This window comes from Oncorhynchus nerka, linkage group LG2 (assembly GCF_034236695.1).
Source record: "Oncorhynchus nerka isolate Pitt River linkage group LG2, Oner_Uvic_2.0, whole genome shotgun sequence".
NCBI classification, from domain to species: domain Eukaryota; kingdom Metazoa; phylum Chordata; class Actinopteri; order Salmoniformes; family Salmonidae; genus Oncorhynchus; species Oncorhynchus nerka.
In genome coordinates, this window is record NC_088397.1 from 81,987,960 (window position 1) to 82,109,855 (window position 121,896).

General features: G+C 43.2%; 4 protein-coding genes and 1 non-coding gene across 11 annotated transcripts; 2 read left to right on the forward strand and 3 right to left on the reverse strand.

Annotated features, from left to right (window-relative positions):
* The first annotated feature begins 57,982 nt into the window (after window positions 1-57,982).
* LOC115146416 (U7 small nuclear RNA) lies at window positions 57,983-58,037 on the forward strand. The gene has a single exon (XR_003866146.1). It is a non-coding gene; the product is annotated as a U7 small nuclear RNA (small nuclear RNA).
* A 741-nt stretch (window positions 58,038-58,778) lies between these two features.
* Window positions 58,779-71,396, reverse strand: LOC115143422 (transmembrane protein adipocyte-associated 1 homolog). Of its 4 annotated transcripts, none has more exons than XM_029683854.1 (11): window positions 71,301-71,396; window positions 70,511-70,676; window positions 69,481-69,613; window positions 69,016-69,102; window positions 65,943-66,015; window positions 65,087-65,166; window positions 64,812-64,922; window positions 64,427-64,487; window positions 63,104-63,206; window positions 61,130-61,210; window positions 58,779-60,786 (listed from the first exon to the last, which is right to left on the reverse strand). In XM_029683854.1, exons 2-11 carry the CDS (start codon window positions 70,660-70,662, stop codon window positions 60,525-60,527), a joined length of 1,143 nt encoding a protein of 380 aa, XP_029539714.1. In that variant the 5' UTR covers window positions 70,663-70,676; window positions 71,301-71,396; the 3' UTR covers window positions 58,779-60,524. The 4 variants fall into 4 exon arrangements, with proteins under 4 accessions (XP_029539714.1, XP_029539706.1, XP_029539722.1 ...); XM_029683846.2 differs by having other exon boundaries at window positions 71,162-71,358; XM_029683862.2 differs by lacking the exon at window positions 71,301-71,396 and adding an exon at window positions 70,789-70,902.
* A 5,313-nt stretch (window positions 71,397-76,709) lies between these two features.
* Window positions 76,710-83,737, reverse strand: LOC115143440 (E3 ubiquitin/ISG15 ligase TRIM25-like). Of its 4 annotated transcripts, none has more exons than XM_029683901.2 (2): window positions 83,588-83,737; window positions 76,710-79,371 (listed from the first exon to the last, which is right to left on the reverse strand). In XM_029683901.2, exons 1-2 carry the CDS (start codon window positions 83,601-83,603, stop codon window positions 77,840-77,842), a joined length of 1,548 nt encoding a protein of 515 aa, XP_029539761.2. In that variant the 5' UTR covers window positions 83,604-83,737; the 3' UTR covers window positions 76,710-77,839. The 4 variants fall into 4 exon arrangements, 3 of the variants coding, with proteins under 3 accessions (XP_029539761.2, XP_029539752.2, XP_029539744.2); XM_029683892.2 differs by lacking the exon at window positions 83,588-83,737 and adding an exon at window positions 83,178-83,446; XM_029683884.2 differs by lacking the exon at window positions 83,588-83,737 and adding an exon at window positions 82,830-83,114.
* A 1,412-nt stretch (window positions 83,738-85,149) lies between these two features.
* LOC115143456 (phosphatidate phosphatase LPIN2-like) lies at window positions 85,150-109,191 on the reverse strand. The gene is made up of 19 exons (XM_029683912.2): window positions 109,087-109,191; window positions 104,934-105,134; window positions 104,731-104,826; window positions 102,747-103,006; window positions 100,349-100,456; window positions 99,536-99,644; window positions 97,234-98,242; window positions 96,965-97,061; window positions 95,045-95,232; window positions 94,671-94,764; window positions 94,277-94,346; window positions 93,975-94,073; window positions 93,310-93,404; window positions 93,050-93,188; window positions 89,902-90,050; window positions 89,668-89,754; window positions 89,089-89,356; window positions 88,104-88,207; window positions 85,150-87,836 (listed from the first exon to the last, which is right to left on the reverse strand). The coding sequence occupies exons 2-19, from the start codon at window positions 105,123-105,125 to the stop codon at window positions 87,689-87,691; spliced, it is 3,312 nt and encodes a 1,103-aa protein (XP_029539772.1). The 5' UTR covers window positions 105,126-105,134; window positions 109,087-109,191; the 3' UTR covers window positions 85,150-87,688.
* Window positions 109,192-115,652: 6,461 nt separating this feature from the next.
* Window positions 115,653-120,789, forward strand: LOC115143463 (myosin regulatory light polypeptide 9-like). The gene is made up of 4 exons (XM_029683925.2): window positions 115,653-115,742; window positions 118,701-118,902; window positions 119,287-119,448; window positions 119,722-120,789. Exons 2-4 carry the CDS (start codon window positions 118,719-118,721, stop codon window positions 119,895-119,897), a joined length of 522 nt encoding a protein of 173 aa, XP_029539785.1. The 5' UTR covers window positions 115,653-115,742; window positions 118,701-118,718; the 3' UTR covers window positions 119,898-120,789.
* Window positions 120,790-121,896: the final 1,107 nt, after the last annotated feature.

The window sequence follows — 121,896 nt, forward strand, 5'->3', positions numbered from 1 at the left end:
GGCTGAGACATACTGTATGGTGTTGTGTGGAACTTATAAAGGAAAATGTGATTTAAAAGCCTAAAGAAATCACAGAGGAGACGAACAAGCTGAATGAGTTACGTGAGAATAAGTCCACACCTACCTAGAAACAAAGAGAAAATATTTCTGTTTTTTCAGATTCACTCTCGTTTCAAGAGATATAATTCATAGGGCTGATGGGGAGAGAGGGTAGTGGAGCAGCCTGAATTGGCAGAATCTAGATACTGCCAGCATGGTGGTAATCACTGTCAGAATCTAGATACTGCCAGCATGGTGGTAATCACTGTCAGAATCTAGATACTGCCAGCATGGTGGTAATCACTGTCAGAATCTAGATACTGCCAGCATGGTGGTAATCACTGTCAGAATCTAGATACTGCCAGCATGGTGGTAATCACTGTCAGAATCTAGATACTGCCAGCATGGTGGTAATCACTGTCAGAATCTAGATACTGCCAGCATGGTGGTAATCACTGTCAGAATCTAGATACTGCCAGCATGGTGGTAATCACTGGCAGAATCTAGATACTGCCAGCATGGTGGTAATCACTGTCAGAATCTAGATACTGCCAGCATGGTGGTAATCACTGGCAGAATCAAGATACTGTCAGCATGGTGGTAATCACTGTCAGAATCTAGATACTGCCAGCATGGTGGTAATCACTGTCAGAATCTAGATACTGCCAGCATGGTGGTAATCACTGGCAGAATCTAGATACTGCCAGCATGGTGGTAATCACTCTCAGAATCTAGATACTGCCAGCATGGTGGTAATCACTGGCAGAATCTAGATACTGCCAGCATGGTGGTAATCACTGGCAGAATCTAGATACTGCCAGCATGGTGGTAATCACTGGCAGAATCTAGATACTGCCAGCATGGTGGTAATCACTGGCAGAATCTAGATACTGCCAGCATGGTGGTAATCACTGGCAGAATAAAAGTGACCTGGTCTTCCCACAGTGGTCTTTTAAAAGCACCGCCCAAATGAAAAACTTTTCCTTCTATTCCCCATCGCTTTTCTAAATAAGGATTACAGCAATTGTTCACTTCAGATTGGGAAATCAAAGGCTACTTCTTATCTACTATGTTTAAGACCATTGGTAGCCAATTTATCTCCAAGGGAACCTAGAGAGTCCTTATTTTTGTTGAAATGTGCGGCAATATTTCATATACCTGAGGTGAAATAAGAATGATATACGCATATGTTGCTATGGTACTATATAATGAATAGCAGGAATTAACTCACTTATCATTCTCTAGACGTCACCAGTATTTCTCTATGTCTGCACGCACTATTCATTTGTTGAACCCATTCTTTTTGAGGTGTGACTAACTAACAGTAATGATAAACCGGCTAAACAGTAAAAGTATTGGATGGTTAGCTAATGGATGGTTAGCTGACACGCATTTCAACAGTTCTCAAGTTTTAGTTCTACTGTATGTGGTCCTCTTAGAAGTAGTGACAATAGGTTAAGAAACACTTAAATATCCTAGGCTACTTACTTGATATGGGCCTGGGCTGTGTTGGCTGCCTCGTTGTACTGCTCATCATCTGCTGGTAGTAGTCAAAATGCAAAAAGACAGAGATAAAGGACCAGTTATACCAATTAGCTGGAAACATCTTGTAAATCTAAGTATCATGTTTGGATTATACAACAGTTTTTTTGCTTAATTTCAAGCTCTGATGCCAGCCTTTTATTTATTTATTTTTATTTCACCTTTATTTAACCAGGTAGGCTAGTTGAGAACAAGTTCTCATTTACAACTGCGACCTGGCCAAGATAAAGCATAGCAGTGTGAACAGACAACACAGAGTTACACATGGAGTAAACAATAAACAAGTCAATAATACAGTAAAAAAAGGAAAAAAGACAGTCTATATACATTGTGTGCAAAAGGCATGAGGAGGTAGGCGAATAATTACAATTTAGCAGATTAACACTGGAGTGATAAATGAGGGGGGGGAGCTGTTGGCCGAGGTTGGAGTAGCCAGGAGGAAGGCATGGCAAGCCGGTGAGAAATGCTTGTTCAAGTCTTTGATTATCATGGATTTATCGGTGGTGACTGTGTTACCTAGCCTCAGTGCAGTGGGCAGCTGGGAGGAGGTGCTCTGGTTCTCCATGGACTTTACAGTGTCCCAGAACTTTTTGAAGTTAGAGCTACAGGATGCAAATTTCTGCTTGAAAAAGCTGGCCTTTGCTTTCCTGACTGACTGCGTGTATTGGTTTCTGACTTCCCTGAACAGTTGCATATCGCGGGGACTATTCGATGCTATTGCAGTCTGCCACAAGATGTTTTTGTGCTGGTCGAGGGCAGTCAGGTTTGGAGTGAACCAAGGGCTGTATCTGTTCTTAGTTCTGCATTTTTTGAACGGAGCATGCTTATCTAAGATGGTGAGGAAGTTACTTTTAAAGAATGACCAGGCATCCTCAACTGACGGGATGAGGTCAATATCCTCAAAATACACATGGAGTAAACAATAAACAAGTCAATAACATAGTAGAATTGTTTTTTATTATTACAAAAAAAGAGTGTATATACATTGTGTGAAAAAGGCATGAAGAGGTTACCATCGTGACCAGTGAACTGAGATAAGGCGGAGCTTTACCTAGCATGGACTTGTAGATGACCTGGAGCTAGTGGGTCTGGCGACGAATATGTAGCGAGGGCCACCCGACTAGAGCATACAGGTCGCAGTGGTGGTTGGTATAAGGTGCTTTAGTAACAAAGCGGATGGCACTGTGATAAACTGCATCCAGTTTGCTGATTAGAGTATTGGAAGCCATTTTGTAGATGACATCGCCGAAGTCGAGGATCGGTAGGATAGTCAGTTTTACTAGGGTAAGTTTGGCGGCGTGAGTGAAAGAGGCTTTGTTGCGAAATAAAAAGCCGATTCTAGATTTGATTTTGGATTGGAGATGTTTGATATGAGTCTGGAAGGAGAGTTTACAGTCTAGCCAGACACCTAGGTACTTATAGATGTCCACATATTCTAGGTTGGAACCATCCAGGGTGGTGATGCTAGTCGGGCGTGCGGGTGCAGGCAGCGAACGGTTGAAAAGCATGTATTTGGTTTTACTAGTGTTTAAGAGCAGTTGGAGGCCACGGAAAGAGTGTTGTATGGCATTGAAGCTCGTTTGGAGGATAGATAGCACAGTGTCCAAGGATGGGACAGAAGTATACAGAATGGTGTCGTCTGCATAGAGGTGGATCAGGGAATCGCCCGCAGCAAGAGCAACATCATTGATAGATACAGAGACAAGAGTCGGCCTGAGAATTGAAACCTGTGGCACCACCATAGAGACTGCCAGAGGACCTGACAACATGCCCTCCGATTTGACACACTGAACTCTGTCTGCAAAGTAGTTGGAGAACCAGGCAAGGCAGTCATTAGAAAAACCGAGGCTACTGAGTCTGCCGATAAGAATATGATGATTGACAGAGTCGAAAGCCTTGGCCAGGTCGATGAAGACGGCTGCACAGTACTGTCTTTTATCGATGCCATGAGTGATGGTACAGAACGGCATAGGCAAGATGCAATAGATGGTATCGAGTACAGTATATACATATGAGATGAGAAATGTGGGGTATTTAAACATATTAAGTGGCATTGTTTATAGTGGCTAGTGATACATTTTTTACATAAATTTTTCCATTATTAAAATGCTTGGAGTTGAGTCAGCATGTTGGCAGCAGCCACTCAATGTTAGTGGTGGCTGTTTAACAGTCTGATGGCCTTGAGATAGAAGCTGTTTTTCAGTCTCTCAGTCCCTGCCTTGATGCACCTGTACTGACCTCACCTTCTGGATGATAGCGGGGTGAACAGGCAGTGGCTTGGGTGGTTGTTGTCCTTGATGATCTCCAAACTTGATGATTGAGTTGGAGGCGTGCATGGCTACGCAGTCGTGGGTGAACAGTGAGTACAGGAGAGGGCTCATAACGCACCCTTGTGGGGCCCCAGTGTTGAGGATCAGCAGGGTGTTGTTACCTATCCTCACCACCTGGGGGTGGCCCGTCAGGAAGTCCAGTACCCAGTTGCACAGGGCGGGGCGAGACCCAAGGTGGGTACTATGTACTTTGGAGGTATTCCTCTTGTCCAGATGGGTTAGGGCAGTGCGGTTGCGAATGCGTCGTCTGTGGACCCATTGGGGCGCTAAGCAAATTGGAGTGGGTCTAGGGTGTCAGGTAGGGTGAAAGTGATATGGTCCTTGACTAGTCTCTCAAAGCACTTCATGATGACGGAAGTGAGTGCTACGGGGCGGTAGTCATTTAGCTCAGTTACCTTAGCTTTCTTTGGAACAAGAACAATGGTGGCCATCTTGAAGCATGTGGGAACAGCAGACTGGGATAAGGATGATTGAATATGACCGTAAACACACCAGCCAGCTGGTCTGCGCATGCTCTGAGGACATGGCTGGGGATGCCGTCTGGGCCTGCAGCCTTGCGAGGGTTAACACGTTTAAATGTTTTACTCATTTGTGTGTCGGAGGACGCATGACTTTCAACCTTCGTCTCTCCCGAGCCCGTACAGGAGTTGTAGCGATGAGACAAGAAAGTAGCTACTAAAAACAATTGGATACCATGAAATTGGGGAGAAAAAGGGGTAAATTCCCCCCCCCAAAATTTTTTTTTTTAATAATAATAATGTTTTACTCACGTCGGCTGCAGTGAAGGAGAGTCCGCAGGTTTTGGTAGCGGGCCATGTCAGTGGCACTGTATTGTCCTCAAAGCGAGCAAAGAAGTTGTTTAGTCTGTCTGGGAGCAAGACATCCTGGTCCGAGACGGGGCTGGTTTTCTTTTAGTAATCCGTGATTGACTGTAGACCCTGCCACGTACCTCTTGTGTCTGAGCCGTTGAATTACTTTTTCTCTATACTGACGCTTAGCTTGTTTGATTGCCTTGAGGGAATAGCTACACTGTTTGTATTCTGTCATGTTTCCGGTCACCTTGCCCTGATTAAAAGAAGTGGTTCGCGCTTTCAGTTTCAAGCGAATGCTACCATCAATCCACGGTTTCTGGTTGAGGAATGTATTAATAGTTGCTGTGGGTACGACATCGCCGATGCACTTGCTAATAAACTCGCTAACCGAATCAGCGTATTTGTCAATGTTGTTGTTTGATGCAATGCGGAACCAATCCCAATCCACGTGATCGAAGCAATCTTGAAGCATGGAATCAGATTGGTCGGACCAGCGTTGAACAGACCTGAGCGAGGGAGCTTTCTGTTTTTGTCTCTGTCTATAGGCAAGGAGCAACAAAATGGAGTCGTGGTCAGCTTTTCCAAAAGGAGGGCGGGGGAGGGCCTTATATGCGTCGCGGAAGTTAGAATAACAATGACCCGGGGTTTTACCAGTCCTGGTTGCACAATCGATATGCTGATAGAATGTAGGGAGTCTTGTTTTCAGATTAGCCTTGTTAAAATCCCCAGCTACAATGAATGCAGCCTCAGGATATGTGGTTTCCAGTTTACATAGAGTGAAATAAAGTTTGTTCAGGGCCATCGATGTGTCTGCTCTGGAGGGAATATATGCGGCTGTGATTATAATCGAAGCAAATTCTCTTGGTAGATAATGCGGTCGACATTTGATTGTGAGGAATTCTAAGTCAGGTGAACAGAAGGACTTGAGTTCCTGTATGTTGTTATGATCACACCACGTCTCGTTAATCATAAGGCACCTCTTCTTACCAGGAAGATGCTTGTTTCTGTCGGCGCGATGCGTGAAGAAACCAGCTGGCTGTACCGACTACGATAGCGTGTCTCGAGTGAGCCATGTTTCCGTGAAGCAAAGAACGTTACAGTCTCTTATGTCTCTCTGGAATGCTACCCTTGCTCGGATTTCATCAACCTTGTTGTCAAGAGACTGGACATTGGTGAGTAGTATGCTTGGGAGCGGTGCGCGATGTGCCCGTCTCCGGAGCCTGACCAGAAGACCGCTTCATCTGCCCCTTTTACGGCATCGTTGTTTTGGTTCGCCGGCTGGGATCCGATCCATTGTTCTGGGTGGTGGGCAAAACAGAGGGTCCGCTTCGGGAAAGTCGTATTCCTGGTCGTAATGATGTTGAGTTGACGTTGCTCTTATATCCAATAGTTCCTCCCGACTGTATGTAATAACCTAAGATTACCTGGTGTACCAATGTAAGAAATAACACGTTAAAAAAAATACTGCATAGTTTCCTAGGAACTCGAAGCGAGGCGGCCATCTCTGTCGGCGCCGGAAGTATTCAACACCCTGAGTCAATATGTGTTAGAATCACCTTTATCAGTGATTACAGCTGTAAGTATTTCTGGGTAAGTCTTTAAGGGCTTTGCTAACCTGGATTGTACAATGTTTGCCATTATTCTTTTTTAAATTCTTCATGCATTGTCAAGTTGGTCATTGATCATTTTCAAGTCTTGCCATATATTTTGAAGCCAATTTAAGTCAAAACTGTAACTAGGCCACTCAAGAACATTCAATGTCATCTTGGTAAGAAACTCCAGTGTACATTTGGCCTAATGTTTTACATGCTGACCAAACGGGACACGCGCGTGTGTCCGCGTGCACACGTTGATTTTGTTCTCCCACACCAGAAGCAATCAGGACAGGCAGGTTGAAATATCAAAACAAACTCTGAACCAGTTACATTAATTTGGGGACAGGTCAAAAAGAATTAAACATCTATGGTAATTTAGCTAACTAGCTTGCTGTTGCTAGTTCATTTGTCTTGGTATATAAACATGGGGTTGTTATTTTACCTGAAATGCACAAGGTCCTCAACTCCGACAATTAAACAATCCACAGATAAAACGGTAAACCAAATTTGTTTCTCATCATCTCTTCTCCTTCCTTAAGGCTTCTTTTTCTTCTTTGGACTTTATATAACGGTTAGCAACCAACTTTACAGTATTACTACAACCTACCGGAGTGTGGACCTACGTTCATCCAGGTGGGTATATGCTCCTAAAAACCAATGAGGAGATGGGAGGTGCCGGACTTGCAGCGCGTTGAGCGTCACAAATAGAACCAATTTCTATTTTAGTACCTGGCCACGCAGACGCTCGCTGATGCCCGCGAGCAGTGTGGGTGCAATGATTGAATAACATGGATGTGTAAATGTATTTTACAACACTCGCGCACGCGACCTGTCCGGTCTGGTCAGCATGTTAGGTTTCTCTTCTGTTGAAAGGTGGATTTGTCTTCCAATGTCAGCAGGCTGAACCAGGTTTTCCTGTAGGACTATACCTGTGCTAAGCTATATTCCTTTTCTATCCTATAAAACTCCCTAGCATAAAGCAAACCACCACCATGCTTGAAAATATGAATAGCGGTACTCAGTGATGTGTTGTGTTTGCCCCAAACTATCAAGGCACAAGGCGAGACCTAAATGCAGACAGGAGGCAGATGGTTGGAGTCTTACAATGTTTATTGTAAGAGTCCAGGAGGTACAGAGTGGCAGACAGGCTCGTGGTCAAGACAGGCAGGTACAAAGTCCAGAAACAGGCAAGGGTCAAAACCAGGAGGACTTGAAAAAGGAGAATGCAAAAAGCAGGAGAATGGGGAAAACACTGCTTGACTGAGAAACATACAAGACAAACTGGCACAGAGATACAGGAAACACAGGGATAAATACACTGGCACAGAGAGACAGGAAACACAGCGATAAATACACTGGGGAAAACAAGCGACACCTGGAGGGGGTGGAGACAATAACGAGGACAGGTGAAACTGATCAGGGTGTGACACAAACATAATGCTTTGTATTCAGGACAAACAGTTAATTTCTTTGCTACATTTTTTTCAGTAATACTTTAGTGCCTTTTTGCTTACAGGATTAATGTTTCGTAATATTTTTTATTCTGTACAAGCATCCTTCTTTTCACTCTGTCAACTAGGTTAGTATTGTGGAGTAACTACAGTGTTGTTGATCCATCATTAGACTTTTTCCTATCACAATCATTCAACTCTGGAACTGGTTTAAAATCACCATTGGCCTCATGGTGAAATCCCTGAGCGGTTTCCTTACTCAACTGAGTTAGGATGTATTGATACGCCATCCAAAGTGTAATGATTAACTTCACCATGGTAAAAGGAATATTCAATGTATGTTTTTATTATGTTTACCCATCTACCAATAGGTGCCTTTCTTTGAGGCATTGGAAAACCTCCCTGGACTCTGCTGTTGAATCTGTGCTTGAAATTCACTGCTCGACTGAGGGACCTTACATATAATTGTATGTGTGGGGTACAGAGATTGGGTAGTCATTCAAAATTCATGTTTAACACCATTATTGCACACAGAATCCATGCAACTTATGTGACTTGTTAAGCACATTTTTACACCTGAAGTTATTTAGGCTTGTCATAACAAATACTTATTTACTCAAGACATTTCATCTTTTCATTATTTATTAATGTGTTAATGTTTCTAAAAACATAAATCCACTTTTACATTATGGGATATTGTGTGTAGATTAGTGAAACAAAATCTCCTCCTAGGCTACTACCTTGCATGTTAAAATAACCCAACAAAATGTGAAAAAAGTAAAGTGTCATAACTTTCTGAAGGCACTGTAAATGACATTGACGGTACAATAAAATGAATAGGTGCACTATTCAAACCACTTTTTTTCTCTCTCTCTCTCTCTCTCTCTCTCTCTCACTCACTCTCTCTCTCACCATTGAAAACCAATACCATGATCCCAACTCCGTATGCTTATTCATTAATAATCGATGACATCCTCAAAGGATGGTGAGAAAGGGAAGAGGATAATTGAAACATCCTCTACAATCCCATCCACCTATTCCCATAGTCATTTTCATATTATTCCACACACTCTAATAATGGATTGGATTCATATGGCACCTTTCTAGGAGCTCAATGGAGTTTTATGGGGGGAAACTCATATCTCCTACCAATGGAAGGGTTACTCTTATTCCTGTTTCTTATATTCAGGATATCGTGTTATCTATAAAGTAGTCCCTCCTAACATCAGTCACTAAGATCAAATAATGTCTCTCTTTATATATACAGTGTCACACCCTGATCTGGTTCACTTGTCCTTGTGATTGTCTCCACCCCCTCCAGGTGTCACTTATTATCCCCGGTGTATATATCCCTGTGTTTCTTGTCTCTCTGTGCCAATTCATCTTGTTTGCCAATTCAACCAGTGATGTTCCTTGCTCCTATTATTCCCAGTCTCGGTTTGTTTCTAGTCCTCCTGGTTTCGACCCTTGCCTGTCCTGACTCCGAATCCACCTGCCTGACCACTCTACTTGTTCTGACTACCAGCCTGCCTATCCCCTTGTACTGTTTGGACTCTGACCTGGTTTAAGAACTGTCGCCTGTCCCCGACCTGCCTTTGCCTACTCCCTTTGTTATAATAAATATCGGAGCTCTACCATCTGCCTCCTGTGTCTGCATTTGGGTCTCGCCTTGTGTCCTTATATACAGTGCTTTGGGAAAGTATCTAGACCCCTTGACTTTTTCCACATTTTGTTACTTTACAGCCTTATTCTAAAATTGATTGTTTTTTCCCCCTCATCATTCTACACACAATACCCTATAATGACAAAGAAAAAACAAGTTTTGAGAATGTTTTGCTCATTTACATAAGAATTCAGACCCTTTCCTCAGTACTTTGTTGAAGCACCTTTGGCAGTGATTACAGCAGCCATTCTTCTCTGCAGATCCTCTCAAGCTCTGTCAGGTTGGATGGGGAGTGTTGCTGCACAGCTATTTTCAGATCTCTCCAGAGATGTTCGATTGGATTCAAGTACGGACTCAAGAACTCAAGAACATTCAGACACTTGTTCCGAAGCTACTAATGCTTTGTCTTGGCTGTGTGCTTAGGATCGTTGTCCTGTTGGAATGAGAACTTTCACCCCAGTCTGCCGACCTGAGGACTCTGGAGCAGGTTTTCATCAAGTGTCTCTCTGTTCTTTGCTCCGTTCATCTTTTCCTTGATCCTGACTAGTCTCCCAGTCCCTGCCCCCGAAAAACATGGTGCTGCCACCACCATGCTTCACCGTAGGGACTGTGCCAGGTTTCCTCCAGACGTGACACTTGGCATTCAGGTCAAAGAGTACAAGCTTGGTTTCATAAGAGTCTTTAGGTGCCTTATGGCAAACTCCAAGCGGGCTGTCATGTGCCTTTTACTGAGGAGTGGCTTTCGTCTGGCCACTCTACCATAAAGGCCTGATTGGTGGAGTGCTGCAGAGATGGCTGTCCTTCCGGAAGTCTCTACCATCTCCACAGAGGAAATCTAGTGCTCTGTCAGAGTGACTGTCAGGTTCTTGGTCACCTCTCTGAACAAGGCCCTTCTCCCCTGATTGCTCAGTTTGGTCCGGCGGCCAGCTCAAGAAAGAGTCTTGGTGGTTCCAAACTTTTTCCATTAGAATGATGGAGGCCACTGTGTTCTTGGGGACCTTCAATGCTACAGACATTTTTGGTTCCCTTTCCCAGATCTGTGCCTCAACACAATCCTGTCTCAGAGCTCTACGGACAATTCCTTCCACCTCATGGCTTGGATTTTGCTCTGACATGCACTGTCAACTGTGGGACTTTATATAAACAGGTGTGTGCCTTTCTAAATCGTGTCCTATCAGTTGAATTTACCACAGGTGGACTCCAATCACGTTGTAGAAACATCTCAAGGATGTAGAAACATCACAATGTTTTCCCTTTGTCATTGTGGGGTATTGTGTGTAGATTGCTGAGGATTTAAAAAAATCTAATTTAGAATAAGGCTGTAACGTAACAAAATGTGGAAAAAGTCCAAGGGTCTGAATACACCACTCTCTCCCCATCTCGCATTTCTTCACTTATGGCAGGATTTGAATCTAAAGATCTTGAAGAAGGGATTATTTTTAAATGACACAGGCCAGAGTACATTTCCATAAATTAAGACAGTCCAAGGACAACGTTAGGTAGTTCTGAGCTGAAATGGAGCGCCCACGTGTCCAGCGTGCGTTCATCCCTAAATCCTGAGTCTATAATCCAGTTGACCTTGGTGATTCTACAAGTGAAAATACCAGGTCTCCCAGGGTGGAAGAAGGACTCCATGGCAGCGTTCCAAATGGCACCCTATCCCCAATGTAGTGCACTACATTTGACCAGGGCCCATAAGGTTAGTGTGTAAATCAGTGCATTTTAAAGGGGGCCATTTGTTAAGCAACCCAAGTATGACTGCCAGTGTTAGCCTCGATACAGACACCAGCGCTAGCAACTGAGCTAGCTAGTGCCTAAAGATCAACAGGAATACTCATTGGAGGACGTAAAGGGAGAGTAGCCAGGGCTGGGAACTTAACTTCACTAGGGTAGGGGGCAGAATTCTGATTTTTGGATGAAAAGCGTGCCCAAATGAAACTGCCTGCTACTCAGGCCCAGAAGATAGGATATGCATATAATTAGTAGATTTGGATAGAAAACACTAAAGTTTCTAAAACTGTTAAAATAATAGAACAGATATGGCAGGTGAAAACCCAAGGAAAATCCAACCAGGAAGTACTATTATTTTGAAAGGCTGTTTTTCCATTGAAAGCCTATCCACCATACAAAGACTTAGGACCCAGTTCACGAGCACTGTGGCTTCCTCTACACGTGGCCAGTCTTTAGGCATTGTTTCAGGCTTTTACTCTGAAAAATGAGGGAGATACAGCACTTTCAATCAGTGGCCAGTGGAAATTTCCATTCATCAGCCATTTCGCCTGATTGGGAACGCGGCTTTCTTGTTTCTCCTTTCCTATTGACGAAGCTTTTGTCTTGGTGAAATATGATTTATTATTTATGACTAAATTAACCGGAGGATTGATTTTAAACATCGTTTGGCATGTTTCTACTAACTTTTATTGTACTTTTTAAATAACTTTTCATCTGGACTTAGTGCCTTAAGCAATCGGATTACTGGAAAAAATGTGCAAACAAAAAGGGAGGTATTTGGTCATAAAGAGGGACATTAGTGAACAAAACGAACATGTATTGTCTAACATGGAGACCTGGGAGTGCCAACAGATGAAGATCATCAAAGGTAAGTGATTAATTTAAATGCTATTTCTGACATTTGTGACACTCTCCTTGGCTGGAAAATGGCTGTATGAGTTTCTGTGGCTAGGTGCTGACCTAACATAATTGCATGGTGTGCTTTCGCAGTAAAGCCTCTTTAAAATGGTGGATAAATACTTGTTTGTTTGAGGAATTTTAATTCTGGAATTTCTGTTGTTTTGAATATGGCACCCTGCAATTTCACTGGCTGTTGTCGAGGTGGGACGCAATATGAAAGGAGACAAACGGGGCAGTTGCTTAAAGGTTCAATACAGCCATTCTTTATCACAATATTAAATTATTTTTTGGAAGCAATTAAGTACCTTACTAGGATTGTTTTCAACTTTAACAGTCAAAATAGCTTCTTAGCAAAGAGCAATTTCTCATGAAATAATTTTGCTAAGACTGTCTGGAAGTGGTCTGATTTGGGAGGGGGATACTGCAAAATAGCTGCTTTTGGCAGAGAGGTTTGGAACTCTTTCTTATTGGTCTATTACTGTCACCAGCAGAACAAAACTCCATCCAACCAAAACGGAAATTTCAGGCGGTCTTTTCAAACTGCGCTTACACTACAATGGCATTATCATCATTTTCACAATTTCACAGTATTTACAAAATAGCCTCCAACACTCTACTCAACAAATTGGATGCAGTCTATCACAGTGCCATCCGTTTTGTCACCAAAGCCCCACATACTACCCACCACTGCGACCTGTTGCTCTCGTTGGCTGGCCCTCGCTTCATACTCGTTGCCAAACCCACTGGCTCCAGGTCATCTACAAGTCTCTGCTAGGTAAAGCTCCGCCTTATCTCAGCTCACTGGTCACCATAGCAGCACCCACCGGTAGCACGCACTCCAGCAGGTATATATCACTGGTCACCCCCAAAGCAAATTCTTAATTTGGCCGCCTTTCCTTTCAGTTCTCTGCTGCCAATGACTGGAACGAACTGCAAAAATGACTGAAGCTGGAGACACATTATCTCCCTCACTAGCTTTAAGCACCAGCTGTCAGAGCAGCTCACAAATCACTGCACCTGTACATAGCCTATCTGTAAATAGCCCATTCAACTACCCCATCCTGTATTTATTTATTTATCTTGCTCCTTTGCAGCCCAGTATCTCTATTTGCACATTCATCTTCTGCACATCTACCATTCTAGTGTTTAATTGCTATATTGTAATTACTTTGCCACCATGGCCTATTTATTGCCTTACCTCCCTTATTTGCACACACTGTATATAGACTTTTTCTACTGTATTATTGACTGTATGTTTGTTAGTTCCATGTGTAACTCTGTGTTGTTGTATGTATAAAACTGCTTTGCTTTATCTTGGCCAGGTTGCAGTTGTAAATGAGAACTTGTTTTCAACTAGCCTACCTGGTTAATAAATAAAGGTGAAATAAAAAAATAAAAAAAGTGTATAAAGCCAAGTTATCATTACTTTATTACTTCTCCATTGTTTCTCTATGTTCTTTCTCTCTGCATTGTTGGGAAGGGCCCATAAGTAAGCATTTAGTGTTAGTCTACACCTGTTTACCAAGCATGTGACAAAAAGGTTATTTATTTATTTGGTGGCCACAATAAGAGCCACTGCTGATAGTCCTCTCCCAAAGCAAAGAGATGACCGCTGAGGGGTGGAATGACAAAGAGTAGCTAGGGCAACAGTGGGTGAATACTGCAGCGTGCAGTGTGTGTGCACGCATGTGTGTGTGTACCATGAATGTATGTACCCTTAGACCTGCATTTCATCCTTCATCTTAATTCAAGTGTTGACAAGGACATAAAGAAGTGTGTGTGTGTGTGTGTGTGTGTGTGTGTGTGTGTGTGTGTGTGTGTGTGTGTGTGTGTGTGTGTGTGTGTGTGTGTGTGTGTGTGTGTGTGTGTGTGTGTGTGTGTGAATTGGGATATTCTACTCTCTCGTGTTTGGTGTTACTTTAATGGATTTTATTAAGATTTTAAGTAATAATAATTAATTAATTATTAAATAACTTATAAGGAACACAAAGACAATGTAATTATAGATAAAAATGTTTTTTCCCCTTTTTTTACAAGCAAATGCAAAGCTAATGCAAAAACAAGCTAATGCAACAGCATGCAATGAACGTTTAATTGAGTTGATGCTCATCAGACCCTCTTGTCTTTCTGATTGATTTCCTCAGACTCAGAACTTCCTGGTCAAAGGACTGATTCCTGTGTCCTCTTCCGGGTATTCTAACATAGCAGGCGTAAAAGAGATGCCTGAAACTAGATCCACTACATACTGGTCTTGACGAGAAGAATAAAATTGTCTGGAGGTTCTCTTCTGTACTGTTCAACCAATCCAGTAAATGTGGAGGAGGAGTTAATATTGAGTGTCACCTTGTTAACGTCCAAAAGCGGAAGTTGCGATTTATAATTAAATTTGAATAGAGTTTTATTTGTTTCAATTTGAACACTTCCCTCCACTCCTATACTATGTTTTCTTCTTCTCACACACTACATATACATAACACACACACATGCACACACACGCGCATACTGGCGCACGTGCACGCACACACACACACACACACACATGCATACTGACGCACATGCACGCACACACACACACACACGCACACACAAACACGTATACTGACGCGCACAGACGTATGCAAGCACACACACATGCATACTGATGCACGCACGCACACACAGACACACACTTGCACGCACACACACACACACACTTGCACGCACACACACACACACACACACACACACACACACAGCTGCTTCTGTCTATTATCTATGTTGTCTAGGCACTTTACCCCTACCTATATGTACATAGCTACCTCAATTACCTCGTACCCCTGCACATTGACTCAGTAATGGTACTACCTGTATATAGCCATGTTATTTTCTACTTCCTGTATATAGCAATGTTATTTTCTTCTCTCTTTCTACTCCCTCTAAGATATCTAGCTGCCCCTTGTAGACATGTTGTCCTTTCCTTCTCTAAGATATCTAGCTGCTCCTTGTAGACATGTTGTCCTTTCCTTCTCTAAGATATCTAGCTGCTCCTTGTAGAAGTGTTGTCCTTGCCTTCTCTAAGATATCTAGCTGCTCCTTGTAGAAGTGTTGTCCTTGCCTTCTCTAAGATATCTAGCTGCTCCTTGTAGAAGTGTTGTCCGTGCCTTCTCTAAGATATCTAGCTGCTCCTTGTAGTGTTGTCCTTGCCTTCTCTAAGATATCTAGCTGCTCCTTGTAGAAGTGTTGTCCGTGCCTTCTCTAAGAAATCTAGCTGTTCCTTGTAGTGTTGTCCTTGCCTTCTCTAAGATATCTAGCTAATCCTTGTAGAAGTGTTGTCCTTGCCTTCTCCAAGATATCTAGCTGTTCCTTGTAGTGTTGTCCTTAACAGCTCTAAGATATCAAATCAAATTGTATTTGTCACATGCCCCGAATACAACAGCTGTAGACCTTACAGTGAAATGCTTACTTACAAGTCCTTAACCAACAATGCAGTTTCAATAAAATACCTAAAAATATATTAATTATAGAGCAGCAGTAAATAACAGTAGCGGGGCTATACAGGGGGTACTGGTACAGAGTCAATGTGGAGGCTATATACAGGGGGTACTAGTACAGAGTCAATGTGGAGGCTATATACAGGGGGTACTAGTACAGAGTCAATGTCAATGTGCGGGGGCACCAGTGTCGAGGTAATTGAGGTAATATGTACATGTAAGTAGAGTTATTAAAGTGACTATTGTGGAAAACCTCTTCAAGGTTAGGAGCGTTTGTCACAAACTAAGTGGTAAACTGTCACCAAATCACCCAAGAATGAGAGTTCTTTCGAACAGGACAGTACCTGTGTGTTTGTTTCTCCGTCCTGGTCCACCCAGGCCGTAGGCAAGGTCAAGGATAGCAGGGTTCGGTACACGAATCGGGTTCTCGGTAGGTCCAGGTCCAAACGCCAACAGGTAAGTCCAAAACAATCCAGCTCATACACGGTAAATCCACGGTAAATCTAGTCTCTTTCTCTATTGTTCATAGCTCCTTCCAGCACTCTCTCTTCCTCTCCCTGGTTTTTCCTGACCCTTTATCTGTGGGTCGGCTCCACCTTCTGAGGGTTCCCCTTGCTTCTGGGACTTGTAGTTTTGGCAGTCGGCCATTTTGTGATCTGTAGTTCTGACAGGGGTGGCCATTTTAGTGATCGGGCAGAGCCCGTTTATTAGTTCTGCTCTCACATATCTGCCACTTATCACTCAACCCCCTTCTTTGCCACATATATCTCCCCCTAGATCCGACCCCCTAGGTCGGGCTACCGCAGCAAAATATGCATACATGCGGGATAACCCATCCACGTTTCCCATTTCCTTCCCTGCTCTGTGTTTCAAGTCAAAATGAAGTGGTTGGAGACTAAAAAACCACCGCATCACCGGAGCATTCTTCTCTTTAGCCCTATGCATCCAGGTGAGTGGGGCATGGTCACTGATGAGGGTGAAGTGGCGCCCCAGCAGGTAGTACTTCAGGCTTTCTAGAGCCCACTTTACTGCCAGCGCCTCTTTCTCAACGACTGAGTAGTTGGTTTCCCGTGGTTCCAGCTTCCTGCTTAAAAACACGATGGGGTGTTCCACCCCTTCTACCTCTTGGGATAGCACTGCTCCCAAGCCGACCTCTGAGGCATCCGTCTGAACCACAAACTCTTTCTCAAAGTCTGGTACCACCAGCACTGGGTTACAGCAGAGAGCCTCCTGTAATGTCCTAAATGCTTTGGTGGCCCTTTCATCCCATTTGACCATGTTTGGCCCTCTGGCTCTAGTCATGTCGGTAAGTGGGGCGGCCACTGTGGCATAACTTGGGATGAACTTCCGGTAGTAACCGGTCAGCCCTAGGAAGGCTCGGACCTGCTTCTTATTTACTGGTTTCAGCCATTCTCTAATTGCCTTCACCTTCTTATGTTGGGGTTTGATTAACCCTCTTCCCACAGTGTATCCCAGATACTCTGTTTCCTCTAACCCCACATAACACTTGGCAGGGTTTGCCGTGAGCCCTGCCTTTCTAAGGGCATCTAACACTGCCTGTACCCGGAGTAAGTGGGATTCCCAATCTGGGCTGTAGATCCCCACGTCATCTAAATAAGCTGCGGCATATGCTTTGTGCGGTTTTAGGACTTTGTCCATGAGCCGTTGAAAGGTGGCTGGGGCCCCGTGTAAGCCAAATGGCATGACGGTGTATTGAAACAAACCGTCAGGTGTTGCAAAGGCTGTCTTTTCTTTGGCCCTGGGGGTCAGAGGAATTTGCGATATCATGAGCCGTAACCTCAGTTCGGCCAGGTACCTCTGAAAACACATCTCTGTTTTTCTGGATCAGGGTCTTTACTTCCTGTACTTGCGCTGGGGACAGAGTGGGTGAAATATTTACTTCGGCTGTCTCCTGAATGTGTGTGGGGTATGTGACCATTAGTGTTTCTCTCTCCATGCTTTTAACAGGTTTATGTGATACATCTGTTCCTGGGGCCGTCGACCTGGCTGTCGGATCCGATAATTGACTTCTCCTATTCTCTCCAGTACTTCATATGGTCCTTTCCGTGTGGCTAGTAGTTTACACTCTACCGTGGGGATCAGCACTAACACCTTATCTCCCGGTTGAAATTCCCTCAGGGTAGCCTGCCGATTAATAAGTGTGCCACTGGTGTTCTTGTGTTTGTCTCATGTGCTCTCTGACGATGGGCATGACTGTGGCTATCCTGTCTTGCATTGCCGTGACATGCTCTATGACACTAGTATACGGGGTGGATTGGTGCTCCCAGGTTTCCCGGGCGAGGTCTAAGATTCCCTGGGGATGCCTCCCATATACCAGCTCAAAGGGAGAAAACCCCAGCGAGGCTTGAGGAACCTCTCTAATGGCAAACATCAGATACAGCAACATGCAATCCCAGTTTTTCCCATCCTTTTCGATTACCTTCCTGAGTATTGACTTCAGGGTTCGGTTGAATCTCTCAACCAGCCCGTCCGTCTGAGGATGGTAAACCGATGTCCTCAACTGTTTCACCTGCCATAGTTTACAAAGGTCCGCCATAAGGCGGGACATAAAGGGAGTCCCCTGGTCGGTAAGGATCTCCTTTGGAACCCCTACCCTGGTGAACAAGAGCACTAATTCCTTTGCGATATTTTTGGAAGTCATCGTCTGAAGGGGAATGGCTTCTGGGTAGCGAGTGGCATAATCTAGAAGGACCAGAATGTATTGGTGCCCTCTGGCGGATTTGGGTAGTGGGCCCACTAAATCCATCACTATCCTCTCAAATGGCGTTTCGATAATGGGGAGTGGCACTAACGGGCTTCTAAAAGCTGGTCGGGGAGCTGTTAACTGGCACTCCGGGCACTCTCCACAATGCCGAGCCACTTCAGCTTGAATTCCTGGCCAGTAAAACCTCCTTACAATCCGGTCTCGGGTTTTATCGATACCAAGGTGTCCACCCAGAATGTGCCCATGAGCTAGATCCAGTACTGTCCTCCGGTACCGAGTGGGAACCAACAACTGTTCCACCACATCAACCCCTATTTTCGAGACTCTGTACACCAAACCCTTTTTCATGATGAAGTGGGGAAAACTATTATGCATCATCCCACCATTTATGGGAGTACCATCTACGACCTGCACATCTGCTCTGGCTTGCTGCAGGGTTGGATCCTGGTTTTGGGCCGTCACAAAATTAGTCAAGGACTCTGCCAGGTCTGCTGGTTCTAGATCGTAGCCCCACTAGTACCGGGCTGTTTGTTATCAGCGAGGTTTGCCACTTCATCCTCCTCCTCCCCTACTAGCACCTGTGATGTTGTCCCCTGGGAGACCTCTTTTCTTGGCTTTGGTTGAAGGCCCCATGCTTCTTCCTGCTTGGTCAGGGTTGTTGGCTTCTCAAATATGCCATTCTTGTGGCCTAACTTCGCAAAGTTAGGAAAGTCTCTACCCAATATTACATCATATGGCATCTTTGGGACCACGCCGACCTCATAATCCAGCAGACCGTCCTCTGTTTGTATGCTCACTAAGGCAGTGGGGTACAAACGGGTATCCCCATGAATGCATGTAACACTGATATTCTGTCTTGTATCCAGTTTATGAGTCGGCACTAGGCCTGCAACGACCAGGGTTAGCATACTGCCGGAATCCAGCAGTGCTTCAACCTCTTTCCCTTCAACCTTCACCCTGCACATATGTTTGTTTCTTGATCTTTCAAGTACAGTGGTTACAACATGACATGCATACCGTATATCATCTTCATTTTCACCAAGGTTACATTGCATTGGCTCTTCTTTAATAGGGCAGTAGGCTGCAATATGTCCTGGGGGGGAGACCCCCTCGACACCCAGTCCCGGTTTCCGTTTTTTCCCTTAGTGTCTCGGCCTGATTCTGATTCTTTCCTCATGGCCCCACGCTGCTCTCTTCCCCCTCTATATGTTGGGACAGCCTTACCCTGTCCGCTGGTTCGCCCATGCCTGGGGAACGGGAATCTTTCCTCCTGTGCCTGCTCAGCTGTTCTTGCCGTACAATACCGTTCAACCAGGCCCACGAGATGGTCGGCGGAAAGTACCTCGTTCTGGCCAACCCATCGTCTCACTTCTTGGGGTAGACCTCGCTGAAACTGGTTGAGTACGATGGTCTCGACAATCTCGGCGGATGACCGGGTCTCTGGTCGCAACCATTTCCGTGCCAGGTGAATCAAGTCAAACATCTGTGTTCGTGGGGTTTGTCCCGGTCGGTAAGACCACTGGTGGAAGCGGTGTGCCCTCACGGTATCGGTCACTCCCAGTCTAGTCAGGATCTCTCCCTTTAGTTTATCGTAATCCTGTGCATCTTTCAACTCCAGGTCGAAATACGCTTTTTGAGCGCCCCCTGCCAGGTATGGTGCCAGAAGCCCTGCCCATTCGTCTTTCGGCCACTTCTCCCTCTCTGCCGTCCTTTCGAAGGTGGTAAGATATGCTTCCACATCATCCTGCGCTGTAATTTTTTGAAGAAAATGATTGGGCCTCCTCTGGGTATTTGCAGCTGGTAATTGAGCCCCAATTTGGTCCGCTAGCCCCTTTAGGCCTTCTCTTAACTCCTGGGTGTTTCTCTCTTGCTCTTCTGTGAGCAGCTGGTTGGTGCGGTGCTGGATCTGTAACGTGTCCTGATACATTCGCATTGCATCCTGATGAACTATTTGTTGAGCTCTAGTTGCCTCTTGTTGGGCGGCCGCCGCTTGTAACAGGGCCTGTATGGCTCCCTCCATACTCATTTTCCTGAAAAACTGTCCTAACCAAACAAAGCCAAAACAAAAAAAAACCTGACTCCCCTTTGGAGTGCTAACTGAACATTTATTTATTTTTTCCTTCTACCTAACCAGTGGTATGTTAGTCCATGCCCGCATTCTCCACCACGTGTGGCAAACCTCTTCAAGGTTAGGAGCGTTTGTCACAAACTAAGTGGTAAACTGTCACCAAATCACCCAAGAATGAGAGTTCTTTCGAACAGGACAGTACCTGTGTGTTTGTTTCTCCGTCCTGGTCCACCCAGGCCGTAGGCGAGGTCAAGGATAGCAGGGTTCGGTACACGAATCGGGTTCTCGGTAGGTCCAGGTCCAAACGCCAACAGGTAAGTCCAAAACAATCCAGCTCATACACGGTAAATCCAGCCAATCTCTATAGTCTCTTTCTCTATTGTTCATAGCTCCTTCCAGCACTCTCTTCCTCTCCCTGGTTTTTCTTGACCTTTTATCTGTGGGTCGGCTCTACCTTCTGAGGGTTCCCCTTGCTTCTGGGACTTGTAGTTTTGGCGGTCGGCCATTTTGTGATCTGTAGTTCTGACAGGGGTGGCCATTTTAGTGATCGGGCAGAGCCCGTTTATTAGTTCTGCTCTCACATATCTGCCACTTATCACTCGACCCCCTTCTTTGCCACACTATGCATAGACAATAACAGAGAGTAGTAGCAGCGTTGCGGGGGGGGGGGGGCAGTGCGAATATTCTGGGTAGCCATTTGATTAGCTGTTCAGGAGTCTTATGGCTTGTGGGTAGAAGCTATTTAGGAGCTTCTTGGACCCAGACTTGGCGCTCCGGTACCAATTAACGTGCGGTAGCAGAGAGAACAGTCTATGACTAGGGTGGCTGGAGTCTGACAATTTTTAGGGCCTTCCTCTGACACCACCTGGTCTAGAGGTTCCTGGATGGCAGGAAGCTTGGCCCCAGTGATGTACTGGGCCATACGCACTACCCTCTGTAGTGCCTTGCGGTCGGAGGCCGAGTAGTTGCCATACCAGGCAATGATGCAATTCGTCAGGATGCTCTCGATGGTGCAGCTGTAAAACCTTTTGAAGATCTGAGGACCCATGCCAAATCTTTTCAGTCTCCTGAGGGGGAATAGGTTTTGTCGTGCCCTCTTCATGACTGTCTTGGTGTGCTTGAACCATGTTACTGGCGCTTGGTGATGTTATATACAGTGGGGAGAACAAGTATTTGATACACTGCCGATTTTGCAGGTTTTCCTACTTAGAAAGCATGTAGAGGTCTGTCATTTTTATCATAGGTACACTTCAACTGTGAGAGACGGCATCTAAAACAAAAATCCAGAAAATCACATTGTATGATTTTTAAGTAATTAATTTGCATGATGATCTAGTTTCGTTGGTGGAGTTTAAAACACTTGATCGATGTATATATCATAGAAGAGTGTAATTGTCTTCAGGACAGCTGTTTTTAAGTCAAGACTTTCGTGTTTTTAACGTAATATGTAATAATTGTTGTACTGTATGTGTGTTAATAGTTTTGTTTAATGTTGTGTTAGTGTAAGTTGTTTGTTTGAAACATTGATCCCCCTGCTGCTATTGAACCAGGTCTCTCTTGGAAAAGAGATGTTATCTCAATGAGAAAAACCTTTATAAATAAAGCTAAAATAAAAAGAAATGTTAGTTTGTTGGTGATGTGGAAGCCAAGGAACTTGGAGCTCTCAACCTGCTCCACTGCTACTATTCTAATTCTATGGTAGACTGAGGCACCTACATTGAAGGGCAAGTGACACAATGCGAGGGACAGACAGAAGAACATACTAGTTCAACTGTCTACGAAGGTGAGAGGCAATGTGTGACCATGCTTGTGTGTTTGTGTGTGTAATTACGCACAGACACACACACGGATACGGATACACACACACACTTACATCCAAAGTAATCAAACCTACTACCTAACAAACTCTTATGCTAACTGATACTGCACGCACACACACGAGCGCACACAAACACAACCCCCCACACACACACACCTTTTTTTCACTACTTCTCCAGCTGCTGACTGTTGTAAGCGAGGATAGCGGTGGGTGGTGGTGGCCAGCAGATGATGTGCAATTTTCTAGCTGAATACCTCCCAAAGTGTTGTTGGTGACGGGAAGGCAGCTAGTGGGGTGGAGGGGAGGAAGAGGCATCTTCAGAACCTTGTTTTAATGCACAATGAAAACATGACATTAGAATGGAGATAGAGAGTAAAGTAAGATTAAAAGCGAGCAGAGAGAAGAGAAAGTATGAGTTGAGAGAGAGAGGGTAGAGAGGAGGGTGAGAGACAGTGGAGATAGAGAGAGAGATGCTAGAGAGACTAGAAAAGCAGAACACACCAGGTTAGTATAGTAATTCATAGAGTTATGGGCTGCTAGCCAACCACGCTGGGAGCTGCGCTCGGTTAGCTAACGCTCGCCTGCCATGAAACCAAACAGGGTTAACAATGAGCGCGGTGCCATAGCTCATGATTAAGGAGACAGTACAGAGATGAGAGGAGGATACAGGGAGGAGAGGAGAGGGGGGAGGACATTGTGTAATCTCACAAAGACAATTTATCACCAGACAAAGCCCACATGAATCACATGACTTTGTCTTGATGTACAGAACGAGTGCTGATCAAGAAAAAAAAAAACACTATCATGAACTGAGATTGTGGAGGAGAGGAGGTTAGCACAATAGAGGAACTAGTGGCGAGTGGAGGGTTAGAAGTTTTGTATTTGCGATTAAGCACAGGAAGAGGTTTTAGGCTACACTGTAATGGAAAAATATAATTTATACAGTAATTTGGGGTATTATCAACAGCAAAATACTGTGAAAGGTTTTACTGCAGTGTATTGTTAAGTATGGTGCATTGTGGGAAAATGTGGTGGGTTGGGAAATAATTTCTGTATTTCAAATTATATTGTAATTCCATCCCACAGAATACAGTAATACTGTATTTTTTGAGCGCCACACACAGTTTGATCTCTAGTGGGCACATTATTGTATTGTTGGTTATGTTGTTGTTTGTCTCATTAACATATTTTGAGGCGTGCATTGTAAGAGGCTATGTGTTGCACCATTTAGTGAGAGTGCTCTACCAATTTAACTGGTATGTGATAGTAGTGACACATCAATTAAAAAATATATTGGAAAGATTGGAAAGAATCTTGCATTTTGCCATGTCCTTTTGGTCTGTTTTGCCCTGTAGTCACTGCCAGTTTGGAAGCCTTTGTTAAGGCCTCTGAAAGTGATATAAAATACCAAATATTCATTAATTGTCACGTTCTTTCAAAATCGAACCCAGAAGCAGACCAGGACAAGGAGAGTAGGAAGAAGGTGAGTATTTATTTACAAGTGAATGTGAATGGGTAGATATATCCAGGTGGCGTAGCGGGCAGCGGTGGTGAGTTGATGGGAGTAAATAGGTGGATCCAATGGGGTAGCGGAATCCTCCGACGACCAGGCGGGAATGGGGTAAATGTTCCGGGTGAGTAACTGAAGACAGAACAAACGGAGGTAAGTTTAAGGCAAGCAATACGTAAAAAAACAACAAAACAAATTCTATCCAACTTGAGGCTGATACTATGGCACAACATACTGTTCATGGCTAACGATCCGGCAGGGAATGGATGTTAGGTCCGGGCTTATGAAGAGGAGAGATGATGATCAGGACCAGGTGTGCAGATAGCTGATGGGATACAGGTGCGGGTAATCAGAACTCCCAACTGGCTACATTGCCCGGCAACCAGACAGGGTGCGTTCCAGGACGCTGTAAAAAACACTCCAGGACAGAACACAGGCAAAAAACAGACTCAGGAAACGGGATTCGTGACATTAATATGCTGTCATTTTTATACCTAGCAGCCAACCTGCTCAAACCAATCCCATGTAATTACAGTAAAATACTGTGAAATACAAACCTGAATCCCCTCAATAAATGTATCCATCCATCCATTAATTCAGTCATTCATTAATTCATTATGGTTAAAGTAGCATTTACTTTTTCACAGTATAATACAGTAATTCTACAATATTGTACTGTGTGTCATTACACAGTACTTGCTTTGATACTGTATTTAGATTACAGTAGGTGTACTGCAATATGAAATACAGTAACTTACCACTAGCTGCCTTCTAAGTTACTGTCAAATTCACGGAAACCTCTTTACAATGTAGGCAATACAGTGGTCTGCTTTGTTTCACTAGGCTATCTGCTGGGGTACAACTACCACCCATACTTGCTTTGGAACATCCAGCTAGGGATATTTTTCAATGTAACATTATGTCTAAACCTTGATGGACTGAAATATGGTATTTTAAAATGTGGTATTTTTGTGCTGGGCTGGAACAAAAGCCTGCATGTCTCTCCAGGAACAATGTTGGAGATCCCTGCTCTATGTTCATTCATATCCACTGATTATGCTATATATTAGACTCACTATGACATATTATAATGCATTTCTGACCACATTACAATGTCAACCGTGGTAAAGACAACCGAGGTGAAGACAACCGAGGTGAAGACAACCGAGGTTAAGACTAAGACTACTTAGACTGTCTTGCTCCACCACAGTGTCGCATAACATTTTCTTCCAGCCCAAACCCAGCAGCTGCACCATCCAATTACTAAACTAAACCACCAAGCTCTTCATTAATCGAGTCAGGTCAGTACAGTGCCAGACTGGAACAGAAAAGTACAGTCCTGGGGGTCCTATAGAGCAACCAATTGGAAAACACTGAACAGTACTCCACCACTGGACCCAGGGTCATAGAAATACATGGAGTACAATAGGAGTGTGGGCTAATAAAATATGTCCACGGGCCATAAAATGTCCCATTGTGGTAAATGAGGAGAGCTTGCAGAGGCGGGCGGTGTGAAACGGTTACAGCCCATCTGTTTCTGTTTCAACCTCCCCTCTCTTCAGAACCCTCGCAGAGGGTGCATCCCAAATGGCACCCTACTCAAAAGTAGTGCACTATGAGTGTTGTTTGTTGGAATGTAGTGGCGCCATTCACATAGGAGGTGTTACGCTCTGCAAGACCTCCCTGGCAGGCGCGTAACTTATGACAGGAGGGTTATGACCCCACAAATATTAGAGACAGGTCAATTCCACCAATAATATACCTACGATTAATTTGATTGTTTGGGAATTACTTTTCCACCGCAAAGCGCCAGGCAGCTACTGGCTTTCAGTTGCTTTACACAACACAGTGCTACTCAACTTCTCATGTTATGGCTGGATCTCCTATCGCCAACTATGCTTCTGGTTTGGCCCGGTCCTCAGAGGCTGTGGTTTGTGAAGAAAAAGTTAAGCAAGGCTTGTGAGGAGAACGGAGAAAGGCACAATATCTCCTATTTTTCTCTATCTCTCCTATCGCTTCGTAACAAGCCATCAAATCTGTGAGCTAATTTGTAACACATACAATTGTGTAAATGTAATGGTAAATGCATAAGTACGAATAAGAATTTTCTAGAAAATTATAGTTTTTCAAACGGAGAAAGTTTCTATTGTGAACTGAGGAGATGCGCATCTCGCTTGTGAGGGCTATTTCTCAAAACAAGTGATAATTGATAACGGTTATATTGGGCTCAATTTTGAGAGTTAAAAGATAACTCTTGTAGTATTATAAACCTTCTTAACATAGAATTAGAGAAGGGCTGTTTCTCTGAACCTCAGGCTGTAGGCTCAAGCAACATTGTTCCTCTACCCAGTAAGAGGTTTGCCTGTCTCCCAGACCAACCAGCAGCAGCAACCTTCCTTATTTCACACATTTGAAGGCCAAAATTGTGTGTGCGGGGGGGACGGGACTTGCACTAATCATGTTTATGCAACCTAATAATCACCCTTAGAATACTTTAAACATTTCAATTTGAGAAGATCTACAATAGCAATGGGCCCCCCATAAGTCTTCAAAAATCTACATTATAAATGGGCCCACCATAGTCTTCAAAAATCTACATTAGAAATGGGCCCACCATAGTCCTCAACAATCTACATTATAAATGGGCCCACCATAGTCTTCAAAAATCTACATTAGAAATGGGCCCACCGTAGTCCTCAACAATCTACAATAGTAAATGGGCCCACCATAGTCCTCAACAATGAACAATAGAAATGGGCCCACCGTAGTCCTCAACAATCTACAATAGTAAATGGGCCCACCATAGTACTCAACAATCTATATTAGAAATGGGCCCACCCTAGTCCTCAACAATGAACAATAGAAATGGGCCCACCGTAGTCCTCAACAATGAACAATAGAAATGGGCCCACCGTAGTCCTCAACAATCTACAATAGTAAATGGCCCACCATAGTCCTCAACAATCTACAATAGTAATGGGTCCACCATAGTCCTCAACAATCTACAATATAAATGGGCCCACCATAACCCTCAACAATCTACAATAGTAATGGGTCCATCATAGTCCTCAACAATCTACAATATAAATGGGCCCACCATAGTCCTCAACAATCTACAATAGTAATGGGTCCATCATAGTCCTCAACAATCTACAATAGAAATTGGCCCACCATAACCCTCAATAATCTACAATAGTAATGGACCCACCAAAGTCCTCAACAATCTACAATAGTAATGGGTCCTCCATAGTCCTCAACAATCTACAATATAAATGGGCCCACCATAACCCTCAACAATCTACAATAGTAATGGACCCACCAAAGTCCTCAACAATCTACAATAGAATTGGGCCCACCATAGTCCTCAATGATCTACAATATAAATGGGCCCACCATAGTCCTCAACAATGTACAATAGAAATGGGCCCACCATAGTCTTCAACAATTTTTTCTGGAGCCCAACCAATTCTTATTTACAATGACGGCCTACCCCGGACGACGCTGGGCCAATTGTGCGTCGCCCAATCACGGCCAGATGTGATGCAGCCTGGATTTCAACCAGGTACTACAGTGACGCCTCTTGCACTGAGATACAGTGTCATAGACCACTGCGCCAATCGGGAGCCCAACTGTTAGAGTTAGACCAACACAGTTTTAGGTAATACAGAATCTATTGGTATTTCAATTGTGGTTTAATATATTGACCAATTGATTAGTTTTGGATGCTAAGGATTAGTTTTGGATGTACACAAAAGCGTGCGCACACACACACTAATTTAAGGGTCTGGATTTACACTCCATTGAGCTCTATAAAATGGTCCGTAAATTTTCAGATGTATGTTTCTGGCCATTGGTTTCCTTCGCTCTGGGTTCACCTAGGGACAAGCAGTCAGCCCAAACCTTACATTCTTACAACCTTACCGAAACAAGTTCAACCATTTCTTTTCAACATACGCTCCAACACATTTTGAGTTACATACACAAATGAGAGTGTGTGTGTGTGTCTGAGTCTGTGTGTGTACTGTCTGGGCACATCATAGCAACAAAGCCTCATCCTTGTGCCCATCAGATAAACATGGGGTCTTTCCATTGGGCTAGAGTGGCTGCTGCACCCCTGGAAGATAACACAATCCCACCCCCTGCCAAAGCAAGAGAGTTTCCACCGTAACCCAACCGTGGAATGAACCATTGCCAACCTGGTGCATCTGGTGACCCGAGGTGCACTACCATAGCGAACAGATATCCTAGTTAGCACGTCGCAGGCAAGATATGGAATATCCCAAATGTAACAGCAAGTGTGTGTGTGTGTGTGTGTGTGTGTGTGTGTGTGTGTGTGTGTGTGTGTGTGTGTGTGTGTGTGTGTGTGTGTGTGTGTGTGTGTGTGTTACCAAGAGGACGAGACCTTTTGGTCTCACACACCGACTCGCATGGAGAGAAGTGTATCAATTATGCAAATTATACATTTGAATCAAATCTGTGGGTGTTTGGGGAGGAAAGATTTTGGCGTCACTTTGTTTGTTGGTGTCAGAACTGGAGAGAGAGACCGGGAGAGAAAGCTCGAGGAGAGAGAGACAGGAGAGATAAACAGGGAGCGAGAGAGACACAGGGAGAGAGACACAAATGGTGTTGATGGTATCCTCAATGAAATGATAAAAATATACAGACAACAAATTGCAATTGGCTATACTTAAACTCTAACATCATCTTCCCCAATATTTGGAACCAAAGTCTGATCAACCCCAATCCACAAAAGTGGAGACAAACTTGAACCCAATAACTACCGTGAGATATGCGTCTGTGGTTAAAATGGGCAAAAAACACACACATTCCCTTCCACAAGGCCGTGGGGTGAGACAGGGATGCAGCATAAGCCCCACCCTCTTCAACACATATATCAACGAATTGGCAAGGGCACTAGAACAGTCTGCAGCACCCTACAAGAATCTGTAGGCAAATGTCTACTGTTTTCTGATGATCTGGTGCTTCTGTCACCACCCAAGGAGGGTCTACAGCAGCACCAAATCTTCTGCACAGATTCTGCCAGACCTGGACCCTGACAGTACATTTCAGTTACAACAAAATAATGGTGTTCCAAAAAAGGTCCAGTTGCCAGGACCACAAATACAAATTCCATCTAGACACCGTTGCCCTGGAGCACACAAAAAACTATACATACCTTGGCCTAAACATCAGCGCCACAGGTAACTTCCACAAAGCTGTGAACGATCTGAGAGACAAGGCAAGAAAAGCCTTCTATGCCATCAAAAGGAACATACAATTCGACATACCAATTAGGATCTGGTTAAAAATACTTGAATCAGTTATAGAACCCATTGCCCTTTATGGTTGTGTGGTCTGCTCACCAACCAAAAATTCACAAAATGGGAAAAACACCATATTGAGACTCTGCATGCAGAACTCTGCAAAAATATCCTCTGTGTACAACGTGAAACACCAAGTAATGCATGCAGAGCAGAATTAGGCTGAAAATCCAGAAAAGAGTTGTTGAATTCTACAACCACCAAAAAGGAAGCGATTCCCAAAACATAACAAACATAACAAAGCCATCACCTACAGTCCCCTAAGCAAGCTGGTCCTGGGGATCTGTTCACAAACACAAACAGACCCCACAGAGGCCCAGGATAGCAACACAATTAGACCCAACCAAATCATGAGAAAACAAAAAGATAATTACTTGACTGCAACATGGCGCCAGAGAAGAAGCCTGATGTTTTACGTGTCCCAAACCGATTGTGTTTTTTTGTTTGTTTCTAACTTATTTTAAAACGTATTAAAACCAGATTCCTTTCCCTATGGCTTCCACATTGTGTGAACAGTCTTTAGACATAGTTTCAGCCTTTTACTCTGAAAATGAGCAAGAATGATCACATCGCATCAGTGGATGGCTGGGTGCCAGCAGAGGTTTGCATGCTCCAACAGCTTGGATCAGACATTTTCTCTCTCTCTCCCATTGAAAAAGCATCTGCCTCTAACCCTAGGAAGCTCTTTGCCACCTTCTCCTCCCTCCTGAATCCCCCTCCCCCTCCCCCCTCCTCCCTCTCTGCAGATGACTTCGTCAACCATTTTGAAAAGAAGGTCGACGACATCCGATCCTCGTTTGCTAAGTCAAACGACACCGCTGGTTCTGCTCACACTGCCCTACCCTGTGCTCTGACCTCTTTCTCCCCTCTCTCTCCAGATGAAATCTCGCGTCTTGTGACGGCCGGCCGCCCAACAACCTGCCCGCTTGACCCTATCCCCTCCTCTCTTCTCCAGACCATTTCCGGAGACCTTCTCCCTTACCTCACCTCGCTCATCAACTCATCCCTGACCGCTGGCTACGTCCCTTCCGTCTTCAAGAGAGCGAGAGTTGCACCCCTTCTGAAAAAACCTACACTCGATCCCTCCGATGTCAACAACTACAGACCAGTATCCCTTCTTTCTTTTCTCTCCAAAACCCTTGAACGTGCCGTCGTTGGCCAGCTCTCCCGCTATCTCTCTCAGAATGACCTTCTTGATCCAAATCAGTCAGGTTTCAAGACTGCTCTTCTCTGTATCACGGAGGCGCTCCGCACTGCTAAAGCTAACTCTCTCTCCTCTGCTCTCATCCTTCTAGACCTATCGGCTGCCTTCGATACTGTGAACCATCAGATCCTCCTCTCCACCCTCTCCGAGTTGGGCATCTCCGGCGCGGCCCACGCTTGGATTGCGTCCTACCTGACAGGTCGCTCCTACCAGGTGGCGTGGCGAGAATCCGTCTCCTCACCACGTGCTCTCACCACTGGTGTTCCCCAGGGCTCTGTTCTAGGCCCTCTCCTATTCTCGCTATACACCAAGTCACTTGGCTCTGTCATAACCTCACATGGTCTCTCCTATCATTGCTATGCAGACGACACACAATTAATCTTCTCCTTTCCCCCTTCTGATGACCAGGTGGCGAATCGCATCTCTGCATGTCTGGCAGACATATCAGTGTGGATGACGGATCACCAACTCAAGCTGAACCTCGGCAAGACGGAGCTGCTCTTCCTCCCGGGGAAGGACTGCCCGTTCCATGATCTCGCCATCTCGGTTGACAACTCCACTGTGTCCTCCTCCCAGAGCGCTAAGAACCTTGGCGTGATCCTGGACAACACCCTGTCGTTCTCAACTAACATCAAGGCGGTGGCCCGTTCCTGTAGGTTCATGCTCTACAACATCCGCAGAGTACGACCCTGCCTCACACAGGAAGCGGCGCAGGTCCTAATCCAGGCACTTGTCATCTCCCGTCTGGATTACTGCAACTCGCTGTTGGCTGGGCTCCCTGCCTGTGCCATTAAACCCCTACAACTCATCCAGAACGCCGCAGCCCGTCTGGTGTTCAACCTTCCCAAGTTCTCTCACGTCACCCCGCTCCTCCGCTCTCTCCACTGGCTTCCAGTTGAAGCTCGCATCCGCTACAAGATCATGGTGCTTGCCTACGGAGCTGTGAGGGGAACGGCACCTCAGTACCTCCAGGCTCTGATCAGGCCCTACACCCAAACAAGGGCACTGCGTTCATCCACCTCTGGCCTGCTCGCCTCCCTACCACTGAGGAAGTACAGTTCCCGCTCAGCCCAGTCAAAACTGTTCGCTGCTCTGGCCCCCCAATGGTGGAACAAACTCCCTCACGACGCCAGGACAGCGGAGTCAATCACCACCTTCCGGAGACACCTGAAACCCCACCTCTTTAAGGAATACCTAGGATAGGATAAAGTAATCCTTCTCACCCCCTTAAAAGATTTAGATGCACTATTGTAGAGTGGCTGCTCCACTGGATGTCATAAGGTGAATGCACCAATTTGTAAGTCGCTCTGGATAAGAGCGTCTGCTAAATGACTTAAATGTAAATGTAAATGAAAAAGCTACGGTCCGGTTGAAATATTATTGATTATTTATTGTAAAAACAACCTGAGGATTGATAAATCCACAGGCACGAACCTGTGGATTACTAAACATAATGTGCCAACCAAATGGAGGTTTTTGGATATAAAAATAAACTGTATCGAACAAAAGGAACATTTATTGTGTAACTGGGAGTCTCGTGAGTGCAAACATCCAAAGATCAAAGGTAAGCGATTAATTTGATTGGTCATGAAAGTCAGAAAAGCAATCTACTTTGCTGCTAGCTGTTTGTAATGTTTTGTCTGCTGAGAGAGATGTCCTCACATAAAGGATTGGTTTGCTTTCGCTGTAAAGCTTTTAATTTGACACGCCAGGTGGATTAACAACAAGCTAAGCTGTGTTTCGCTATATTGCACTTGTGATTTCATGAAAATTAAATATTTTTTGTAATTTAATTTGAATTTGGCGCTCTGCAATTCAGCGGATGTTGACAAAAATGATCCCGCTAACGGGATGGGTGCACCGAGAAGTTAACGAGTCTGACGAGCCCGACGCGAATGATATACTGCTTTCTCGGGAACAGGACCAGATCCCCGTGATTTGCGTGAAGAGGAGGTGGAGTAAAAGGGGCCTCGCGGCGGGCTGCCTTCTGAGAATTCGTAGGCAAACAAAAAAATCTCCACTTCCTTCCATTCTGCTAGCAAATGTGCAATCATTGGAGAATAAAATAGATGACCTACGTGGAAGATTAAACTACCAACGGGACATTCAAAACTGTAATATCTTATGCTTCACAGAGTCGTGGCTGAACGATGACACCATCAACATACAGCTGGCTGGTTATACGCCGTAACGGCAGGATAGAACAGCGGAGTCTGGTAAGACAAGGGGCGGCAGACTATGTATTTTTGTAAATAACAGCTGGTGCATGATATCTAAGGAAGTCTTGAGCTATTGCTCGCCTAGGTAGAGTATTTCATGATAAGCTGTAGACCACACTATCTACCTAGAGAGTGTATCTGTATTTTTAGTAGCTGTTTATATACCACCACAGACTGATGCTGGCACTAAGACAACACTGAATGAGCTGTATTCCGCCATAAGCAAACAAGAAAACGCTCACCCACAGGCAGCGCTCCTAGTAGCCGGGGACTTTAATGCAGGGAAACCTAAATCCATTTTACCAAATTTCTATCAGCATGTTAAACGTGCAACCAGAGGGGAAAAAACTCTGGACCACCTTTACGCCGCACACAGAGAAGCATACAAAGTACTTTCTCGCCCTCCATTTGGCAATCTGACCATAATTCTATCTCCTGATTCCTGCTTACAAGCAACAATTTAAGCAGGAAGCACCAGTGACTAGATCAATAAAAAAAAGTGGTTCGATGAAACAGCTGCTAAACTACAGGACTGTTTTGCTAGCACAGACTGGAATATGTTCACATTAATCATTGGCTTCATCGATAAGTGCATCGATGACGTCATCCCCACAGTGACAGTACGTACATACCTCAACCAGAAGCCATTGATTACAGGCAACATCCGCAATGAGCTAAAGGCTAGAGCTGCCGCTTCAAGGAGCGAGACTCTAACCCGAAAGCTGATAAGAAATCCTGCAATGCCCTCTGACGAACCATTAAACAGGCAAAGCGTCAATACAGGACTAAGATCGAATCGTGCTACCTCAGCTCTGAAGCTCGTCAGATGTGGCAGGGCTTGCAAACCATTAGACTACAAAGGGAAGCATAGCCGAGAGCTGCCCAGTGACCCGAGACGAGCCTACAAAATGAGCTAAACTACTTCTATGCTCGCTTCAAGGCAAATAACACTGAAACATGTATGAGAGCACCAGCTGTTCCGGACGACTGTGTGATCACAGTCTCCGCAGCAGATATGAGTAAAACCTTTAAACAGGTCAACATTCACAAGGCCGCGGAGCCAGACGTATTACCAGGACGTGTACTGCGTGCATGCGCTGACCAACTGGCAAGCGTCTCCACTGACATTTTCAACCTCTCCCTGTCCGAGTGTGTAATACCAACATGTTTTAAGCAGACCACCATAGTCCCTGTGCCCAAGAACACTAAGGTAACCTGCCTAAATGACTACTGACCTGTAGCACGCATGTCTGTAGCCATGAAGTGCTTTGAAAGGCTGGTCATGGCTCACATCAACACCATTATCCCAGAAACCCTAGACCCACTCCAATTTGCATACCGCCCCAACAGATCCACAGATGATGCAATCTCTATTGCGCTTAACACTGCCCCAAAAGGAAAACCTATTTGAGAATGCTATTCATTGACTAAAGCTCAGTGTTCAACAACATAGTGTCCTCAAAGCCCATCAATAAGCTAAGGACCCTGGGACTGAACACCTCCCTCTGCAACTGGATCCTGGACTTTCTGACGGGCCGCCCCCCCAGATGGTAAGGGTAGGTAACAACACATCTGCCACGCTGATCCTCAACACAGGGGCCCCTCAGGGTTGCGTGCTCAGTCCCCTCCTGTACTCCCTGTTCACTCATGACTACATGTCCACGCACAACTCCAACACCATCATTAAGTTTGCTGATGACCCAACGACAAGACAGCCTATAGGGAGGAGGTCAGAGACCTGGCCGTGTGGTGCCAGGACAACGACCTCTCCCTTAACGTGATGAAGACAAAGGAGATGATTGTGGACTACAGGAAAAAGAGAACCGAGCATGCCTCAATTCTTATCAATGGGGCTGCAGTGGAGCAGGTTGAGAGCTTCAAGTTCCTTGGTGTCCACATCACCAACAAACTAACATGATCCAAGCACACAAAGACAGTCATGAAGAGGGCACGACAAAACCTATTCCCCATCAGAAGACTGAAAAGATTTAGCATGGGTCCTCAGATCCTGAAAAGGTTCTACAGCTGCACCATCGAGAGCATCCTGACTGTTGCATCACTGCTTGGTATGGGAACTGCTCGGCCTCCAACCTCAAGGCACTACAGAGGGTAACGCGAACAGCCTAGTACATCACTGGGGCCAAGCTTCCTGCCATCCAGGATCTCTAGACCAGGCAATGTCAGAGGAAGGGCCTAAAAATTGTCAAAGACTAGTCATAGACTGTTTTCTCTGCTAACGCACGGCAAGCGGTGCCGGAGTGTCAAGTCTAGGTCCAAGAGGATTCTAAACGGCTTCTACCCCCAAGCCATAAGACTCCTGAACATCTAATCAAATGGCTACCCAGACAATTTGCATCCCCCCCTCTTTTACACAGCTTCTACTCTCTGTTGTTATCATCTATGCATAGTCACTTTAATAACTCTACATACATGTACATATTACCTCAACTAACCGGTGCCCCCACACATTGACTCTGTACCGTTACCCCCTGAATATAGTCTCTCTACTGTTATTTTACTGCTGCTCTTTAATTACTTGTTACTTTATTTCTTATTCTTATCCGTTTTTTAAAACTACATTGTTGGTTAGGGGCTCGTAAGTAAGCATTTCATTGTAAAGTGTTGTATTCGGGGCATATGACTAATACAATTATTTTATTTGATACATTGGAAAAACTTTAACAACAAAAAAAACAGCGCAAACTAGAATGATTTTTGGCCCTAAACAGAGAGTAAACAGTGGCACTGCGACTTACCCAAACTTAAGGAAGGCTTTGGCTATGTACAGACTGAGCATAGCTTTGCTATTGAGAAAGGCTGCCGTAGGCAGACCTGGCTCTCAAGAGAAGACAGGCTATGTGCACACTGCCAACAAAATTAGGTGGAAACTGAGCTGCACTTCCTAACCTCCTGGCAAATGTATGACCATTTTAGAGACACATATTTCTCTCAGATTACACAGATCCACAAAGAATTTGAAAATAAAACCAATTTTGATTAACTCCCATATCTACTGGGTGAAATACCACAGTGTGCCATCACAGCAGCAAGATGTGTGACCTGTTGCCACAAGAAAAGGGCAACCATTGAAGAACAAACACCATTGTAAATACAACCCATATTTATGTTCCCTTCTGTACTTTAACCATGTTCACATAATTACAACACTCTATATTAACATGTTCTTTTGGAACATCTGTGAGTTTACTGTTCATTTTTATTGTTTATTTCACTTGTTATTTCACTTGGCAATGTTAACATACAGTATGTTTCCCATGCCAATAAAGCCCCTTGAATTGAATTGAAATTGAATTTACAGGGAGAGAGAGACAGAGGATAGAGCGACAGGGAGAGAGACACGGGGAGGGAGAGAGACACAGGGAGAGAGAGAGACACAGGGAGAGAGAGAGACACAGGGAGAGAGACACACAGGGAGAGAGAGAGACACACAGGGAGAGAGAGAGACACACAGGAGAGAGAGAGAGAGAGAGAGAGACAGAGGGAGAGAGAGACATAGGGAGAGAGAGATAGGGGGAGAGAGAGATAAGGGGAGAGAGAGACACAGGGAGAGAGACACAGGGAGAGAGACACAGGGAGAGAGAGACACAGTGAGAGAGATACACAGGGAGAGAGAGAGACAGGGAGAGGGAGAGACAGGGAGAGAGAGAGAGAGAGAAAGACACAGAGGAGAGATAGACAGAAGAGAGAGAGAGAGAGAGAGAGAGAGAGAGAGACACGGGGAGAGAGAGAAAGGGATAGAGAGACACAGAGGGAGAGATGTCTAAGGTCTGAAAGTAAAATGTATATGAAAGAGGTTTTTGGGCTGAGCTTATAGTTCTTGAGTGCTTACCCTCTCCTGAAAATAACGGGTACCAGCCCCAGGCACACACAGACACAGTAAGCCCCGCTAAAAAACTCTGTCTTTTCCTTCTCAGTCTCACACACACTAATACACCCCCTGTCGGTAAGGACCAGGAACAGCCTTGATTTGTGCTAACACACACACACACATATATGCACACAGTGTGCACCAAGTCTGGAACCAACTGGATTGTGAACAGCTTCTACACCCAAGCCATAAAATAGTGAGTTAGAGTTGACCAAATAGCTACCCGGACTATCTGTAATGATAATTTTTGCACCAACTGTTTTATCTCATCACATACACTGATGCTACTGTGTATCATCTATCCTGTTGCGTAGTCACTTTATTCTTAGTTGTGTGTACATACAGTTCTTTATTTGTACTATTTTCTACATTGTAGAATAATAGTGAAGACATCAAAACTATGAAATAACACATATGGAATCATGTAGTAACGAAAAAAGTGTTAAACAAATCAAAATGTGTTTTATATTTGAGATTCTTCAAAGTAGGCATCTTTTGCCTTGATGACAGCTTTGCACCCTCTTGGCATTCTCTCAACCAGCTTCATGAGGTTGTCACCTGGAATATATGTCAATTTACAGGTGTGCCTTGTTTAAAGTTAATTTGTGGAACTTCTTTCCTTCTTAATGCGTTTGAGACAATTAGTTGTGTTGTGACAAGGTAGGGGTGATATATAGAAGATAGCCCTACTTGGTGAAAAACCAAGTCCATATTTTGTCAAGAACAGCTCAAATAGGCAAAGAGAAACAACAGTCCATCATTACTTTAAGACATGAAGGTCAGTTAATTAGGAACATTTCAAGGACTTTGAAAGTTTCTTCTTGTGCAGTCGCAAAAACCATCAAGTGCTATGATGAAACTGGCTTTCATGAGGACCGGCACAGGAAAGGAAGACCCAGAGTTACCTCTGCTGCAGAGGATAAGATCATTAGAGAAACCTGCACAGATTGCAGCCCAAGTAAATGCTTCACAGAGTTCAAGTAACAGACACATCTCAACATCAATTGTTCAAAGGAGACTGCGTGAATCAGGCCTTCATGGTTGAATTGTCACAAATAAACCACTACTAAAGGACACCAATAAGAAGTAGAGACTTGCTTGGGCCAAGAAACACGAGCAATGGACATTAGACCGGTGGAAATCTGTCCTTTGGTGTGATGAGTCCAAATTTCAGATTTTTGGTTCCAACCACCATGCCTTTGTGAGACGCAGAGAAGGTGAACGGATGATCTCTGCATGTGTGGTTCCCACCATGAAGCATGGAGGAGGTGTGATGGTGTATGGGTGCTTTGCTGGTGACACTGTCAGTGATCTATTTAGAATTCAAGGCACACTTAACCAGCATGGCTACCACAGAATTCTGCAGCAATACGCCATCCCATCTGGTTTGCACTTAGTGGGATGATCATTTGTTTTTCAACAGGACACTGACACAACACACGTCCAGGCTGTGTAAGGACTATTTGACCAAGAAGGAGAGTATTGGAGTGCTGCATCAGATGACCTGGCCTCCACAATCACCCGACCTCAACCCAATTGAGATGGTTTGGGATGAGTTGGACCGCAGAGTGAAGGAAAAGCAGCCAACAAGCGCTCAGCATATGTGGGAAGTCCTTCAAGACTGTTGGATAAGTAATCCTCATGAAGCTGGTTGAGAGAATACCAAAAGTGTGCAAAGCTGTCATCAAGGCAAAGGGTGGCTACTTTGAAGAATCTAAAAATCTAAAATATATTTAACACTTTTTTGATCGCTATGTGATTCCATATGCGTTATTTAATCGCTTTGATAGCTTCACTATTATTCTACAGTGTAGAAAATAGTACAAAATTAAGAAAAACTCTTGAATGAGTAGGTGTGTCCAAACTTTTGACTGGTACTGTATCAACCTAAATTACCTTGTACCCCTGCGCATCGACTCGGTACTGGCACCCTATGTATAAAGTCAAGTTCTAGTTACTCATTGTGTATTCATTATTACTTCTATTATTACATGTTTTACTTCTTTTATTATTTCTATTTTCTTTTTCTCTATGTTGTTGGGAAGGGCCCATAAGTAAGCATTTCACTGTTAGACTATGCCTGTTGTTTACAAAGCATATAACAAATACAATTTGATTTGACCTGCAAGTTCAGACACAGTCACGCTTGCTTGCTCACACACAAACATACGCTTGCTTGCTCTCACACTCATTAAGTGTGTGTTCTCCTTACATAGCTCGGGATGCTAAATTAATTAGCACCTCATCATCAGTTTATCCTGAGAACAGACTGCGGAATAAAAGGGAGGGAGGGAGAAACAGAAAGCAAATGAGTGAGTGAAAAATGAAGAGAAAGAAAGAGGTGAGAAAGAGAAAGCAACAGAGTTTCAGAGAGAGGGAGAAATAAAGGACTGTGAAGATAGGCAAACGACAAGTCTAACATTTGACGAGGTTACTTTCACTAGACAACTGGGTCTTGTTGAGTAGGAATTAAACGGTAGAAAACATTTGATACTAACTGACATTGTCCGATGAGAATGCTTGTTTACATTTTGACATTTAAAAACATTCTCTCGAGTAGAAAAATAGCCATAGGCTGTTTTTCATGGTTTGGGCTAGGTGCCTTAGTTCCAGTGAAGGGGAATATTAACACTACAGCATACAATGTCATTCCAGACGATTCTGTGCATCCAACTTTGCGGAAACCGTTTGGGGAAGGCCCTTTCCTGTTTCAGCATGACAATGCAGCAGCAAAGAGGGGGGACCAACTTCATATTAATGCCCATGATTTTGGAATGAGATGTTCGACGAACAGGTGTCCACATACTTTTGGTCATGTAGTGTATATCAGAAACCAGTTGTGACCCAATTGGGCCCCAAGTCGTTGTATTGCTTGCTTTAACCAGTGGCCATCACTCCACCTGGAGGGCTACTGGGTGTGCATTCCTGCTCTAACACAGCCTGATTCAGCAATCAAGTTCCTGATGAGCAGCTGATTAGTAGAATTGAGTGCATTACAACAGGGCTGGAAGAAAAGCCCACACACCTAGTAGATCTCTAGGAAGACAGTTAGCTCTCCGGGAGGACAGTTAGCTCTCCGGGAGGATGTTTAGCTCTCCGGGAGGACGGTTAGCTCTCTAGGACAGTCAGCTCTCTTGGAGTCTGGTTAGCTCTCTAGGAGAACGGTTAGCCACTCATACCACTACACCACGAACAGGAGAAAATACACATCACATTTATTCAAAAAACGTTATCCCCTATCCGTCCCCATATTTGATTGCTATAACCATTGTCTCAGGAACAGAACCAAAATTGGCTAGAACACAGTGTCCTACGACATGGTTCAAAACGCTTCTCCTCATCCCACTGCCTCATTAAGTCACACAATAAGATCTGAGCCCACGGTATTCCTAGTACATTTACGCTGCCAGGATTACCGTCAGACGTCACTCTCAATGTTCTCAGCCCGTGTGGTCAACTCTTCAATAATTACAGAGGCTGTCGTTGGTAGGGGTGGGAAGAGTGGGGGAGATGGGAGAAGAGCTGAGAGAGAGTGGAGCTTAACGGCTTTAACATGTACAAAATATGTCAAGTCTGGTGATTACATAGACTGATAAAGCCCGGGTGGATCTGGAGGCCCATTGGTGCTTTTCTCTTCACCTCGCAATGTAGTTCGATGATGTGTGTGTCTATATGTCAATCGGTCAATCACCCCAATCACAAATCAATCCCTAGCCCCCAAACATAGAAAGGATTTTACATACAGTTCCAGTCAAAAGTTTGGACACACCTACTAATTTAAGGGTTTTTCTTAATTTTGACTATTTTCTACATTGTAGAATATTAGAAGACATTTAAACTATGAAATAACGCATACGGAATCAAGTAGTAACCAGAAAGGTGTTAAATATATTTTAGATTTTAGACCCTTTGCCTTAACAGCTTTGCACACTCTTGGTATTCTCTCAATCAGCTTCATGAGGATTACTTATCCAACAGTCTTGAAGTAGCTCCCACATATGCTGAGCACTTGTTGGCTGCTTTTTCTTAAATGTGCAGTCCAACTCATCACAAACCATCTCAATTGGGTTGAGGTCAGGTGATTGTGGAAACCTACTCATCTAATGCAGCACTCCATCACTCTCCTTCTTGGTCAAATTGCCCTTACACAGCCTGGAGGTGTATTTTGGGTCATTGTCCTGTTGAAAAACAAATGATAGTCCCACTAAGTGCAAACCAGATGGGATGGTGTATCGCTGCAGAATGCTGTCGTAGCCATGCCTGTTAAGTGTGCCTTGAATTCTAAATAGATCACTGACAGTGTCACCAGAAAAGCCCCTTCACACCATCATACCTCCTCCTCCATGCTTCACGTGGGAACCACACATGCAGAGATCATCCGTTCACCTACTCTGCGTCTCACAAAGACACGGCAGTTGGAACCAAAAATCTCATTTGTACTCGTCAAACCAAAGGACAGCTTTCCACTGGTCAAGCAAGTCTCTTCTAATTATTGGGTTGCAATCTGAGGTGCAGCTAATTGACGATTTCTGAAGCTGGTAACACTAATGAACTTATCCTCTGCAGCAGAGGTAACTCTGAGTCTTCCTTTCCTGTGCCTGTCCTCGTGAGAGCCAGTTTCATCATAGCTCATTGATGGTTTTTGTGACTACACTTGAAGAAACATTCAAAGTTCTTGAAACTTTCTGGATTGACTGACCTTCATGTCTTAAAGTAATGATGGACTGTTGTTTCTCTTTGCTTTTGCGATAATATGGACTTGGTCTTTCACCAAATAGGGCTATCTTCTGTATATCACCCCTACCTTGTCACAACACAGCTGATTGGCTCAAATTCAATAAGATGGAAAGAAATTCCACAAATGAACTTTAAACAAGGCACACCTATTAATTGAAATGCATTTCAGATGACTACTTAATGAAGCTGGTAGAGAGAATGTCAAAAGTATGCAAAACTGTCATCAAGGCAAAGGATGGCTACTTTGAAGAATCTCAAATGCAAAATATATTTGGATTTGTTTAACGCTTTTTTGGTTACTACATGACTCCACGTGTTATTTCATAGTTTTGATGTCTTCACTATTATTCTACAATGTAGAAAATAGTACAAATAAAGAAAAACCCTTGAATGAGTAGGTGTGTCCAAACTCTTGACTAAAACTGTATATATAATCAATATAAATAAATATACATACAGCCCAATTGAGACCAGGATCTCATTCTCAGTGGTGCCCTGAGACCATATTTCAATACACTTAGCTTTCTCGCCACCTCTCTCTTTCATTCTATTCCTCATCTCTTTCATTCCCCCTCTCTATTTCACTCTTATTCCTCTCTCTTTCATTCTATTCCTACTCTCTCTTTCACTATTCCTCCTCTGTCTCACCTTTTATTTTTTCCCCACTCTCTCCCATACCCACTGACAAGATGCCTCCCGTCCTCCCTTCCCGCTCAAGCCCGGAGCCGTCTCTCGCTAGTGTTCTTCCAAAGACACAGCTAACAAGGAGCGCCAGTGCCTAGCGCCAGACGACTGAATGAATTCATTATCATATCGTCTGCAGAGTCTCCTGTAACCTCTCATCTCAATATCGCTTCCTGTCTGCAGTCACAATAATTCCACCATTTGCTTCACAACCGCTGTTTTCAGTCTGCCAACAACGGTAAACAGGTGTTTCACTGTAAATGAGGGGTTTTTCGTTCAGGTGGCACTCCACACTGATGCTTGATATTGTGTGGGTGAGGGAATTTCAATATGGAGTTAGGTTGGTTGTTATTGTAGGTTCCTTACAAAGGGCTGACGAAGTCAACATTTTGCAAAAAAAGCTGTATTCTCTGTGGTATAGGGAGGACCGAGCTATTCGACGGAGCCCGCTCCACCTAAAGAACTATAAAGTTATGGGAAATCCTGTTTTTGTCATGTGTAGACAGGAGAGATAACATAGTTATAACCAGCCCATTCTCCAGCCTGTAGCAGGGAGTCTGTGTTAACATGCAGAGCATGAGCTGCTGATAGATGCCAGCCAGGGTGGGTGGGTCTGTCTGTGTCTGTGTGTCTTTCCCAGCCTTGAATTTAATGAACATTCGGCCTTTCATGACGGCTTTCAACATCATTCTTTTGGACAGTGTCAGAAGCACTGCAGTGGCTCATCTTTAGCCGTCCATTTCACACACACACACACACACACACACACACACACACACACACACACACACACACACACACACACACACACACACACACACACACACACACACACACACACACACACACACAGTTGAGGGGAATGAAAAATTAAGTCTGGTTAGCAGACAGCACATGTTGCTGTGCTGGGTACAGATCAGTCCTTGCTCATATCCTGGATATGATAAGATCTACTACTGCCATCTAGTGGTGAAGAGAGGAGCTTACCTTTTTTTATGTTTAAAAGGATCATGACGATTTAATGGACTGTCAGTCCAACAATCACCATCTAATAGAATCGTTACATTTCCCCAGCCCAACCCCCAAACCACGTGACAGGACTGCTGTTGGGGTGAAACACAAGACCAGGATTGAGGTGTTAAAGCACAGAAGGGAGGATTTTCAGGATTAGGAACTACAAGATAAAGTATACTGGAAATAAATTCATATGGATTACATAGTTGTGTACACACACACGCATACACACACAACCTGTCAGCACCAACTAGATTTTCAAACACTTAATGACTCCAAATTGAATAAACATGTTTTTGAAGCAGATGGTTATTCCTGTATATGTAATGTAATATGTATATGTGAGCTTGTAATGCATTTCCCGATTGTCAGTGTGTGTTTTTCTCTGCCTGTGCCTATGTGTGTGCATGGTGTCTGTTCGTAAGAAGAAGAGTTTATTTGCAGAGAGGGGTGAAAGGAATGAAAGCATGTGTTAATGAAAGAAGAGTGGTGGAGGAGAGTTTTATGCTAATGTACCTTTGTCGTATATTCTTAATGTGCACTCCTAAGGTTAATATAGTTACATTGAGAGTAGACCTGCTGTGCCTCCTCTTCCAATCACTCTCTACCTTTCTCTATTCTCTCTCTCGCTCCTTCCTCTCTCTCCGAAGTGCCCTCCTGGAGTTAATACACTCAACTTACAATAAGATTTGCATTTGAGAGTGGAGGATGTTGTTGTTGACTGGATTCATGGAACAATGGGAGTCAGATGAGACTGAAACTTTGAGATGAGGCAAGAGAGCAACGAAATTATGCGTATAGAAGAAATTTAAAATAGATGGTCCCTTTATCACACGAACGTGCACACACACTCCAATTCCACACACAATCCAAACCAAGAAGCTGTAAACACAGTGTAGTTGTGATAAGGTGAGAAATAGTTGAAGGTTTGGAGGTAACACCTTTCAGAAAGAATGCAATTTCCCTCCTGTGTGTGTGATTCTTTTAAATTACAAATTTGGCACAAATACTTACATAATTAAAACATAATTAAGACTTTATTTCATTTGAACAGACTAGAAAGCTAAAAACCAAGCCCCCCTCATCCACCGCACAAAAAGAGAGAGCGAAAGAAAGAGTAAAAAAGAAAGAGTGAAAGAAAAACAAAGCACGAAAGAAAGAAAGAGAGAGGGGGTATATCAGATTTTATGCCAACACTACTATCTCTAGGATCTCTCTCACTTCTGTTCAAACTCTGAAAACAGCTATGGATAACACAACACCTGCTGTTTCTGCACTGAACAAAAATAATTGCAACAATTTCAAAGATCTTACTGAGTTAAATCAAATGTATTTATAAAGCCCTTCTTGCATCAGCTGATGTCTCAAAGTGCTGTACAGAAACCCAACCTAAAACCCCAAACAACAAGCAATGCAGGTGTAGAAGCGCAGTGGCGAGGAAAAACTCACTAGAAAGGCCAGAACCTAGGAAGAAACCTAGAGAGGAACCAGGCTATGATGGGTGGCCAGTCCTCTTCTGGCTGTGACGGGTGGAGATTATAACAGAACATGGCCAAGATGTTCAAGAGAGCGAGAGTTGCACCCCTTCTGAAAAAACCTACACTCGATCCCTCCGATGTCAACAACTACAGACCAGTATCCCTTCTTTCTTTTCTCTCCAAAACTCTTGAACGTGCCGTCCTTGGCCAGCTCTCCCGCTATCTCTCTCAGAATGACCTTCTTGATCCAAATCAGTCAGGTTTCAAGACTAGTCATTCAACTGAGACTGCTCTTCTCTGTATCACGGAGGCGCTCCGCACTGCTAAAGCTAACTCTCTCTCCTCTGCTCTCATCCTTCTAGACCTATCGGCTGCCTTCGATACTGTGAACCATCAGATCCTCCTCTCCACCCTCTCCGAGTTGGGCATCTCCGGCGCGGCCCACGCTTGGATTGCGTCCTACCTGACAGGTCGCTCCTACCAGGTGGCGTGGCGAGAATCCGTCTCCTCACCACGTGCTCTCACCATTGGTGTCCCCCAGGGCTCTGTTCTAGGCCCTCTCCTATTCTCGCTATACACCAAGTCACTTGGCTCTGTCATAACCTCACATGGTCTCTCCTATCATTGCTATGCAGACGACACACAATTAATCTTCTCCTTTCCCCCTTCTGACGACCAGGTGGCGAATCGCATCTCTGCATGTCTGGCAGACATATCAGTGTGGATGACGGATCATCACCTCAAGCTGAACCTCGGCAAGACGGAGCTGCTCTTCCTCCCGGGAAGGACTGCCCGTTCCATGATCTCGCCATCACGGTTGACAACTCCATTGTGTCCTCGTCCCAGAGCGCTAAGAACCTTGGCGTGATCCTGGACAACACCCTGTCGTTCTCAAATAACATCAAGGCGGTGGCCCGTTCCTGTAGGTTCATGCTCTACAACATCCGCAGAGTCAAACGACCCTGCCTCACACAGGAAGCGGCGCAGGTCCTAATCCAGGCACTTGTCATCTCCCGTCTGGATTACTGCAACTCGCTGTTGGCTGGGCTCCCTGCCTGTGCCATTAAACTCTAAATATAACCCTACAACTCATCCAGAACGCGACGCAGCCCAGGTCTGGTGTTCAACCTTACCCCAAGTTCTCTCACGTCACCCCGCTCCTCCGCTCTCTCCACTGGCTTCCAGTTGAAAAAGGTAGCTCGAAAACCATCCGCTACAAGACCATGGTGCTTGCCTAACGGAGCTGTGAGGGGAACGGCACCTCAGTAACCTCCAGGCTCTGATCAGGCCCTACACCCAAACAAGGGCACTGCGTTCATCCACCTCTGGCCTGCTCGCCTCCCTACCACTGAGGAAGTACAGTTCCCATGCTCCCTCAAAACCTCAGCCCAGTCAAAACTGTTCGCTGCTCTGGCCCCCAATGGTGGAACAAACTCCCCTACTTTTCACTGTCACTTATTGTAACGCCAGGACAGCGGAGTCAATCACCACCTTCCGGAGACACCTGAAACCCCACCTCTTTAAGGAATACCTAGGATAGGATAAAGTAATCCATGCCCAGTATGATAGTTTTCTTGCTCTTTCTTAGCATATAATGACAACATGACAATAACAGTAACTGATGTAATGAAAAGTTGGAGGGTGGTTGATAATGGAGGACATCAGGTGGAGCCATGTCTGGGTGTTGGGAAGAACCCATTGGTCCTGGAGAACAGGAGCAGAGTTAAAGGGAACAGGGTCGGAGACAGGGGGCGTAATTTGAAGAGGTAAATTGAAGAGGTACATTTTTATAGACTCAGGATAACTACCATTTCTTGCTAATGTCAACCAAAGCTTAACATACTTTGTCTATTGGGCTTCACAGAAGTGTAGGGCGTTCCATCCAGGGGATTGTGTCTGGATCTCTACCAGGAACCTCCCACTCCTTCTGCCCTGCAAGAAGCTGAGCCCCCGGTTTGTGGGGCCGTTCAAGGTCAACGAGGTGACGTATAGGTTACAGCTTCCCAGTGACTACCGCATCTCACCATCTTTTCATGTCTCCCTTCTCCATGTCTCCCTTCTCCATGTCTCCCTTCTCGGGGCCATCCTCCAAGGAATGAGTAGCGGTCCGGGTGGCAAAGATAGAAATCACTAATGATGTTGGGATCCAGGAATGTCCTCCACCTGAACCCAACACCGCTCCTCTGGGTCGTAGCCCTCCCACTCCACCAGGTACTGGTGCTTTCAGTGGGCGACCGGCCAACTGCTCCAACTGTAGAAGATTGTTGGCTTCCACCGAGGTAACCCACCGAGGTAACCCTAGGAAAACTAACGTAGACGCTGGGAGTCGAGAAGTAAGTTTAACCCTCGCAAGACTGCAGGCCCAGACGGCATCCCCAGCCGCATCCTCAGAGCATGCGCAGACCAGCTGGCTGGTGTGTTTACAGACATATTCAATCAATCCTTATCACAGTCTGCTGTTCCCACATGCTTCAAGAGAGCCACCATTGTTCCTGTTCCCAAGAAAGCGAAGGTAACTGAGCTAAATGACTACTCACTTCCGTCATCATGAAGTGCTTTGAGAGACTAGTCAAGGACCATATCACTTCCACCCTACCTGACACCCTAGACCCACTCCAATTTGCTTATCGCCCCAATGGGTCCACAGATGACGCAAACACACTGCCCTAACCCATCTGGACAAGAGGAATACCTATGTAAGAATGCTGTTCATCGACTACAGCTCAGCATTTAACACCATAGTACCCTCCAAACTCGTTATTAATATAACAAAGAACGATACAACGTAGCGAGTAGCGTCTCGACATATAACACAGAAAAAATACTGCCGGGTGAAAGAACCTAAGGGAATGCCAGATAAAGGGGAGGTTAATGGTGATGATGGAGACCAGGTGTGCCTCATGATGAAGCGCAGGTGTGCATAATGATTGATGTCAGGTGCAAGTAATGATGGTTGACATGATCGATGGTTAGTAAACCGGCGAAGTCAAACGTCGGAGGGGAGGCATGACAGTACACCTCCGACGCGCGGCTCCAGCCACAGGACAGCGAGTAGCAGGCCGGGTGGCGAAGATGGAAATCACGGATGATGTTGGATGTCCTCTACCGAAACCCAAAACCGCTCCTCTGGGGCGTAAAGCCCTCCCACTCCACCAGGTACCCGGAGCCGACCCCACGACTTCGGGAGTCCAGTAGGGACCTCACGGCATAGGGGGAAAAGTCGTGGGGGAAAGCATCAGCTAGGGGACCAGGAACCACTGGCCTGAGAAGGGAGACATGAAAAGGTGAGATACAGTAGTCACTGGGAAGCTGTAACCTATACATCACCTCGTTGACCTTGAACGGCCCCACAAAACGGGGGCTCAGCTTCTTGCAGGGCAGGCAGAGTGGGAGGTTCCTGGTAGAGATCCAGACACAATCCCCTGGATGGAACACGTGAGTCTCACTGCGGTGGCGGTCTGCCTGAGGTGGCCAGTGCGCTGGTTTCTCAAGTGAGCCTCGTTTCACACTTCTTCTGCGTGCCTGAACCACTCATCCACCGCAGGAGCTTCGGTCTGGCCCGGGGTCCAAGGAGCCAGGGCCGGCTGAAAACCCAGAACACACTGGAAGGGAGTCAGCCCGGTGGAGGAATGACGCAACAAATTCTGTCCGAAACTCCTCCCATGGAAGGAATTGGGCCCACTGTCCCTGCCGGTCCTGTCAGTGACTCCTCAGGAACTCCCTCAGATTCTGGTTCATACTCTCCACCTTCCTGTTAGACTGAGGCCTTTGCCCAGAAGAAGTGAGGCTGACCATGACCCCAAGCTTCCCCATAAAGGCTCTTCATACCCATGATGTGAATTGGGGGTCACGGTCGGAGACAATGTCCTCCGGAAGACCATAATGCTGGAAGACCTGCTGGAACAGTGCCTCAATGACCTGGAGAGCAGTAGGGAGACCAGAGAGAAGGATAAAACGACAGGATTTGGAAAATCTATCCACAACCACCAAAATGGTGGTAAAACCGTCAGAGGGGAGATCAGTGATAAAGTCAATGGATAGATGAGACCAGGGAAGCTGAAGCATGGGAAGGAGTTTCCCTGCTGGAGCATGCCAGGAGGATTTGGTTTGAGCACATAACATATGGAACATGAGTTGATGTAGTGAATAACGTCCTGCGCCAAGGTAGGCCACCAATACTTCTCAGAGATAGATTGAGTAGTATGAGAAGTACCTGGATGTTCAGCGATGACAGCTGTATGCGCCCAGGTCAGCAACCAATCCCTTAAACCCCATGGGAATGTACATGCACTCAGGAGGACAGGTAGTGGGTGCGGGCTCCCTCTCCAGAGCCTGGCGAATGTCCACATCTACGTCCCAGGCCACAGGGGCTACGACTTGAGAGGAAGGGTTTATGGATACATTCTGGACAGGAGCCTCTCCCGAATCGTAGAGACGGGACAGGGCATCGGCTTTGGTGTTCTTTGAACTTGGGCAATAGGTTAGCGTGAGGTCAAATCTCATAAAGAAAAGAGCCCACCTTACATCGCGTGGAGTCAGCCTCCTCGCTGTCCGTGTGTACCTCAGGTTCTGATGGCCGGTGAGGATGACGAATGGGTCCTTTGCGCCCTCCAACCTTGGACCTCTCGGTAGTGGGGGCTCCCATCTGGTGCACAAAGGGAGCACTGTAGTAGGAAGCCAGGGCATTTAGATGATGTGCCGTCATATTTATCCGGAAGGGACAAACGGGCATTGTTGACCAGTAGTTGAAGGCAACGCGTCTCAGGTATGTTCGAGACGTTGAACACTGCGAAGAACCTCTTCCATAGCCGTCCCCAGTTGTGCCAGCTGGTCTTGCTGTTGACGAAGTAGATATCCTTGCTCGTCGACCGTCTGGGAGATGTTCTGATTTCCTGCTGCTTCCATTTTGTGAGGCAGTGTTCTGTCGAAAAGCAGGTGGTAAGTTTAATATAACAAAGAACATGGAACGATACAACGTAGGAGTAGCGTCTTGACATGAAACACAGAAACAATACTACCTGGGGAAAGAACCTAATGGAGTGCCAAATAAAGGGGAGGTAATGAGTGAGGTAATGGAGTCCAAGTATGCCTCATGATGAAGCGTACGTGTGCGTAATGATAGTTGCCAGGACTGGTGGTTAGTACAGTAAACCGGCGACGTCGAACACCGGGGGGGGGGGGGGGGGGGGGGGGTTAGATGTGACAAAGAGAAAAATGTGTGTTAGAGAAACTAAAACTAGCTTCAGTTTATTTTGTGTGCAAATACAAATAGTTATTATCTGAGATTCTTTACATTCACTTTAACAGATGGTGACCCCAGCTAGGAGCGAAAAGCAGCAAAGTTTCCCAGGTCTCGCCTTCTTTTCGTCCTTCCTTTCGTCCTTCTCGCCAGGATGTCGTAGCACTTGGTCCCCTTCTTGATTCTGCTCCGGTAGCTCCCCTTCAGTTTCTCCTGAGTCTTGTCTATGTTCAGTCTCACCTTGATTGATAACAGGAATAAATGCAGTTATATTTCATATTACAAATACATTCTCTCAAGTACAAATCATCCTTTTCTGTCTTTTCGTTGTGTTTCAATGTTTTCTTTAAAGTGTATTTAATAATTTGTCTCAAATCCCTGATAGTATTTCATAAATATATAAAAGAATACATCAATTCACGCAACAAAAATATTAAATTCCAAACCAATTCACATCCTAGAATTCTTTAGATTTGTACCCCAAACACATTTACTCTTAACTTTAAATAACCTGTTTAGGTTATAATTATGTAACGTTAGTTGACTGTAGTTGACCCGGAGCTAGCCAAAAGCAAACATTTACAGTACAACAATTACAAAGATCTTAAACATCACAGTTACAACATTACATTCTCTTAACACTTAGGACATTGTCAGGAGTGTCTATTTTTAAAAAATCAGGAGTTTCACAAGCAGGTGCACACACAGTGGACATAACCAGCAAAGGAGTCAGATAGGTACCAGAAGCAGTTTGATGGACTGCAAATACTGCTACACAATTGAAACGTATCATGCATTCTACACACACACAGGTCCAGAGCATGGCAAACCCCAGACAAAAGTGTCAGTGATGAGACTCCAACAGTCAGGCAGAGAACAGCTGCTGTGTGTTGTAGAATATGCCTACCCTATCTACATCCACACAGATAACTACAAGTACTATTGACTTCAATACAGTGTTTTATCAGAAATATGCTTATTGGCTGGAAAGAACATGTCGACAAAGTATGACTCGTCTGTTGTGGTCAAGGTATTTCACATGCCAAACTGTGATTTAATTTTCTAACCAGCAGCGGGCACTGTTCATTATCGCTCCATAGCACTCAACTGTCATCATGAAGTGCTTTCAGAGGCTAGCTAAGGATCATTTCACCTCCATCTTGCCCGACACCCTAGACCCACTATAACTTTCATACCACCCCAACAGATCCACATATGACGAAATTGCCATCGAGCTGCACACTGTCCTATCCCATCTGGACAAGAGGAATACCTGTGTAAGAATGATCATTGATTACAGTTCAGCCTTCAACAACATGGTGCCCTCCAAGCTCATCACTAAGCTCGGAGACCTGGGTCTGAACACCTTCCTATGCAACTGGGTCCTAGACTTCCTGACGGGCCGACCCCAGGTGGTGAGGGTAAGCAACAACACCTCTGCTACACTGATCCTCAACAGGGGGAGGGGGCCACACAAGGGTGCGTGCTCAGCCCCCTCCGGTACTCCCTATTCACCCATGACTGTGTGGCCACGTACATCTCCAACTCAATCACCACAAAACAATGGTAGGCCTGATTACCAACAATGACGAGACAGCCTACAGGGAGGTGGTGAGAGCCCTGGCAGAGTGGTGTCAGGAAAATAGTTCCCTTAACGTCAACAAAATGAAGGAGCTGATCGTGGACTACAGGAGACAGCAGAGAGGAGCCGCAGTGGAGAGGGTGAAAAGCATCAAGTTCCTCGGCGTGTACTTCACTGACGACCTGAAATGGTTCAAGAAGACACAACAGCCCCTCTTCAACCTCAGGAGGCTGAATAAATGTGGCTTGGCCCCCCAAGCCATGGCCTGTTCACCCCGAAACAATCTAGAAGGAGACAGTACAGGTGCAAAGCTGGGACTGAGAGACAGCTTTTATCTCCAGCTAGTACCCTGCCCTGAACTTTAGTCACTGTCACTAGCCGGCTACCACCCGGCTACCACCCGGTATTCAACCATGCACCATAGAGACTGCTACCCTGTGTACATGGTCATTGAACACTGGACACTTTGATAATGTTTACATACTGTTTTACCCACTTCATATGTTTGTACTGTATTCTAGTGAAGGCTCATTCTATATAACTACTACTGTACACACCTTTTCATATACTGTCCATAATGTCTATACACACCATAATATACTCTGACATTGCTCATTTTAATATTTCCATATTTCTAATTCCTTTTTTTATATTTCTGGGATTTGTGTGTATTGTAAGGTATGACTGCACTGTTGGAGCTAGGAACATAGGCATTTCTCTACACCTGCAATAACATTAGCAAAATATGTGTACGCTGGTTCGAGTCCAGGCTCTGTCGCAGCCGGAAGACCCATTGGGCGTCACACAATTGGCCCAACGTTGTCTGGGTTAGGGGACGGTTTGGCCGGCAGGGATGTCCTTGTCCCATCGCGCTCTAGCGACTCCTGTGGCGGGCCGGACGCATGCACGCTGACACAGTCGCCAGGTGTACGGTGTTTCCTCCAACACATTGGTGTGGCTGGCTTCTGGGTTAAGCGGGCATTGTGTCAAGAAGCAGTGCAGCTTGGTTGGGATTTGTTTCGGAGGACGCACAGCTCTCGACCTTCGCCTCTCCCGAGTCTGTACGGGAGTTGCAGCGATGAGACAAGACTAACTACCAATTGGATACTAGAGGTCGACCGATTAATCGGAATGGCCGATTAATTAGGGCCGATTTCAAGTTTTCATAACAAATCGGTAATCGGCATTTTTGGACGCCGATTATGGTAGATTATATTGCAACCCACGAGTGCAGGCAGCAAGGAGCCATGGTAAGTTGCTAGCTAGCATTAAACTTATCTTATAATAAACAATCAATCTTAACAATCACTAGTTAACTACAAATGGTTGATGATATTACTAGCTTAACTAGCCTGTGCTGCGTTGCATATAATCAATGCGGTGCCTGAAATGGTGTCACTTCTCTTGCGTTCAGTGTAAGCAGAGTCAGGGTATATGCAGCAGTTTGGGTCGCCTGGCTCGTTGCAAACTGTGTGAACCATTTCTTCTTAACAAAGATCGTAATTAATTTGCCAGAATTGTACATAATTATGACATAACATTGAAGGTTGTGGAATGTAACAGCAATATTTAGACTTAGGGTTGCCACCCGTTCGATAAAATACAAAACGGTTCAGTATTTCACTGAAGTGAATAAACATTTTGTTTTCTAAATGATAGTTTCCGGATTTGACCATATTAATGACCTAGGGCTCGTATTTCTGCGTGATTATATATTATAATTAAGTCTATGATTTAATAGAGCAGTCTGACTGAGCAGTGGTAGGCAGCAGCAGGCTCGTAAGCATTAATTCAAACCGCACTTTCCTCCGTTTGCCAGCAGCTTTTCGCAATGCTTGAAGCACAGCGCTGTTTATGACTTCAAAACTATCAACTCCCGAGATTAGGCTGGAAGTAATATAGTGCCTTTAAGAACATCCAATAGTCAAAGGTATATGAAATACAAATGGTACAGAGAAATAGTCCTATAATAACTACAACCTAAAACTTCTTAACTGGGAGTATTGAAGACTCATGTTAAAAGGAACAACCAGCTTTCATATGTTCTTATGTTCTGAGCAAGGAACTTAAACATTAGCTTTTTTACATGGCACATATTGCACTTTTACTTTCTTCTAACACTGTGTTTTTGCATTATTTAAACCAAATTGAACAGGTTTAATTATTTATGACTAAATTAATATAATACATAAATAAAATCAAGTGTTCATTCAGTATTGTTGTAATTGTCATTATTACAAATATATATATAAATATATTTTGGATACCCCGAAATGGTGGAGAAAACGGACAACATTTAAAAAAAATACATTTTTAAATAAAATGTGTACCCGAACAATACAATTTTATTATCAGAAAATGTTTATCTGAAAAAGGGCTGTTGCTAATCAAGCTAGTTTTCTTTTCTACCTCACTTTGCTAATACCACTGCTTAACTTGGGCAGGATCTGAGTACTGGCACCTCAAATGTTCTACAGCTTGAGCTCCTGAATATTAGTTTGAAAGTATTGTGGAGCTCCTGCACCTACAATAAACAGTACCGGAGTTGTGCCGAAAATCTCTCGACAGAATTCCCCCTTCTAATATCGTTAATTTTGTGGCTAGAGTTAAATACTTTCTGTGGCACACATCAGAGTCATATCATTTCTATAGAACAAACTTCATGTCAGGATAGGCAAACTAAATGAATAATTAATGTATGTGTTATGTTAAACAGAGGAGGGAGTAAAATGTTGGCAAGCAATAAACATTTAAACAACTACGGATAAATTATTATCCTTACACTTTTTTTATTCTTATAAAAAAATATCAACAAACAAAAGAGGAATAGTCACATGCAAACAAGCATACAAACAAACGATTTACATTGCCAGGAATCCTAAACAAACAAATCAGATTTTCGGCACCCAAAATGAGTACTGGAACCTATTTCAGGCTAACACGCTGTGATCTTTATGATGTAGCATTTCCCTTGACATACTCAGGTGTTACAATTGACGCCATTATACAATTTCTATAAGAGTAACGAGCACGCACTCACCTACCATTTGGACATAATTATGTATTTCATTTCTATAAGAGTAACGAGCACGCACTCACTATTTGGACATAATTATGTATTTCATTTCTATAAGAGTAACGAGCACTCACTTACTATTTGGACATAATTATGTATTTCATTTCTATGATAACAGAGTGATAAATGTGGAAGTGAGACATGTCCCTAAAGTAACTGTAGAGGGCAGCAGAGAGGAACCCACTGACTCACCAGTTTGGCTTTCATCAGGCCATCATGGGTCCTGCCCTTCTCAGGTCTTCGTGGGCGTCCCATTTCCCCCCGGTTGCTGCTGCTGCCTAGACTGCTGCATCTCTCTCCCTCTGGGCCAGCCGAGACAGTTGCTCCTGAACCTGGGCATGCTCCCGCTCAAACTTACACACAGGACATATGACACAGGTGAAACACACAACCCACGTGACAGTGAAGATCTGTAGAGCAGGGGTGACCAACCTTTTGTTGTAATTGTTTATTGATTTGAGAAACAGGGAACACAAAAACACATGTAAAATGAAAAACAAACAGCACCATATTTCAATATTTTGATGACAGTAGATAGTCTGTAGCCAATTGGATGGAAACCATTCATGTGAATGTTCTAAAATCAGCATAAAGAAAATATTCCACCAGTGATGTTTCCACCAAACAGAGAAATCAGTGCGTGATGATGTAGTGATGTAGTGATGTACTTTTTAGCAAAAGTTTTCATGTACTGAATAAAAATCTACATTTCTATGTGTTTATAGCATTTTCAACTCTACCGATAGTTTTGTGACAAACTGTTGCATTAAATAGCTAAATGTGCTTACTGTGGTCTTGGCACGTGTACTCTAGCCAACAGCTGGCAGATACAGTGTGAGTAGGCAAGTCTAAGCGATGATAATTATTATGGATAAGCGCGAGAACCTTTGTATTTGTCTGTTGGCATTTAGAAAATTGTACTAAAACTTCCTGTTTCCATCACAGCTGTTGTTGTTTTTTATATACGGTATAACTTTACTCACATAAAAACTGTGGATGGAAACATGGGTTGTGAGCAAATCTCAAATATACACCCTATTTCCTATGTAGGGCAGCACTTTTGTCCTTGGCCCACTTCCACAAAGCTTCCCAGAGTTAGAGTCAGATCAGTTTAGCCTTTCAACCCAAAATTAATAAGAGGGGGAGCCTGATCCTAGATCAGCAGTTCCACTGAGACTTCCCGTGATTACGGGCCCAGGAAAAAGCACCCTAGTAGACTATGTAGGGTATAGGGAACCATTTGGAACATTTACAAGTTAAAAACAGCCATCACCATGACCCTTGTTTAATCCCTGAACAGTAGCAGACCTAACTTAATGTGTTCCTCACTCTGGATAGTTGATTTAAAAGACCGTCGATCTCCAATGATATCATAGTAAAATTCAGAGCATTACTGATATACTGAGTGGCAAATTAAGAAGTATTTTTCAATTTTTCATTATTTAGTCAATAACATAAAGGACAAACGTGGGGCTTGTTTCCCAGACATCTCCATTAAGAATCTCCATTGATCATCCTTTTTAGTCTAGGACTAGGCTTAATCTGTGTCCGGGAAACCTACCCATATACAGTTGAAGTCGGAAGATGACCTACACTTAGGTTGTAGTCATTAAAACTCGTTTTTCAACCACTCCACAATTTATAGTTTTGGCAAGTCGGTTAGGACATCTACTTTGTGCAGGAAACAAGTACTTTTTCCAACAATTGTTTACAGACAGATTATTTCACTTATAATTCACTGTATCACAATTCCGGTGGGTCAAAAGTTTACATACACTAAATTGACTGTGCCTTTAAACAGCTTGGAAAATTCCAGAAAATTGTGTCATGGCTTTAGAAGCTTCTGATAGGCTAATTGACATCCTTTGAGTCAATTGGAGGTGTACCTGTTGATGTATTTCAAGGCCTATGTATTATTTCAGTGCCTTTTTGCTTGACATCATGGGAAAATCAAAAGAAATCAGCCAAGACCTCAGAAAACAAAATGCAGACCTCCACAAGTCTGGTTCATCCTTAGGAACAATTTCCAAATTTCTGAAGGTACCACGTTCAGTAAATGTGTTCACAGTTAATAGTAACCAGCTCCTTCAGTATATCCAGGCAGACAGAACAGAACTGGTCCTGGTCTAGCAGAACTCCCTGTTGAGACATGTAAACTGTTGTTCACTCGCAAACAGACAGACACAGAGACTCAGATCAGTTTTGTTTGCTCAGAAGAGAGTTTGTGGGAGGGGGAGGGACTTCCTGGTTCTACAAAAGGAGTAGGGTTAAAGGGAGCGAGTGAGGGAGGTAAGGGAGAGCGAGAGAACGGCATGCAACTTCAAGAGAGGACAGAGATGTGTTCCTAGGTTAGGCCCCTAAATATAGAAACAATCAAATAATGAACCTTCTCAAATGTGAGTTAGAATATATGAAGTAGGTGTTCAAAGTCTAAGGTTGTGTAAAAAAGGAAACCCTGATCAAATCTAAGGGTAACACTTTCTATGAAGTACATGTATAATGATTTATAACATCCTTTTTAATGCCTTATAATACACTTCTAATGTATTCTGAAACTGACTCGAAGGGTGCATAATTACTTATAGGTGAATATAAAACGGTACAATATTTTATAGATAATTAAAGGGGAAGTTCACCCTTTGGAGACCTTATGTTTTGTTCTATGAGATAATGTTCATCAGCTAACGTCACTTTTTGTGAATTTTCAAGCATTTATGTAGTGGTCATGTTAACTGCTATTATATCATAGAACAAAACAAATAAAATCTCCAAAGCCTATATTAACCTCAAACCTTATTTTTGATGTTTATTCCAAAATACTATTCTTTCCCCATTAATTTTCCCCTAGAGATGGCTGAACGAACTAGAGGTAACCCATTTCAGGGTAATAGGACTAGAAGCTGGCGAGCTCTATTACGGTTAAAAGTTTCATTTTCTTATTGTAGCCTACCAGCTGCTACAGTGTTGCGTGCTGGCCAGACCACGACGCATAGCGGGCTGGGGGAACCGATAATACAGTTGGGCTGATGTTGCTTCCAGAGGCAGTTTGGAACTCGGTAGGGAGTGTTGCAACCGAGGACAGACTATTTTTAGGCGCTACGCGGTTCAGCGGTCCTGTTCTGTGAGCTTGTGTGCCCTACTACTTTGTGGCTGAGCAGTTGTTGCTGCTAGACATTGCCACATCGCAATAACAGTTGACCAAGGCAGCTCTAGCAGGGCCGAAATTTGACGAACTGACTTGTTGGAATGGTGGCATCCTATGACGGTTCCATGTTGAAAGTCACTGAGCTGTGCATGGCAGTGTGCTCAATTGTATACACCTGTCAGCAAACAGGTGTGGCTGAAATAGCCAAATCCACTAATTTGAAGGGGTGTCCACATACTTTTGCATATATATTGTATATGGCCAATATGCTAAGGGCTGTTCTTATGCACAACGCAACGTGGAGTGCCTAGAAAAAACCATTAGCTGTAGTATATTGGCCACATATCACAAACCCACAAGGTGTCTTACTGCCATTATAAACAGATTAACAATGTAATTAGAAGAGTAAAAAGTACATTTGTCTTACACGTGGTATACAGTGTGATATACCACAGCTTTCAGCCAATCAGCTTTCAGGGATTGAACCACCCAGTTTATAAAGTAGAATACACAACACAAGTATCCCTCGATCATGTGTAGTACTTCCTATAGAATGTTGTAGTATACTATTGGAAATACAGTATTACCCCCCCCCCCAGAAAACACTAGTAAGTCCTCAAAAAAACACGCAAAAAAAAAAACTTACATGCCAAATATATTGTGTTCCCTACAGGTTATAGAAAAGAGCAGAAACTTTGAACTACCCATTCAGACTCCAGTCCTACCTACAGGTTTTGGAAAATGTGCTCTTTTAGTATTTGTCCTGTAGGTTTCCTCAATGAGAAAGCGCCCACATGTCCAAGATAATAAAATAAAAACACTGTAGTAAATACAGTACACTACAGTAATGTCCACCAACACACTACAGTATACTAGTCATGTCCGCAAAAACACTACAATAAACTTAAAACACTACAGTGAACACGATAGTATAAAATATACCATTCTCTGTATTTATACCAAAGTATACTATAGAATTTCATCATGTGAGATCCCATGGCAAAATGTGTAGAACTACAAGAAATGTACTTAAATAAAAAAAAATGTCTCTCCACCATCAAGAGGGGGGCCACTAAAATGCTCTGCCTCCGAAGTGACCCCCCTTCAAACCAAATCTTACTTAGGGCCTCCAAAAGGAAAGGTCACTTTTCCAGGACATGCAGTATTCTCCACAGTATGGGTGGATAAAATAATCAGAATGCCATAACATTTTATCATGTATCATAGGCATCCCCTAAATCTCCAAATGTTGTGCATGTTTGTACAAGAAAGATGATTGGTTAGTCCAAAATATATATACAATTGTATGCCATACATTCAGCTTTGGCTAACCCCAGACAACACTGCATGCCATGCACAACTGAAACACTGCATGCCATGCACAACTGAAACATTTACTGGGACCGCTTTTCCATTTGCAATACCACAAAACACCAAGGGGAGACACGGTCCAAAGAAAATACATACGGACAGGCTTTAGGAATGAAAAGGAAGCATATTTTAAATAGTCTCTCATGGAATGCTGAAACACATCATCACCGTTCTTTTCTTTTAATAGTGGATCATTGAGCTATAAATTCTTCACAAATTTCTGGCATCACGTATCCTCACTCTTTTTCAAAGTTCTTTCATTTACCATCTTAAATATTTTATTCAGTCTTTAACATGACTGCACTTGCATTTGAAACCCACACCCAGAGACCTTACTCATGATGATTTGAGTATAGTATAATTTCGTACCTCAAACACAACTCTTCCGACATTTCTCTAGAAATATAAGGCAGTGTTTGAGAGCAAGCAACAGAGTTTGTTGATGCAGGGCATGTATTGGGAAGAGCAAAGCAGAAGACTTGTATAAAATACTACAATGACAATATAAAACGATTGTTTTGTGGTGGCTTACGCTTATGAAAAAAATAAATGTCTCTTATATTACGTAGTGATGCTATCACAGTAAATTGGTGACACCTTAAATTGGGCAGAACGGGCTTGTGGTAATGACTGGAATAAAATACATCAAACACATGGTCTCCAATCCATTTACTCTGTTCCAGCCATTATGATGAGCCATCCTCCCCTCACTAGCCTCCACTGGATGCTATGTCACATGAATAACTTCACCCACTTCACATTTTATCATAGCAAACATAATCATTTTTGGCGAAATGAATATAGTGACAAAATCAAGAGGGGCATAAACAAAACTAAAATCAAAAAAGTGACATCGTAATTCACACAAACTGGAATGACATCGTTTTCAGGCACCAATAGAATTGGTTTCCCAGCAAGCCATGTGTGGTGGGCTACTAAGTTCACAGCAGACATAGAAGTAGGAATTAACGCAAGAGAAGTAGGGCTTCATGAAAATTGGTATTTAGTTTGCGTTGAGCATCATGATCAAGCAGAAGGACTTTGTTTAAAAGTTGCTCTTTCTTGTGATGAAATCAGGGTTGACTATAAAGAACACAAGGGAAACCCCATAAGGTGACTTCATCAATAATTTCATAGTGAAAACACATTTTACATCGTAAAAAAACAACAACACACTTTTGGGTTGAATCCAATGTATATTGCGCATAAATGTTTCTTGAAATAAAAATGTCCACAAAAAAACATTGTTTCGCCACAAGTGCTGTTCCTGCCTTCTCCATCTCATTTGATTGGTGGTTGGAAAGTTAAGCACCTTTAATACCAGGAATGATCAGCTGATGGAACTACCTATCGACATAAAACCAAGCAGTCACTAAAATAAATAAAACCGACAGCAAACAATAAAATTGAGGGGGAGCACTGATATCAAACATTTAAAAAAAATAATTAAGCACACTTGATTCATTATGAGTGATGCAATTTAGAGAAGGCTCCTAGCTCGATAAAAACAGGGCTGGCCTACGGGGAGCGAGGCAGTTTTTCAATACGAGACGATTACAAATCTAATACAAGGCCACAGTTAATGGACTATACCTCAGTTGTAATCCTTCGATGGAAATGTATCGGACATTACCTTTACATTATCTTCTTATCTTGGTCAGCCACACATGCATTTACAGGAGGGAAAATACTTGACTGAAGTTGTAGAAATATCCCCTGCAGGTATTGGGGGAAAATGTAATGTTTGAGCCAGAATGGACAAGGCAGCAAGATCCAAAATGGAGAACAGACAGGGGCTGAAATGAGTCAATTCACAGTGTCTCCGGAGGGAGAGAGAGCCATAGCAAACTTCAACTTCTCCACTCAACAAGTCCAACATCCCCTATCCAGCCTTCTCATTTCCTCTCCTCTCAGGCGTTGATGGCTCTCCAGCGGTCGCTGTTTATGCTGCCCGGCCCGAAAGGACCAGAGGCCACATTGTCCAGGTAAGCAGCTATGCCGGTGCCCATGGTTGCAGCAGTCAGGCCATCTATCTGGGTGCCGGGGTAGAAGGAGCCCCGTTCCAGCTGCTCCTTGTGGCCCAGGCCTGAGGCGGGGGGCAGGTGGACATCCGTCTGGTCGTCAGGCTCGTCCACCTGGCACTTGTAGGAGAAGAGGACCTTGGGCTCTGAGCTAGAGGAAGAAGGAGAGAAGGATGAAGAGAGGTGGTAGAGAGAGGAGAGGAGAGAAAGTGAGGGATAAAGAGACCAAAGACAACAGGAGAGAGAGATTGTATCACAAGGTGGCAGTAAAACGTGACCAAATATAAATTTGAGAACATTGCCGTGTCCTCCATCCTTCTTTCCTCAATTCATCTCAAAGCGCATTGGATCGGAGGATCTAAGACCCCTCCTTTGAACCCCCCCTCAATGAGCCTCGAGGAATTGATCAAAAAAGAAAAGGACCGTGGAAGCAAGGATTTGACATCAAGTAACATTCAGACAAAGCCATGGTTTTTGGCCTTTGATCTACATACCCGAAGAAGCCTTTGAGGAAGGTGACATAGATGAGTGGGGCAAACACAGAGAAGTAGATGAAGGTGGTGACATCCACGCAGCTGCTCAAATGACACAGAAACACATCAAACCTTTAACAGGGGGCTGACTGTGACCCCTACGCAGTAGCCGTACCTTAAGGGCAGGCTGCCTTCTGAGAATTCGTAGGTGATTGAATAATCCCCCACTTCCCTCCATTCTGCTAGCAAACCTGCATTCCTTGGGAAATTAAAATCTACAAGTTACACTGAAGATTAAACTACCAACAGGACATTAAAAAGTAACATTTTATGCTTCACGGAGTTGTGACTGAACGACGACAACATCAACATACAGCTGGCTGGTTAGAAGATGTACCGGCAAGATAGAACAGCGGCATCTGGTAAGAGAGTGTGTTCATCTGTATTCTTCGTAGCTGTTTACATACCACCACAGTCAGAGGTTGGCTGTAAATAAGCATTGAATGAGCTGTATTCCGCAATAAGCAGACAAGAAAACTCTCACCCAGAGGTGGCACTCCTAGTAGCCGGGGACTTTAATGCAGGGAAACTTAAATCCGTTTTACAAAATTTCTATCACCATGCCTAACGACCCGTAGCACTCACATCTGTAGCCATGAAGTGCTTTGAAAGGCTGGTCATGACTCACAACACCATCATCCCAGAAACCCTAGACCAACTCCAATTTGCATACCGCCCCAACAGATCTACAGATGATGCAATCTCTATTGACCTCCACACTGCCCTCAAAGCTCATCAATAAGCTAAGGATGCTGGGAGTAAAAACCTCCCTCGGCAACTGGATTCTGGACTTCCTGATGGGCCGCCCCCAGGTGGTAAGGGTAGGTAACAACACATCCTCCACGCTGATCCTCAACACAGTGGGGGTCACAGAGTACTGAGTAATCCCCTTCTGCACTCCTTGTTCACTCATGACTGCACGGCCAGGCACGACTCAAACACCATCATTAAATTTGCCAATGACACAACAGTGTAGACTGTTCTCTCTGCTACCGCACGGCAAGCAGTACCGGAGCGTCAAGTCTAGGTCCAAGAGGCTTCTAAACAGCTTCAACCCCCAAGCCATCACACTCCTGAACATCTTGTCAAATGGCTACCCAGACTATTTGCATTGTCGTCCCATCTTTACACCACTGCTACTCTCCGTTGTCATCTATGCAAAGTCACTTTAATAACTCTACCTACATGTACATAATCAGTGCCCCCCCCGCACATTGACTCTGTATCGGTACCCACCTGTATATAGTCTCGCAATTGTTATTTTACTGCTGCTCTTTAATTACTTGTTACTTATCTCTTATCTGTATTTTTTTTTAACTGTATTGTTGGTTAGGGGCTAGTAAGTAAGCATTTCACTGTAAGGTCTACACCTAATGTATTCGGCTCATGTGACTAATACAATTTGAAGAGCTCCATAGGCCGGCACCAGAATAACACTTGGCTTCAGTTAGGCTACACAGAAAACATCAGAACATGGACACGCCAAACAAGCCGCTCCGCTTTGAGGGGAAAGTGAATTTCATACATGTCCTTTTTACTTGGACCACCAGTTATTATGTACTTGGTCCATCAGCTATAAGGTCTACATAACACGATCATAATAGGCCAGCAGATAAAAACCACCAGTTATTATGTACTTGGTCCATCAGCTATAAGGTCTACATAACACGATCATAACAGGCCAGCAGATAAAAACCTTGAGAAATCCATTGCTTTGCAGTTAGGCTACAGTTGACTGATTAAACACAGATGTTAAAGAAACGGGACTACGCGCTGTGATAAATGTTTCAAAGTGTGATTTATAAGAATGTTTTCAAGCCTGTTTTGATCTTCATTAGAATAAATCGTAGTGTGATGATTTAGTCTTTTACGCTTTTGCTTAACAAACTCTTGAATCTCCAGCACATCCTTCTACACACAGAAGCAGCCACTCACCAGAGCCCCTCTATGATGCCGGCACACAGAAGGGCACTGCCCAGCCCCTGGACCAGATTGAGCAGGGACAGAATGGCAGCGTACACATAAAAACTCTTCTTAGCTGTGGAGGGAGGGGACCAAGAGGAAACAAGGGGGTGTGCATTACCTCTGCAGCTATAGAATCTACTGCAGACCACTCCTAAAAACTAGATACTGTGCATTTGAACATTGTTCTCTGGATGGTTAAACAATCAATTAAACAATTCTGAATGTGAATATATGTCAATAGATTTTTAGATTCATTATCATCAATGACAACATTCTAGAACTGAGTTACCACTCATCCATGTCAGGTATCCAGGGTAATCTGGTTAATGATTATATAATGTTGATTATGTGGCTCTTTCCTTGTAGAATGTTGACAGCTGTATAGAACACTAGGCCACTCTCCAGCTAAACATTAACATAAGAGATAGTCAAAAAGAACTGCGGTATATGAGGAAAGTACCCCGAAAAAAAAACATTGCCTAAAGTATGTGGACACCCCTTCAACTTAGTGGATTTAGCTATTTCAGCCACAACCGTTGCTGACAAGTGAGTTGGCCAAATTTGTGCCCTACTAGGGCTACCCCGATCAACTGTAAGTGCTGTAATTGTGAAGTGGAAACGTCTATGAGCAACACCGGTTCAGCCGTGAAGTGGTAGGCCACACAAGCTCACAGAATGGGACCGCCGAGTGCTGAAGGGAGTAAAAATCATCAGTCCTACCAAGTTACAAACTGCCTTTGGAAGCAACATCAGTACAAGAACTGTTCATGGCCGAGGAGCCGCACTCAAGCCTAAAATCACCATGTGCAATGCCAAGCGTCGGATGGAGTGGTGTAAAGCTCCCCACCATTGGACTCTGGAGCAGTGGAAACGCGTTCTCTGGAGTAATCAATCACGCTTCACCATCTTGCAGTCCGACGGATGAATCTGGGTTTGGCGGATGCCAAGAGAACACTACCTGCTCCAATGCATAGTGCCAAATGTAACGTTTAGATAATAGTCTGGGGCTGTTTTTCATGGTTTGTGACAGGCTCCTTAGTTCCAGTTAAGGGTAATCTTAACGCTACAGCATACAATGACATTCTAGATGATTCTGTGCTTCCAACTTTGTGGCAACAGTTTGGGGAAGGCCCGTTCCTGTTTCAGCAGCAAAAGGGGGACCTGTGTTATAGCAGCAAAAGGGGGACATTAATGCCCATGATTTTGGAATGAGAAGTTCGACGAGCAGGTGTCCACAGACTTTTGGCCATGTTGTGTAGCTTGCTTGGTGAATAAAATGTCCCAATTACTCACATGGCAGAGATATTCTCTCCCTCACCGGGGTTTTGGGAAGGATGATAACCAAAGAGTAGACCTGGAAGGAAAAGGACCAGTGTTATACTTTTTGTACTCTCAAACAGTTTATTCAGTTAGTGCTTTGTGTTCACAGTGGTGGACACATTGGTGCTTATTTTCCTTCCAATCCACACTATGAGAAGGCTAAATTGCATGTCCAAATGTGTGGAACACGCATGTTCAATTCGACCCTTTCTCACAACATGACTGATTAAAATCTTCTCTCTGTCCGTGTATTATTTCAACACAAGTTAACTTTATATTTTATACAATTACATTAATAAGATTTATTTTTATTTTTATTCAAAGCACTGCATTTGCTTTGCAGCCACTAGCCGCTCACCAGGAAGAAGCAGCAAGAGCTGGCCAACCAAAACTGGCGTCCTCCGTGGCCGTAGATGTTGAAGTCCTCGGCAGACAGGTGCTGGTCGGGGTACACGATCTCCAGTGTGCCCTGAGGGTGCAAAGGGAATAGGCCTAGCTAAGAGGAAACGTGGTATCTATGGAGCTGTGATTGGTTCAGCGTCTAACATCCGGGTCTTGTTCCGTAGGGAACAACATAGTAAAAATGTAAAACATCGTCAAACAAAAAATCAGCATTCAGGACTCTAGTCTTACCTGTGTGATTGAGTAGCCCAGTGCCAGTACAGCAGTGATAGCCAGCACACGCTTTATACTGGACTGACTCTCAAGGTGGCCTGTCAACAGAGGAAACGTTTAGAAGCCATGCTTTCAACAGCACCACTAAAGAGTTGAGTGCGTTGGTCTTTAATACTGGAAACGAACACAAAGTGAATGTAATATGATGATGATTCCACCATGCCAATTCAAATAAAAACATAATTTTACATGCTGTAGTAATAATCAGGGATGTGATTTTTCCTGATTAAACAATAATACAAATCTGTTGTCTTGCTCACACCCCTGGCTATGCCAAAAACTGCATACAGCTTTACTGTTTATACTGCCTATAAAACAGCCTATTCCCACCCCCCTCTAAGGACACATTAAGTTTAAACAACTCATATATCCACCTCTGCTTATACAGTGCATGACTATATGTGTGACTGTAGTCATACCAGTTGCGGTGACCAAGTCATCCCAAGTGTTAGTCTTACAGCAGAAGTGAGACGGGCCGACAGGAAGTGTTTTAGTTTTGCAGATCATTAAACATTTTGACTGTGCCTTGCACATTTGTTTAACTAATGTGCTGTTTTTAGTATCCTGTCCGGACACACACATTAGTCATGTACTTCTCCATATTGTCCTAAGAAATCTTTGTATTTAGCATGTGCTTGGTAGTGTTTGTTTTAATATATTTTACAGTTAGCAGAAACAGACTGGCACCCAGGCTATCAAGCGGTTGACATGATAGCATAAGCTGATTCTGGGACCAGGCTACTGTACAGTAGATTTGAGTTGCAGGAGATGTCGTTATGAATCAAAATACTGTGGTGGTTATTGGAAGACCCACCAAAAGCCAGTCCCAGGATAATAACACTGAGCTCCATGGTGAGCAGAAAGAAACGGCTGATCTCCCACAGCACCTAAAGGAGACAACATTGAAAAGAGGTAAATCTCAGTCGTCTCAAAACGGCTCTTCACCTTTCCTTAATCTGCATTTCTCTTTTACTTATCCGCTCTCCTCAGATCAGTGTCATTTTATGTATGCTCTTTTCTGCACCACGCACGTTTTGGGCATCATGACGTCCAAATAAATTATTAATATTTTAGCCTCTGTTTTGGATTTATCCACATTCTCAAAGGTGTGCAGGTCGGCAGGTAGCCTGGCAGTTGGAAGCGTTGGGCCAGTAACCGAAAGGTCGCTGGATCAAATCCCCGAGCTGACAAGGTAAAAATCTGTCCTTCTGCCCCTTAGCAAGGCAGTTAACCCACTGTTCCCCAGGCGCCGAAGACGCGAATATCGATTTTTTTTATTTCACCTTCACTTAACCAGGTAGGCCAGTTGAGAACAAGTTCTCATTTACAACTGCGACCTAGCCAAGATAAAGCAAAGCAGTGCGACAAAAACAACAGAGTTACTACACATGGGATAAACAAACGTACAGTCAATAACACAATAGAAAAATCTATATACAGTGTGTGCAAATGTAGTAAGGTTAGGGAGATAAGGCAATAAATAGGCCATAGTGGCGAAATAATTACATTTTAGCATTAACACTGGAGTGATAGATGTGCAGATGATGATGTGCAAGTAGAGATCCTGGGAGACCAACGAAAGACCAACAAAAAAAATACCAATATGGGGATGAGGTAGTTGGGTGGGCTATTTACAGATGGGCTGTGTACAGGTGAAGTGATCAGTAAGCTGCTCTGACAACTGACGCTTATAATTAGTAAGGGAGATATAAGACTCCAGCTTCAGTGACTTTGGTCATTCATTCCAGTCATTAGCGAGGGCCAGAAAACGAAAAGATACAGGTCGCAGCGGTGGGTAGTATATGGGGCTTTAGTGACAAAACGGATGGCACTGTGATAGACTGCATCCAGTTTGCCGAGAAGAGTGTTGGAGGGTATTTTGTAAATGACATGGCCAAAGTCAAGGATCGGTAGGATAGTCAGTTTTACGAGGGTATGTTTAGCAGCATGAGTGAAGAAGGCTTTGTTGTGAAATAGGAAGCCGAATCTAGATTTAATTTTGGATTGGAGATGCTTAATGTGAGTCTGGAAGGAGAGTTTACAGCCTAACCAGACACCTAGGTATTTGTAGTTGTCCACATATTCTAAGTCAGAACCGTCCAGAGTAGTGATGCTAGTCGGGCGGGCGGGTGCGGGCAGCGATGGGTTGAAGAGAATGCATTTAGTTTTACTAGTGTTTAAGAGCAGTTGGGAGGCCACGGAAGGAGAGTTGTATAGCATTGAAGCACGTTTGGAGGTTTGTTCACAGTGTCCAAAGAGCCAGATGTATACAGACTGGTGTCGTCTGCGTAGAGGTGGATCAGAGAATCACCAGCAGCAAGAGCGACATCATTGATGTATACAGAGAAAAGAGTCTGCCTGAGAATTGATCCCTGTGGAACCCCCATAGAGACTGCCAGAGGCCCGGACAATAGGCCCTCCTATTTGACACACTGAACTCTGTAGTAGTTGGTAGTAGTTGGTGAACCAGGCGAGGCAGTCATTTGAGAAACCAAGGCTATTGAGTCTGCCGATAAGAATACGGTGATTGACAGAGTCGAAAGCCTTGGCCAGGTCGATGAAAACGGCTGCACAGTTCTGTCTTTTATCGATGGCGGTTATGATATCGTTTAGGACCTTGAGCGTGGCTGAGGTGCACCCGTGATCAGCTCGGAAACCAGATTGCATAGCGGAGAAGGTACAGTGGGATTCGAAATGGTCAGTGATCTGTTTATTAACTTGGCTTTCAAAGACCTTAGAAAGGCAGGGCAGGATAGATATAGGTCTGTAACAGTTTGGGCCTAGAGTGTCTCCCCCTTTGAAGATGGGGATGACCGCAGCAGCTTTCCAATCTTTAGGGATCTCCGACGATACTAAAGAGAGGCTGAACAGGCTAGTAATAGGGGTTGCAACAATTGCGGCAGAATTTTAGAAAGAGGGTCCAGATTGTCGAGCCCAGATGATTTGTAGGGATCCAGATTGTGCAGCTCTTTCAGAACATCAGCTATCTGGATTTGGGTGAAGGAGAGGCGGGGGGATTGGGCAGGTTGCTGCGGGGGGTGCAGAGCTGTTGGCCGGGGTAGGGGTAGCCAGGTGGAAAGCATGGCCGGCCGTAGAAAATGCTCATTGAAATTCTTGATTATCGTAGATTTATCGATGGTGACAGTGTTTCCTAGCCTCAGTGCAGTAGACAGCTGGGAGGAGGTGACCTTATTCTCCATGGACTTTAGTGTTACAGGATGCAAATTTCTGTTTGAAAAAGCTAGCCTTCGCTTTTCTAACTGACTGTGTATATTGGTTCCTGACCTTCCTGAAAAGTTGCATATCGCGGGGGCTATTCGATGCTAATGCTGTACGCCACAGCCCTTCACAGCCCTAAATACGGAAGACACATTTCAGTTGTTCAACTGACGAGGTATCCCCCTGTCCCCTCTATCCTTTCTATCACAGCAACCTATAAAAAACACATTTTACCTCAGTCATCTTGTAGTGTCCTATCTCAGAAAAGAAAGAAACACTCAGATATCTGCCATGTTTGTCCTGATCATAGCAGACATCTGACTGCCCTCTTTCTGTTGTAAGATAATCATCTTGTGAAATGTCCTGTGATATTATGCTTTTCTGGATCTGAAAGTCCCTCAGGGTACCCCTTTTCACGCAAGATGGGCTGAAGCCGGGGACACTCATTGACTTATGATCTACCTCCATATAACGTTAATCTGTGTGTAGTGCATTACATATCCAAAGTCTTTGTGCATCTACAACAGCTGTTGCAAAGAGCCTTTAGCTGTTTTGAATGATGACAGAAAGCCTATTTCACACTACAAGTGGGATAGAAGGCACTGTAAGTAGCTTGAGGACAGGTGGTTCATAGTGTGTCACCGTTTATGCCCTACATGTGGCCTTACCTTGTCAATGATGGTGGCAGAACTTGATGCACTGACGGTCATGGACACGATAGCACGGGTGATTCCCACCGCTGCCACCACAAAAACCTGGGAGGACAAGGGTCAGACATCCATTAAAAAAAGAGGGGTTGTGGGCAAACAGGTTCGTCATTATCCATATTTGTCAGTGTCATTGTGTTCATATCAGTGTAAGGTAGAAAACCAATATCTCAAACACATGTTTGAGATAGCAATTACCATCTGATATTGTGAAATGAATCAATATGAATTCAGTTAACCCACTATGTTATCCCTTTATTTTTGCTCAATTCTATATTCAGCATCTGAAGCATGTCAAAGAGCTGTCAAACTACATGTAATTAGCCTTTTAAAAAATCTAGCAAGAGCCTACTTTTTGTATATGTCTACACTTCTCTTATCTGTACAAGTCCTATTTCCAGAGATTGGATATAAGTGGTTACCTACCAGAATGTAGAAGGTAATGAAGATGGGGCTGGAGGAGAGTGTGATTTTAGCCCTGGCTGAGGGCAGTTTCCACATCAAGAACATGAAGAAGATTACATTGGGAATGAGCAGCATGAGGTCCCAAAACCGCACTCTGATGGGGAGATGGGGAGAGACAGGCAAAAGGACATGAAAATGTCTTGGAAGCTTGGGCTGTGAAACTCAACCTTTATTATTGACCAATCCAAACCCTGTCACCTGCTGTGCAGTCTACACAGTGTATAAAACATTAGGAACACCTTCCAAATATTGAATTGCACCCCCTTTTGGCCTCAGAATAGCCTTAATTTGTCAGGGCATGGACTCTACAAGGCGTCGACAGCATTTCACAGGGATACTGGCCCATGTTGACTACAACTTCGGGTGGTGGACCATTGTTGATACACACAGAACACTGTTGAGCGTGAAAACCACAGCAGCTTTGCAGTTCTTGACACAAACTGGTGAGCCTGGCACCTACCACAATACCACGTTCAAAGGCACTTAAATCTTTTGTTTTGCCCATTCACTCTCTGAATGACACACACACACACACACACACACACACACACACACACACACACACACACACACACACACACACACACACACACACACACACACACACACACACACACACACACTCCATGTCTCAAGGCTTAAAAATCCTTCTTTAACCAGTCTCCTCCCCTTTATTTACACTGATTGAAGTATATTTAACAGGTGACATCAATAAGTGATCATAGCTTTCACCTGGATTTTCTTGGTCTGTCATGGAAACTCAGTTTGTTTTCTACAGTGTATATGCTTGTTATTTCAAAAGAGAAAGTGTTGTTCTTCCTACACTACAGTCTTTACAACCACACTAAATACACAACTCAACAGTTCCAGCAATGTGAATGAGCTGACACCTCGTCTTAACATGTTTCAAAATGTTGCATTGAGGTAATGCAGTACGTTGAAAAGAAGCACAATTATAGTGACAGGACCAACACAGCCCCAACTGGCTTACCTTAACTCGCCAATGTCCTCGTATAGGACCTGCAAACATCTGTGAGGCTCTGGTCCCCAGGTTGGTGTTGCTGATGTGTTCTCCACTGAGGTAGGCAATACACTGCCATTGTATTGCGCAATCATCACCCCCGCAGTCACGGTGTCAAACATGATGCGTTCAAAGCCTAGTAGTAAGGGCAGATATGTGTTACAGGGGATACAATTGCCACAATGGGTTGTTGTTATTCAAGGTCAATTAATAGCGGTTTTCTTGTTCCCTAACGTAGGTATATTTACAGATGCAGATAGATTTGGAAATTATTCAGCAAGGGTTTCTTCGACACGCTTGTTGTGTCCGCTCTGTAGCCACACAACCTTAAATTACTGGCTGTCTGTTCAATCTGGTCTTTCTCCACGTCAGGCGGTAAACATTACGTATCCGTGGAAGGACCGGTCAGTGTCACGAAACTTGCTGTTAACTTAGTTGGCTACTAGTAACGTTAGCTTGCTAACGTTAAGTATAATGCTGACTGACGCATCTAACAGTAAGTTAGTAGTTACTAAGTTAAATGCTGACGTTAGAGAGCCAACTTACACTTTTAGTAGATAAGAAAAAGTTAACTAGCTAACGTCAAAACTGAATAACTTAGCACGCTAACAATCATCTTACCGTTTCAGTAGTCTCAAATTCAGGGGGAAATTGTTTATTGTGCAGGACTTTTCGCGGACAATAATGTTGGTACAAACAACCTAGATATCATACTTTTGTCGACTGTTAAATTCATGAATTATCCGAGCCAACTAGTCACCTGACAAACCGCTTTCACTTCTTTACCCTCGCGTCATCTCTCTTCGCCTCTTTCTCAAAACTGGATGAGAAAGCGAGGTCCCGTCCCCTGAATTTCTCATACAATGGGTTTTTGAGAAGATGCGAAAATTGTGCGATTGAGATTCTCCCTTTCACTTCGATTTGGTTCAGTTTAGGGATCGCCATATGCAAACGTGAAAAATGCAAATAAGCATCATTATTGCAATTATTAGTACCTATCATGATAAGTAACCAGTAATATGCGATACTGTACAATTCGTATTACAGCTATATGAATAAACTATTTAGGTTGCCAGTATTGCATCTTGTCTTTGAAGACAAGCTCTAACAAGCCCCCCCACTAATAAATGTAGTGACCCTGTGTTTATAAACGTGGATATCGATTTTGCCACTTCAGCATGCTTTTGTGGAAAAGTCTCGCCACATTGGGCTACAGGCCAGAAGGTTGAGGGTTTTCCAACTACCACAGACCAGCTCAACCTCCCTACCTGTTCCATTAAACTACAATTAGAGCCGGCTGCAGATAAAGATCAGCTTGGTTGGAAATTAGATTTAACATTTTGATGCCATATTTATAATTATATAAAATATATAAAACATATTTTCCACCAACAGGTTTCTGTGCCAATAAACCACACAACCAATAAACAAAGCATGCCAACTTCGGGCACTTCATTATCATGGTTTGTGTTTTCAACACCACAATAAATAGACTATGTCAATCTCAAGAAACAGAAAATTCCCCCTCCAACCTTGTATGGAAGGCTTGGCAATCTCCGAAAGTAATTAAACTTATTGGTGTTTTGTAACAGATGTCTCTATCCATTCATCAATTAGCTGCTGCACAGTTTGGATTGATTGATTTTTGTCAGTAAAAAAGAGAAAAATACATACAGTACCAGTCAAGAGTTTGGAGACACATACTCATTTAAGGGTTTTTCTTTATTTAAAAAAAACTATTTTCTACATTGTTGAACAATAGTGAAGTAATCAAAACTATGAAATAACATATGGAATCATGTAGTAACCCTCAAAAAGTGTTAAATCAAAATATATTTTATATTTAAGACTAAGTAGCCACCCTTTGCAAACACTGTGTAGCCTCATAACATGGTTAAAACTATAATTGTTATATCATGGATGGTCAGTCCTTGCATCCATAGCTATGTCTATTAATCCAAGCCCATCCCTCAGCTTTTTACCAAAAGAGGCGGGTCAACTGTTTTGTTATTGTTTCATCTGTGGATTTGCCCTTTAAAACAGCTGCATATTATCAAGTGTCAGCAACAAAAGGTAAACAATAGGCCTATAGCAAATGCAGCATATGACATTAATTTTTCACATGTAAATAGCACTTTTCAGTAGTACTCAAAGCATGTCATTCCATGAGTGCAGCATTTTTCAACTGGAATCAATGAGTCCAATCAGTCCCCCATGACAACAAAATCATAAACAACAGTAGAGCTGGTTAATAAATCCTTAGTTTTGGGGTCATGCTCAGGTAAAACAATTTGGCTAATCTATACTTCAATATTTCCAAGTCCTATTCTTGAAGATCAAGGGGTATTAACATTTATTGGAATGACTGGAATTCGGTTAGACTTTGGTTTTTAATGTAAAGAGGCTACATGTGCACCACCAAGTCAGAACATTAAGCTACGTTATGAGGGGGAAAGGGACCCAATTATTAGGATGAACCACATGGGCTACTAACAGCTTACTACACAACATACACTTAGTATTACTTCCTTAGCTACAGTATACATTTCTCCCTGGCAAATTACATCATTTACATTGCATTCAGAAGGTATTCAGACCCCTTGACATTTCCACATTTTGTTACAGCAGCATACAAGACATTTTTAGACTCACCTGGTTGTGCTGTGCTCACAAAAACAGAAAGGTGGCGCGGTGGTCCTCGTGTGCACATTTTGTCATCAAACTTTGTCATCAAAGTTAGTCATTCTCTGGATTTATGGTGCTTTTAAGACAACTGGTAACTCTGGGGGGGAAAAGAAAGTTGAATCATGGATGTCAGTGATCTTCAGGTCAGAACTCTAGAAAGAGGCGCAAGTTGGATGACCATTCAAAATGTTTTTTTTTTCTGCCAGTCGGAGCTGTTTTTTACCGAGTTCCCACTTGTCTTGAACTCACTGAAGTCTGAGATTTCCCAAATCCGAGTTCCCAGTTCTCTTGAACTCACTGAAGTCTGAGATTTCCCAAATCCGAGTTTCCAGTTGTTTTGAACTGTCATGCTGGATTGACAGAATCCTTTCTGGCACATGTTGTTGAATGTTTATCCTTTTAAGTTTGGAAAAGAGACCCTTAAACCCAGACTTGGACCACACACCCACTCCACTGAATATCAGGCTAGTGATTGCTTTGCAACACTTTCAGTTAGCCACACTGATTCCATCCAAACTAATCATTGTTGAATTTGCAATTTCCAACTTGATGTGTAATGTTTATGTCCAATGGCCTATGAGCACTGATACGTTTTATCCATAATTTCTCTCCATATGACATGGATTGAAAATTACTTTGCCAATTGATTATCGACTTGATTCATGATGGTGACTGCTTATCTAGCTTGCTAGCTAAGATTTTTAAAGTATGATGTTGACATGATCAGTTCAATCAAAGCTACAGTAGCTATAATGTGATGTGATGTCATCTTATTTGTGGCCAATGACCTTGAGCCTTCTTGGATGGGAACTTCTAATGTAACTCTATAGCAGCACCCAACAGGCTTGAATTTTCGAGCTCTCCCCATAGATTTTGCGGTGACGTTGTGTCCCCATGAGTGACAGTACACTGAGACAATCACGGCGCAACTAGAGAACATTATCAACCCCTACACACTATTTTCTGATGGCTGCCCCACCACCACAAAAAGCACTGAGCTAGGCTGAAACACCTGCATTTTGGAGCTGCCTTAATATACATATCTCCCTGGCATATTACACCATTTACAGTGCATTCGGAAGGTATTCAGACCCATTGACTTTTTCCACATTTTGTTATAACCTTATTCTAAAATGTATTAAACAGTTTCCCCCAATCTACATACAATACCCATAATGACAAAACAAAAACATTTTTGAAAAATAACATTTACATAAGTATTCAGACCCCTCACTCAATTATTTGTTGAAGCACCTTTAGCAGCGATTACAGCCTCGAGTCTTCTTGGGTATGATGTTACAAGCTTGGCACACCTGTATTTTGGAAGTTTGTCCCATTGTTCTCTGCAGATTGTCGCAAGCTGTGTCAGGTGGGATGGGGAGCGTCGCTGCACAGCTATTTTCAGGTCTCTCCAGAGATGTTTGATCAGGTTCAAGTCCGGGCTCTGGCTGGCCCACACAAGGACATTGACACTTGTACCGAAGCCACTCCTGCGTTGTCTTGACTATATGCTTAGGGTTGTTGGCCTGTTGGAAGGTGAACCTTCCTCCAGTCTGAGGTCCTGAGCACTCTGATTTTCATCAAGGATCTTTCTGTACTTTTCTTCGTTCATCTTTCCCTCAATCCTGACTAGTCTCCCAGTCCTTGCCTCTGAAAATCATCCCCACAGCATGATGCTGCCACAACCATGCTTCAGCGTAGGGATAGTGTCCATCTTCAAACTTGGTTTCATCAGACCAGTAAATCTTGTTTCTCATGGTCTGAGAGTCCTTTAGGTGCCTTTTGGAAAACTCCAAGTGGGCTGTCATGGCTTCCGTCTGGCCACTCTACCATAAACGCAGAGATGGTTGTCCTTCTGGAAGGTTCTCCCATCTCCACAGAGCTCGGTCAGAGTGACCATTGGGTTCTTGGTCACCTCCCTGACCATGGCCCTTCTCCCCGATTGCTCAGTTTGGCTGGGTAGCCAGCTCTAGAAAGTCTTGGTGGTTCCAAACTTCTTCAATTTAAGAATGATGGGGGACAGTGTGTTCTTGGGGACCTTAAATGCAGCAGAAATTCTTTGGTTCCCCAGATCTGTGCTTCAACACAATCCTGTCTCGGAGCTCTACGGACAATTCCTTCATGGCTTGGTTTTTGCTGACATACACTGTCAACTGTGGGACCTTATATAGACAGGGGTGTGCCTTTCCAAATCATGTCCAATAAATTGAATTTACCACAGGTGGACTCCAATCAAGTTCTAGAAATATCTCAAGGATGATCAATGGAAACAGGATCCACATGAGCTCACGTTCAAGTCTCATAGCAAAGGGTCTGAATACCACCTCTTTAAGGAATACCTAGGATAGGATAAAGTAATCCTTCTCACCCCCCCCCCCCCCTTAAAAGACCTAGATGCACTATTGTAAAGTGGCTGTTCCACTGGATGTCATAAGGTGAAAGCACCAATTTGTAAGTCGCTCTGGATAAGAGCGTCTGCTAAATGACTTAAATGTTAAATGTAAATACAAATGTGATTTAAAAAAAATATTTGTAATACATTTGTAAACATTTCTAAAAACAAGTTTTAGTTTTGTCATTATAGGTTACTGTGTGTAGATTGAGGAAAAATTGTTATTTAATCCATTTTAGAATAAGGCTGTAACATAACAAAACGTGGAAAAAGTGAAGGGGTCTGAAAACTTTCCGAATGCACTGTATGCAGCAGCATACAATACATTTTTGGACTCACCTGGTTGTGCTGTGCTCACAAAAACAGAAAGGTGGCGCGGTGGTCCTCGTGTGCAAAGTTTGTCATCAAGATTTGTCATCAAAGTCAAGTCATTCTCTGGATTTATGGTGCTTTTAAGACAACTGGCAACTTTTTCCCCCCAGTTGGAACTGTTTTTTACCGAGTTCCCAGTTGTCTTGAACTCACTGAAGTCTTGAGATTTTCCAGTTTCGAGTTCCCAGTTGTTTTGAACTGTCACGCTGGATTGACAGAAACTTTTTTGACCCATGTTGTTGTGTAATGTTCATGTCCAATGGCCGATGAGCACAGATACGTTTTATCTATAATTTCTCTCCATATGACAAGGATTTTGCCAATAGATTGTCGACGTGATTCATGATGGTGACTGCTTGTCTAGCTTGCTAGCTAAGATTTTTAAAGTATGATGTTGACATGATCAGTCCAATCAAAGCTATGGTAGTTATAATGTGACTTGATGTCATTTTTTTTGTGGCCTTCTTGGATGGGCACTTCTAATGTAACTCTATGGCAGCACCCAACAGGCTTGAATTGTCGAGCTCTCCCGGTAGATTTTGTGGTGACGTTGTGTCCCCATGAGTGACAGTATACTGAGACAATCACAGCGCAACTAGAGAACATTATCAACCCCTACTGTATTTTCTGCTGGCTGCCCCACCACCACAAAAAGCACTGAGCTAGGCTGAAACACCTGCATTTTGGAGCTGCCTTACTCAAGAAAGCAAAAAAACAGACAATGTTTGTATGCAGCTTTATTAACTCAATTATGTTTTTTTTTTACATTGTTTGCAAACTGATGTGACACATATCAATGCCAAAATAACATGCAAAACAGGCAACAAAAAAACAAAAACAAAAGGTGGGGCTCTGGGTATATTGTATATCTTAAATGTATGTCTACATTCAGATATACCCTTCCATTTCTTGTCTGGGACAGGGATGTAGTTTCGATGTGCCAATTTGTGGGGAAGTTCTCTGCATTTGAAGCTATTAAATCCAAGAAACTAGTGTGCGAGATTCTTAATATGTTTAACAAGCTCGGACTCCATGTTATCAGATCAATTGTGTTGTGTGCCTCTTTCGCACAGATAAATATTTGTTTTTTCTTTTTTTGTGGATGTACCTCCTCGTGCAATTCTGTACATTTTTTCCATCTCTTGCTGCTGCTCAAATGAACTTCCCTTAAACTTCCCTCTTAAAAACCTCACGGGGGGCAAGACCCCTGCTTGTTTTACACTTGTATACACAGGGTATGATGATATCTGCAACAATAAAAATGCACCATCTTGATTCCATATGGATGACACATTGCAAAAATAATATACATATTATTCATAAACCGGACACTCTGTAATCACCATTTGGATGGGGTATGGTGGTCATTGGCTCAACTTACCCCAAGCCAAACATTTTGACCATATTAGCCCACACGGCTACAAAGATGCACTTTCATGCTGGGTTTATTCCATGCAGCATAAAGAGAACCAAACTGATTTATAAAACAAATCTTAAAACTATCTGGTTTAGATACAAGAATCATGAAACCTATAAGACAAAATATTAATTTGACTTTGTGAAAAGTTTTTTGGACCAGCTTGCTTACTACTTTATCCATGTGGGTTTCCATGTGGTTTCTAGACTCCATTAAATGATAATCTATTATACATTTTGTGTATGGTTTCCTAGAAAAAAGGGGTGGCTCAACTTACTCCACTCTCCCCTACCGCTAGTAACAGACCAAAACAACTATGTCTCTACAACCATGAACAACATTAAATGTAAACAAGAAATGTTTGGTATTAATACAGGATTAATAAAACAAAAGTATGTAATTTTGCTAGGTTCTCTTTTGTACCAATGACCGTTCAAGAGCATACTGTTATGCGTGCCTTCGGTTGGCCTGACATCATCCTATAAGCCAGATGCACCGGCTCCGTGAGGTTCGCCTTAAAGGTGTACACGTGAGTCTTCCCACTGCACTGGCTGACGTTATAGAAGCTCAACCTCTGAGTCTTAAAACTCAGCGTGATCTCCAGTCTATGTACTGCCGGGGTTCTCTTCAATGGGACATCATGGCCCTGCTCAAAGGACCTGAGCAGGTTATCGAACCACATCAGGCACCAGGAGCCACGGCTACTCTCTAGGGCACTCGCTAACCCGCTGCGTGCTAGCGCCCCGCTGTAGCACACCCCTATGATCCAGGGAGAAGATCCGTCCAGCTCCACCTCCCAGCGATGCTCGCCTCCGTAGAAGCTCTGGGTGCTCAGCACCTGGAGGAAGTTGCTAAACCTTGTTGGCAGGGCCGGGTAGGGCTGCTTTTTGGTGCTGAAGGTCACCGTCTTCAGGTCCTCCGACAGCACCAAGCTGGGGTGGGCAGTGTCTAGGTCAAAGGTCACCTCTGAGGGGTTGAGGACATTGCGTAGGGAACGCTGGGCCGTCCCGAGTCCCTCCCTCAACTCTGCGCTCCTCCGTTCCAGCTCGTCGCAAGCTCGGCCTGGGTTAACTTTCGACTCAGGACAGGTGTTGTCGTGGTCCAGCTCCTCAAGAGGTTGCTGGGCCATCAGCTCCATGATGCGCGGTTGTGCCTCCTGAAGCCCCTCACTGAACACCCCACTGTCTTCCTCGGTCAGGAGGGATTTGGCTCGGAGTTGGGCATCCCTCAACTTCACTCGGATCTCGGCGACTTGGTGTACTCGGCTGCCTAGGCTCTCCTCGCTGGGGCGCAGTTCCTCTTCAATCAACTCTGTCATCCCAGTAACGTAGTTGATCGTCAGCTCAGTCATCCGCTCCAGCAGCTTGGCTGCCTGTCCTCTCAGAAGGGCATTGGCGGCCCGGACCTCAACCTCCCTCTCCTCCTCCCTCCTCAGCTGGTCCTCAGCAATCTGCAGCCTCACCGTCAACTCTGTTACATGAGACGCTAATAGAAGTTTAGACTTCTCCATCTTGGTCAGTTGGTTTTTCAGAAAAGTAGGGGGCGCTGCAGCTGCATCTCCCAAGCCTGTGTGTTGTAACTCTTCTTGCTCTATGTCTAATAGACATTCAGAGGTCTTACCATCATTTCTCTGGTTAGGTGACAATGCCCCCTGTTGGCAATCACCACCATCTCCATCTGTGACAGATCTGACCTTTCCTGTTGTGGTGGCTTTATAGCTCTCGATGATGCTGCACATCTTGAAGTTCTTCACGAGGGCCTGGAGGCCCTGGTACTCAACCTGGCATTCGGGACAGCAGTGGTGGGCCGTGTCAGTGTCCATGTACTTCTCAAGGCAGGCTGAGCAGTAGACGTGGCCGCAGGGTAGGGACACAGGGTCGGAGAAGAGTTGCAGGCAGATAGGGCAGCTCAGGTCCAGAACGAGGGGTCCTTCAGGTCTCAAACAGTGACATGCTGGCAGTGGCTCTAGAATGCACAATAAAAAAGCAACAAAGTTGTAAAAACACAAAATTCATGTAAATTCAGGTAGCTTTGCATGCAATTAGTAGTATATAGGGATTTCTTACTTTGAATTACATTATATATAGTTCAATACAACTGAAGGAGACCTTAATGTATGAATCAAGATCACTCCGAGTCATAATACAAGCCAAGATCTACCTGTGTATTTTTTACATTTGGGCTTTTCTAACAGACAATTTCTGTGTTCTGTTTGTGCTTTTCTAATAACCCATTTATTGTGGTTATTGTTCATGCAACGCCTGTTAGAAATCCTCACTATAGTATCTGCAATTTGGCAGTACGCCCAGACCCTTTTTTGAGAACGATATCTCAGTTTCAATGTCTCAGCTTGGAGAGAAGAAGAGGTAGGTATTGGTCTGTCACATGCATGAACCAGTATTGGTCTGTCACATGAATGAACCAGTATTGGTCTGTTGCATGAATGATAGCAAACATGAATGATAATTAATTAGTTATGAATAAGTTAAATCATGCAATTACTACTTTTTGTGTAAGTATATAAGAGAACTACCGGGACTGCCCCATGAGAGCTCCTGATCGACATGTGTACTTGGTGCATTGAGTTGGTTGGAACCTCTCCAGTGCGCTGATAAAGAATTATTAATTTAAGATTGACTGAGTGTCCCAGTGTAAGAATTTCCACAACATAACGCTCCAATTTTTTAAAATCATGGCTTTAAAAATGTAAGCCTATGCAACATTAACCAACTAAAAACAGTTCTGTAGCAATGAGGTTTGTGGAGTAGGCTGTGGAACCAATACATTAGCACGGCATATTGGCTATGCTTGAATTGTCCTGCCAATGTTGTTCTTCTCTGACCATTTTGAAATTATATTTCAACATGCTAGGTATTGGATCACACTGGTAATAGATCATTTGTTGTATTACTTGTGAGGCACAGCTGAGTGAGCATAATAATTTCCAGATATGTTTTTTACTGGACTGATGACCTGCATCTAATGGTCAGTCTGAGGGGAGGGAGGGCGCAGCGGTGAGGCTAACTCTCACCCGACTCATATCCCGCTGCTCGCTTTCCCTCCCTCCACTGAGCAAAGTGGACACCGTCTTCCAGCTGATGGTGAAACAAGTCGTACTGCATTATTTCTGCCTCATGCACCAATTCATGTTGTTAATCCTATGACCAGAGAATGTGAAATATTCCTTGATATTACAAAAGACAAGCCACTCATTGCATCTGCAGTGCTGGTTGTAGTGTAAGTAGGGAGAATGCACATTTTATGGCTTATAAGTGTTGAACAAAGTGTTGACAGTATTGAATAACAACTTAAACGTGAACTTAAAAAAGCGCAGAATTGCGCCAAAAGCGCAGAATTTTTTTTAATAGAAATGTTTGATTTTTTACAGAAATGTTTGGTGATTGACTAGGAATGCTTTGGAGATCAGATCGACCAGTTGATCTCATCGGTTGGTGACCACTGCCTTTTAGGGACAGCTTGAAATTTACTGTGGGGGAGCTGGTCCAACTCAAGGTGTCAAAAACAAAAATGCAACCCCTCCCCCCCAACGTTAAAAATATTTTCGCATGACCCTCCCCCCCTCATATAATTAACTCAAAATAATATTTACCACCACAAATAACAATAACATGGATATTGACTTTGCCACTTCAGCATGCTTTTGTGGCATAGCCAATGCCACGCAGGGCTACGGGCCAGAAGGTTGAGGGTTCGCCAACCACCACAGACGAGCTCACTCTCTCTGCCTGTTTCATTACAATATAATCAGAGCTGGCTGCAGATAATGATCAGCTACGTTTGAAATTAGATTTTCAACGTTTTGATGCCATATTTACAATTATATAAAATATATCAAACAAATTTTCCACCAAAAACATTCTGTGGCAATGTACCACACAACCAATAATTCAAAGCATACCGACTTCTGGAACATCAATATCATGGTTTGCATATTCAACAACACAATAAATAGACAGTCAATCTCCGAATGTCATTAAACTTTTTGCTGTTTTGTAACAGATGTCTCTTTCCATTCATCAATTCCCGCTGCACAGTTTGGATGGATTGATTGATTTTATTTGTCAGTAAAATTTTAAAAACATATATAAAGAAAGATTTTTCAAAGTGCGCAATAAAGTCGGGAATTTGCAATTCCTCATGAAGCTGGTTGAGAGAATGCCAAGAGTGTGCAAGGCCGTCATCAAGGCAAATGGTGGCAACTTTGAAGAATCAAATATATTTTGTACACTTTTTTTGGTTACTACATAATTCCATGTGTTATTTCATAGTTTTGATGTAGAAAATAGTAAAAAATAAAGAAAAACCCTTGAATGAGTAGGTTTACAGAAGCTTAGGCCTAAACCCAGAGATAGAGATATGACAGGGGCATTCTACGACACAGACATGCATGTACTTAAGTCAGGATGGCTACTGTGTCTGCTATACATAAACTCAGCAAAAAAAACTTTTCAGGACACTGTCTTTCAAAGATAATTAGTAAAAATCCAAATAACTTAACAGATCTTCATTGTAAAGGGTTTGAACACTGTTTCCCATACTTGATCAATGAACCGTAAACAATTAATGAACATGCACCTGTGGAACTGTTGTAAAGACACTAACAGCTTACAGACGGTAGGCAATTAAGGTCACAGTTATAAAAACTTAGGATACTATAAAGAGGCCTTTCTACTGACTGAAAAATACCAAAAGAAAGATGCCCAGGGTCCCTGCTCATCTGCGTGAACGTGCCTTAGGCATGTTGCAAGGAGGCATGAGGACTGCAGATGTGGCCAGGGCAATAAATTGCAATGTCCATACTGTGAGACGCCTAAGACAGCGCTACAGGACACACAGCTGATCGTCCTCACAGTGGCAGACCAGTGTAACAACACCTGCACAGGATCGGTACATCTGAACATCAGCCTGCGGGACAGGTACAGGAAGGCAGCAACAACTGCCCGAGTTACACCAGGAACCCACAATCCCTCCATCAGTGCTCAGACTGTCCGCAATATCCTGAAACAGTCTTCCTCACGTCACGTTCAACTGTCGGAGACATTTGGAGCACAATGGTCTGCCTTTATATCATAGGCCTGAATGATCTAAAGCTTAATAATAGCCACACCATACCAAACTGTCACAAGCATTTCTAAACTGTATTAGGGTAATATCAAAAGTAAGTCAAGCTATTGTTTATAGGGAAAATACGAGCAGAAGAGCAACAGTAAATCAGGCAAAAACACACAACCCTCCCCTGTGCTCAATAAAACCCTCCCCAAAATAAAATCTCCCCTCAGTAAATTTCGATCTGTCCCTTAGAGTATGTTTGGATGGCCAAAACATGCAGTTATGTCTCTCGGGGTTGTAAACTGAGAAAACCTACTTGACTTGATCTAGTCTAGAAATGAAACAAACCTTACCCGCATGCCCTGTAGCCCTTCTGAATGAGGTAGAGCCTATATTAGTTCATAATTCATAAAGAAACTCAGACATTTGGAAATCTTAGAACACAATCCCAAATGTATACCGAGTGACTAGGCTAAACTTAGGCAACATATCAGAAATCTCCAAAATGTGGCCCTTATGAGCTCAATGTCCAATATGTCTACGACAGGAGATAACTTTCGATTTCCTGGGAATTCCGTTTCTAATTCACGCTGCCGCGCAACATTCACGTAACCTCGCGGGATCAGGTGGCTTTGGAAGTTTCTATTCCCGGTGTCGCTGTAATACAAAACATGCAATTAACCATAACAAAAGTATCTTACCTAAAATCCCGTTTAGTAGGACACGATATTTTCAACGTGGAGACCTTGTCGTTGTTGATATTTCATTAAAATTCGACTTTTTTTCTCTCACGCGCATTCGGATAGGAACTGCACAGATCAGCACCTGTTCATCACCGCACAACTGGGGACGGTATTTTAGATCAATACTAATAGTGAAGACAAACTAGAAACATGATAGTTGTCTTGAATTAGCCGTAGCCTACTTCCACCGTGACATCAAAAGTGCCTGTCCATGATGAAATGAATTATTAACCTACTTCCTGTTATGTTGCAAGTTACCTGGGCGTTCACTGTAATTACAGTCAATACAATAAAGTGACAGTCATATCCTGTAATATTAAAAAGGAATAGCAAACCCAGATTACAAAATTTAATTTCGGTTCCCTTACCGTATAAGCAGTCCATGTTTAGAAGTCCCTGGAACTGTTTTCACATGCTAACGTTTTAGCTTGTGGCATAAATCCCATTATATCATTTTTTGGCCATCATATTGAAATTGCCAGGGAAACTAAACCAAAGCATGACTTGCTGTCAAAGGTGTTCCATAGACTGCTTAAACCTTCCGCATGCTTCGAGTTTAAACTCGGCAAGGCGAACACCATAACCAGAATTAATCTAAGAACGCAAAAAAGTGTCATTAATTTTGACATTTGTCAAGGAGATTTTACATCCAACTAAGATGTTTGATGCAGTATTTCAAGTGATTTTTTAATTTTATTTTTTAAATAAAAACGATTTGTAAACACTTAATTGAAGAATCCCTACTGTTAACCAATCACCTACGTAGGGGCGTAGACTTCGGCTTGCCTCAAGACATTTTTGTGTGTGCACTAGCAGCCGAAAATACCCTTGCGGAAAACCAAAACAAACAAAAAAGTCATAAAATGCGGTTGCCAGATAATTGAATGTTCATTTCTCTTCCATTTTAAATAAATACTTTGGCAGTACATCCAACCAGCCTCACAACTGCAAACCATATGTATGGCATCGTGTGGGCAAGCGGTTTGCGGCTACAGACAACACAATTTAATTTTGATGGCAATTTGAATGCACATACCACGACAAGGTCCTGGGCCCATCGTCATGCCATTCATCCGCCTCTATCACTTCATGTTTGAGCAAGATAATGCACGGACCAATGTCACAAGGATCTGTCCAGAATTCCTGAAAGCTGAAAATGTCCCAGTTCTTCATTGGCCTGCATACTCACCAGACATGTCACCCATTGAGTATATTTGGGATGCTCTGGATCAACGTGTACTACAGCATGTTCCAGTTCCTGCCCATATCCAGAAACTTCACACAGCCATTGAAGAGGAGTGGGACAACATTCCACAGGCCATAATCAACAGTATGATCAACTCTATGCAAAGAAAATGTGTTGCACTGCATGAGGCGAATGGTGGTCACACTGACTGGTTTTCTAATCCACACCCCTAACTTTTTTTAAAGGAATCTGTAACCAACAGATGCATATCTGTATTCCCAGTCATGTGAAATTCATAGATTAGAGCCTAATGAATTTATTTAAATTGACTGATTTCCTTATATGAACTGTAACTGAGTAAAATATTTGAAATTGTTGCATGTTGCTTTTATACTGCCAAATTTACTAAAACATTGGAGGTGGCTTAAGGTAGAGAAATTAACATTAAACTATCTGGCAACAGCTATTGTGGACATCCGTGCAGTCCGCATGCTAATTGCGCGCTCCCTCTAAACTTGAGACATCTGTGGCATTGTGTTGTGTAAGAAAATAGCACAGAGTGGCTTTTTATTGTCCCCAGCACAAGGTGCACCTGTGTAATGATCATGCTGTTTAATTAGCTTCTTGATATGCCACACCTGTCAGGTGGAAGGGTTATCTTCGCAAAGGAGAAATGCTAATTAACAGGGATGTAAACAAATTAGTTCACAAAATTTGAGAGAAATAAGCTTTTTGAGCACATGGAACATTTCTGGGATCTTTTATTTCAGCTCATGAAACATGGGACCAACACTTTACATTTTGTCTTCAGTGTAGATCATTTGAAAATAACAACAAGGATCTTCGGGTCCAATGCAATGTCTCTCTAAACAGAATAATTGGTATCACTTAGGATGACAAAAATATATATTTCTAAATATAATTAAAGGGATACTTTGCCAAAATGCCGATGAGGCCCTTTATCTACTTCTTAAGAATCCGGTGAACTCGTAGATACCATGTCTATAGCTGTGTTCGAATACTACATTTGTCAAAATACGAAGTATACAAGCAGTGGACACTCTTTCCGTGCTTAAGGGCCTATAATGTAATTATTCAGAAAATGGTCGTGACTTCAACGTTTTCAGATTTGAAGAAAATAAGCAACCGAAGTCCGAGAGCGGATACAAATTCATTGGTTTAACTAATTATGACAAACGTTCAAGAAAATGAGAAATGTAATAAATTACTTTTCAAATAAGTTACCTTATTGGCTGACAATTTGTTAGCTACACCATCCGTACAATGCGCATAGCATATCATTACAGCACTATGTACCAGTATGTTAGCTAGCTATCTAAGGTTAGTAATACATCGAACTTGCCAGTATATTTACTATATGCTATCTAACTAACTACCCAACGTTTAGTGACTTGATTACTCCCGTTATTCTTAGTTTAGCTAAGTGGTATAGTCATTGTGCGTTCATAAATTCGCTCTGGCCATCTACTTTGATTCCAGAGCACTCTCGTCAGAGTGCACATGTGGCAGAGCGCCGAATAACTGATGAATTTACTAACGCTCAACCCCCAGTTGAATATAGCCACTGAAAGTGAAGATCGGCAAAAAAAAAAGGCATTAGATTGTTTCCAGCAGCACAGTCACCAACGCTCTGGAAAACCAGCTCTGCTTGGGCGAGTAAATGGTCAGAGTGAGGTGTTCTTTCATCTGTGTCTGGAAGTAGCTAGCACTTTAGCTTGAATTGCTTGACTGCCCTTGTGTGGTCAGAACGGGCCAGTATCCAGTGTGCGTTCTGAAGCTCAGAGTGAAAAGCTCTGAATTTATGAAAGGACAATCTGACAACGATCTGAATTTACAAACGCTCAGAGCGCACTCCATATTGAATTTACTCGTAAGATGTCTTGCTAGTAATTTGTTATGCTAGCAAGAAGTTGCATAGCAACAGCAAAAAACTTCCGGTAGACAGGGGAAGCGCTAGTACGCTCACCTGAAACGACGTTTACAGTAAGTATACTAAAATGAACTAATAGTATATACTCATTATGTTAGTATGGGTATTCGAATACAGCTTCTGTCTCCAGTATGAAGGAAGTTAGAGGTAGTTTTGTGAGCCAATACTAACTTGCATTAGCACAAAGTGGTAGCAGATACCAATAGACATCCAGTCAACTGACTACGTGTACTAGTTAGCAACTTCCTTCAAACTGTACACAGAGAGATACAAATTGTATCCATGAGTTCATCTGACCCTCGGGAAGTAGATAAAATACCTAAGTATCCCTTTAAATATGAAAGCATATAAATCATAAGCAAAAAGGCACCGTTTCAGACCAGAACATGGCCATTTCAATTACCCAAACAGTCAATTTACTCAACCCTGGAATGTATTTGGGATGTTCCCAAATACTGAAAAGGTGGGCCCGAGTCAAAAAGTTTGGAAAACCCTATGCTAAACGACTAAAATGTAAATATAACTGGAATTCTTGAGCAGCACAAATGCACATTGCGCCAGTATCATTTGGATAATGGCTATATGGTATGGCCAGTGCAGTGTCTTTTTGCAATCAAGTATTGCACAATATGAAGTATATAGTGTTGAGTAAAATGCAGTGTCATCTGTGCATGTGTACATTTAGCTGAAAGCCATACACTTTAGTTTTCAATTGCATCAGATGAATCAACATAAAACAGAGTATATTAAATGAGAACCTTGCACATCTACAATATTCCTGGCCATCAATGCTTATCAATTAAAAATATTTCTGAACTCAGAAAGGGATCGAAAGAGGGAAAAAAGGGGTGATGAGAGAAGGGAGAAAGGAAAACCAGTCAGTTGTACAGTTGTCTAGTCAGTAGTACAACTGAAAGGCTTCTACTGAAATGTGTCTTCTGCATTTAACCCAACACCTCTGAAACAGAGAGGTGCGGAAGGCTGCCTTAATCAACATCCACGTCTTCAGCGCCTGGGGAACAGTGGGTTAACTGGCTTACTCAGGACCAGAACGACAGATTGTTACCTTGTCCTCCCGGGGACTCGATCCAGCAACCTTTTGGCTAGGCTACCTGCCGCCCCAGACAGTGTGTGTGTCTAATCCAGAGTGGACAGGTCCAGTGGGGAGTGTGTGTGTCTAATCCAGAGGTGAGTGTGTGTGTGTGTGTGTCTAATCCAGAGAGGACAGGTCCAGTGGCGAGTGTGTGCGTGTGTCTAATCCAGAGTGGACAGGTCCCGTGGCGAGTGTGTGTGTCTAATCCAGAGTGGACAGGTCCCATGGTGTGTGTGTGTCTAATCCAGAGTAGACAGGTCCAGTGGTGGTAGGGGCTCTCTCCAGTAAGAGAAGTGGCTGAACTCGGGGAAGTCGAAGGAGGACGACCTCCCATCCTCAGAGATCATAGGGAAGAAGTGCTCCACCAGCTCGCTCAGGTGACTGTACCTGTGGCACACACACAATAATGTGCCGGAGCAATCACAGCTCTATAAATTCAGCTGTAATTATTAGGAGTGATCGATTCCGCATCTTGGAACAGACATGACAGCAAGCTCTAAACCAAAGCATGCTGTTATCAGGAGCATTTTTTTAAAAAAATTAAAACATTTTTAAAATAATTATTAAATCAAGACAACTGTACTGTATGTATTTAGTGTGCACTTTTGAGGGGTGGACTGATGACCGTCACTCCTCTGTGGCTAGTGTACTTACGAGGACTTGCTCCCTTTGTTCTTCTCCTGAATGAGCTCTCCCTTGGGGTTCACAGTGAAGATCCTGGTGTCAGGGACACCCACTTCCTTATAAGCATTGGCATCCTGGGAAAGCCCAGACAACACTTGATTTAAGGTTTATTTAAAATACAAAAAATCCATCCCCCAGGGAATGGATTGAGAAACGATTGCCAAACACAGACAGTGAGTCAGCGGTGTGTGTGTGGCAGTGTCTAAAATCTGTCTTACCTACTAAAACAACATACGGTGGACTAATCATAATACATACTATTTAGAAAGTACTGTTTAGTAAAAATGTATACAGTGGGCCTCCCGAGTGGTGCAGCGGTCTAAGGCGCTGCATCGCAGTACTAGTGGCGTCACTGCAGACACGGGTTCAATCCAAGGCTGTCTCGCAGTCGGCCGCAACCGGGAGACCCATGAGGCGGTGCACAATTGGCAAAGCGTTGTCTGGGTTAGGAAGGGTTTGGCCGGGCTGGGATGTCCTTGTTCCATTTCGCTCTAGCGACTCCTTGTGGCGGGCCCGGTGCATGCACGCTGACTTCTGTCGCCAGTTGTACGGTGTTTCCTCCGACACATTGGTGCGGCTGGCTTCCAGGTTAAGCAAGCAGTGCGTCTAGAAGCAGTGAGACTTGGCAGTGTCATGTTTCAGGAGGACGCATGGTTCTCGACCTTCGCCTCTCCCGAGTCCGTGCGGGAGTTGCAGCGATGGGACAAGACTAACTACCAATTGGATATCATGAAAAGGGGGTAAAAGTACAAAAATATATATGTTTGGTATACAGTGAGCAAAAAACAACATACTTGGCTCAAATGCATAATTGTGTTGTTTCCCGCCATTTGTTCATTTGGTACAGCCCATCCCCTATAAAACGTTATATTTTCCCAAAGCGCCTACTACTAAAAACTTAAGTCAGGGAATCAGACAAGGCCTGTGTGTGTGTGTGTGACTGTGTGTGGCTCACATTGGTCCTGTTGCCAAAGGCTGCATAGAAGGGCTTCCTCTGGGGGTTGAACAGGTCTCGGATGTCGGTGAGGCAGGCAATCTTGAACACCTCCGGCTTCTTCTCTACCACCTCTCTGTGCAGGGCAGAGAAGAAACTGCTGGGGGCCAGCAGCACGGGGCCCTTGGGGAGGACGGTGCCTTTGTCGTTCACCCACTGCAGGTAGCCCTTGGTGATGTCAGCCATGCCGATGGCCCGCGCCGAACAGTAGAGGAACTTGTATCCGTTTCTGGAAGGGAGAGCGAGAGGGAGGGGTTACCCATTGATAAAACAACAACTGGATACGAGCATCTTGTAAGTTATCACTGGCTTCCAATGAGAGGCACAGAATGGCACATTCATTTAGAGCGGGAAGTATTGTTTCACAATGTTCTCATTTTGGCTCAAAATAAGAGTTTTGGAACCAACACATGCAGAGTAAATACTGATGGTGGAGGGAACGGCTGCTTCTTGTTCATTATGAACCTAACAGAAGAAAACAGACTGAAAAAGAGAGGGACTATCTAGACATCTACTGAACAGGACCCTGGTGTGACTTACTGGTGGATTTTGTGGTAGAGACGGGCAATGCCGTGGTGTGTCCAGTCTTTCCCCAGCTGAGGTAGGATATGACCCAGGGCATCAGACCTGTAATGGGCAAGGAGAGAGATCATAAAGCATTGAACACACATTCACATGTACATAAAGATTGGATCATACTGGGCCATGATGGTGCTAAACGGTCTCTAAAAGCACAGGGTAGTACCTTTCTTACACACACAAACACACACTCACTTTGTGATGGTGCCATCGATGTCTGAGATGACGACGTGGTCGTCCCAGTTCCACAGGTAGATGGCGGCTTCGCAGCGACAGGTGCCCTGGTACTGAGTGGTTACGCTGAACATAACCTTGTTGGCCCCCTCACGCAGGTTCAACCGCTCCTGATCACAACACAGGGTAGGGATTATGAGGCAGTGTGTATGACTGTGTGTGCAGGGTTTTTTCTGGATCAAACGGGCTTAGGTGGTGGGAGTGGCAGGGGGACACAGTCGGCTCGTCTGCCATGCCAAATTTTTGGAGGCCCCCCATCTTGGTGGTGTAGAGAACGTTTAGCATTTTTAAAACAATTTACTGCAATTCTGCACATTTCTCCATGGACCTGAGAAATGTTTGCAGTTTTAAAGCAAATGTCTTGCGATTCTACATATTTTGCCCTGGAGCTGAGAGAATGTGGCCATTTTAAAAAGGTAAATTCCTACAATTCTATGCATTTTGCCATGGCTAATATTTTGCTCAAACTTCATTTTTTTTACTGCTAAATAAATTTCTTTTGGAATGTTCAATTCTTCCTGACGGTCTAACTTTTATTTTTGTGATTGTTAGTTAACAAACACAAAGTTCAGACACCTCATTCCAGGATTTTTTCTTTATTTTAAATATTTTCTACATTGGTCGAATAATAGTATATATATCAAAACTATGAATCATGCAGTAACCCAAAAAAAAAAGTGTTATAATTCAAACAATATATTTTAGATACTTCAAAGTAGCCACTCTATGCCTGGATGACAGCTTTGCACGCTCTTGGCATTCTCTCAACCAGCTTCATGAGGTAGTCACCAGGAACGCATTTCAATTAACAGCTGTGCCTTGTAAAAGTTCATTTGTGGAATTTCTTTCCTTCTTAATGAGTTTGAGACAATCAGTTGACAAGGTAGGTGTGGTATACAGAAGATAGCCCTATTTGGTAATAGACCAAGTCCATATTATTGCAAGAACAGCTCAAATAAGCAAAGGGAAACGACAGTCCATCATTACTTTAAGACATGAAGGTCAGTCAATGCGGAAAATGTCAAGAACTTAGAAGGTTTCTTTAAGTGCAGTCACAAAAACCATCCATCAAGCATTCTGATGAAACTGTCTCATGAGGACCGCCACAGGAATGGGAGACCCAGAGTTACCTCTGCTGCAGAGGATAAGTTCATTAGCGTTACCAGCCTCAGACACTGCAGCCCAAATAAATGCTTCATAGGGTTCAAGTAACAAATCTCAACATGTTCAGAGGAGACTGCGTGAATCAGGCCTTCATGGTCGAATTGCTGCAAATACACCACTACTAAAAGACACCAATAAGAAGAGACTTTCTTGGGCCTAGAAACACGAGCAATGGAGTCCAAATTTGAGGTTTTTGGTTCTTTCTTTGTGAGACACAGAGTAGGTGAACGGATGATCTCTGCATGTATACTTCCCACTGTGAAGCATGGAGGTGGTGGTGTGATGGTGTTTGCTAGGGACACTGTCAGTGATCTATTTAGAATTGAAGGCACACTTAACCAGCATGGCTACCACAGCATTCTGCAGCGATACGCCATCCCATCTGGTTTGCGCTTAGTGGGACTATCATTTGTTTTTCCACAGGACACTGACCCAACACACCTCCAGACAGTGTAAGGACTATTTGACCAAGAAAGAGAGTGATAGAGTGCTGCATCAGATGACCTGACCTCAACCCATTTGTGATGGTTTGGGATGAGTTTGACTGCAGAGTGAAGGAAAAGAAGCCAACAAGTGCTCAGCATATGTGGGAACTCTGTTCGAAAAGCACTCCATGTGAAGCTTGTTGAGAGAATGCCAAGAGTGTGCAAAGCTGTCATCAAGGCAAAGGGTGGCTACTTTGAAGTATCTCAAATATAAAATAGATTTAGACTTGTTTAACACTTTTTTGGTTACTTCATGATTCCATATGTGCCATTTCATAGTTGATGTGTTCACTATTATTCTGCAATGTAGAAAATAGTTTTAAAAAAAAAATTTAAAACTTGAATGAGGTGTTTCCAAATATTTGACTGGTACTGTTGATCTATTACCTTTTCTATACAAGTTAGTGCTGTGAAAAAGTATTTGCACCCTTTCTGATTCTCTATTTTTGCTACAGAATGTTAAATTGGATCTTCAAACAAAACTTAGTAGATAAAGGGAACCAGAGCGTACAAATATATATATATATTTTTTTAATAAACAAAGTTATTCAACAACAGATTCCCCTGTGTAAAAAAAAGTAATTGCCCTCTTACACTCAATGACAGCAACCAAATGCTTACTGTAGTTGTTGATCAGTCTTTCACATCGCTGTGGAAGAATATTGGCCCACTCTTGTATGCAGAACTGCTTTAACTCAGTGAAATGTGTTGGTTTTCAAGCATCTCAATTGGGATTAGTTCTGGACTTTGACTAGGCCATTCCAAAACTAAAAATGTCTAGTTTTAACCATTTAATGTTGACTTGATTGTGTGTTTTGGATCACTGTCTGTTTTGTTGCATGTTCCAGCTGCGCTTCAACTCACAGATGGATGGCCTGACATTCTCCTGTAGAATTGTCTGATACAGAGCAGAATTCATGGTTCCTTCTATTAAGGCAAGCTGTCCAGGTTCTGAGGCAGCAAATAATCCCCAAACCGTCACACAACCACCACCATGTTTGACCAAAAAGTTGACTCAAGTTTGCCAAAAATAACCTGGATGATCAATCAAGACTCTTGGAAGAATTCTATAGACAAGATTAGTCAAAATAATAACTTTTTGGATGAGATGGGTCCCATTATGCCTGACGAAAATCAAACACTGCATTCCATAGTAAGAACCTTACACCAACGGTCAAGCATAGTGGTTGTAGTGTGTTACTTTGGGGATGCTTTGCTGCCTCAGGACCTGGACGACTTGCCTTAATAGAAGGAACCATGAATTCTGCTCTGGGGACAAATACTTTTTCACAGCACTGTATATTGGGTTTCAGTCATTTAAGTTTACAGGGGAAACATTTTTCGATCCCAAAAAAGGAATGGACTTAGGCGATCCGAAAAAATGCTTAGGCAGCCCGCCCAAGGATATCAATGGCAGAAAAATGACTGATGTGTGTGTGTGTGTGGCAGTGATGACGTACTATCTGTTCGGAGGTGAGGCGTAGGGACTTGCGGTACATTTGGCTAAAACACTGGGCAGTGTTTATGGTCTCTGATGATAGGTTGCCCACTCTGCCTAGGCCCGCCTCCTCGTCACTAGTCAGGTCATCCAGAGTCGCCCTGAAAAGTCACACATGGCAGAATTACTAGTCCATCAGCTAAAATAAACTCAAATCGGTCATATGCGTTACGCATAAGGAACTGTGTGTGTGTGTGTGTGTATATGTGTGTAATCACTCACAGTATGGTTGTTGAGGGACCAGTGACAGACACAGAGGTTGAGACATCATTCTTGGTCTGTGCCTCCTCTTGGTCCTGCTTAGAGTTCTCTCCAGTCTGCCATAGGGAAAGACAAAGAAACATATTGTTGTTGTTAGGCGGCTCTTTACCGTTATAAAACGGGTAGTTTGGATCCTGGATGCTGATTGGACGAGCAGTGTTCAAAGCTGTGGCGTATTTGCTGAAATTGGCACACCTATGCCTGCTAACAGTTCCTTCAGCGTTATCACTGCGCCGCCATAAGAATATCATCATGTCCACGATGCTGTCCGAACCTTCTCTTGAATTTCTTTCAACAGCATTTATCTGTGACTATATTCATGATATAGCACAGCCTTTTGTGCATTATTGCTTAATTAAATACGATAATGATTCATGAAATTCCAAACTGACTAAAATGTTAATTATAAGGTGTGCTGGACAGGAACACCATGTGTAATGGCTGGGGGTTCCCAGATAACCTGGGTCGTGTTAATTATGTGACACCCTAGCAAAACATGTTGCAACTGAAAACAAAAACGATTGTTTCTTATTGGACAAGTTCAGATAGTACCTTCCTTTTTTCTTCTGTTTTGTGCCTACTGAACACAACCCTAGCATGGATTGAGAAACCCTGTGATTGGCTACCTGGTTTGAGTTAGTGTCCATGTCCTTCCTCCTCCAGGAGAACCACCAGCGGCCAGACTTTTTGGGCATCTTGTCCTTCACCAGCTGGTCAATGGCACTCTACATACAGTACAAGGTTAAAGATCACACCTGTCACCACTTTCCCTACTTCCTCCTGAAGTGTGCACTCGTACACTACTCCCCATACATTGGTGTCAGTAGGTATGAGCCAGAGAGAAACTTCCCTTCATATTTATTTATACTCGTCATTTAATTTCAAATTCACAAAGGGAAGTGAACAAGGGTAGAGATTAGAGATTTACCTTTGGTATATTCTTTTGAAAAACTTGCATTGACAGGACCATAGGGGCAGCCACTGCCCAGTTATAATACCTAAAAGAGCCCAAAAAAAACATGAATTTGGGGCGGCAGGGTAGCCTAGTGGTTAGAGCATTGGACTAGTAACCGAAAGGTTGCAAGTTCAAATCCCCGAGATGACAAGGTACAAAATCTGTCGTTCTGCCCCTGAACAGGCAGTTAACCCACTGTTCCTAGGCCGTCATTGAAAATAAGAATTTGTTCTTAACTGACTTGCCTAGTAAAATAAAGGTAAAATTATTATTATTTTTTTAAATGGACAGACACATTCAAAATATGATGGCAGAACTATAAGCAAACAACGTATTATACATTACCAAATGCAACTCTAACACTTACTTTGAGTTGATGCAGATAACCAGGTTTGGATCTTCGATGATTCCAGGGTTGCTCACCAAATCCTGGTAGTTCACAACGTGCTCCATAAACTGATCTGGAACAGAGGCAAATGGCAATAGAGAAAGTCAAGAAAAAGTCTCATCAATCAAACTGTTAGAAATTGGTAAGAATGCATAGGTTACCACGTGTTCATATTTCATCTAAAAAAGGTCTGTCTTCATTGTTCTCTCTAGCTTGTTAAAGATCATCACTAGAAGCAGCTAATGGTGAGCGGATGTGGTTCCTTCCATCGGACACATACACAGCTGCACAGAAATAGACATCGCAGGAAAGTTCTTCTGCAACAGGGTGATCAAATTAGGATACACACACACCTTTGTTGATTTGACTGGTGTGGCCGGTATGGCCGCAGAGGGACATTGTAACGTCCATGTGGTCGGTGGTAGAGTCAGACAGGTACTCTGTGCCGCTGTCCATTGCCCCACTGCCCACCGACTGGGGAGACTGGTTACCAGAACCGGACCCTTGCTCCGCACTGAGCCGCGAGCATCCTTCTGCCTCACTGAGTGGAGAGGCATAACCATTAGCAAAATCTTCTACCACTATGCCTTTTACGTGTTTACTTGAGAAGTGAATTGCCTGAGTTGAAATGGAATTGATCCCCATGCTAATTCCATGTACATAATGGATAATCTAACACTAATATTTCATCACTATGAGGGAATAGAAAGTTCCAAGCTGTTGCATTTATCAGGTGCTATTTAGGAGTGGGATCAATTGGTTCTAACTTTGAGAAACACTCAAAAATGACTATTGATTTGGTATAGGATGTGATAGTCTATGACATCTTATGTTTGCTGATGTCCATGTGAGTCCCTACCAGTGTGACCTGCCTTGTCAGGACAGTCAAGCCTAAGATAAGATAACATTACTCATGATCTGGTTAGGGAACGCATCCTGCTACATTATACACATAGTTAACTGATTTGTGTCATCCTTGACACTGAGTAAGTGTGGATTGCGGAAGGTATGCCAACTGGGAACTTGGGTCATTTCTCGACAGAAGTGGGGGAAAGGTGACATATTTTGGGCTACATATTATGAAATCCATTGCCTGTTGACCTCCATTCCATGGGAAATACCAAAACATAATTCTGTGGGGCATGAAAACTCCAGTTGATAAAGAGTAATGTCCGTTCTAACTATAAGTAGCTCCATGTTAGAATCCATGCACTCACCTACTATGTAAGCTCACTGGCCATGTCCAAATACCTGTAATTGCATTCTAAATAGTAGGCATTTTGGGTATACAAAAATAGAAAGTTAGATAATGTGACATTAAATATTTTGTATGCTTTAACCATCTAGAGGGAATATTGAATTTTGCATTACTGCTATTAGCCAATAGAAATGCATTGAATAACAGAATCACTACATGTTACAACAGATAGTCCCCCCAAAAAATCTAAAGGAAGTTTGTTCTGAAATGTCGGTCCTATTTCTGAGACATATAAGAAAGATTTTATATTTTGTTTTACATGCATTTATCTCCATATATACACACTTCCATTCATTTTTTAAACTAGTACTGGGGAGCTTCAGAGGAGTCCCAAGAGGCTTGTGGGGGTCGTATTGAGTCATCTGTCAATATAGGGTTCATAATAGTTCAGGCCAAACCGTTCGGACGCTACAGACGTTTTTGTGAGAAGACCGATTTTTGGAATGTATCATGGTCTGACAAACACTGCTCTAGCTCTACCTCATTCCACCGCTGATGTGGAAGGGTGATATCAGCAGATTTGGTGGATTGAGAAGCAGACAATGCAAAAAAAAAAGCATCTCTCTAGCTTAAGCAAATCAATTCTTAATGGAGATTTTATTATTTGATTTCCACGGGGTGGAGGGTGTGGGAGAGAGAATTGTAGGACAAGGGTTAAACGCAGGTTTACGTTCACTGTCATGAATCTTGCCCTGGAGGCAGAACTGAGCAATTTTCACTAGATGGGCCAATTTGAGTCAAAATTGGCTATATAAATTCCTGAAAACAAAAAGGAGCTTTTTTTGGTCTTGGTTAGGGTTACACTTTAGGGTTAGTAGTGTGGTTACGTTTAAAATCTGATTTTCTGACTTTGCAGAGCTGCCTCCAGTGCAAGATGCATGACAATAAATGCCAACCTGCACTTTCAATGCTAGGATGTCATACTTGTTTCGGCTTTTCGTCTAATATGAATTCACTGCATGCTATTGAGGAAGAAAAGGAAGGACGGACGGAAGGAGAGCTGGGAGCCCTTTACCTTTTAGGTGGGAAGTAGAGAGCTGCCACCTCTGGGTCCAGGTTAGACAAGTCATCCAGGTAGATGTCAGAGGGTCCAAGGTGCTGACTGCGTTTACCTGTGTTCACACAGCACAGCAGCAGAGACAGACCACACAATTCAATGTCATGTCAAAACCAACACTCAAATCCTCTTGAAGATGTTACTATAATGCGTATACCTTTCAAATCCTCTCAGATCTACAGGATGCGTGCCCAGGGTTTAGGAGTGAGACGAGATCGGTTTCTCACCTTTCTTCTTGTCCTGGTGCTCTTCTGAGCTAGACTGCTCCTCCCCCAGAGCCTCAGTGGCTAACAAGTCTGTCACTCCGACACTCTCTGCAGCCTGATTGGTCAGGGAGCCGTCTGTGGCTTTGTCCATCATTACAGAGCCGTTCTCTGTGTTCTCCCCTCCCTCGGTGCAGGGCTCAATCCCGCTGTCACCCTCACTCAAGACAACTTCTGGCCCTTGTCCATTGGGTTCTGGAAAGGCACTGTGCTGTTCCGGTTGTGCTCTGCTACCCAGATACTCTGTGGTAATGAGACCTAAGTTGGCTGCACTGGCATAGCTAGTTGTGTTAGCCAAACTAGCCTTGTTATCTAAAGCAGCTGTGCTGTCGCTAGCTAGCCTGTCTGCGCTGATTGTGCTAGCTTTGCTACCTTTTATGGATGGGATATGTGTGTCTATACAGTCGTTTTCAACTTGGCTAACCATGTTTTCAGCTACACATTCAACATTTGCTGTGCTTTCTTCGCTAGCTTGTCTATCAGTGTTGCCTACATTAGCCATACTAATTGTGTTAGCCAGGGAGTTTCTGGAGTCTTCCAGCTCCGGGTTGGATGGGGACTCCTCGGCTACTTCATCCCCTGCCTGCTGGGTCTCTACTTGTGGCTGCGTTTTTGTTTTTCTAGGCCCTGGGGCTTGGGGCGATTCTATGCTAGCCATCGCTAATGATGCCAATGTTAGCGGTTCTGAGAGAAGCTCTGAGGTGTGGTGATTCTGGGTGGAGTGGGACATATTGGAGGCTCTCTCCAGGTCTATGCGTGAACTTTCTGTGGGTTGGACCGCTGGTCCGGTCCTGGGCGTGGGCCTGACCACCACCGTGACGCTACTGCTTTCTCGGACAAAGTGGACCCCGGGCTCCAAGCCCATGTCGAAGGAGTCCTGCCGCTGGATGGTGCGGAAGTGGGAGCTGTCCGAGCAGTGGATGCCAGCAGAGACATGCTGCACCTCCACCCTCCCTCTCTCCGTTGGACACATCTAGAGGGAGCAGGGAAAACAAAGCAGTGTGGTGATGGGAGCTACTGAACAAACTGTTTATAACACCTGTACGTCCGGTGTCATGTAGGGATGTGCCTTTCAACCACGATTCGATTCGCATCTAGATACATGGGCTCTGATACAGTACAGGAACGACTGTACTGTGTGAGTGTGTGGGAGGGGGGGAATCCCCATCACCCACCAATGAACTTGGCATTTTCGCAGCACATTTTTTGGGGCGCTTAGGAATATGTCAATATTTATCTGTAGAAATGAGCAATTATTATAGAACAGCTTTGGATTTCACCCCAGTCTTAAAAGTGAACGGTTTTGACCATTTGGGGCGGTAGGTAGTCTATCGGTTAAGAGTGTTGAATCCCACGAGCAGACTTGGTGAAAAAAAATCTGTCAATGTGACCTTCAGCAAGGCACATAACCCCAATTGCGCCTGTCTAAATCACTCTGGATATGAGCATCTGCTAAATGTTTAGAACTTTGAGAGCTGCTCTACTCCGACTCCCGCTCAGACCATAGGCCTACAATGCAGCTCAAAATAAGTACAGCAGAAATTACAACTTTACCCTGGCCATGTAAAAATGACCAAATAAACTGACTATTTAAAGCAAAACTACCTTCATCTTTCCAATGGTGAACCTGGCAATCGAAAAGCCCCAATCAGCAGCAGTGAGTTGTGACACTCCGGTAGCATACACAACTCTGTCGGTAAAAAGATTTTCTACAGTGCATTTGGTAACAATGACCAAGCAAATAACATTGGTTGTCACCCAACTAATAAAGCCTATGAGTTGACATTGCGAAAGCCATTTTACAAACATTTGAATGCTGAAGATGCTAGGAATATTAGATCAGGGAGGCTCTGGTTGGCATGAGCAGCTGCACCCTGTGCCCAGTTGTTATCAGACTTAAAGATCAATGACTCATACACAGTTACATGCGTAGTTAGTTAGGCTACTGAAGGAGAGTACACATCAACTCAGTCACAAAATATTAGATATTTTTGGAGGGGGGGGAATACAATTATACGAGTAAAAAAAAACATTAGTGAAGCGGCTGTTCATGATGTGTTAAATAATTTTCGGAACAATTCATGCCACTTTTGAACCGGGGATGGACGCCCATCAGTGAATTGTTACATCCCTAATGTCTTTTTATGACACCTGTACTTCCTGTTATGACCCCTCTGTCCCATTATGACGTGTTATGATACCCATATGTCCTGTTATAACACCTGTACACCCAGTTAGGGCCTCAATATGCCCTGTTATGTTATACCTCGGGAAAGCCGCCCCAGTTCCACTGCATCGGAGGCCCTGAAGACTCCGGAGGCTTCACTAGCAGCTCAGAGTCACTCTTGGGGGAGGAAGGACGACTATAGAACACACTGGAAATAGAAGACACAGAGAGAGGCTAATTAACTGAAGGAAAGAGAGAGAAACTGTTGAGAAAGAAAGACAGAAAGAGATGGGGGGGGGGCAGAAGAAGCTCCCAGAAGGCTCTGATGAAGGTCATGCATACGTAAGCTAAGCTAGATAAACAACTGATAGCGGCAAGCGGAGCGTGCAGTTTTTTTTTCTTATTTCAACAATAATTACAAATCATTTGCACACACCTGCAACAATTAACCTCAGATGTGTGACTGTTTTTCCTAATTAGAGAGAGCAGGAGAAAAAAAGACAGGAGGGAAAAAGTGACAGAGGGTTCATAAACTGGAGAAAGAGGGGGACAGGCAGTAAAAGAGAATGAAAATACAAACTTATTTTAACTGACTACCAGGGGCGGTTGCTAGGACACAGATTAGACTATCCTAGTCCTGGATCAAAAAGCAAACTCATTGGATAATTTTTTTAGGGTCTGGTAAATTGTCTGACCTGTTGTCTGGCCAAATGTACTCTTAAGTCTCTAATCGGTACAGCCAGAAGAGGACTGGCCACTCAGAGCCTGGCTCATCAGTTATTTTTTCGTGGCCACGGTGCTTCTGCCTGCATTGCTTGCTCTTTGGGAGTTTAGGCTGGGTTTCTGTAAAGCACTGTGACAACTGCTGATGTAAAAAGGGATTTATAAAATACATTTGATTGATTGTCTGACCTCTCTGAGGGGGACCACTCTCCATCAGAGTGAGGGTGGACGTCCCTGGTCTGCACGGCCACCAACTCTTCATGCGGCTCCTCTGACAGCGAGAAGTACACAGACTTACTGTTAGGGAGACAAAGAAATATATTTAAAAAGTTAGCCACAGGGTTTCAGAACACTAAAGCTGATCACTCAAAGCCACATACCGGATGCTAAATCTAACAATTAGACCTGGGTTGAATATGTATTCGCCTTCCACCTAACACTCAAGGTGTGCCTGATTTGGCTTGGACGGCACAATGAAACCGATAGAATAGTAATTTTCAACCAAAGGAATCAATGTTTTCAAATTGTAGTTGATAGGTTGTTCAACGAAGAGTACATTTTGCATCCCTTTGATATTTTAAGTAGCATTTGTGCACCAATATTTAATTTTAAAAAGCCTGTTATCTTACATGAAGTGCCCTTTATTATAGACCACATGTAAAATTCAATAAATTAGATTTTTTATATGAATAAAGACTTTCTTCATTGCCAAAAATCTGTCTCTCTTCTAGTTTTTCAAACTTCTAGCAAGATTTTAACCCACTTATCGCCACCATTTGTCCACGTTTTCACCATCATTGTAAGGCCCTACTTACGTTCTGGCTTTGACAATCATTTCTGAAGATGATCATTTATTTCATGTGATTACTTTACTTCAGTCCCTCATTTTAAGGTCAACCCTGATAGGTGAACTTAACTCTTTTTAATATGATGAAATTATACCTTTAAAATTATATTTTCAAAAGAAACATTGAACATGGAATCCAATTATACTGTAAAAGCAGGACAGCTGGATGTCATCTTTTTGTCCATTTTCTGGTGTTTTGTGGTGGGAAACTGAGCCCGTCGAGCATATCATGTCAACCGTTGCCCACAGATTGCCCAGCCATGAGGTCAGCTCGGTTTGAAAATTCTAAAATGATCAAGTTTTCGATTATATAAAAGTCCCATGACAGTAGTGACTGCTTATCACTTTTTAACCATCAGTTATTTACATTACTAAAATATTTAAGTTGTTGTGTATATTATATTTGTTTTATTTGTGGTTTACCTTGACTAACCTGTGCCCCCACACATTTACTCTGTACTGGTATTCCCTGTATATAGCCTCGCTACTGTTATTTTGTTGCTCTTTAATTATTTGTTATTTTTCTATTGTATTTTTTAAACATTTTTTTTTTAAGGGTGGCTACTTTGAAGAATCTCAAATGTAAAATATATTTTGATTTGTTGAACACTTTTGGTTACTGTATGATTTCATAGTTTTGATGTCTTCACTATTATTCTACAATGTAGAAAATAGTAAAAATAAAATATAAACGTGAAATTAATAGGTGTCCAAACTTTTGACTGGTACTGTACGTAGAACATTGGCCTGTTGGAAACTACAACTCCCTACAATGTCCCACAGTTTAGGCATTATCTGAGAAACTGCAATGCAATGTGCGAACGAAATGGACAAAATGTAACAAGCTAAATGGAATTCAAACAACTGAACTGAAGTTTGACAATTAGACATCGAAAAATAACTGACATTTCGGTTCATCGCTGAGCACTAATAGATAGTCTAGAAATCTTTTAAAAATGTAAACTTTTTGGTGAAGCTTGCATTCAATTGCTCTCCCTGTTGCACACAACAAGCTTCTATTCCCCCTGTCACCAGGTTATTTATGGATGATTTAAGATGGAAAACCTCAACTGTCATTTTATTTTGAGATGGGAAAAATATATGTTTTATTAAATTGAACGTGTGCTCTATATAATATATACAATATAAAAAAAACAAATTAAGTTTCAGAAGTGTCATGTTTTTCACGCAAAAAAAATTAAAACGCATTTGAAATATCTTGCTGCGTTTTGTAAATGCAGATCTCATTGTAATTTCTGCTCAGACTAATTTTGTGCTTCAGCTGCACTCGGATGAGAATTCACAAATGGGCATTCTATCAGCAGAGAGATGTGTAGCTACTTTTCTTGGTGTAGCCTACTTTTCTCGGGTAAAATGCAAGACTAATTTCAAGCAAACGTAGCTGGCTACATTCTTTCTATGACAAACATTAGAAATATGCATCGTTTTGGCAAAAACATATCTTGCCTTTTCATTGTAAGCTCAATTACTTTTGTGGCTGCTAGCCAACTTGTGTCAAATTGCATCTGATGAATGAAGCTATTTTCTGCCAAATGTGTTGCAGCAATGTATTTTCATCAAAGGAAAATTATAGTTGCACGCCCCTGATCGAAGCAACAAAGTGACTTTCAATATAAAAGACAGGTGAAAAAGTTTCAAATGCTGATTTCTGAACTCTAAAACGACACCTGTTACACTACCCAAAATGTACTCTATTCGTGGAACAACCCTAATAGTGACCTGGCAAGCATGGGCGTGCTGGGCTCTTCTTTGGAGTGGCTCTCCTGTTCTCCTGACTGCTCCCTCGCTCTCTCCCTTTCCCTCTCGTCGGACGAGGAGCTACCATCTTCTCTTAGGTGGGAGTCGGAGCGTATGCGCACTCGCCGCCTCTTTTTCCTTCGTGTGCTTCCGGAACTGGGGAGCCCCTCTAAGGTTTCCTCGGCCACCTCCAGCAGCTCCATGTGGATGGGCGACGTGCAGAGGTGGGCTGGCACTCTGGACTGGGGGGGGATGCACATGTCAAACTAAGGTTTTAATTACATTGGGAAAGTATTCAGACCCCTTGACTTTCTCCACATTGTTACGTTACAGACTTATTCTAAAGTTAATCAAAGTTGTTCCTCATCATAAAAAAAAACAGAAATACCTTATTTACATAAGTATTCATTCCCTTTGCTATGAGACTCAAAAATTGAGCTCAGATGTTTCTAAAACTTGAATGGAGTCCACCTGTGGTCAATTCAATTGATTGGACATGATTTGAAAAGGCACACACCTATATATGGTCCCAGTTGACAGTGAATGTCAGAGCAAAAACCAAGCCATGAGGTCCAATGAATTGTCCATAGAGCGCCGAGACAGAATTGTGTCGGGGCACAGATCTGGAGAAGGTTACCAAAAAAATGTCTGCAGCATTGTAGGTCCCCAAAAATAGAGTGGCCATCATCATTCTTAAATGGAAGAAGATTGGCACCACCAAACTGAGCAATCGGGGGATAAGGGCCTTGGTCAGGGAGGTGACTGACAGAGCTCCAGAGTTCCTCTGTGGGGAGGGGAAAAACTTCCAGCAGAACAATAATCTCTGCAGTACTCCACCAAACAGGCCTTGATGGTAGAGTGGCCAGACGGAAGCCACTCCTCAGTAAAAGGCACATGACAGCCCGCTTGGAGTTTGCCAAAAGACAACTAAAAACTCTTAGACCATAAGAAACAAGATTCTCTGGTCTGATGAAACCAAGATTGACCTATTTGGCCTGAATGCCAAGTATCACATCTGGAGGAAACCTGGCACCATCCCTACGGTGAAGCATGGTGATGGTGATGGCAGCATCATGCTGTGTGGATGTTTTTTACCAGCAGGGACTGGGAGACTAGTCAGGATCGAGGGAAAGATGAACAGAGCAAAGTACAGAGAGATCGTTGATGAAAACCTGTTGCAGAGCGCTCAGGACCTCAGACTGAGGCAAAGGTTCAACTTCCAACAGGACAATGACCCTAAGCACACAGTCAAGACAATGCAGGAGTGGTTTCAGGACAAGTCTCTGAATGTCCTTTAGTGGCCCAGCCAGAGCCTGGACTTGAACATCTCTGGAGAGAACTGAAAATAGCTGTGCAGTGACGCTCCCCATCCAACCTGACAGGGCTTGAGAGGATCTGGAGAGACGAATGGAAGGAATTCCCCAAATACAGGTGTGCCAAGCTTGTAGAGTCATACCCAAGAAGACTCAAGGTTGTAATCGCTGCCAAAGGTGCTACAACAAAGTACTGAGTAAAGGGTCTGAATACTTGTGTAAAATATGATATTTTAGTTTTATATTTGTAATAAATTAGCTAAAATGTCTAAAAACCTGTTTTTGCTTTGGGGGGGGGAATACAAATTCAGCCATTTTAGAATTGATTTATTTATCCGTTATTTTACCAGGTAAGTTGACTGAGAACACATTCTCATTTGCAGCAACGACCTGGGGAATAGTTACAGGGGAGAGGAAGGGGATGAATGAGCCAATTGTATACGGCTGTAACGTAACAAAATACGGAAAAAGTGAAGGGGTCTGAATACCTTCCGAATGTACTGTACAGCATCAATAAGCTACAGAAGAAACAAAATAGGTTACATCATGTCACCTTCCCTATTAGCTCAACACAACTATAAAGAGAGGTTCACCTCCATGACTGAACAAACCTATAGGATCAGATAGTCAAAACAAAATGTTTAAAAACATACCTCAAAATCCTCATTTTCCTCCACAAAAAAAGCTTCTCCATTGTCCCCCAGTTTCATTTGCAGGTGAACTGGCTCCCCATTGATCTCTATGTCCACCTGCAACACACAGGCAGTGTGTGTGTGAGAGACGATCCGCTTACATACAGTACATGCACCCTCCATTTGTAAACAACACCACACACTCCAATCTTCTTCATACTCACCACTTTTTCCTTGGAGCGCAGCACCCCCAGCTTGCCAAAGCGCACATGGAACGGAGAGCACTGGAGGCTGCCGTCGGGCTGACGCACCACAATGACATCGATGGCCCCCGTAAGTGTGGCCGGGTTCAGGCCCCGGTATAGTTCTTTGACCGTCACAAACACAGTCTCCGCCAGCTGCCCCACGTAGTTCATGGTCTGGGACTGGAGGGGAGAGAGCAGGTCAAGGGGCAATTCTTGTCCAATGTTTACACAATTCTTTACCAATCTTATTGATTTGAGATAGATCATCCAAGTTTGTTGGCAAAGCAGAATATTTACATACACTGAAAGTACAAAACATTAGGAACACCTGGTCTTTCCATGACATAGACTAACCAGGTGAAAGCTATGATCCCTTATTGACGTCACTTGTTAAAACCATAAAAAAATATATCAGTTTAGATGAAGGGGGGGGGAAAATCGGTTAAAGAAGGATTTTTAACCCATGAGACATGGATTGTCCATGTGTGCCATTCAGAGGGTGAATGGCCAAATCAGAACATGTAAGTGACTTTGAATTAGGTATGGTAGTAGGTGCAAGGCGCAACGGTTTTGTGTCAAGAACTGCAATGCTGCCTGGTTTTTCCTTCTGAACAATTCCCATGTGTATCAAGAAGTGGAGAGGATAGTAAGTTAAGTTCCTCGGCGTACACATCACGGACAAACTGAATTGGTCGACCCACACAGACAGCGTTGTGAAGAAGGCGCAGCAGCACCTCTTCAACCTCAGGAGGCTGAAGAAATTCGGCTCGTCAGCAAAAGCACTCACAAACTTCTACAGATGCACAATCGAGAGCATCCTGTCGGGCTGTATCACCGCCTGGTATGGCAACTGCTCCGCCCACAACCGTAATGCTCTCCAGAGGGTAGTGAGGTCTGCACAACGCATCACCGGGGGCAAACTACCTGCCCTCCAGGACACCCACACCACCCGATGTCACAGAAAGGCCATAAAGATCATCAAGGACAACAACCACCCGAGCCACTGCCTGTTCACCCCGCTATCATCCAGAAGGCGAGGTCAATACAGGTGCATCAAAGCTGGGACCGAGAGACAGAAGCTGTTTTTCAATCTCAAGGCCATCAGACTGTTAAACAGCCACAACTAACATTAAGTGGCTGCTGCCAACATACTGACTCAACTCCAGCCACAATGGAAATTGATGGAATTGATGTGAAAAAAAATGTATCACTAGCCACTTTAAACAATGCCACTTAATATAATGTTTACATACCCTACTCATCTCATATGTATATACTGTACTCTATATCATCTACTGCATCTTGCCATCTTTATGTAATACATGGATCACTAGCCACTTTAAACTATGCCACATTTATGTTTACATACCCTACCTTACTCATTTCATATGTATATACTGTACTCTATACCATCTACTGCATCTTGCCTATGCCGTTGTGTACCATCACTCATTCATATATCTTTATGTACATATTCTTTATCCCTTTACACTTGTTTGTATAAGGTAGTAGTTTTGGAATTGTTAGGTTAGATTACTTGTTGGTTATTACTGCATTGTCGGAACTAGAAGCACAAGCATTTCGCTACACTCATATTAACATCTGCTAGCCATGTGTAAGTGACAAATACAATTTTATTTGAATTGTCCACCAACCAAAGGACATCAACTTGACCCCACTGTGGGAAGCATTGGAGTCAACATGGGGCCAGCATCCCTGTGGAACACTTGACACCTTGCCCGATGAATTGAGGCTGTTCTGAGGGCAAAAGGAACTCAATATTAGGAAGGTGTTCCTAATGTTTTGTGTACCAGGATCAAGTCCACTGTCAAATCTTTTGTCATGCTAAACTAAGATGCTAATAGGCTAGCCTAAGTGTTTCGAACAAGCTTTACTGACCTTTGGAATTAAAGAAATAGGTTAAAGATACACTGCTCTGATCAAGATCAAGGTTCAGCACTGCAGAACTAACACAACAATCTAGTGATGTGATTTAATTGAACTACTCATGATGATGAATCAACACACCTTATATAGTTCCTATTCATTGGGTGAAATATGATGGATCTCGCTCTCTTAATTCAAAGGGGAGCGCTGCACTTGCTACATCCATTTTTAGACACTTAAATGTATTATATATTTGTCCATTTAAATCAGTGGTTGGTTGACACTTTGTTATTGTTTGAACTGCAGATTACTGCTAACTATTTTGTTACTAAGACAGGTCTGAGGTTATGACAATGTAACAGGCTCTAGGCCTAACAAATCAATACATTTAGAGATAGTGGTACTCTACTTAGACCTATTGTCTGAAATTCTGTGTTAAACAGCTTAGGCTACAGTAGGTATTCTTCAATAAAGGTGAGTTGGTGCACACTTCACAAGGGGGCGAGGAAGAAAGTATGGTGTGAGTAGAGGTCCACACAGTGCAATTGACCTAATAACCTAGCCATGCTGCTTCTAGAAAAGTAGGCAGGGCCACTGGAAAGCTCCTGGGCTAGAGCGATGGTGGTGTGATTGTGTTCTTCTCTTTGCTATTTCAGGCTTTTCTAGTTGTGGTTGCAAATTTTTGTGATACATTAGGCTATTTTGTGAAATAATACGTGCGGTCAGAAGTATTTTTATTTTACCTTTATTTAATCAGTTAAGAACAAATTCTTATTTTCAATAACGGCCTAACTGCCTGTTCAGGGGCAGAACGACAGATTTGTACCTTGTCGGCTCGGGGGTTTGAACTTGCAACCTTCCGGTTACGAGTCCAACGCTCTAACCACTAGGCTACCCTGCCGCCCCATGTAAAAGTAAAGTAAAATGGAGTCTGGACACAAAGCCCACAATGGACAAAATGGAGGTAGAGCAAATTGAGTATGGGGGTGTGGGAAAACTGACATTTGATGATACATTTCTTACAAACCAAGAGTAGGCATATTATTTTACATGTAGACGTCCATCCATGATTAAGCTAGTTGAACTGTAGTACTACTGCAGTAAGGCTTCTCAGATCACTATGAATGGCCGGTATGCGAATGACTTGTGACTTTGCTGCTGATCCTTTCAAGCTTTAGACAAAGCGTGCGATTTCTACATGTCCTGATGTGTCAGACAGGCTACAACATGCATCTTAGCCACGACATGCATCATAGTCATGGAGAACCATTCATTCAGATTAGCCTAAGTGGTAGAGATAATTCAAAGGCAAACAAGCCCAGAGGCAAAAAATAAATAGACTCATCCCATCTGTTAATGTCATCCACTTACTGTGTGTGTACCTCTGACATATATGCTACCAGCATGCCCCTGATGTGGAGCAAATAATGGCCATGACATGACCTGTAAAACAGGTGTAGGTGGAATTTGCCATGGTCACATGATCTAATAGCATCAAATTTGATGCCAAAATCCTCACTCCCCCAATAGTGAGTTTGTTAATTTAAGGGTTGGGTCATATTTCAAACAAGGTATTATTTGGACAAAAACTGTGACATGCCTAACTGGGGGAGAACGTCAGAAGTCTTGAACAGAATTGACCTTGAGGCAGGCAGCCCAATTCTGATTTGTTTGCCCATTGTTGGAAAAATATCTTATCTGATTGGTGAAAAGACCAATGTGGGAAAAACTATCAGAATTGGGCTGCCTGTGTAAATGTAGCCATAATATTCCAAAAATAAATTTGACATTGTGGCTGTGCTAACTAGCTATAGTAACTAACTAGTCAGTCAGACAAACAAACCGCGCTTCCAAATTATGATTAATTTATTATTTTTATAATGACGAACATCCAGACACTTAGCCTGGCAGTCTGCATGTCTAAAACAGAGTACATTCGGTAACTATCTATCGTTTTCAAACCAGTTGCGTAGCTAAAAGCAGTTGGTGGTGGGCTACCAGCTAGCCAGCCATCATAGCTAATTTAGATAGTTGTCAGGGAATTCATATTCTGGATATCAACAGGATCGACCCAACTCCCCGGTCTCTTGCGACGCGGCTGGCTGAAATAGCAACTATTAGGTTCACTTTACAAAACAAAGCTTTATAACATATCAACGTATGATTGTCTCACACATCAACGCCAATTGGCATTTTGGAACTCTTAAACAACACTAAAGTCACGATTCTGTTGATTTTATCTTACCTGGCACACAGAGTTTCCGAAAAATTATTAAGTGACACTTCCTACTTCAGGCGCATGCACACACGATTCTATGAATGGAAGAAGACGCAAGTCAATCATTCGAATAACCAATTAAAATATATGGGGAAAAAGCAAAGAACACGCCTCTGGTTTGTTTTGTACTCAATGCGTGCACCCAGAGCTACGTATTTAGACGTAAAGGGTTCATCTGGGGCAAACGCAATAAACATGCCGTAGTTTAATAAAATGTATTAAACTACGGCATCAATAGCCTTTATTTACACTTGTAAATGAAAGTAATTCTTATTGAACTTATATAAAGGTTAAATAAATAAAACATATTATCGAATGCTGGTTGAGGAGTAACAGATTACATGTCATTCCTTACATATAAGGGATTACAAAAAACGAATTGTTATATTACCAGAAAAAAATATTGTAATCAGATTACAGATACTTTTGAAAAACTAGATGATTACTTCGAGGATTACTTTGAAATTCAGAAAATATGTTTGTGAAAAAAATATTTGACAATTCTTTATTTTCTCAATGACATTCACATCAGCATAGAAAAAAGGCTCACATTTAAATTTGTTCCACCTGAGCGAATCTGACCACAAATCAGAGACCCGTATGATGACACACCACGGATCGCGGAAAATAGCAGGAATCGGTTTTTGTCGGCTACAGTCGAAGCAATGTCTTCCAATGGTGCGACTGCTGTCGGCATCCACATATTATCCAATTAGAACAAACGCTTGGAGGTAAGGATGACAGCAGTGGTGAAGTCGATAAGGATGTCACTTATTATTGTGCTTTACAGATTGTGGTTGTTGTGGATGGCTGTTCACAAATCTAAATGTGTATTTGAACCCAATAATGGTTCAATTCAAGAAATTGTAGCTGACTATCAATCATTGTTTTTGAAACCAGTGGATAGCCAATGAAAAATGCGCTACATAGTGCGGATCCAAATCTATGGAATAGAAATTGGGCTTTTATTGCTCAATCAAATTCATACGGATAAAAAAAAGCCCATGTGCCTAATGGACACATGTTCAAACGTGCACACTTTTGATAGATTTAAAGGGCCAATCTGTAGTTGCTACATCAATTTTTTGGACATATAAATGATATATACCCTACCATTAAAAAGTTTGGGGTCACTTAAAAAATGGTCCTTTAAAATAACCTCAAATTGATCAGAAATACAGTGTAGACATTGATGTTGTAAATTACTATCGTAGCTGGAACTGCTGATTTTTGTATGGAATATTTACATAGGCGTCACAGAGGCCCATTATCAGCAACCATCACTCCTGTGTTCCAATGGCACGTTGTGTTAGCTCATCCAAGTTTATAATTTTAAAAGGATAATCGATCATAAAAAAAACCTTTTGCAATTATGTTAGCACAGCTGAAAAGTGTTGTCCTGATTAAAGAAGCAATAAAACTGGCCTTTAGACTAGTTGAGTATCTGGAGCATCAGCATTTGTGGGTTCGATTACATGCTCAAAATTGCCAGAAACAAACAACTTTCTTCTGAAACTCGTCAGTCTATTCTTGTTTGAGAAACGAAGGCTATTCCAAGAAACTGAAGATCTCGTACAACGCTCTGTACTACTCCCTTCACAGAACAGCGCAAACAGTTTCTAACCAGAATAGAAAGGAGTGGGAGGCCCCGGTGCACAACTGAGCAAGAGGACAAGTACATTAGTGTCTAGTTTGAGAAACATACACCTCACAAGTCCTCAACTGGCAGCTTCATTAAATAGTACCCGCAAAACACCCGTCACAACATCAATAGTGAAAAGACGAATCCGGGATGCTGGCCTTCTAGGCAGAGTTGCAAGTAAAAAGCCATATCTGAGACGGGCCATTAAGATGGGCAAAAGAACACAGACACTGGACAGAGGAAGATTGGGGTAAAAAGTGTTAAGGACAGAATCTAAGTTTGAGGTGTTCGGATCACAAAGAACAACATTTGTGAGAAGCAGAAAAAATGAAAAGATGCTGGAGGAGTGCTTGACGCCATTTGTCAGGCATGGTCTAGGGGTGCTTTGGTGGTGGTAAAGTGGGAGATTTGTACAGGGTTGAAGGAAGGCTTGAAGAAGGAAGGCTATCACTCCATTTTGCAATGCCATGCCATACCCTGTGGACGGCGCTTAATTGGAACCAATTTCCTCCTACAACAGGACAATGACCCAAAGCACAGCTCCAAACTATGCAAGAACTATTTAGGGAAGAAGCAGTCAGCTGGTATTCTGTCTATAATGGAGTGGCCAGCACTGTCACCGGATCTCAACCCTATTGAGCTGTTGTGGGAGCAGCTTGATCGTATGGTACGTAAGAAGTGCCCATCAAGCCAATCCAACTTGTGGGAGGTGCTTCAGGAAGCATGGGGTCAAATCTCTTCAGATAACTTCAACAAATTGACAACTAGAATGCCAAAGGTCTGCAAGCCTGTAATTGCTGCAAATGGAGGATTCTTTGACGAAAACAAAGTTTGAAGGACACAATTATTATTTATATTAAAAAACATTATTTATAACCTTGTCAAAATAAAGAAAACAAGGACATTTCTAAGTGAGCCCAAACTTTTGAACGGTAATATAAATATATATCTTCATTGATTCTTGAAGAATATAACTTAAATGTTTCATGAGCTTAGTTCAACTGTCACACTCATGAGAACCAAACATATAAGCTTGTTTTATTCCAATGTTTGTAAACATTGTAAATGTAAACAAACACTGAATAGCCTCCTAACATGGATAAAACAAAAACAAATTATATCATGGATGGTCAGTCCTTGCATCCATAGCTCTGTATATTAATCTGAGAGATTTCTCCAGACCCATCCCTCAGCTTTTTACCAAGAGGCAAGGCAACTGTTTTGTTATTGTTTCATCTGTGGATTTGCCCTTTAAAACAGCTGCAAATTATCAAGTGTCAGCAACAAAAGGTAAACAATAGGACTATAGCAAATGCAGCATATGACATTAATTTTTCACATGTAAATAGCACTTTTCAGTAGTGCTCAAAGCATGTCATTCCATGAGTGCAGCATTTTTCAACTGGAATCAATGAGTCCAATAAGTCCTCCATGACAACAAAATCATAAACAACAGTAGGGCTGGTTATCCTTAGTTTTGGGGTCATGCTCAGGTAAAACAATTTGGATAATCTATACTTGAAGATAACAGATCAAGGGGCATTACATTTATTGGAATGACTGGAATTCTGTTAGACTTTGGTTCTTAATGTAAAGATATACTTTAATCATATTATTATATGTAGTAGAAAGCGATGGGTTAGAAGAAGCCTACATAACCAACACATAAAGTAAAATTTAACATCCATGTATAGCCAGCAATGTAAACTTTAACATTGATTTATCCTGCAATAGATGTCGTTCAAATGTCCTTGCCGTGTCTGAATCCTGGCTTAGGAAGGCCACCAAAAATTTGGAGATTTCCATACCCAACTATAACATTTTCCGTCAAGATAGAACTGCCAAAGGGGGAGGAGTTAGCCTGCAAAGTAATGTCATACTTTCCAGGTCCATACCCAAACAGTTCGAACTTCTAATTTTAAAAATTAATCTCTCCAGAAATAGATCTCTCACTGTTGCCGCCTGCTTACCGACCCCCCTCAGCTCCCAGCTGTGCCCTAAACACCATTTGGGAATTGATCGCCCCCCATCTAGCTTCAGAGTTTGTTCTGTTAGGTGACCTAAACTGGGATATGCTTAACACCCTGGCAGTCCTACAATCTAAGCTAGATGCCCTCAATCTCACACAAATCATCAAGGAACCCACCAGGTACAACCCTAAATTTGTAAACAAGGGCACCCTCATAGACATTATCCTAACTGGCCCTCCAAATACACCTCCGCTGTCTTCAATCAGGATCTCAGCGATCACTGCCTCATTGCCTGTATCTGCTACGGGTCCACGGTCAAACGACGACCCCTAATCACTGTCAAACGCTCCCTAAAACACTTCTGCAAGCAGGCCTTTCTAATCGACCTGGCCCGGGTATCCTGGAAGGATATTGACCTCATCCCGTCAGTTGAGGATGCCTGGACATTCTTTAAAAGTAACTTCCGCACCATCTTAGATAGGCATGCTCCGTTCAAAAAATGCAGAACTAAGAACAGATATAGCCCTTGGTTCACTCCAAACCTGACTGCCCTCGACCAGCACAAAAACATCCTGTGGCGGACTGCAATAGCATCGAATAGTCCCCGCGATATGCAACTGTTCAGGGAAGTCAGAAACCAATACACGCAGTCAGTCAGGAAAGCAAAGGCCAGCTTTTTCAAGCAGAAATTTGCATCCTGTAGCTCTAACTTCAAAAAGTTCTGGGACACTGTAAAGTCCATGGAGAACAAGAGCACCTCCTCCCAGCTGCCCACTGCACTGAGGCTAGGTAACACAATCACCACCGATAAATCCATGATAATCAAAGACTTGAACAAGCATTTCTCACCGGCTGGCCATGCCTTCCTCCTGGCTACTCCAACCTCGGCCAACAGCCCCCCCTCATTTATCACTCCAGTGTTAATCTGCTAAATTGTAATTATTCGCCTACCTCCTCATGCCTTTTGCACACAATGTATATAGACTCTCTTTTTTCCTTTTTTTTTTTACTGTGTTATTGACTTGTTTATTGTTTACTCCATGTGTAACTCTGTGTTGTTGTCTGTTCACACTGCTATGCTTTATCTTGGCCAGGTCGCAGTTGTAAATGAGAACTTGTTCTCAACTAGCCTACCTGGTTCAATAAAGGTGAAATAAAAAATTTAAAAATAAAAGTATAATTTTTGAATGATGGGATCGATTAATTAATAAGATGAAAATTATATAACAGATCAGAATTGTCACAATTATAGTACTGTATTGTTTTTCAGGGTTTCCCAAACTGGGTGGGGTGCACGTTTTGGTTTTTGCCCTAGCACTACACAGCTGATTCAAATAATAAAGTAATCATCTAGCTTTGATCATTTTAATCAGATGTGTAGTGTTTGGGTAAAAACCAAAGCGTGCACCCCTTGGGGTCCCGAATACAGAGTTTTGGAAACACTAGTTTATGATAGAATCAGAAAACGATCATTATTATTGTAGATTATACTAAAAAAACTAACTTTCTCTGGCCGCCAGATGGCATCCTTTTCTTGTTTACAGGCCATGGTATGCAATGGACTCCAGAAAGCTCTGCACAGAGTAGTAGCATAGGCAATATAAAGCAAAGTATAGGAGTTTCATAGGAGCATCATTCCAGGCAGACATTTATACCCATTGCATGTAAACAAATCAAATGTGTATTTGTCACCTGCACAGGATACAACAGGTGTAAACAGTACAGTGAAATGCTTACTTGCAAGCTCAATACACAATTGTTTTTATTTGTACATATGAAGTACAGGTTATTCTGCAAATGTAAAATGTGGTCAAAGCAAAACTCTTATTGCAAATCTATATTGATAAAAAACACAATTTCCATAAACACATCATTTGCACAAGTCCACTGAAAGAGAGAACCTGAAAAGTCATTGACAAACCCTTCATACAGTTTAAATTTACATCCATAATACACTATTTTATACTTCTCTTAAAGATGTCCTCCAGCCATTTTTGAACTTCTCCTGTTGAAAAGCAATATCCCAAGTATTAGTACAGTAAAGTACACACACTAAAGCAAAATAGTGTTTTTAGACAACTGCAAACTTCCAAGGAGTAGGGCATTCAAGGAGTTGGTCTAATGGTCAAATGTGATGTCATCAGCCGTCCCCCTTGGTTGAGGAACAATAGAGGAGGATGGAGAATAAAAGAGGAAGCCCCCCCCCGACCTGGACCACCTATTGGATTTGCCATTTGTTAAGTAAATCAGGTGTTAAAAGGTGAAACGTAAAAGACATTTACCAAATGATGTTAATACAATTTCTGTGTAGTTACAAAAAGTGCATCTGTGCAACTCAAATGTGACCAGATATTTTGTTTCTTGGTAGGTATTTGCAAGAACAATAACACAATATAAATGTGTAATTTCATTGGAACAGAATAACAGTTGTTCTCAATATGGCAGAGAACAGTACCACAGAAGAACTTATGCTACTGTACAGCAATGACATGATAAAAAGGTGTTCCCTAGAGATCCAGACAGTAGCTTGGCCAGACAAACTGCCTTATTAAGGAGTCCCCCAGGCAGCTTTTCAAACAACTGGGAGCTTCAGAACACGGCTCCTATCATCATCGTCTCCCTCCCTCCTGATGTAAAACCACAAACCATAGACAGATCGTCCGCACAGCGGCCCTTTAGCTTTTTCTCTAAATAAGGCAGCTTATCAGAGTTCCTGTCATTTCAGCCATATTCCCATTGCCAAACAACCCTGGCTCCGCTGTGGCAGTGGAGAGCTGCAGGCCTGCACATTCTTTTCCCTTGTATGGGTAAATGCCTGAGCAGGGCTGGCTCTGTTTGGGACAGCCGGGCAAGGCGATTGGCCAATGGAGGAGTGGGATGGGCCGGTTGAAGACTTTCTTTAAACAAACTTTTCAGTGGGACTGCCTGCTTCCCTTCCAACTAAGCACTGAGACCCAGACAGAAGGCCTCAGAGAACTCCCCAAAACATCTACAATTCACCTGAAGCCAAGGTGAGATGGATTTTTAAAAACATTTTCCTTAATGTTGTTTATCTTAGAGGGATTTTATGTTGGTATTAGATGTGGCACTTTTAAAGCATTAGTCAGAATTGTATGGGAAACTGTCAACATTTGTAAAAGCTGCATTAAAGGTGAGGGCTGGATAGGGTTTCTGAGTTCTTTTTGTATGCCTAAAAGCGACCAGTCACAGGTCTAGGGTCATCTGGTGTAGCTACTCATCGCGGTGTTGTGGAATTAAGATTTGACCAGTTGTCACCACTCTGTGCCCCGTATAGAGCTTTCTAAACACTAGAGCAGGGGTATTCAACTCTTCAACTCCTACTCAAAGAGGTCAGAAGCCTGCTGGTTTTCTGTCCTACCTAATAATTAATTGCACACACCTGGTGTCCCAGGTCTAAATCAGTCCATGATTAGAGGGGAACAATGAAAACACGCAATGGAACTGCCTCACTTCTAATCTAGAGCCTTATGTTTACCTGTTTTTAGACACCGAGAGGTTGGTTTGGTCTGTTGAAGTATGTCGCATTTAGGAACTTCCCCAGTGCTGACCCCTCAGAAGTAGTAGTGGTGTCCGTGATGAGAGGTTAGGTGGTTAGGTCAAGACAGTGATTGACATAACTGCTAGTTTGTGTGTCTGGTCAGTGGGGCCCTGACCGCAGAGATGAGGTGTGGTTGGTACACTGATAAACACACAGTACATCCCAGAGAATAACAAACCAATGATGATCTTGAAATGTTTTCTAAACCTAATCGGTGAGTCAGCCAGTCGAGAAACCTGAGGAATTCAATTGGTTGCAGAAGCAGTGAAGTAATAATGGCCTAGAAATTAATTCTAGAGTGAAGTTGGGAAACACATTTCCAAGGTGGCTTCAGACTAAAGATCTAGTTAGTTAGAATGAGATGAGGGTTTGGACAAGACTAATTGATCCGTTTTAAATGGTTGTGCAAGATGTGCTTACAATGACATAGGGATCTAGTCATCCCTATACAAGAATGTGAAATATTACAGGAAATCAGGCAACTCAACCCTGAGAGATTCACCTCTCGCCAGCAGCATACCACTGCTGGCTTGCTTCTGAAGCTAAGCAGGGTTGGTCCTGGTCAGCAGCATACCACCCTGCATACCACTGCTGGCTTGCTTCTGAAGCTAAGCAGGGTTGGTCCTGGTCAGTTCCTGGATGGGAGACCAGATGCTGCTGGAAGTGGTGTTGGAGGGCCAGTAGAAGGCACTGTTTCCTCTGGTCTAAAAAATATCCCAATTCCCCAGGGCAGTGATTGGGGACACTGCCCTGTGTAGGGTGCTGTCTTTCAGATGGAACGTTAAACAGGTGTCCTGACTCTCTGAGGTCATTAAAGATCCCATGGCACTTATTGTAAGAGTAGGGGTGTTAACCCCAGTGTCCTGGTTAAATTCCCAATCTGGCCCTCAAACCATCATGGTCACCCAATAATCCCCAGTTTACAATTGGCTCATTAATCCTCCTCTCCCCTGTAACTATTCCCCAGGTCGTTGCTGCAAATGAGAACATGTTCTCAGTCAACTTACCTGGTAAAATAACGGATTAAATTAAAAACCTCTAACATTCTCATTTTTGAACAGCCCCCTAGTCATGGTGATGTGTTATAAACGCATGGAAAAGAGAAGGACTGAGAACTTCTGAGAAGAAACATTTGCCCCCAGGCCCAAATCTTAAAATTCCTTAATTCTTTGAAATGAAATTGGACAATGAGCAAGCAGTTTGCCAGTGACAACTCCCTTACATCTCTATTACCTCCAATAGCAAGCGGAGACACTCTGAGTGAGAGAGACTTGTCGTTTGCCTAACGTTTGACTGGGTTATGTCACTGGACAACTGGGTCTTGTTCAGTAGGGATGAAATGGTAGAAAATATGTTGGTACCAACTGACATTGCCCCAATGAGAACGTTTTGACATTTAAAAACAATCTCTAATTTTGTGCCTGCTGAACACGGCCATGATTTTGTGATCTACCTCTATCACACTCATGAAAACACACACGTCGTTCCCATCTATGCTCAAATAAGGCTTGCTAAATGATGTTATGGTAGCCTGCTTTATATCTTGGTTACCAGTGATTTTATCTCCTGTACCACATGCCAGTAGAGAGAGAGAGTATATTTTGTTTCTCTGTCAGTCATCCAACATGAGGAAGAGATTTTGTGTGGAGAGCGTCCCTGAGTCTAAGCGAATCATTGATATGAATAACATGCTTCAGTGGCTCTCAATGCATTATGTCATAGTCTGTTAGTCAATGAACTCATTATACCTCTAAATGACTCAACCTTAATGACATGTTACTTCCTGTGTGGTATTGGCTCTCGCTCAGTCTGTATTCTGATGTGCCACCACCCAGCAGCACTATCCCCGCCTGTGCACACATCGTCAATGACGCACACTGAGTGACAGGTCTAAGTTTGGCCTGTTCTCCAGGATACCAGGTGGCTATCTTGTGACCTCTTCACACTGCTCACTGCGGATGACAGTTAGCAGTGGCACAACCTGAATCTTTGGTGCGGAGAGAAAGTGTAATTTGGAGGTCGATGGCATCTGGCACCAATGCAGAGACTGAAAATTGAATAATTGAGACTAAGTAATAACCAATTTTCTGGCACCAAGTGAAGTCCCTAGCCTTACCTAGACAATTTATGTACATTTTTTGCTCATGTGTGATCCTATTCAGTGCATATCGCAATCACGCTGATGAGGTTGACGTGTAGGCCTAACTAAATCATCACTGTCAGGCTTTTGCATTTATACTCTTGTGCCATGATAAATTAAGAGCATTTTTCTTTATTCAATCTTTTTTGGGGGAGACATTTCTCATGGGAGAGATTAGAACCATCCTCTTCCCCAATACAACAGCCCACTTTGGGGAGTCGTATCTTTCATCCAACCGTAACCATCCATATCCTATTTTGCACGCCTTAGGCCCATCCAACCACCATCATGTCGAGCAAACGTGCAAAGGGGAAGACCACCAAGAAGCGGCCCCAGAGGGCCACGTCCAACGTGTTCGCCATGTTCGACCAGTCTCAGATCCAGGAGTTCAAGGAGGCCTTCAACATGATCGACCAGAACCGAGACGGCTTCATCGACAAGGAGGATCTTCATGACATGCTGGCCTCACTGGGTAAGACATAGTCCAAAGGGGAACGCATAGGAACCTGTTGTTAGTGGGTTGACTATATTCTATATACAAAACCTAACGAGCGTATACTCAATTCTAGACTGAAACATCCTTCCCAAAAACAACCTTAGAGATGTATAGCAACAGAACGTTTCCCAGTTAAACACCAGTAGTCAGATAGAGCGCTAACCTTAAGCATGCAGACCGGTAATAACGTCCAACCGGGCACACAAGTCAATTTAACATTGGTTCAACAGACATCGAAAGTATGTCCCAATGGGGATTGAACCATAATATTTATATTTCCTCAATGTTTACCTTCGAACAGAATTCAGATTTTACCACTTAATGTTGACTATGGTATGAGTGTTCTGTTGTGGTCCCCAGGTAAGAACCCGTCAGATGAGTACCTGGAGGGGATGATGGCGGAGGCGCCGGGGCCCATCAACTTCACCATGTTTCTCACCATGTTCGGAGAGCGCCTCAACGGCACCGACCCCGAGGACGTTATCCGCAACGCCTTCGCCTGCTTCGACGAGGAGGGTTCTGGTGAGACACACGAGCACGCACACTCACAAACACTCTTCAATGTCAACCACTAGCATCCACCTTCACAGTAATGTCAAACACTTAAATGGAAAAAAAACAGACTTCTTATCCTCGATTCTTCTCAGCCTCTCTTCTTACCACCTTCTCAACCGTATTGGGAAGGTTCAAGGTCCCCCACTCGGACCTTCTTCTCCAATGTTTAGAGAAGGAGAGAGGATGATAAGAATCAAGGAAAGAGCCAGATGATGACCCGCCTCACTCTCCCGTTTGCAGGAGTGCTCCACGAGGACCACCTGCGAGAGTTACTGACCACAATGGGCGACCGCTTCACTGATGAGGAAGTGGACGAGCTGTTCCGTGAGGCGCCTATCGACACGAAGGGCAACTTCAACTACGCCGAGTTCACCCGCATCCTCAAACACGGAGCTAAGGACAAGGACGACATGTAGGGAGAGAACTGCTTTGCGGCCCAAACACACAGTGCTTTTTTAGAGGGAATGGACTTGTGATTGAGGAGTGTATCTCAGCTAAGTGCATCTCAAGAAGTCTGTAGTGGCTTCCTCTCTGTATCCTTTCTGAGATTCCCAGTGATCTGAATATTGCTTTACTCTAATCCATTCCAGGAAAGGTGACAAGGTGAAAGGAAGCAATATTAGACTCTTGAGATGCACTGAACGCCTTTGTATGTGTGCCCCACTCCCCCTAAAAAGTATTCCGCACTACATACCAGCCAAGTACCTCTTCTTGCCTCACACCAGCACCACCTCTGTAAAGAACTGCACCTTCTATCCAGGAGCTGTGTTGGAAAACCACATTGTAATGGGCTCTCTTCTATTCTATTAATGTAATGTTTTTGACGGGTTGTATGTTACCTTCATTGCTTAAATGCTTATCATTCCACCCTTCTTTCATTGGACATGTTTCCCAGTGCTAGTCATATCTCCTTGTCATCTGGTCAGGTCTATTCCAACTCTGTCTGCATTGATGCACCACAGCCTCATTCAAGATAAAACACTCAACATGAAGGGTCAGACCTGTACAAGAAAGCGAGGGATGATGTCGTGAAGAAAGTCAGCCTTTTGAAATTGTTTACTCGTTGCTCTTTCATAAGAGAGAACAGAAGGAAGAGGTTGGGCTTGGTTGTGTTCGGGTATAATCATGTTTGGGTTGAATTATTGTTTAAGGAAAATGATCATGCCTGTATAGGACTAACGAAGGACCCTGAAGTGACATTCCACTGTGTCCTTTATTCCAGATGAGTAATTTCAATGTCCTGCTGCATTCAGTGCAGCATTCAATACCTTTTAATATTCTATCAGAGAAAATAAAATATAAACTGATTGATATTCTCTTACATTGCAGTTGTGACACTTCACACCAATTTGAGAAGAATACTTAATATTTACTGTATGTCTTCAACTCTGCATTGTTGGAAAAGGACCCGCGAGAAAGCATTTCACTGTTAAATGACAGGTTGTACTAAGACGCATGTGACATAAAAATGTATGATCAAATGAAGTGGTCCAGGTTAAAGCACTAGCACCAGATGTGGACTAGGCAGTATTTCAAGAGTCACCGAGTCTTAGCTGTAATCAGTAGCAGTGAAAGTGCCACCCCGTTTGCGATATTACAATATGTTACTTCAAACAGTGAACACCATCCCCCCAGGACATCATTGCACGTGAGAGAACAGTGTTATGTACAGATTTGTTTTATGACGATGCAAAACCAAAAATGCACCTGGGGCAGCCAGTGGTGACATTTCTCCTAATGCAGATCAACTTTAAAGGTCATTAATATTGTTTCACCTCATGCATCAACAAAAAAAGCTAAATATAATGAAGGAAAAATATCAACTAAATAACGAGGCTATATACAAGGGGCACTGGAACCAAGTCAATACGCAGGGGTACAGGTTAGTTGAGGTAATATGTAGGTAGGGGTAGTGACTGCGTATATAAACCTAGAGTAGCAGCAGCATGTGAAAGAATATGTATGTACAGTGCATTCGGAAGTATTCAGACCCCTGGACTTTTTTCACATTGTTACATTAGCCTTATTCTAAATGAATTAAATGAAAAATCCTCAATCTACACAAACTAGCCTGTAATGACAAAGAAAAACAGGTTGATATTTTTGCCAATGTAAAAAATAAAAATACCTTGTTTATATAACTATTCAGCCCCTTTGCTATGACACTCGAAAATGAGCACAGGTGCATCCTGTTTCCATTGATCATTCTTGAACTTGGAGTATGTCTGTGGTAAATTAAATTGATTGGACATGAGGTCCCACAGTTGGCAGTGCATTTCAGAGCAAAAACCAAGCCATGAGAAGGAATTGTCCGTAAAGCTCCGAGACAAGATTGTGTCAAGGCGCAGATCGGGGGAAGGGTACCAAATTATTTCTGCAGCATTGAAGGTCCCCAAGAACACAGTGGCCTCCATT

Bases quoted from the DNA above. Each gene is read 5' to 3' on its own strand.
- LOC115143456 (XM_029683912.2), bottom strand. From the start codon at position 105,125: ATGAACTACGTGGGGCAGCTGGCGGAGACTGTGTTTGTGACGGTCAAA. The intron at 97,062-97,233 runs GTGAGAAACCGA...GTGTGAACACAG, and splicing joins GCACCAGGACAAGAAGAAAG to GTAAACGCAGTCAGCACCTT. The intron at 94,347-94,670 runs GTAAGTGTTAGA...GGGCTCTTTTAG, and splicing joins GTTATCTGCATCAACTCAAA to GTATTATAACTGGGCAGTGG.
- LOC115143422 (XM_029683854.1), bottom strand. From the start codon at position 70,662: ATGTTTGACACCGTGACTGCGGGGGTGATGATTGCGCAATACAATGGC. The intron at 69,103-69,480 runs GTAGGTAACCAC...TTGTCCTCCCAG, and splicing joins TCATTACCTTCTACATTCTG to GTTTTTGTGGTGGCAGCGGT. The intron at 64,488-64,811 runs GTGAGCGGCTAG...TTTTCCTTCCAG, and splicing joins GCTCTTGCTGCTTCTTCCTG to GTCTACTCTTTGGTTATCAT.
- LOC115143463 (XM_029683925.2), top strand. From the start codon at position 118,719: ATGTCGAGCAAACGTGCAAAGGGGAAGACCACCAAGAAGCGGCCCCAG. The intron at 118,903-119,286 runs GTAAGACATAGT...TGTGGTCCCCAG, and splicing joins TGACATGCTGGCCTCACTGG to GTAAGAACCCGTCAGATGAG. The intron at 119,449-119,721 runs GTGAGACACACG...TCCCGTTTGCAG, and splicing joins CTTCGACGAGGAGGGTTCTG to GAGTGCTCCACGAGGACCAC.